This window comes from Oryzias latipes, chromosome 11, assembly GCF_053564925.1.
Source record: "Oryzias latipes strain Hd-rR chromosome 11, Olatipes_Hd-rR_3.1".
NCBI lineage: Eukaryota > Metazoa > Chordata > Actinopteri > Beloniformes > Adrianichthyidae > Oryzias > Oryzias latipes.
Window position 1 is genome coordinate 11,390,050 of NC_136247.1, and position 144,179 is coordinate 11,534,228.

Consider the following 144,179-nt stretch of genomic DNA (forward strand, 5'->3'; position numbering starts at 1 on the left):
CTGATTGGACTCGCGCAACGAAACCGCGGCTGCTCACTGGCCCATCGGCAGCCAAGAACCATGTCTGAAAACTCAAAAACACACATGAAAACACCCACACTCGCTTTCCCCCCCGCTGCTGAGCAGAAAGTACCCAAATGAGGAACACGGGGGGAAAAAAACTTTCAACTCTATCAGTGGATGGAGCGGAGAGCGGGCAAAAAATGAAACGTTCACATCCCAAGACCAGTCAACTTTATTTATTTCACGCTCTGACCTTAAACATCTGGAATAAACTCCACAAATTAGTGGAGCCAAATTTTCTGATGCAAATGTTAATGATGTAAAGTCAGCATTTGGAGCAGGGCACGGAGAAGCACTCATGAAAGTTTTATGAAACATAAACCAGAAGAAAATGAAGAAAAAGACAGGCGTCATTACAGATACAGAATATTCTTGGCAACTAAGTGAAGCTTTTGCATCATTTTACTGATAACTTTCTCCATTGTGCTTTGAGCTATTGTCACATTTACACTCTTGCTTTCATTCATCTTCCCCCTCACTACTTTGGTCCAATAGCTACTCAGAATGTGTTTTCCAGCTAATCAACATCCATTTCCTTTTTTTATATGTTTTTCTACGCTGCTATTTTGCATCCACACTGACATGTAACGTGTGTTCTTGAATGTTCTAATAGCACATTTTTCAATGCATGTTCATATGCTTGGGAAGTTCAAACTGAACTGTCGCTACCTGATACGATCACATGTCCGCCACCTACAATTGGAAGAGGGTTGGTGCAAAATGCTGAAGCGGTAAAAATTTTCCAAATCTTTTTCCAGGCTTTTTCTTTGACAGCTCCGTTACAATATATGAAAGACTTGGTATCGTCCAATTCCAGCCAAGCACAAATTGCAATCATTCAGTTCTCCTTCATGATCAATTTTCTAACTGTCGGCACTTCCGTGAATTAAAAAAAGACGCCATCCATACGCCATTACCAATCCAAGTCCCTGATTGATCAAAGTTTGCCCTAGTTTAACTTTCAATGCACATTTTTGCCACGCGTTTTGTACATCGAGCTTGAAAATCTTACTTTTGAACGCAGAAGCCCAAAGCATGAAATCTCACGCATTTATATAGATTTTCATTGTAAGTGGTCTTTTGAATATGCTTTGCTGAGGGTGATGTGATTGTAGCTTAAGTCATTGCAAAAGCCCTCCTTCACTCCATTCTTCACTTTTTTTCTGCCAGTGCATCATCAGTTCCATGACCACCATCACCATCTAGACACTGGAGACCCTTCATCTGAGCTCCTGATCCCAGCCTTCCTTCATTCCAATGTTTAACCACCAAAAGACATTTTATTTTGTTTGAACACCTTTAACCTTTGATATCCAATTGTTCAAATAAATCTTGCTTTACTCCTTTGAGATTATTGAAGTGAAGATGCAGTTAACATTTCTTTGTGTTTTCTCTGATCCCTGAAGGGGTTTCAAAGCAGACATTGGACCTCAAACAGACAGAACTTTGTGTAGTCTGGAATCCATGAAGGACTATTTCAACAATTTCTGTTATCCATTATCCAGTAACCTCTCTTGAAAGCAAAGTGACTTCATCAATATGAATGGATTATAAAGGCCTTCACGGCACACACACATCACCTTACATAGGTGGGGTCGGGAAGGGGCAGCCGGTCTTCACCCGCCTGGTCCTCCCAGGGCAGCCGGGCTTGTGGGTATCCTGTCGGCTGCAGTGGTGGTCGGGCGTGCGGTGCTGGGGGGTCGATCGGCCGGCAGTATCACTGCGTGGCGACGGGGGGTGGGGGGCGTCCAGAAGATTGTGAGCATGTGTGCGATAGTGCATGGGTGGGGTCAGACCTGGGGGCTGGCTCACCGGGATCCTCTGGGGCTCTCCCTCCCCATCGCAGAGTGGGGAGGGCATTGGGGGGGTATGGGAGGAGGGGTCGGATAATATGGCGGGTGAGGAGGGTTGTAGAGGGTAGAGTAGTGGGGGGGTAGAGCTGTGGTTGCTTGGTGATCTCTGGGTTGCTTGGGTCGGGTGCGGGGGCTGGCTTGCAGAGACGGGGCTGCGGCTGGGTGGTCGGCGGCTCAGGGGTTCTCGGGGCCCTGGCTTTGTCCTTTGCCCACGTCTCGGTGTCCGGTGGCCCCCATGGCTGCCGCCTGGTACGGCTAAGCACGCCTGTCCTGTGGCCTGGGGGCCCGTGGCCTGGGGTTCTCTCCCCCAACCTCCTGGTCTGGCTGGTTGGGCTGGGGAGGATCTGGTTCCCCTTATGATCACACAGTTCACCTCGGCAGCATGCATGGATCTCCACCCCCACATGCACATGCACACTGCTGCCTGTCTGCTTCATCCCTCCTCCTAACCCAGAGCGTATAGATGGACAGATGTCTTCCGCTCATCTTCATGTCAGAATTTCACCTTCAGATGTTATATTTGTCTTTCCAACAGATCTGGTATAATTGTTACACAGCTTAAAATAATAAGTTGTTCAAATCAGCACTTGTATCCCCCACATTCTCCACCTCTATTCCTTTTATTCTCTTCCACCCCCACCCCCCCACATTCTTCCCCTCTCCCTCCCCACACACACTAAATGAGAGGAGGCAAAAAAAGAAAGGAAAAAAAGAAAAAGAGAGAGAAAGAAAAAATAAGAAATAAAAATAAAGGCCTTCACTTGGACATAAGATGTCCTGTTTACATTTAGATGTTGTAATACCCTTAACAGCTCAAAGAATGAGCCCAATATCAGAAAAATCTCACCAGGAACTACCAAAACAATAAAAAATGTCCAACCACTATGATCCAGTAGGTTGTGAGCTGGAGGAAAAGGAGACATTTTGGAGGGAGGTGGAAGAGGCGAACCAAGATATCCCTAGATATCCCTATTAACCCTATTGCTATCCTAGGCACTTTATCATTGTGTAAGAGTTGGGTCATCTACCACTAGACAGTGCACTGAACCTTTTTTCTTCAATGATTTGTGATCTTCACTGGTGTCCATGGATTACATGAAATCTTTCTACCTTTATCCTCCTTTGTCATGGTAGGGAGAACACGTCAAAGTAAGGGTGGGGTCATCTAAGAAAGCACAAGGGTTAAGGAAGGATTGGTGATTGGGGCAGACTTCAACAAACGTGTCAGTAGAGGAAACACATGTCATGAGGACGTAATAGATAAATTTGGTGTTAAGAACTGATTTTGAAATGTAACAAATATTTTTGAAGAAACACATAAATTCTAAATGATCTCAAAGAAGAATGAATTGCTATATGTAGGGAAGGGAAAGGGAGGGGGAATCACTTTTCTGCAATTAGTTGGTGTTAAGTGAAGTTTCCCAGGTGCATCTCACTAACCATACAGGTTCATGAGCATTTATATGGTAATAGCCAAAAATGTCCTGACAGAGTTTTGAAAAACACAGTCGGGGTCTGTGACAATTAAAATGATTAACAACATTTTGTTGCTTCTCTTAAGTCAAAGGGCTTCTGCTTTCGAGGGAGTTTTATGGTAAGTTGGATGTGGTCCACCTCCCCACCCCCCACTAGCTTCACATGTTGGCATCTTTAACCGCATGGCCATCTTTGCTCGTATCTCTGCGAGCTTAACCAAGGCCATTGGGTGACCAGCCTCACTGATCTGCAGTTAACCTCTCCTGCACATGACTGCCACATTTTGGGCTGCAGCCAGGGTGCCCTCTCACACTCCACACGCCAGGACTAGCCCTGTTCTGAGGCACAAAGACATTTGTATGCCAGCCATGTTCCAGAGGGGCTGCTTTAAGACTGTGGGAAAGAGGGCATTACTACACTGAAGCAGCCCTGTTTTCACACATTCCTGAGTAGACCATATTGAGCTCATTATCATAACTTACTACAATAGCTCTTTGTGCAGGATGCAGGGCTTGAGAAGCTGCCAAATGTCCCAGAGCGCATGTGTGCATGCCCATGTGTGCATCTTTTGGATACTTGTATGGATAGAAACTAAGAAACAGTAGATCAATTCAAAAATCCTGCAAGGGAATAAGACAAATGAATGCTCTTTTTACATCAGAAGGAAACAAATCTTTCAAATTGTTCATTAAACAGCAGGCTTAAAGGTTTTACACAAACCCAACTCCTTGTTGCTGCTGATTAAAATAATGTTTTTATAAAGAATATCACATGGAATCCTCCCCATATATTTCTGGAAACTTAGGGGAAAGCCTGACACTCCCATGCACCCCCCAATGAGGATGTGGAGATGCAGCTTAAATATGAGACACTTTTACTTCATTTTCCCTCCATTTTCAGATGAAGCACAGAAACAAATGTATGTCCTGGTAGTTTTGACATTTCTTGTTGATCTGTTTGGTCCAATTGAATGATTTTTGAACCTTAAATGAGGTTCAGATTAGTTTTTAATTAAAACGTCTCTTGTCCTCTGGATTCTAACATAGTTGCTTTATTTTGTGAATTTCTCTTTGGAAATCAGTTTTTATGGTTACAGTATCTTTATTATACTTTATAATTAGTAAGCAAGAACATGTTGATGTATTTATCAGCATCATGCAAATACAACCAATTCCCTAAACGAGAAACACTGATGAGGATGAGGAGAATTATGAGGATGAAGAAAACTCCTTTTCTACATTTCACAAATTTATGTTTTCTCTGAAAATCATCATTCACTTTGTGTCTCCTTACTGATGTCCATGAGAAGTTTCTCTTTTTTTTATTGAATTTGTGCTTTGGCTTAAATAATGCTGGACATTGAAGCAGCTTCCTGTCGACTTTTGAATGGTCCATTCTGCAAAGAAGATCTTTCTAAGTTTCTCAGCAACACCTGACACACAAACGAGGAGAACAATGTTCCTCTGTCATTCCTCTTCTCTCCTTAAGTTAGGGTTACAAGTTCTCCTTTCCTTGTTTTTTTACTAAGTCAAGCTGGGAGAACCGCAGTTCCTAATGTGGATCTTTTCTTTGTGGGCTCCTTCTGTGTTTGTAGGTCTGGTGTCTTCTGTAATGTTCTGATTATACTTAGTATATTTTGCAGGGATTGAGGGACACCTAAAGGTAAAGATTTCTCCCTTCCTTGATCGTTGCAAAGCAGTCCAAGACAGAAACAATGGTGTTTGGCCTTTTTCCGTGTGAACCTAATGCACCATCACATTGATGTGGAGAAGTAGATTATCATTTAGTTTTAATCTATTTGTCATCCATATATCTGAACCCTTGTGTGGATGCAGTTCAAGGGAAGGGTGTCTGGACTTCATTTTTTCCTTTCAGATTTGGATTGGCCACTATGAAGAAGACTGGTAATTTCATTGTAAATTTGCCTGTAGAAAATTCATGAAATTGGAATATAAGAGGATGTTCAGGCTCATGTCCAGCAGATCACAAATGTGTGTTGGTCTCAGAGTCTTATTCCACTCCTTTTCTCATAATTTCTATGGAAGTAGCGATGAAAAGGGATGTCACATCAAAGGAGATCATATTGTTATCTGGATCGATATTGACTGCAATTGACTGGCGACGCATCTACTGAACAGTGTACCCCATCTCCACCCAACGTTGGCTGGGATAGGCTCCAGTAACCATATGACTCAGAAAACATGAAAGTTTGGAAATTGGATGGCGGGATGGTTGGATGGTCAATTTTGATGTGTTGAACTTCTCTCTCATAGTCCTGGGTTTTATGAATTTGGTGTACCATGTTTTCCAACAATGGGGATAAGGCAGTTGTGAGATGTTTGTCTGCATTGTACAGTAGTTTGAGTTTATGCTACTCACAGTTGGTCTGAGTGTGCTCCTTCCTTGCGTATTTTCAGGAGTCCACATGAACATGTAAATGTATCTCCTGAATACTGTGCATTTCAAATTTGGAGTTTCTGTCTTTTTGTTTTTGTGGTGGAATGTATTTTTTAAGGGTTTTGCATCCATCCTTATTGCTTAAAAGGTTAAATATCTTTGTATGGTAGTCAGATGTGTTTAAAAGCATCTTCCATTGACCTTCATTGATAAAGTGGTGATACAATGGTCCTTTTGTCAAGATGTTCCTGGTCTTCTTTCCTTTGAGATGAGGTAGGGAGAGGGCAGTTTGGTGCTGGAGATGACAGCTGACACCTTCATTCTCACTTGTTTTGCCTGTGTTCATCAGGTTATTCTTATTTATGGCAGATTCTCTCACAGTAATGAATTCCACCTCTGAAATCAGACTGAGTGTGGTGACAAAATTTAACCCCTTTTGGACAAATTTTTCTTTTCCACTTCAGTGAGTTTCCTGTCAGAGAGATATTTCACCCAATCAACCTAAGTGTCTCGCGACAGTATTTTGTTATTCTTCCATGAAAGTTTGTTCTGGAGTTTGGCAAGTTGAATTTTCAGTTGCTAGAATTTTTGTATCTAATATTCCTAAAAATGACAATTTGTTGCATGATGTCTTTTAGAGAGACAGATGCTTCTCTGGTGTTTTATTTGATTTTGTCCTCTCAGCATCCAAGGCTAGATAGATGGTTTGTGTAGTGTGCACATTCTTTGGAAGTCTTTTCTTATTCCTTTATCAGCTGAAAGGTGTGTGTGGAATTGTGAAAATTCTCTGTAAGAGTCATGTAGTCATATTAATTTATCCCATGGGTGTCGCTATGTCATCTTTCATAACAATTCTTAATACAGGTTGAAGAGCTGACCTTAGACAGGTGTGTTTCCGCTGGAAGGGCAAAAGGTTTTTTAACGCTGCTGTGGTAAGAACTGGACGAATGAAAGTAGATTATTAATTTGTAATGTAAATAAAATTATGTGCAACTTGCATCAGACTGCAAAGACTTTCATTTTGCTCGTCGTACAGGAAAATGACAGTTTACTCCGCTTTGTCTAGCGTCAGTAGCTTCGAGTTCTAAACATAGCTCCTATGTTCTCAGTCAACTATATCTTGTTTTTACAGGGTTCTGCTCTTCAAGTTAACTTTACCTCAAAGATTCTTCTAGAAAATGTGTGCATTATCCAATAACCATGTTACCGTTTGTAATTTGTACGATTGCTGGGATTTTTGTTTATGACAAAAATCCAATCCAATTTTTTAAGAGTGACCACCATTCAAAGCTATGCTTTTCATGTATGTGTTTGTGTGGCTCTGAAATGGACCTGCAAACTGTCTTGAGCTACAACCACCTTCAGCCTAAACCAGCAAAAAAGGGGCTCCAGCGAACCCCATGACCCAGCACAGAACAAAAAACTTCTATGCAGCATCTCTCCCTTTTTACCCCTACTTGTTCCTGATCCCTCTCACAGGCCAAAATTTACCTGTACACTTTGACACACCTGTCAGCAAAAAGCAATGGAGGAAAAACGGGGACTGACGGCCTATAAAAGAAGGCAGAGCCATGAGAGAGCATCGTGAGTGTGTCGTTCTCATTTTCTTTTAGATTCCAGCAGTCTCTGTGATCAAAGCACACATCGGCAGCTTCCTGCCAGCTCCTTTATTCTCAGCACACAAAGACAGCACAGCAAAGCGATGGCAAGCATCTTCATCACAAAAACTGTAGACAAAGCCATCTCACTGTTAAAAAAGAACGGCCACCCTGAACGGATCACCTAATGGTCTGGATCTGCTCTCAAACTCTTCCTCTGTGCTGATAGCAGCGAAGACAAAGGAGGATGACTGCTCATCTGTTGGGAAAAAGATTTAATGGGACCGTCTCTCATCTGTTCATCATCTTCTGTTGGTCCTGCATTATTTATTGACGTGTTACTCTGATGAAAAACTCTTATTTATATATTTATTTCAATCTTTGGGATGTGCAGATGGGTGGTGCGTGTTGGAGGCTGCGCTTCCTGCAAGACTTTTCATGTGAAATGAGGAAGTACTGCAGCGTCCCAGTGTCCCTTGGGCAGAGCCCACACAAACACATTTAAGACGTGCACAAAAACACAGCACAATATCTCAAACTTCCTTCTTTTCTGCTCATGAATGTTAACGAGGACAGACTCTCCCACTGCAACCGGCTCTGTTACCACAAAGTGCTGGGGTGAGGCATCGAGCGTCAGAGCTGACGAGCTTGCAAAAGCTGGAAACAGTCCTTCAGGTCACACCACAATCCATTTCTTCCACTACGGTGGAACTGTTTTGTAAAAGAAAAAAAAAATAATTCTCCATGAATAAAAAACTCAAAATGAGTGAGACAGCCACATCAGCAGCTTCTCTTTCTGTTCAAGTCTGACTGGTGGAAAAGTTTACAGAAAAAAAAGCTATGCTGTTTGGTTATGATGCAATGCATCTACTGCTTTTGCAAAAAGACAAAATAAATTATTATTAAAAGTGATGCAAGACTGCAAAATCTTGGAAAAATAAAACAAACATGAGGCAAAATCATAATAAAGTCCAGTAAGGTAACAGAATCAGCCTCTTTCAGGGGGTGGAATTGAATTAGAACAGCATGAAGTAGCAATTGGGGTGTGGAGAAAGAGCCAAGACGGACATTATTTATACTTTTGTCGTAAAACAGCTGCATAAAAGCAGCCATACTCTTTAGGGGTTACAGTCTCAGTAGGGTCTCCCCTAGAGGACAGAGAGATCTAGTTGATCTTAAGCTACATTCATACTGCTCTCGGAAACGTGCATTCAAGCAGCCACTTCCAGTGAAAAGTCAATTCTCTGAGCTTCACAAGTTTTCATGGACGTTTTCAAGCTCTGTACAAAATCCACAAATCCATTGAATGCCTGTTGAAAGTTAAACTATAGGTCGAACTTTGACCAATCAGGGACTCGGATTTGGCAATGACGTATGACGTCCCCTTTAATTCATAAAAGTGCATACCATCTAAAAATTGATCATGGAGGACACTGGTTCAGTCTCAGACCAGAACTGCTGCCTCTGTGAAAAAACATGTGGGAAACTTAATCATTGCCACAGAAATCTCTGGGAAGGTCCAAAATGAGATAACCCAAAATCTCCACTGATAAATGCAGCACAGGTTCACCGCAGTGTATGCAGTCGCACTGAAAGCATTTCTAAGAAGAGCTGCATTCATCTTCTGACCATTGACATTTAAGGCTGGGTGAAGGTGTGACCCAGGTTTTGATCTTAACAAGTGCAAGTTTTGGTGTGTTAAGACTTAGGTCTGGTTCTGTTTTGATCCAACTTTTGTCTTGTTTTTATCTAAGTTTCGTCAAGGTCTGACACAGGTGTAGCCCTGATCAGGTGCAGGTATGTAGGGTTCTTGTTTGATTCAGGTTTGAGCCTGATCTGATGCAGGTTTGGTTTTTGTCTGATCCAACTTTAATCCTGGTTTAATCCAGATTTGGTTTAGGTTTAGTGCAGATATAGTCCTGGTCTGGAGCAGGTCTGGTTTTAGTCTGCTCTAAAGCTGGTTTCATGTGGTGGCTCCCCATAGTAAAACAAACCAATGGTGACATTCCATCACATTCCTGTCAATCCCTAACAAGTTCATGGTCCCAAAGAAAGACCTAAGATCTAAGTTTTGTTCCTTCTGATGACCTTTTGTAAATGTGACTATTCCTGTGAGACCTGTGCTGTCTGAGTCCACATCTCAAAGCCTTTGGAGCAACTGGTGAATTTCTCTTCCCGTTTGTGGAGATTCCAAGTAGATGTGGACAACAGGGAATGGGGATGTTCCTATAGAGCTGCAGGTCTGTGTTTTTGTTTTCTTTCTACTTTTATCCATGAAGCATTTACAAGTGAAGAATGTGGAGTCCAGGGTAACAGGTGTAAAATCAGCCAAAACGTTTCTGACTGAAGGGAGAAAACTTCTCAAGTTCTGATCTTTCATAAACATAATCCCAAGTTTAAAAGACTTGAAGGGAGCACATAAAAAGTTAATTTATATGTCAAAATATAGACATATAGGAGTATAATATTTTTCTCTTGAGAATAGAAATTTAAGGAAGGAAAACAGAAGAGAACAGAGCAAAACAAACCGGTTAGCACAAGGTTTTTCCACTTTCTGAATGCACAGTATGAGGTGAGAAAAAGCGTTTTTATTTATTTATATATACACACATTTTCTTGTGGCTTTTCAGCCAACAGAGCAAACCTCTTGACCCCTCCAGCTTCTCCTCTGGCCTCATAAATGATTAAGTTGAGCAAAGCTAAAGTGCGTAAAGCCCTGGTGGAGGAGCATCTCCTCCACTGTGATGTGAACTTCTCTGAAAACAGGTGCCATGGATGCTGGGAACTTCAGAGAAAGCCAGTCTGAAGGGAGATGAAGAGAGCTGGGGGGGAGCTTTGAGTAACAGCTCATCTTTTATTTGCCATCTCTTCAAATGGAGCCCGTTTACCGTGTCTAGACGAGACAGCTTTCAAAACTGGATTGGAGTTCTAGTTTTTTTCTTTTCTTATGGCGGCATAAAAAAGGTAATTACTGGAGCAGCAGATGACAGACATCTCTTTAAGTTTTCCAACCACACGGCTCCTCCCTGAGGTCACAGATGTCTCTGTCCCAAACCCGCTCCTCCTCTACCCTCCTTCAGTCTGACTCAAGACATGAAGGAACTCAGTGATAACTACAAAAAGGTTTTTGTGTTTGTGAGAACAAAAAGTGTGAAGTTCTGTTTTTTTTTTTCTTTTTGTCTGAGCAAATCAATCATAACTTTGTATTCCTCAACAGGAGTTCCTTAATTGTTTATCAATACATGTGAGCATGAGGAAAATATTCTAAACTTTTGAACTTTCCTTTTAGTTTTTCCCAATACTGTATGATGTCATAAAAATGTTATGTTTGTATCAGATTTAAGATTTATTTCAAGGTGACGTGTTTGCTCTTAACCTGTCAAGAGAATAGCAGAATGGATTCTACAGCCACCACTTTTTTCACGAAGGTGTGGCTTTACACTTATCCCTACATTCAGTAGCATCATAGTACATTGGGCGGCCGTGGTGCAGCGGTAGGGCGGTCGACCCATGATCAGTTGCAGGTCCGATTCCCGCCTTGCACGCCCATGAGTCGAATTGTCCTTGGGCAAGACACTGAACCCCACCTTGCCTCTGGTGGTAGGCGGATGCCTGTGTTTGGCAGCGGATCGGCCACCAGTGTGTGAATGTGTGTGTGACTGGGTGAATGGGTCGGTGACTGTAAAAGCGCTTTGTCCTTGTAGGTAGAAAAGTGCTATACAAGTATATTATATTATTTACCATTTACATTCACGTAAACCCTCATCCACCTGAACACAACTAGTTGCTCACCTCTGCACAGATACCAATGTTTGATTTTCCTTCACACCAAACTTTCTTTCCTTCATATCCAAAAAGGAGTGCATACACATAAACGGGGGGGGGGGGGGGGGGGGGGGGGGGGCTGTTTTAACAAAAGATGTAATACTTTATGTCTTGCAAGAAAAATAATCAAACAATATTATCAAGAACATTTTTCAATAGATTAAATACTTTTAGTTAGAGAAAACGTGTCTTAATCACTATAATATTTTTCTTAAAATAACAATTTTTGATCAGACCATGAATTTGGCCCATTGCCAGTTTCTTTTATTTTATATATTCTTTTTTCTTATTTAAAGAAAACTTGCCAATGGTGTTAGAATTTTTTACCTATTTCTCACAGTTTTGAAGAGTGGAGCTGAACTCCTAAAATCTCAGCAATGATCAGCCTCATCTCAGAAAAGGCAAAGGCCGGAATGAAGAGAAGTTTCATGAACAAGAATTTCGTCCTTCAGGTTTTGTGAAGCACCAAAAGGTTTTGATGCAATGTTCTGTTCATCTGTACGTTGCTGAGGGAAGCCGTGAGTTGTCCTTCTCCACCTCTCCTGATGATGGGGTGTGACCGTGGCTTTTGGGAACTATCTGGAATGGGCGCTCTTCTCATGCAGCCCTCCACAAAGGCCAGACAACAGGAAGTTTGGAGTTGACTCTTGGCTGACAAAGGGAATGGGAGCTGCTGTTGTTTCTAGCCTGAAAAAGTACTAGCTTACAGACCCACATATGCAGCAAAATGAATGTAAAGCCATTAAATATGATAACACACATTGACATTGTTAAAACAACACATTCATTTTCCCTCACTTGGGAGTTTTTTTTAGGCAAAAATTCAGACAAACGTCAGAAGCAGATACTAAAAATAAGAACATCCTATAGGTATTTGAGATGCAAACTACAGAGAAAACTGAAGCTTTATGACGACTTCATCAGTCATCATGTTTCACTTCACTTGAAAACCTGTGGAGAACCCAAATGCAGGAGACTGGGGTATGTGGACAAAAGTCCAACTTAAAAATAAATAAATAAATAACAACATGAAAAACCTAAACTGTGAAAAAGCCTAAAACATGGTGCAAGAAAAAAAGCTGCAGGAAATCTTTGAACCAAATACTGAATAATAAGAATTTCCTAACTCCTTTAATTCTCCTGTTGGTGTGAACATTTCTTTGCATGAGTTCATTTGCCTTCAGGAATGAGATGTTTTTTCTCATCAGCCATTGCTTTTCTTCTTTCTTCTTTTGGTGGGTGTCTTGATTGCAGGTTTGGTCCCCACTATGCCCTCTCATGTGTGTCAAAGTGTCCTTGAGCAAGACACTAAACCTAACAAAACTCCGCTTTCCAAAGTTCTTTCATTAATACACCTATTACCATTTCTTTTCTTTAACATGTTATGCAGAAGTATGTGTCAGGTAGGAGTCCTTTCGGAGACCTTAAAAGAGACCTCATCTTCCTCTGACCCACACCTTTCATATCCTAAACTCTCATCTTCCACTTCAGTCATAGAGCATCTTGGTATTCATGCATCATTTTCAGCATCAGAGGGTTCTGGTATCTCCTTTCAACAGGGCGGCCGTGGTGCAGCGGTAGGGCGGTCGACCCATGATCGTAAGATAGCAGGTTCGATTCCTGCCTTGCACGCCCATGTTTTGAACTGTCCTTCAAGACACTATACCCCACCTTGCCTCTGGTGGGAGGTTGGCGCCAGTGTTCGGCAGAGGAGCCGCCATCAGTGTGTGAATGTGTGTGTGCATGGGTGAATGGGACTGTGACTATAAAGCGCTTTGGGCCTTCGTAAGAAGGTAGAAAGCACTATATAAGTATACGCCATTTACCATAACAGAAGATTGGATCTTCGGGCTCCTTTCAGGACACAAGTACAGTTTGCTTCTAGTGGTAGGATTGGAGTTGAAGATGCCCTCACACACCTGCATCAAAAAACCAGCTGCTATAAACGTCTTGGTGTTAACTTGGACAAGAAAATTGGAATTTTTAGAAATTCACCTCTGAGGTTTTTTTTATTTTCGCCTGCTCCTGATTCACAACAATTAAAAAAAAAGAAATTCAGTTTTAAGCTTAAATTTTAAAAATGTATGTCCTCCATCATCAGAAAAATGCCATGAGAACACGTGTTGTAGGAAAAACACGATTTTAATCAGTTTGGGTCTTTAAGGATATTGAATTTCTTCCAGGTTTGTAGCCTGATGTTTCATATCTTCACTAAATTGACTCTGGAAGACATGATCACATCTTTTGGCTTTAGTGGCCTAAAGAGGCTGAACAAACTGAGAAAGAAGGTCGGATATGTTCTGCTCTGGAGCTTCCACAGGTTCTTGTTTGAAGAAGGTTGCTTCACAAAATGAAACCCATCATAGAAAACCTCAATCCTCCACTTCCTAACATAGACAGTCTTCAATCAGAGGCTTCCTCATACCTGCTTCAGGAAATCCTTTCTATTCACAGCATGAGCCTGCAACAGAAGACTAACTCTAAGGCCGAATCTGAATTCTTCCCCTACTCCTACGGCTTCTCCCTACCCCTTGTGGGAATGCATGTGCTTTTATATGTTTCTATATATATGCATGAACATTGTACTGTGAACTGTGCTTGCTTGCTGCCAATTGAACAGTGAAACCTGCGTGCATCACCAGATAAGAAGTGCTGGGGTCAGCCCAGGGCTGACCCCAGCACTTCTTTCTGTCTGTGCTTCCTAGGCTGTTTTCTTTTCTGTTCTGAGTTGGTTATGGAACACAGACACTTGTGGATTGCGGACTAGACTTGCGGACGTGATCGTCCTTGACTGGCGGGATAATATCTGCTTGCTTAGAGAGAGCAGATGACAGCGGAGCTTCGCCTGGTGGTGTCTGGTGCCTCTGAAATCTCTCCTCTTTGAACTTTCATGCATACTCTTAAGTGACTTATTTCTTTTCCCACTGCACATTAGATGTTCGGTGTCTTGAGCCATCCGAACCTGCAAAGTCCATACGAGGCTTCAACACCCTCCAATTGTAAGGGCATTTGGAGGGGTGGGTTGTTTGAAATAGTTTTTTTAAGAGCCAACCCTCGCGGCGGAGGGATGCAGAGTCTTCGCCGCGACGGTTAGCCCTTAAAAAAACTCAATGTTGTGCTGTGCCACGGAGGAGGAGAGCATTTCGTCACATGGGTTTGCTTTGATGCACGGACGTTTACATTTAAGTGTAAGTAATGACTTTTTGTTTCAGCATGTCTTTTTAAAAGTTATAAAACTGATGTATTTATGTATTCCGAGCGCTAGCAGCTCCACGCTAATGTAGTTGATCCCCGACTATTGATGAGGTCAACAAGTGGGAGTAATGTCGGAACTCAAAGACACTATTCTTTCCTAACTCTCTGTTTGGAGGGCTAAATGTAGGGGTAGGCAGAAGCCATAGGGGTAGGGAAAGAATTAGGATTCAACCTAATTTCTGAGTTTCCCTTAGGGGTTTCTAAAGGTGCATTGATTTTACATCCATTTCAGTCAGACAACTCATGTAGTAAGAAATATTTATTTCCACATACTTAATATTCACATTTTTTAAGTTGGCATTCACATCTTTTTCGTTTGGCATAAGGCTCTGTTCAATTCCATGAGATAATTTTCTATAAAACTTTTGAGTAACAAAATCCCCCTTAACGGAGCCCACAGGTGGAAGCCGGGGAAGAGGGAGGGGTGACGAATGTAGCGCTGAAGGTAAGGAAGAGAATGAACAACTGCACACCTGGACTTAAATAGGACGCTGAACAGGTGAGTTGATTAACTGAACCGCCCTAGGGAGTAAACTGTAAAACACTGCCAAGTGTCTGCCTGAAATTGCGACGGGGTCGCTCATTTCTAACTCAATGCATGTTATATGAAAATGAACATTCATCATTCAGCTCTTTAAAAAAAAGTCCTTCAGATTGCAGCTTTATATGTGGTTCCACAGTATTTCTTTTTCTTTTAGGTTGATGTTGTCCAAGGTTGCAATAGCCCAAATTATATAATAGTAATGTTGGGAGAAAATTCTATTCTATTCTATTCTATTCTATTCTATTCTATTCTATTCTATTCTATTCTAATTTATTCTATTCTATTCTATTCTAACCTTTTTAGTGTGTGTTTCATTTAGAAGTGACTGTGGATTCACTTGTGTTACTCAGTTGGAGGTAGAACGTGTTTAGTTCTCAACAATCAAGCTCATGCAGCACACACACAGTTTCTGCAGGAGTCTGGAATAATCAAAGACAATACAAATGCTCAGTGATCATAATTAAAATGTTCCTCCACTACCAAACACTTCGGTTTTTGTCCTTCGTTTGTGGGCTTCTTGTGTTTGCAGCGGAGCATCATTTCATCAAGAGGTGTATACACAATCGCACTTGAATATGAAAAGAGGGAACTCCCAAGACAAAGAGCGGGAGATGTCTTTATCTCATTAAAGTTAACAAGCAGCGTTTGCTTCTGCCTGCAGACCCACTGTAACCTGAAATGGAGGCTCGCCATCCAGGCTGCCACAATCCACAAGTCAGCGGCTGCAGCCACAGCCTTTTGTTTTAGCGGTTTTTCCTGACATCGAACCACACACTGCAGGCCGTCACCCTGTTCTGTCATCCTCTGATTGTTTCTACCACTGTCTGCCTCAGAGAAAGACGCAACAAAAGTGGCAGTTACGGCAGGCCAACACCGACAGCACGCAATGACTGCCAATTACCCAAAAGAAGTATTAGCTCACAGTCGCCTCTGTTAAGGGCTGATTAAAGAACATATAGCCCCCAATCAGAGATCACTCATTTGAGAGGTGCTGCAGGCAGCTGCTTCATGGCTCCTTGAGACACCATAACAGCTCTCAGTCTCTAGAAGATACGGCAGCCATTAAACAGGCTCTGGCCAACTTCTTCCTTTGCTTTTCCAGACTTGCTGTTGCTTGGATGCTCATTTAGAGTCTATAATTAATTGGAGTTTGTTTTTTTTTTCTTCTTTTTTTTAACTCATCTATTTTTGTATGGCTGTTGACCGACGTGTGGTCCTCTCATGCGCTCATCTTCAGGTCGACGTGGCTCCCTAATTAAGACTCCAGAGGACGGCTAATTGCCGTTGCGTGCCTCTCGGTGGAGCACAGGAGCCTTCTCCCGGCGCTGCCCGGAAAGAGCGGCCGCGCCGAATTAAAGGGTCTTATGTAAGTTTGCGGTGTAACTATTAAACACAGACCAACTTTTCCTTGTGAGGAGCTGCCACTTGATTTAATGGGCCTCATTAAAAGTGCACATCACACAGATCCAAACCGCTTGCTCCAGCTTCACACGACAATGGAATAATGGTTCCTCCTCCATGCTGTCAAAGACTAATCCTAAATATTGAGCAGCACTATTGCTCTGCTCAAAGGCTCAAAATGAGCCGCAGTATTTTTAAAAGGAGGGATTCACATCATTTTTCTTTTTTGACAAGGGGCAGAGAGGAGGAAGAGACGCTCGGTTTTGTTTATTAGGGGAGGTAAATGGAGGAATCTGGATCTGAATGAAAATGGATCCAAGGTAAAGCTGGAATACTGGCTTTATTGCACTCAAATTGCCCTAAAATTTCTGAATGAGCTTCCTCTGAAGGGGAAAGATGAAAAACGGGCGGGATTGTTTGTGAGCTGGTTGCCGCAGATCTGATGAAACGTCATGTGGTAAATGCTCACATCTATCAACAGGCATAGAAATGTCAGTTTGTCTTAATTCACTGTGCTCTTTAAACATTTTTTCAAACGTAGCAGGATATTGAGAAGTGTTTATTAGGAGGAAAAACACATGACATATCGTTTTTACCTTTCTTAAAACCACTGATGTGTGGCAATGCAGGATGATAAGTTGACACTACTAGTTCAGTTACAATTTGGCAGAAAAATATGTCAGCACTGTGCACATGCATGATTTTCAGATATTCAACCCTTACTCGTGATTGATGACATGGTTCAGGTGTATCCAGCTAATTAGAACACCCCAAAGCAGGTCATGTTGGAAAACTGGAGTAGCCCATCCCTGTACTTTCGTATATTCTTATCTAAATTGTGTTAATTTCCCACTTGTTTATTGGAGATATTACCTTAAGAGTTTCACTTTAAATCTGTTAAGGTGACAACTTGTTTTCACAGTCAAACCCACATTTTTTTTCTGCTGAAGGTTGACACAGAGAAACAGGTTCAGGATCAGCACACTAGTCTTATCAAATGTTTAGATTGAAGTGAAGTGCCCAAGACACTGCAAAGTTCTCGTGTCTGGTTCCCATGGCGACAGGGGTGGCACCAGTTCACTTTGCTGTTGAAGAAACCTTTGTATCACTCACCCATTTTGTGATCAAAAAAGCCAGAAGACCCTTCATCTTCTGGTTATGCTCACTGTCCTCCTCCATTCACCGTCTGGTTTCAGTTTTATCAAGTTGCAAGTTCTTCTGCTCATACCAGCTTTCATATCAAGTGAAGTCCACGCCAGCTTCTCTCTGTTTTGAAGATATCTGCCCCTGACCAAGCTTCTGCCACTCACCCTGTAACCCTTTATTGGATTATTGATACCAAAATCTAAACTACTTTTGGATTGTACTCTTGGATTCTCCCTGTGGATTCTTCCACAAGCACGAATGCATAAGACTTTGATTCTGATGAGACTTTGGTTACAAATTCCTTTTCTCTCCTAACATTGTTGCCCTGACTTTCTCTTGACACCTTCTGGACACAGAGTAAGTATAAGACATTTTCAAGCCATCTTCTCTACTCAATATGACTCTAAACTACTCTTTACTGACATTCCAGTAGGGCCTGCCAGCTGCCTTCAGTCATTCTAGTGTCCAAGTAAAATTGACATCTCTTTAGTTCACCGTCCTGTAAAGACTCACATTAAAGTCTGAATCCTCAGACATTCCTTTAGGAGATTGGGTTGTGTGGCATTTCACACTGTGTGTCTTTATCTACCTTAACTTTTAATTTAGTCTCACTGGGTTGTCCATCTAACCCTTACTACAGAACAAACTGGCCAACATGGATCCAAAAAGGGATCAGGAGGAGTGGAAAGCGTGTGTTGAAGGGGCCATAGAACCAGTCTGGTACTGAGCGAAAGGCGATGGTAAAATATATAAAAGAATCCACAGCTGCAGGTCTTTTGACCTAAAACACTCCTTAGGTCTTAAAGGGCCTATCCCATGCTATTCTTAAGCCGTTTACACTAAACAATGCATGTATATGATAATGTATTAATATGATTTTTGATTTTTATGGTACAAGCCCTTGAAGATTTATCTTTTCTCTGCTAAATTTGATTTTTGAACCAACCAAAGCAGGGTGAGAAGAGGATATTTATTTAAAAAAAAACTCATCTCATTCCCTGTAATAAGGAGATAACAAAAGTATAAGGGAGAAGGAAAAAGTGCTGTTTGCAGAAGATTTTGTAAACGATCTGAAGAAAAAAAAGGTCAGCTGGATGGGGTGCACACATGGATGTCCAGAGAATGAGTGGACTGTCATTAGAGGACAACTGAAGCCCGACTTTTATGAAGAAAGAGGAGAAGACTCCTTTAGATGTGAAGACAGCAACAGCAGCAGCCTCCTATAAAGTCCAGTTCCACTGAGGAGTCATCTGCTGTGGAGGAGCTCCCCCTTAAAGTTAGTGCAATCTTTTTTCGGTTAAGTTTGAACCTTTCAGGTGCCTTTCTTTTTCCTCCTCCTACAAGTTAGATGCTTTTCAAACAGGGACATTTTTGTCACATTTGAAAAACCTTTAAAAGATCTGAGTTTTTAAATAGCCAGCCAAAGATACAACTGGTTGGAAATTTCTGGAAATTCTGCTATGAAGTTCATGTTGAATTTTAGTCTTCTGATGCTGGAACCTCAGGTGGGGCAGAGAGATGCTCCACCAATCTTCAGACCCCGCTAAATCCCTGGGTGACATGCAAACATATGCACACCTCTGGGCAGTTTTAAGATACCAATTGACCTTTGAAACCTTTTTTAGGTCTGTGGGAGGAAGCCCAGAGAAAACCAATACATGCATGAGGAGAACATGCAAACTCCACACAGAAAGGTCCCAGCTGGGATTTGAACAAGGGCCTTCTCAATGTGAGGCAAGGACAATAACCACCAGACGGAGGTTTTTCTGTCAATTGTGATTCTTCAAAACACTTTACCTTCAACTCCAAACAGCTGACAGTAACTGAAAAATGAAAATAAAAGCATCAATCTCACTGACTGTAATTTTGAAATTCTCCTGTGTTACCAACATCTGAAAACACGGCTGTGTCAGGTGTGGGCATGCCTTCGACTATCTTCTACCCTTGAAGACTTCCTGTCTGCTCCATAAGTATTAACACAACACTTTGGAAGTCAGCCTGTGCAGGAAGAGAACATGCTTTCTTTGCTAAAAAAAAGAAAAAGATGACACACTGCAGTGAATACAATCTGGGGCTCTTACTGAAGTACTTGGAAATTCAACCTTTACAGAATAATTATTATCTTTTTGAAACCTGGATTGGGTGTATGCCATCTAAGGTTCAAATTCATGTTCTTTGATTATTGAAATGTTTAGTTGCAGTTGGTTTTGGTTCAGTATGAAGCAAATAAGCTTTGGCAGAGCAGATGCCTTCACTGACACCTGTTCGTCAGGTATTTTTGTAAAACGTGTCAGAAATGATCGATTGGTGTTTACGCATTCTTGCACTTGACTGTTCTTCATGAATTTATCCAGAACTGCAGTATCACTTCTTGAAGCTCATACTCGGGCAGCTCACTTTCATGAAACATGCATGTTAACAGGGAATGTTCATGACTTCAGAGGAATACCAGGTGAAAATTCTCTCAAATTTTCTAGCAGTTTTTCTGTTGAGCAGTTTGACAGTTGTCCCATCACTTTGTTGCTCACAAAAACCTTTTTGTATCTTGTCAAATTGTGGAAAAGCACACATTTCTGATTGTTTGTACTCATTTTTATTATATACAGTATTTTTTACACCAATGCAACTTTATAGGAAAGAATCAACCAGAGTACAAAAGTGAATTCTGAAGTTTCTGCACCATAATTTGAACCTCAAATGCACTCCTCACTGTTCACTCTGGAAATGAAGGGTGTCCAGAAAGGCATGAGCTGGCAGAGGCCCAGCAGTAACTCTGACAAATATAATTAAGGCATCAGTGCCACAAAGACCGTGACCACAAAAGTAGCTTCAGTGCATACCCTTGAAAATTCCTTCACTTCAAACATGTAACTTGTGCTGCTTGTTGGAGAAAACATCAGCGCTGCGAGAATAAAGGGAGAACGGGGCTAAAAAACAACAAAAAACAAATCAGGAAGAAGCTGGAAATGAGTGCAATTCATGCATAACATCAAACGTTCCATCTTCAAAGTTGCATAATATTAAAACCAAACCCGCTCCGAGTTCTACACTTCAAAACCAGCCGGCATCCAGGGGCCGCTGCCGAGTGTGCTGAGCCATGCCCTCACTGTGAAGCACAGTGTGCATCTATCCTCCTCTTCATCCTCAGCCTTTGTCGTCGATTCTGTCAGGCTTTGGGGATTCCTTTCAGCAGAGCAGTGTTGCATTATGGGTAGAACAAGGTAATGACCCAAGAGCAAGTGGGCAAAGCCAAAAGTCATCTGAACTATGTCCATTTGACAACTTTCGGACTCATAAATACATCAAACATCCACATGTGATCCTGGCACTTTAATTTGAAACTTTAAAACTCATTTTGAACTCACTAACACTTTTGCATATCAATTTATTACACAAGGGATTTATTCAGACATACCTCTGGTTCATCAGAAGATTCATAACCCTGTTGTTAAAGTAAAATATCCCCAACACAAGAGACCTTCAGCTTTCATCTGTTTGCCCAGCTGAAGGACAGAACAAGTTAAAAAAAAATATTATACAAGCACAGTTAAAATATGAGCCTATAGAAGAGCTGCTTATTCCTTTGCATACAACTCAGACGAGTTATATGAGTGAGTGACTGAGCTGAAAGTGTGCACTTTTTCACACCTTTGAAATAAAGAAAAAGTCTGGCTGGCTGGTGGAAGTTTGAACACAGGTCCTTTTGACCCACGAGCCGGACTTGGGACATGCTTGACTAAGGCTGTCTCTGAATTCCGTCAATCCTTAATCCCTAAAAGACTGTGTAGTTCAGGATTATCCATTGCCCTGGATTTTAACAATATTCTGACACATGCTAATATGTTTTTGTAAATGCCAAAAATTAAATCACCCATTTGCCAAAGAAAAAAACTCTCAAACATCAACATTTTACAAAGACTAATTTTGAATCCACTGATGATAAAACTTGGGTAATTCATAAAAATGTAATTTAAATAAAGAAATTTTAAATGACTAATTGTTCAAATGTGGTAAATATTTGCTAATCAAGTGAGCATCGAGGGACGCTGAGTTTTTACAGAGACTTCTAGGACGTCTTGGGCACTGGATTTTGGAAGTGCACAGTCAGACACCTCGACAAAATGGCAAATGCTCTAAATTGTGCTCCAATATAGTGAGTGGTGAGTTAATTTGGACTTAACCTTAGTTTCCGTGCTGCTGTTGTTTCATTTTAGTCCTTATTGTTTGGTTTGATGGTTTGCAGATGTGAAAATGCTTCTGTAGCATTAGGAACCATCAGTCTGCAGGTACAAAGTGTCATCCAAGGCAGAACAGATCCACTGACTGTCAATATGTTTGGAAAAAAAAATCACTTGTATCTGTGAGTTGGCTTTTCCCCTTCCTTCTAACTTTAAAATCCTCCTGTCAAACTCTCCAATAAACTGATAAACACGCTAAAATCCCGCCCACACGCCTGAACAGAGAAGGCTCTTCAGAAGCACACCTTTCCGCCCACGCATGTTGACATGCGCTCACGAACAAACCGGTAATGTTCCATTTCAGCTTATGGCGCCCATTAAAACGCAGAGGAACACACTGAGCCGTGTTGGTGGTTCACGCCCACACGCTCTCCGATGGCGTGCCTTTCCATCACTGCTGGTGACAATCATGTACCTCACTCAATTACACTCAGCTAATTGTTGAGATGCCACATTTCCATGGACACAAAGGCGAGTCACGCGCCTTATGTAAACCCTGTATTGTAATAAACACTCTCACTTTTGTGGTGATTAATGCAGCGCCGGAGTTTTTTCGTGAGGAGGCAACAATCTAGCGTTATCAGATAATGGATTATTTAGGCACATCTTCACCAAACCAATGGAAAAGTCTTTCTCCCTGATCCCCACTGAAACACACAAACATGTATTTGGAGTGCACAGTACACGGAGCACACTTTGCCTGAAGGATTTTAATTTGAGATGCAGACTCCAGTGTCATAGTGAATGATATTAAAAGTGGTATCATGAATAAATCAGGAGACACAGGACTCACTTGTGACAGATAAGCAGAGGAATGGCAGACAGGAGGAGACGGAAGGATGGAAAAAGAGGGAACCGCTCAGGATGACGGAGGACAGGCCCATAAATAAAGACGCCTGCGACTCAACAATGCAGCCGGCAGCATTGTTCTGGGAGGACCATCAGTTCATGGAAGAAGGCGTCATGGCTGTAATTACAGCTGAATCCACCTCATGTCTCCATCACTCATCTGTTCACTCCTAATCTTGAGCTTTATTTTAAAGCAGGAGAACACTCACGATGGAGCTTTCGTTGCGCTCACACCTGACGTTTGGCGTGTGTTTGGCGCGAGTGTGTGGGGGCAGTAACATGTTAGAGCAGACAGCCAAAGCAGAACAGGGCCTCCATCCATGATGGGTGGTTGGCGCCTTTCTGTGGTAGCACACACCTGTGGAGCTCCTCTTTTAGTCACAGAAACTACCTTTATGTCACTGTGCTGTGCGATAAAGCTAGCAGAGACAGAGAGGTGCACAAAAGAGAAGTGTGGGGAGAGAATACTGAGGCTGATTTTTTAATCCAGCAGACCGATTACAGTCTGCAGGCCTTTGCACCTATTCAGGTGTTGAATATGAGTGCTTTCAGAGTTGAGTACCTGCAGGATCAGGATGCTGCCTCTATGATTGAGGCTTTGCATCTTCAATTCAGCCCACTTGCATGGAAATATTTCTTCAGTTCGAAGTTCTAATCTGTGATGGGTTAAAGAAAAAAGGAGGAGACAGCAATTTTTGTTTCTTCAAAAAAAATAATGTTGATGGATAACCATCGATTGTAAATGAGAACTGGACTGAGTGACCCCCTTGCATAACAAACAAGGCAAACAGGAAGTACCCGCTGGCTCCAAGAAGCCAAAATCCCATAGACTTCTTCTGAAAGTCATTTGTGAGAATAGTCATTCTTGTCATTCTTCCTTTTTTTTAACACGTGATAATCCCCATATTCTTTCTGTAGTGCAAGTTATTTAAGTAATAAACTGGCCAATCAGATGCTTCAAAAAAACATTTGAACATTTGAAACATTTGTCAGTTTCTCCTGAGCCAGATTTCAAGTGGGGGGGGGGGGGACTTCCAACATACTCACTCATGATTGGCAATAGTGATTGCCATAGAAACTTTGATTTAAACCAATCCGTATCGATCACTGGCTCTGACATGGGAGGATCGGATTTGAATTTATTTCGTTGGAGCTGGAAATCAGGCATCTTCTGTGACACTCGCTTGGTCCAGTTCTCAAATACAGTCCATGTGGATGACAGGCAGGCTTCATGGCACACTGAATCAGCTTTGAATGGCTAAAGCACCAGCAAAGACTCTTAAACCATCTCTGAGGAGAGCTGTTGCTTTAACCCTTGTGCTATCCTAGGCACTTTACCATTGGGAGTTGGGTCATCTAGACCCACTAGACAGTGCGCTGAACCTTTTTTCTTCAATGATTTGTGATCTTCACTGGTGTCCATGGATTACATGAAATCTTTCCACCTTTATCCACCTTTGTCATGGTAGGGAGAACACGTCAATGGTCATCTTGACGCCATAGGTTAGCGCAAGGGTTAAGAGCAACACTATGTTCAGTTTACTATGAGTTCTACATTTCTCATGGTTTACCACAACCCCCCCCCCTCCCTTGATGTCTGTACTTCACTTTGTCTTAGAAGATTTATTTTATTTTAAGGTTGTTTATATGTTGTTTAATGTTTCCCCATTCAGGATTTTCTGCTTTGATTATTGCAAAAGAATTCTAAGTTCTTTATATTTCAGAGATTTATATCATACAGAAGATTTTTTATTCAGACAGTGTTAAGTTTTTGCACCCCCACTCACTAGGCCAGCTAGGGAGGGGGGTAGGAGTCAGTTGGACAAAAAGCAATTGAAACAAACAAGTGCACGTGTGCATGCGTGAGCATTAATATGCATTTAAACCTTGCTGCGGTTACCTCAAGGGGGGGGGGGGGGCTGTCAGCAGGTTAATCCAGCCCTCAGGCTGAGCATCAAACTTTCAGATCAGACGATCAATAATTCAGACTGTCAGAATCCATCGCAGAAGACAGACGGACAACGGCACAGAGGTGATTCAGAAATGAAAGGTTGGGGAGGGGTTCTGCAGAAACATGAAGGACCCCCCCCCCTCATGGAAAAACACATGAATGTCAGGAGCTGGAGAGCTTCACCTTCACTGTTGACTCAGATTTAAAAAACACCCTACTGACTAGAAAAGACCTGAGAGATGCTGCTCAATCTGTGGGAAACCAGAGAGCACTGTGGGCGGGGGGGGGGGGGGGGGGGGGGTCAGCTGTCAGGGGGCGGGGCAGAAAAACGTAGGGACATTTCTTTGTGGGTGTGTACTTGCTGCCAGATGTTTCTAATGTGAATTACATGAAAATGTAGCAAAAACCAGCCGGGTCAAAGCTGTGACAAGTGGTGGGACCGTTTTAGTCACCTCAGAGATTATCGCAGTTTTGTCATGTTTATCATTGATATGTACTTCTGTCAAAAACTTTAGAGAGTTTGCTGCAGACTGAAATATAGGCACCATCCATCAAATAGCCACCATCCGTCAAACCTTCCATCTATGCATCCATCTTCAGAGCCCACTAAATCCTTTTCGGGGTCAAAGGGTTACTGGAGCCAATCTGGCTACTGTTGGGCAAAGGCGGGGTGCACCCTGAACAGGTCGGCAGTCTGTTGTAGAGCTTAACCCTCCCCAAAACACTCACACCTTGGGACAATTCAGAGATAACAATCAAATTATGAAGCATGTTTTTGGACTGTGGGAGGAAGCTCGGAGAAAACCCACAGAGACAACAGACATGGATTTATTCCTCCAAATGTGATCTAAAAGCAGTGAAATGTGTGGACTGGGTTGTGAGCTAGAGCTGATGAAACTCTTACAGTACACTGAAACTGCAGACCAAAGCAGCCTCATCTACAAAACAGCCTCCTTCATCCTCCTGAGCTTTAAATCTGAAAGTTTTTTTTATTCGATGTGATGCTGATTGTGTACAATTGGCATAAAAGCACAAATAGTTGTGTTTTGTCCATGAAAATAAACTCCTTTAGATAAAAAGAGGAAGGAAGAACTTCTCTTCCTGTTTTCATGGAAGTGTTTCCAGCGCAGGAAGAGCAGATAGCCATGAAGATGGAGAGATAAGGGTCAGCTGTGCTCTCTGTCGCCGTGGTAATGGCCTCTGCCTCTCTGCTGTATATCTATATCTGTGTTTTCCTCCTGCAAAACACATTACGATACATTTCAGACATAAGGGTTTGAGATGGAGTAGCTTCCTCCTCCTGTGGCTTTGACCAATTATAACATATAAATGCACCCACATATAAAGAAAAACTGAAATGGAGAAAAGAATTTGGATTGTCTTCCTGAAAACGTTGTTCCTCGTATCAAACTCGTGACATCTGCAGCACAGGCAAGATGTCCACATCTCAAGATCTTAAGAAGAACTTTGAGACTGCCACAAATGCATGTACGAACACACTCAAACCTGTTTGCAGACTTTGAAGCAGCCTTCAGAGTTAAGGAATGAACACTTGCACACTGGCTCCAGAAACTTGCTGTACGTTAAAAATATAAAAACATAGTACTAAATTGTAAAAACCTTCTTATGGTTGACTTTTCCTATAGATGGTAAGTAAGAGAATAGAAATGCAAAATAAATCAAAAATGACCTTTACAGCAACTGCTGTTAAGACAGATTTGAAGTAAATACCATTTAAATTCTGTCCTACTCTGAAAAATGTCATTCTGTTGATGCAAAAGCTGCATTTTATTGAGTTGTTTTGTCTCTTGGCAGGCTTTGTCCTGCTTTGAACCAGAACCCGTTTTAGTCTACTAGTCTACTTAGTTTTAGCTGAGAACAAAACAAAAATGACTAGTCATAGTTTGTTTCTGTCAATAGTGCCCTCAAATGAGCAGCTGTTGGAACTTTGTGATTTTTCTCCAGGCAATTTGGTTCTCTCCTAAAAACCAAAGAGATGAAGGGAGGTGCATTCATCACCATGAATGTCCATTCAAGTGAAGTGCTAGAGAGGATAATGGGTATTATAGGGCAGTGATCCCCACCTCCCAGGCCTGTCCGGTACCGTAGACGCTAACAGATGTAGAAAAAAAAACAGAACCTGCCTTTTTTCTATTTCTATTTATAATCTGATTCTGAAGGAATTTTTATTTTAAGAAACTACTGGATTCTCCCCACAACATCCGACTCATTCTTGACGCATGTCATGTTTCTCGGTCACATGTCGAAAATCTATCTGTTACTTTTTTGAAGCAGCTGCACCGAGCGCTAAATTGAAACCCTCAGGCTGGCAAAGGTAACAAAAAACAAAAATATTTGGAATTCTTTTTTTTTTTTTTTCAGAAAAGATCCAGTGAGGAAATAGAAAATAGCCTTCAACTTCAAAATAAAAAAATGAGCAGCATTTAACAGACAAAAACTAGGAGTCTTTACTAAATGTACAGTAGCAACAGCTCTTCTCACCAGGGGCAAAATTACCATTAGGCCAAAGTAGATGATCGCCTGGGCCCTCAACTCTCTAATGGAGGGGAGCCAAACTCAAACTTACAGTGGGCTAAAATCAAGCAGTGAAGTAAAGTTACAGGCCAAACTCAATATTTATTGAAAAATTAACTGCAACAGATATGTAATGTTAAACATTTTCATGTAGTGGCTTCTTATGTTATATTCTTTCGTTACAGCCATGTTAGCTCCGCACACAAGACAAACAGGTCTGTCCTTTCTATTCGTGACAAGATAATCTGCCTCACATCTATCTTGAAAGCTCCCGTTGTCCTTCTTCCGTTTGGCCATTTTTGTGGAGGGTGAAATGTATTTGTCTGATGTCCAATTGTCCTATAGTGTATAATTATTTGTGTTTTATTTTTTTTAATTTTTTTTTATTGTTCTTAATATTTGAGCAAAACAGCAGTGGTTGTTGGAAAAGTTCAATAGGAGTGCATTATTTCATGCTTATCTTCGACTGACTGCAAAAATGGTAGATGTAATATTAAAAATGTGTTAAAGTTGGACTTTCAATCAAATCAGGAAGTAATAAATAATGGATCAATAATTACTGCTAATTAATCACTGATTAATATTTATTGTGGTTTTTTGTTGGGTCTGGTGGTTTTTAGATGATTTTTAGGCTGGAAAACCATGACTCTATCTGGCAGTAGCGGAAATTAAATTATGATTCAAAGCAATTGTGCAGCAAAAGTGGCCAAATAAAGCATAGAGATCTGAGCGCCTGTGAAAAGAGGAAAAGGCAAAGAGAAAGCAAGACATTTGTTGCCAAACTTCCAAAAGTGCTGGAAGGCAGATGAAATAGGAAAAACAAGAACAGAATTTTAAAAAATTGTTATTTTGCTTCTTTAGTAAATTGTGACAAATTAAAGAAAAGACAGAAAATTGTCATTAGTTCCGATTAGAGTTCAGATTAACAAATTTAATAAACGTAACATTTTTCTCAACAGAAATGTGTCTTATCTAAACATTTGGATTCTTGACATTGAAGTAATCTAAAAGTGGACCAAGGAAGTTATTACCCTATTACCCTATACGTAAAGATTTTTTAAATAATTGATCAATACAACAGCTGCAAAAGGCCTCTTGATATTGTTTGCCTTGGCCCCCCAAGCTGCTAAGTCCGCCAATGGTTCTCAGGCACTATAACAATAATGCAAATATTCAGCAACCAGCCATCTAGTGTTATGATGAAAGTCGTTGAAACAGTGCATTCAAGTTTATTATACTATTTCGATAATAGTTCATAGTCATTTATTAATTTATTTCAAGTCAGATGAGAGTAAAGTTGGCATCCATTTTTAGCTACTTTGTAGTGTTACGGGAAAATCTATTTCACATTGATATAGGTTCCTGCACACAAAATCTATGGTTGTTTCCGAATTCCTTTACTACTCACTACATAGTGCACTGTGTAGTGCGTTCAACATTTTGTAGTGCTGCCTGTGTCATGTGTTGGGGGTGGCTCGAGAGCCGGTAGGACCCAGACGCAGAGGCGGGAGGCAAACAGTTCCAAGGCCAGGGGGTTTAATAAACAACAAACAAAAGGCGCTGCAGAGCAGGATGACAAAACAAAAACTCACTGTGGCGTGGCGTGGCATGAAACATGGCATGAACGGACGAAGACACATGAAGACGTTAAACACACGACCAGAAGTTAATGGACCAGCCCAAGAGGAAGGCAGAGACAAGACTTATATACAAGCAGGGCAGACAAGACACAGGTGAACACGATCAGGGCAGATGGGGACCAAAGGAAGTAAAGCACAAGTAACAAGACAGGAAACCTTTCAAAATAAAACAGGAAACAGAACCAAACAAGACAGAACAAGAACTAAAATGAAAAAACACGACACAACAAACTCAAACCATGACAGCCTGAGGCTACGATACCAAAATCCAGTGCCCTAGAAATTTCCCAGAAGTCTCTGCGAAAAACCATTATGTATCGATACTCGCTATATTGTCGAATATAGACCACGATGACCGTATTTGAACTGCATTTCATTTTTGGTGAAGATTTTTATTTTTATTGATGAATTCATTTTAATTCAGAATTCAGTAGTTCCATAAATAGGAAATGCTTGTATTTATTAGGTTTTTGATTTGTGAAATATGTGGGGGAAAAAGGAGTGAGCATGATGTCCGAATTGCTTTTAAAATTCAGGGCACTACATAGTCCTGTACTCTGTAGTTTTTTAGTAGTTAGGGAATTAAGCCTAGTTTGTAAATAAAGTTCACGCCAGCTGCAGACATTTTGTGAAATATTGTTTGACAATAAACCTTAAAGATTGTGACCACTGTTGTAAGCCAGCATACTGACAGCAGGAATCAAGTAAATGAAATGTCCTTGCATTGATGTCTCGTGAATTTTATTTCATAATTGTAAGCATTTTATCCCATTGCTCTAGTTAACCACACTTTTGTAGTTTCCTTCCGGACATCCTGAGCACACAGTCAGGAGGGATCTCTGTAGGACAAACCGTTCCAGCTGCGTTCAGCAGCTGGTGTCCACCTGCTTCTCCAGGGAGCCTGCAGAGGGGCACGCCAGCCCCCAGGCGTAACCTCCAGCGCTATGTCAGCCATATGCCCCGCCTGCTGCAGCACAGCGAGGAAGATTAACTCCAGTGTTCATAGAATCTGACATCTCAGACCAGGTCAAACCCAGGCCACGGAGGACGAGAGGTTCGTGCTCCCCCCTGAGCAGCGCAGAGGAACGCTTTGATGTCCAACACATTTGATAAAAGAAGCATTGAAAGACAGAGCTGAATAAGTGGCTGCAGGGGGTGACGAAGAGTGACTCGTCGGGAAATTAATTAGCAGTGGGAAAGCAGTGAAGCTGCGGCCTCTGGGCAGCCGTCTGAATCAATGAGGCTGCGATCAGCTGGCTTTGACCTGCCAGCCAACTTGCGGCGCTTTCCAGCATATGAAAGTGTAATGAGATGCCTATCGCCCGGCTCGACACCCCCACTTCTGACTCAACCTCCACAGAGCTGCACGGAGGGGCTGAGGTTTGATGGGGAAGGCTGGCACCTGGGGAATTACAGAGAAGAGAGCAGACGGTTAAGGGTGAGATGATTCTTCTTTGATGGACGCAATCTTCCTGCCATCCACTCCAACTCTTCTCCTTCCTCTCAGCTCAGGTGGCTGCTGCAGCTTTTCCCACATCGTCCGAACCGGGCCTGAGTGTAAAATCAGTCTCACAGACCCAGAGAAGTATGAAACCATAAAACAGAATAAAACCTGACAGCCTATTTCTTCATCACAAGAGTTATGAGCCCATCACTGCCAGTTTTGCTGATCATTTGTGTCCTCGGTGTCGTGTCAGCTACTTGTAGTTTTTCCATTTCTTCCCAGGAGTCATGCAGCTCTCAGCAGAGGGTATGAAGCCATCATTACAGATGCAATCCCAAAGAAGACTGGCCTCATTAAATCATTACTACTCATGGTAATGACCGGCGCGGGGAGAAGCCTTCTCAAAGAGCTGTTTAAACAACCAAGCAGCTTTAAATTAACAAATCAAATGGACGATGAAAAATGTAAAATGCTTTTGATTGGTCAGTATGTTTCTCTGACTGCCCTGTTCTTGGGGATTCAAGCAAATACTGATTTATGTTCCTGACAGTTTTGGGAATCAAATCTAATCTAATCAAACTTTATCTATAAAATAGCGCTTCTCATGCATTTATGCAGCTCTAAGCGCTTTAACATTAAAAACAGAAAACACAAAATTAAAGTAAAAACCCAAACCACCCTTCACCCTTCCCATTCCCCTCTGTTAAAACACATGACCCATGACCCCCACGTACAATGAATTGATGAATGGATGTTAGCAGCAGTGCGGTGGGGCACTTTCACGACTTCCTTTCACTCTCAACACCTCAAACTGTCAGCTGATGACAGGAAGGCCTTCTGCAAAAAACCTTGGACTAAAGCAGCAGTCGGACAGTTATCTTTATAACCAAAATTAAGGAAATTACAGCACATTTTTGAGGGATGAGCAATATTTGTAAGTTTTGGGAGTAATCTGGGTGACAAATAAACTTCCTTCAAGACTGCTTTTCTACAAAAAGTATGGTGAACATTACATGTCTGCTTGCAATTCCAAGAAACCTTTTCATTGCTGTTAATCTTAACCCTTAGCAGGGGTTGACATAGCCCAGAAATTTGCACTGGCCCAAAGGGCCAGTAGTTTTTGAAACTTACTGGCCCTGCCTGAAAGTTACTGGCCCGACACCGCGCATAGCGGGACCCGCCGCTCCGCAGGTGCTTGCAACTTTAGGGGGGTACGGGGGCATGCCCCCCCGGAAACTTTTAATATGGTGCAATTTGGTGCATTCTGGTGACATCACTTATTTCTACACTTTTCAATGACTGAAAATAGACCATATCAAACTTAAATCTGCTCTAGTCTGTTTCAGATGTTTTGAAGAGAGCACTGCAGTGTAGTAGGTAACACTAGTTCAGAAGTTTTCATGGTGCTTCTAACGGCCAATATCGCAATAAATCATAAACCTTAAATCTGTTAAAACAATCTAATGGCAGCTTGAACCATTTAACGAATCAAATAAATCCCTTAATGCATTTGACCAATCGGATGGACGCCTTCACATTGTTGACCAATCAGATGGAGCCCTGTTATGTTAGATGTTTGTAACCTATGTCAACGTGGGTCATTTGGAGTATAATTTTTAAACTGGGAATGGTTATTTGGTTATTTTGCTGTTTGTTTATATACCGCAAATTATATCGTTATCGCAATTTTAATCTCTGATATCGCATATCGCGAGTTTTCCTCATATTGTGCAGGTCTAACTGAGATCATTCAGCTAACTAGAAATACTTACTGCTTACAGTGTTCAAACACAACAAAATTAAGTAGTTTAACATTCTACTGCATTTGAGTCTGAGATTCAGGTATTTGGAGTTGCCTTTGATTCTTTGACATTCAGCTTAAAGCTTAGTGGATACAGTTTCATCTTCAATGCATTCATTAAATATCTTGCTGTCCATAGTACTAATTCCACCCATTACTCCATCCAACATATTCCTATCTATTCCTGCCATGTCTTCCACATCTCTGACATGCTTCAGTCTCTCTTCAGTGACGGTGTCGGATTTATAATCAAATGTAATAATAACCCACTGGCTTGTGCCTTCGTTGTTGCTGTTTAACAATGTTTTGTATTGAATTGTTACATTCAATAAAGTTTGAAAAAAAAAGTAGTGAGCGCGTGCCGCGTGGTGCTCGGCAGTGAAAGCCGCGCCCGCAGGCGGGAGAGAAGGAGAAGTGATCAAAGGTTTCCAATAGAAACCCTTGAAGTCTGAACACAGGACTAGCAGAAAAACTAAATTATGAAGACGAGGTAAATCTACACGTTTTCGCAAAATTTACTTTATTGAAAAAGGTGAAGAATATATAAACCGTTAGATATTTTAGTGGCCCGAGCGGACAAGTGAAAAGTAAAGTCTTGTGGTCCGCACTGCTCGAAAAACAGGACCGGGCCAGCGGACAAATGGCTATGTCGAGCCCTGCCTTAGTCTTAACGCCGGTGAAAGTAAAATAACACACGTTCTCTATTTACTCTTTGACCGTTTACGTAATTAACGTAATTACAATAGAAAGAGTGTTGCATATTGGCAGAAAGCTGCTTTTCTCTGCTTTAGAATACACTGGAATTAATAGAGCCTAACCAGTTGGAGAGTTACAGTAGTGGACAGAATGTCAAAACTGGAACTAAAGCTACGATTCAAGATTCAAAGGGTTTTTTATCATATGCACAGTAAAGAAACGGGTTTCCCTGCACAATGAAATTCTTTCTTTGCTGTCTGCTCCAAATGCCAAAAGTATAGAGGAAACAAAACAATTCACTCACATTGTACACACAAAAACACAAGATGTCGAGTGGCAGTTCTAAAAGTGCAAAAGTGACAATGACAATAGCAACAATTAGGACGAGCAAAGGTGCAGTTTGTTTTTCCAGACTCCAGTCAGCTGTTAACGAGTCTGATGGCAGAGGGAAAGAAAGAGTTCCTAAATCTGGTGGTCCTGCACTTCACACTCCTGTACCTCCGTCCTGAGGGGAAGAGAGTGAACAGTCCTTGTTGCGGGTGGGTGGGGTCCTTGATGATGGAGGCAGCTCTCCTGCAGATCCTGCGTTTGTAGATGCTCTGCAGCGAGGGAAGAGGAGTCCTGGTGATCTTGGACGCAGTCTTTACCACTCTCTGCAGGCGTTTGCGGTCCATGGCGGTAGGGCTTCCGTACCACACCGTGATGCAGCTGGTCAGAACGGACTCAACCATGCAGCTGTAGAAGTTGCTGAGGATCTTTGGGGACATGCCGAACCTCCTCAGCCTCCTCAGAAAGTACAGCCGCTGATGAGCTTTCTTCACCAGTTCTTCACCATGTTAAAGGGTTAAATACAAAAAAATGCATAACATTAAGAGAAGCGAAGATTTATAATTTCAGAAAAAGACTAATTAAGCTACAGAAATAAAAAGTAGCAATGTCACAAAGGAAAAGTTTTAATTCAGAATTAAACATTAAAAGGTCATTGGCCATTTAAAATGATGTATAATACATTTGTAAGCGTTAATGATGCTATTAAGGCTGGAACCTATAGTTGGCAAAGACTCCAGAAAAGGTAAAACAATGTATTGAACAGTTGATGAATAACGCTGGGGCTGAAGCAGAGGGCAGCAGATGGGGAACGGTGGTCATTGCAGGGGTTCTAGAAGAGAGAATAACAATTATAGAGCTGCAGAGTGAGTGTCAGCCAGATGCAGATGAGAGTAACCTGAGGAACTTCTGGTAGTTCTGGTGGAGGCTGGAAAACCAAGAGGAGAAGTTTGGAATGAGGCGTGTGTGTTATGTGGGAATTCAGTCATAATTGTCTCAAAACATCCATGTAAGAGCCATCCAAAGGGACTAATGCAAAAGGGAGTCCTGGAAGAGGTGAAAGGTCAAAGACTAAGATAAACTAACTGTGAAGGCTGAGAAAGAAATCCAGATGGCCAAGATGAAGCAGACAATTAACCATAAACTCAAGGTATTCAGGGGAAAAAACTCCACACATCCAACAACTTTATGGCAAATTCTGAAAGTGGAGTAGTAGCATTGCAGCAGGCTAAAGACCCGCTCCTTCTGAAAGAGTTTAAGTCAGTTCTGCTGCAAAGCTCCAACTCAACTTATAGACCCACGCCAATGAAAACCATGTTTTTGTCTAATGAAAGAGGAAGAAAAGGAAAACTTAAAAGCTTAAAATTGCATTTCTGAGTATTTCTTTATTCAAATCATTGTGAATCAGGAGGAGAGGAAAAAATGCTGTTGTAAAAGTTTGTAGCTAAGACGTGGGTCACAAGCTCTTCATTCCCATCCACTTGTAAACATATGCAGTACGTAGGGAGACAGTGTAAACAAAGAAATTATGGGCTTAATCCAAGCCAATGGTCCAATCCACAGCTCAGAGGTGAACTACTGCCGCTCTGCAGAAACTATGTCCTAGAAAACAACATGTGTTTTTTTATTCAAAGTGGGACTTCAACCAAGCTGTATAAAAGAAATCCTGTTAAAGTTTCTTTTAAACTTTACTGTGAAAGATGGACCAACTTTACTTTTGTGACTTCAAGCTGATAAATGTTTTCGTTTTGCCGTTTAGACGTGTTTCACCATGACAATAAAGATGCCTTTGGACTGCGAGGACAGCTGCATATGGTTGCAAGATGTGGGGAGTAAAATGCACTTTCATACATTACTGTGGGTAACCAGTCCAGATGATCAGCGGCGGATAAAAAAGAGGATATTTATGTCAGTGTAAATATTCAGTAGGAGATTTTTCTCTGTTGTCTTATGTGAAGCTAACATCGGCCATTAGAGTACCCTTCAGATGACAAACTGTCAGTCGGTGATGTCTTGCCTAAAAAAAGTACATTGATGTTTTCATTCAGAAAATGGCAGTGTGAGCATTTAAAATGAGACAAAACACGATAGGATTAATGCAGGGAAAAGGACATTAATTCATCCTTTAGAAAATAATTAGTGCTGCTGTGGTTTAATTTGAGCCTCATTGATGAAAATAGCTGTTAAAAATTGTTGACTGTTAGTAAAAAGTTGACATCTTTATTCTTTAGACAGTTTTTGTCTTTCCAGTATTTTAAAGTCAGCAAATGTCCAAAAAAAAAAAACTTAAAGCTATCAGCACAATCTTTTTTTTAATTTAGTTTCACATTTTGAAAAAGTTTTAATATTTAAAAAAAGCAAGAAGTCTACAGTTTGTACTGGAACTAGAAGTTTATTGTTAATGTTTTGCTTAAGTCTTGTCCCATATCATCTGCATAATAAAGGAAAGATGCAAAAAGAAAACAAAGAAGCTCAAAAATGGATCCCAGTGGGATTCCATGGCTCCACAACCTGAAATAAAGAACTTATAGTTCTAAAAATGAAATATAAGTCTAAATATTACTTTTAAAGGCTGGTTTTCAGTGACACAGCACTGTGGACACATCTTGTTTTTTACATTCTTTAAAGGCCACACTTTAAGCACAACAAGCGAATCACATATCTGAATAGTCGCCAAACCTGAAAAGTGAATAAAAACCTGAGGAGTAAAAAAATGGAGCACAACGCTGTATGATCCATTTATGTGGGTCTGATGCCAGATGACCTCCTGAATGAATGTTGCTCTGGAAATGCAGGTGAATGGTTTTTAAATAATGAATAAGCAACAGTCCTCTGCATAAGGTCACGGAGCAGAGGAAAGACTTGTTTTTCTGCTTGAACATCCACAACTACAGTCTGCAAAGAAAAAATCTGTGTTTTTTGTTTTTGGCAGTTTTTAAGAGCATCGAAGGCACGCAGGCTTCCATCTGTAAACACTTCTGTTTCTTTCACCACTTCTCCATCATCTCAGCTCTTTCATTGATCTGTCACTAGCTAGTTTTGATATCTTAACATGTAGTCAAACGAGAAAGTGTCGCTGGAGCAGTAGAAAATGGGCAAAAGGTTGTCAGAGATTGACACCAGTAAATGTTGTCACAACCTATAAGAAGCCAGGTAACTTCTGCTCACTTTGTTTCAAATCTGCCTTCTGTTTTAGTATTTTAGGCTAAAAAAAAAAGGTGGAGAAACAGCAACGATGTATAAAAGAGATTGAACCTGCTGTTTTAATGTTGCCAAACGTTCACCGTTTGCAAAGATTGGTCTTTAAAACCTTTTTAAAGTCAGTGTCCTTTTGGCCACTGGAGAGATTTTGTTGACCACCATCTCCCCTCATAAGTTATTTGTTTTTCTTCTTTTCCTTGATGAATGAACTCCTGCTCCATCCTGGATAATTAACATGCTTATTCTTAATCCAGGTAAAGTTCTACCCCACTTTTTGACCCATAACCTTCCTGAAATTTAATCTAACCAATAAAATGAGTCCTAAAATGGGGCTTTGAAATTTTGGGTTTAAAGCAAACGTAACCAGAGTTATTGCACATTACTGTGATACGCCTTAAAATAAAGAGTTTTTTGGAGGTTGGCATACTTTTAGTACAGAGGTAGAGTGGTCAACCTCTGATCATTAGAGGGCAGGTTCAGTTCATGCTACATTCACACCGGGCTCAGAAACGCGTATGAAAGCGCGTTTATGCACATTTTGGGCTTCCGGGTTCAAATCTCTCGCACTTGTGAGGTTTCTTTTGCAGCCCTTTTTGGGCTCTACGTAGAAAACGCAAAGCAATTGAATGCTCACTGACAGCTAAACAAGTTGAACTTTCACCAGTCAGGGTTTCAGGTTTTGGTAGTGATGCATGGGTAGTGTCCCTTTCAAAACTGTTTGAAAACAAATCAGGTAGGAGAAATTAATGATGGCGGTTTGACCCGACATGAAAAATCATCTTTCATATTTCGGAATAGAGCTGAAAAAAATAAAGCTTGGAGGAAAACTTGCACCGCTTCGACATTTCGCACCAAGCCTCTTCCAACTGTAGGTGGCGGACATGCGCTAGTAAACAGTAAAAAAAAATAAAGAAGACGCATATAGTGCGTTCTTGTGTGGTGTGTATACTGCCTTATGCTAAAAGCGCATTTAAAAAAACTCACGTTCAGCGAGTTCTTGAATGCGCCACACATGCCGGTGTGTAGCACAAAGGGCTTTCTGCCTTTAAGGAAGGTTATAAGTATATTTCATTTACCATTCTGTTTTTGGATTTACAAATTTTTCTTTTATCTCTACATTTTACAAATTTCTCATAAACCAGAAAATCAAATTGATCTTAATCTTTACACCAAAAAATAACAAGATTTACCACTTCGAGTTGAAGTTGTTGTACAGTTTGAAGTTTATTGTGGAGTCACTGTGTGATAAAATGATAAAAAAAAATCGTTTACATAAAAAAAAAGGGTTTTAAGCAATGCCACATAAACTGTTTTAACAATAAATTGTTAGAGCACACTTTAAAGTAGTAGAAACATTCATATAGGCCCCAAGCTACTAAAGGTTGAAAATAAGACATGCCTTTTCTTTATTTACTATTGTAATTCAAGGCTATTTTGTACCACAGCAGTATCATTCCATCTGGTATGAAAACATTCAAAAGTTTAAAAATCCTTTTTAAATTTGGTTGTCTGATTCACCAGCAGTCTATCTACATTTACATACTATTTCTGTGTTTATCTAATGAAGTTTATATTTTGCCTTAAGCTGTCACTCAGGCTGCAATTAATTGAGTCGTAGCCTTTAATTAGACTTGTCGTTGAATTGTGTTATTGTTAGTTTTCCTGCAGTTTTGTCAGATGTCCTCATATTCCTCTTTATGAGTCAAACATGAGTTTTATCTCGTTCCGACTGACCCTGACACGTTTCTAGAGCAGAAAATAGGTAGTCGCCCCCCTCCCTCCTCCGCACAACCAACAGTCAACTTCAAGATCAATTAGCGCTCACTTTCAAATCCAACAGATTGCAGTAAACCGAAGGTGTATGTCGAGGAAGGGTGGCCACGCACACACACCACCAGTAATTAGGATGAAGCTCCTAAAGTCGCATAAGGAAGGATCGACACTCACGTTTCCCGTGTCACCTGATCGTCACACTCTCTAATTACAATAATCCTGTGTGGATAGAGATGCACCCCCTCCACCCCCACCCTATGTCTTTGTCTTCCTGTGGAATGAGAGGTTTAATCTGGCAGGATCAGAGCTGCTGGGAGCAGGGGGAGGGAAAAGAGGGGGTTGGCGAGTGGAAGGAGGCAAGAAGGAATTTGGGCATCTTAACAAACTCTTAATTACGTTTTCTATCCGCCGCTGGTGGCAGGCATAAATGGCGTTCCCCAGGGAGCCTCTGATCCACTTTCTGATCTGCACAATCCGCAGCCGAGCTTCTGATCAAAAAGATGGAGCGGCCTAGATGCTTCAAACACATGGGACCTTTTCCAGCGTGGGACTCGTAGCTTGTCATTGAGCGGAAGTTTGAATTGTAGAAATTTGTGCTCAAAAAGAAAAAAGAAAACAGCTCCTTTTCAAAACCAGAGGGAGGAAAAGAGACTGCGAGAGTTTGGCTGCTCTATGAATTGATAATGAGCATTCATGCAACGTGCTGAAGGCGTTTGTCCCACATATGAGGGAGGATTCATTGGAGATGACCTCCACCCACATTTTCGCTATTCGTATATGGCAGACACAGCTTTGATGCCTGCCATCAGCGTAATCCCCGGGGAGGTTCTGCTGCATTAAACCAAAGCAGCCACTGTGCTAAAGCATCCGCACCAGCAGGAAGCCAGATCGTCCGGCTCCATCGGCTCTCCTGGAGCCGCATGGAGTCATCAGCCCATGGGCCTTGATCACGACAAAGTTGGATCATTACAAGGCAGAAAGTGTGGAACCATATCTTCATAAAGTGAAACATTTCCTCTGCCATGGCATTACGCTGTAGGTGCTTTAATGTTCTCATGCACAAGGGACTATCTGAGCACGCTCAGGACTTCCAGGTGCATAAATTGTGTCCTTGGTTTGGATGAACTTGAACTCTCTTCAATTCAGGATTGATTTAGTTTGTTACAGCGAGAAAAGTTAAAATCACACATTAAAGTTTTCAATTTGTTCACCAAAGGGTGCAGTAGGAAGACCACCTGCCTCCCATCTCTGCATTTTGGGTCCTTCATCAACCCCCCCTACCTGACAATTAGTTAATTTATAACTAACTGGTGAAATTTCCCTTTCGCAGTTTTTTGCCAACAACCTCCAGTTTTTACTCTAAAAAAGAGTTTTCTACAGTATTAGTTCTATAGTATCAGTATTAATAAGTAGGGTGTTTTTTCTCACATGTAAATTTGTGTTACAGAAGATACACATGATGTAATTCTGGATAGGATCTTGAGGCCAGCGCTTTGTGGGAGTGATCCTTTCTGCCTCACCTGAGATTCATTTTCATGGAAACATCTACTTCATAGTACCGGTAGGTAAATTTTTTCTGATGGTTTTCAGCTCTGAAGCACAAAAGTTGTCTGACACATCAAGTCTGGGTTTAGAATTCTAGTTCTCTACTATTATTTTGCCAGAAGAAACAAAATGAGATCTGGTCATTGAAGTGTACCTGCAGTGATTTCTCTTCAGCAACAAGCAAGCTCATGCATGGAGCAAACATGGTTAATGCTTAGTCACATGCACCCAAACGAGGGTTGACTCTTGAGGGATTTTGGGTTGTTCAGGCCCACAGAGGGTTGTAGAGAGGCTGCATCTTAAGAGAAGGGCAGGTGTATCTTGCCATTTAAAGCTTGTGCGGCCACTTTAAGAGATGTCATGAAAATGAAAAGTAAGGTGGTTTTGCTTGTGGTATGTGAATCGTAAAGTATTTGTAAGAATAATGTAAGTTACACACACTTATGACTTGTGGATGATGCTGCGCTACGGTGGCGTTTACGCAGCACTTTAGTAAGATGCACGCATTGACCACTTATTGGGTTGGATTTATCTGCGCTTTTCCGCTCAAAGCTCTTACAACGTGTCCATTATTCATTCACTCTTCATTCATATTTGGTGATGGTAATCCACTGATGTAGCCACAGCTGCCTTGGGGCAGACTGACAGAGGCGTGGCTTCCCAGTATGCGCCTATGGCTCCTCTGACCATCACCGGGACAGTTATCCGCACACCGGTGGAGTAACACTGGAGGCAAGGATGGTGAAGTGTCTTGCCCAAGGATACAATGACAAGATAACCGTAGGATGGCCACACAATTGTCTCCTGATTCTTACACAAAGGGCGTCAAAGGAGCATTCACCTTTCACTTGAACAGCACAAATGGGCTCCCTGTGTGGTGGGATTGAAATAAGGAAAAATCCTTCTCTACAGTGTTCCCTACAATCTGACGCCTGCAGCATGCCAGTAGAAAAGAATGTACGGGAACATTTTCACCTTACAGGCTCACTAGGTTTTCTACAATCTACAGTGTGTGCCCCATACAGATTTGCCCATTTTTCACTTGCAGACAGCCTATATCCACCTGTAAGGGCAGTTGTTACTAAGGCATTAAATAAGAGGATAGTGTATTAAGGACTGGGACAGTATTAAGGACAGTGGAACTGTCTGTCTATGGTTGGATTGTCCTTCCAGCTCCCACCTGCTGTGAGGAAGTCATCATTTCCAGGTTGGAAAAAGTCAAATGGGTGTTCAAGCAACGTTGCTCTGGACCAGCATCCTTAGAAACTTAGAAAATCATCTGTCATGTTTTACAATTTTTGTGTTTTTAGAAGGTAAATCTATATCAAAAGTTATAGTTTCTGTGCTTTTCTTTGGTTTTGTTTTAATTGTGTTTTTTTGTCTGTGTCTTGCTTTTGCCTGACGGTTTTGTCACTTAAAGCCCGAGACTTAGAAGATGAATCCCCATGGGAACGCTTTTTCTGGGATTCAGTTGAAAATGCCACTTCTCTTTGTAATTTGTAGCCAAAGACTGCATCTCTTACACTCAGAAATCCTTCACTTGTACCAGTCTCACATATCAGCTCACAGCCTTTCTCAGATCCTAAAATTCCATATCCTGTGAAATATGGGGACGTCTCTAAGCCAGCAGAGGAACATGGGAGATTAGGATAGGCAAGTGCATTAAGATGCCCTGGTTGCAAATATATACAGGGTGCCAGAGAGGGAGAGGGAGTGTAGGTTTTTAAGTTGCTGTCACCCGGCTGTCAGCGTGTCTGTCAGAACAGATCCATCAAGCCCCTGACACATTTGCATGGAGTGCAGCAGGAGCACGCCTTATTATGCATTCTTCCTCACACCGACCTTCTTCTCTCCACCAGAAGAACTAACTAGCATCCGAGAGGCATAAATTGCAGACTGACATAAACTGGAGATGATGGAGAGCTGTTATTGGCTTCTGACAGTACGTGTGTGTGTGTCTAAGTCTGTGTGTGAGAGCCGCCATCTTCCCGCTCTTCCCAGGTGTTCGGGGATCAGCCATCTTGTCAGGTGAGCTGTGGCGTCTCTGCAGGCTTACACGACACGCGGCAACAGAGGCAAGGGGGGGGCATTAAGGGCACAGCTCCGGGTGCCCATGTGTTGCAGATGCAGTCAGCACCCCCCTGTGTGGAGGCCTCCACTGGGACGAGCACAGCTGTGGCATGGCATTGGGTTGCTAACGAGCCTTATCGCACAGGCGATAGACGAGAACACACAAAGGCATACAAGCACAACACCAAATGGGGGGAGGGGAGGGGGAGGCTCAAACACCAACAAGAGATTTAAAAACACAAAACTCAACGTCAATGACACAAGTCACACAACATCAATATTTCTAACGTTTGTCCTTAAGATTGACTTAGAGTTTTATTGTTTTGTAGTTGACAGGAAATCATATATCACTGATGATATCTAATCTGTCCAGTATTTATGTTTTACATCCCAGTCTCACTGGAATGCAAAACCTGCAGAAATCCCATGACTTAAAAATTTTAAAGATTTCACTTTTAGTTTAATTAGATAATTAGATAATTAGATAAGCTGCAAACAAAGTCCTGGGAACAGACCAAAACTTCAAAAAACATGAACCATATTTAAGACATGTAACATGTATATACGTCTACCTAAATCTAAAATGTAAACAATGACATATACCAGTATGTGCGCTAAAGATGTAAACTTAAAGGTTGTGAGGAGGGCACTTTAGTTTGCTTTTTAATTTTTGGGTAGGGATATTTCCTGGAGTTCTTCTGTTATGAGTTGTTTCCCTTTGTTTGTCACACCAGGATCAGGTTGATCCTCTACAGCTGTCTTCATTTCTGTTACAGTAATTACCCTCAGTGTATTTAAGTGTGTGGTTTTCAGTTCATCATTGTCAGGTCATCTGTTTTGTCACTCTTTTGTTGAGCCCTTGGTTTTGTCATGTTGACATTAATTAATTAAGTTTCTGACACCAAGCCTGATCTCCAGCATTTTGGGTTCTACATCACTGGTTTCTGACAGAAGAAATGATGACAGAGAGAACCAAAATATGATTGAAACTAGGACAGGAGCTGAGAAATAAGTTAAAAGGTAAACTAAGACATGAACCAAGACAAAACTAAGATAGATAACACACAGTAAACTATGACAGGACCTATGACCTGAGCTAAAGTGTAATGTAAAGTAGAATGTGAGCATCACGTATTGTAAACTAAGAGGAAAACAAGAATGTGATCAAAGATAAATTAAAAAACTAATTTAAAACATAAATGAAGATAAAACCATGACACGCAGTAAACTAAGATGGGAACTCTGAAGATAACTATGATGTAAACTGGAATGTGAACTAAAACAAAAGTAAGAATACGCAAAAATGTAAACAGTGACAAAACTATCTAAATGTAGAGTGACATACTACAATAAACTGATATGGGAACTATGACGTAAACTATTATTTGAAATAAATTAAAAAGTAAGCATGGTGGCGCAGTGGTTATGGCTCTTGCCTCACAGCAAGGAGGCCCCTGGGACCTGAAACAGAACATCAATGGGGGACCTTTGTGTGGAGTTGGCATGTTCTCCCTGTGCATGCGTGGGTTTTCTCCGGGGACTCTGGCTTCCTACCACTGTCCAAAAACATGCTTTATAGGTTAATTGGTTACTCTAAATAGTCCATAAGTGTGAATGTGAGAGTGCATGGGTGTGTCATTTGTGGTCCTGCGACAAACTGGCGACCTGTCCAGGATTCCCCCTGCCTTCGCCCGCAAGTGGTTTTGGCAGGCTCTGTCCCATGACCCCGAAAGGAAAAAAACAGATTAGAAGATGAATGAATGAATAAAAAGTAAGCTATGGCACAAACTACTGCAAAAAAAAAGAAAAAAAAGAAAAAGGAAACGGTATTTCAGTAGGGGCTTTTTAAACTGAAGTCTTATTGGCTTTTATATAAAGCATTGTCAAATTTTTGTATTCAATATTGACTGCAACATTCCAGAAAGTAGCAATCACACTCAACAAAAAACATTAGCAGTTAGAGTTTTCCTTCATTTAAAAATCAACATTTTTTCCTCTTTACCTTCCAGATTATAGCACTGATGACCCATCCTAAAGAAAAATACAAACATCTATTTGTGTAATTTCAATTTCTGGGAGGTGTAAATACCTCTATGGTCCAATTCTGAAGGGATTTGTCTGTTTGCAGAAACGGGAAAAGTTCCCCAGCTGTTGAATATGTTTTGATTTAGAGATCCTGTAGCGTTGGTGGTTTGGTGGAAAGATGAATGAATGGATTGACAGATGAACAGTTCTACAGTCTGACACAAAAAGTGATAACATGGCACATTTTTGGATCCTCATGACTCTACTAAAGCCATCTGTAAAGCCACTGACATTCCCTATTTTACTATTTCTTATACTACTATGCAGATTCTTTTAGGATTGCACTTCATTTAATTTCTCTGACTCTTCAGTAGTGGCCTCCATCATCTCGTGTTTCCTTTAGAAACATTAAATTACACACAGTTTCAGATCACTTGGCTCTTGAGATGAAGAAGTCCGGTCTAAAATAATTATCTTTTTTTATTGTTCTAGATTTCTGACAGTATAAGTATTGCATGGAAAATTTGGTATATTGCACTACAGTGACGTGCGGTGAGATTAATGGCTGGTGAGGCACTGACATCATCAGTCAGATTTACAAACATGAACCATACTGAGTAACTTTTTCACCAGTTATTATTGACTGTTATTGACAACAGTTAACGTGTTTTGTTTAAAATTTCATTTCAACGTGGTTTTTTTTTCATGTACAAACTGCAGCATAGAAAAAAGCACAAACGTTATTATCGTCTTACCTTTACTTGTAAATAAAGTCCATATGCCGCTCCTTCTGAAGAAAATGACTTGCCGCTTGCTATCACTTCTTCTATTGTTTTTTAGCGTCATAATCTCAGGGCTCACCGGCGCCCCCTAACATGAGGCACGAGAACTGCTGGCCTCACTCAGCGGCTTTTTCGCCGGCGTTTAGCGCTAAGCACAAGAAACACGTCCCTCACATACAGTTATTTATAAAAACAAACACTGTACATCATATACATCTGCTAAATTATGTAAACTCAGCTCATATAGTACAAGTGATTAAACCGACATACAGAGAGACAGCAGTACCGTCTGACTGCACAGGTATTGCGCAATCCAAGGTGAGGCTCAGCGGGCTGGTGCCTCATCGCACATCACTTTTTAGTATCTGAACGGCAAATGCGGAAATTCAGCGATTTTGAAAAGAAAAAACGCCCAAAAATGGTACATTTAAATGGAAAATGACTGCAAAGCACAAATTACTGACTAAATATAATAATTGAATTTACTTTTTTCTCTTTTCTTCCCATATGACGGGTGAGGCTGTGCCTCACCTGCCTCTCCAACTGCACGTCACTGTTGCACTATATCATGACTTGATTTTCATGACAAATAATTCAAGATGTCTTTTTGACTTAAGCAAAATCTAACTTTGATCACACCTTAATGTAAGAAACTAATGACTGCCCTTATTTGGTCAATCAGTATGTAAAGGTTTTAATTTTTTAAAGAATATTTTATTAAAATTTAAACAAATAAGACTGTTGTCTTATGAAGTATTTACATGTTTTGTTCCTTTCGGGGTCACAGGGCTGCTGGAGCCTATCCCAGCCACTTTTGGGCGAAGGCAGGGGACACCCTGGACAGGTCACCAATCTGTCGCAGATCATAGAATCAATCAATAAGAATTGATTACTTACAGCAGGGCTGGCGTCATTTGAACACCAGACTAAGAGTCTACTCTAAACTGCTCTGCATGAACGGATATCATTACAAAGAATTAAGAGAAATCCAAACATAACTGACTTTAGTGGCAGCTACAGAAGAACAAGGCTGCTCCATCACCGACTCTGCAGGATCCTTTCAACTTTTTGTGGCTGCCATTAGAAAGTAAAACTCAGCTCCTACACTCAAACATGGGAGTGGAAGCATGTTATTCTGGGTTTTGCTCCATTTATTTTTTTAGCTGTTTTTTAAGACAGTAGTAGAAAATAGATGTACAATTTAATGGCAGCCAGAAAAAAAATGTTTGGATTCACACACACACACACACAAAACAATCAATGTTATGAACAGAAAATATTTGAATAACATAATTTTGATTACTAAAACTGACATCTTAAATCAGACTCTAACAGCATTATTGAGCTTACATCCTCCAAGTCACATGCTGGGTAAAATGGAAACGCATGGACATAAAATTCCTTTAGTTGACTTTCAAGCTAACAATTATTCATGTCCTCTTGAATTGACACAGTTTTTCTATAATCAGCAGCACCATGTGACACACCAAAGTCAATACATCTGCCTGGTTTCTTCATCCTTATTCACCATGCAGCGTATCCTGAAGTGTCAGTGTTATCAGATCAACATATGCAAACATTACAACTACAGGAAAAACAGATCAGCCATAAATCAGGTGAAAACAACCCTTATAATGGCATGTTTGAACCACAAATACTGAGGCAAAATCAAAGCTTTTTGGTAAAATATAAAGAAATATAAGTAAAAAAACAATAAAATGTGTTTTTTTATATATTTTTATTATTGGATTTTATTCCTTAAATTACTCAATTTTTTGTATTTCCCAATTTTGTCACAAGTTTCACAGACTATTTCTAAAAATAAACAAATGCAACTCTAAACCCCATAATCCATCATCTCCTGTTTTGACTGGTATGATAGTGGACATGCACCTCCCCTCACAGGCAGCTTTGAATGAAAATATCTGAGACACAAAAGGATTGATTTTCCTCTTTGTTTTATTTTACAGTCACCAGATGAGCAGATACATCATTTTAGAAAAGAAATTGATATTTGCAAAAGAATTATAATACAATTTTCTCAATATAGATTATGTACAGAATCAAATGCAGTCAGACTGAAATAGCATCCTGCCTCTTTTTCAGGACAAAACAGTGAGGGCTTCTTCATAGACCCATTCTCCCCAACCAATAAATATAAATTGAATTTGTTATTTCAGCCGGCCACGGATCGTACCAGGGCAAAGGTGCGGTTCCCCAAAATTCCCTTTATCCGTTCTTGTACGTCCATTTGCTGCTCACTCTCCGACAAAGCCTGACGCAAAAGTGCACATGAACCAAAGAACAAATTACAGTTGGGTTGCAACAATGGGCCATCTTAACACGTGAAGAAAAGAGAAAAGGATCAACAGAAATGTGTGTGGAAATACCCGTCACCGTCTTTGATCAGGAGCCAGAAGTGGCTGTCTGGAGCCAGCTGAGCAGCACTTGACATTTGGCCTGATGGAAACAGACAATTTTACAGAAAGCTGCCGAGCTGGAAAATCTCACACTTTAACCGCCTCCCTACCATGTAGCTTGCCTCTTACACCCTCCACTCTTACATGTTTCTGTTCTGTCTGTCCTCAGAGGAGGAAAGTAGTTAGCAACCCCCCCACACACCGTTGTTTGTTTGTTTTCCAGCTGCAGACCTGGAGCACGAAACACATAAGCTCATCGGACGAACAACTGCACAAGCACCAGAAAAGACCACAGCAAAGGGAGGCCATGTGCAGGCCAAGGGGGAGGGGCTTGTTTAAAGGATGCGAGACACTTGAAGGACACTACTGCCAGCACACCCCCTCCTGAGCTGCTTCACCCAGACGCTGGGCACCGCCTCTCAAACGTCACCCTATCAGGGGGAAGGAGTTATGACTTCACGCTAGTGAGCAAACACACGCGCTCGCATGAATCATCCATCTTGTTTGTCGGTTAATTACTCTTGTTTACCCTCCGAGTAACCTCGGGATGGGGGGGCGCGATAGGAGTGAGCCTGGAACGAGTAGATAGCACCAAACCATAATCTGCAAATGCTGGTCCTCAGTGGGTCGGTTTAGGAGTTTCAGCACGTGGTGGGCTTCAAACTTTGAATTCTGGCAGGTTTTGGGGAGTTTTAAGGACAGCTGCTTTACCAGCCCAGCCCCAGCCTCCTGACCTGAATGCGCCTGTTAGCTGAATTCCTCCCAGGTCCGCTGGTGAAGGTGCCACACTGAGGCACCTCAGCCTCAGATCACTGCTTATTTTACTGTGTGGAGGGGAAAAGGGGGAAAAATAGGCATAGAGGGAATTTCTGCTCTTTTCTTATCTCCCTTGAATTCAGGCTCCCTTTTGCAGAAACAGCCTTTCCAATCCCTCCCTGAATTAGCGCAGAGTGACTTTTATCATCACTTTCACCAAAACACATTAAGCCGGTGCGCTGGGAGTTGAGGAGACAAAGGGGGAGGGGCTGAAAAACAGAGGAGCGCATTAGATTTACAATGGTGATGCATCAATCTGGCATTACTTTGGAGATTAAAGAAAGGATGGTGCGTTTCAAGAAGGGGTGCAGATGGTTGTTTGATGGATCACTGTCCTCATGAGCCAAACTGGCCAAGACAAGCCAGAGATCACACCTTACCTGAATCTCCTTTGTTTTCAATATCCCCACTTGAGCTCTTTCCCTCCTTTCCTTAAAATAAACATTTTTATTTATCCCTAAACCTCAAAGCGTCCTCGAGCTTTAACCTGCAGTCTGAGAGCATCTCTGCACTGGAGATATTTATGCAACTGTTTGATCATGCTCTCCAGTCCTGCTTTGTGGGAGGGGATAATACTGTAAAGTGGATTGCATACATTAAACTGAAGTCAACACGTCACTTTGCCTGGTTTCTGTGTAACTGCATTAGTGTGAGGAGATGATATAAAGTGCTTGGAAGCTTAGGACGGACAGGATGAGTCTGGCAGCAGGGAGACAAAGACGCAAAATAAAACTAAAGGACGAGAATTGGGGGGGGGGGGGGGGTATATTCGCTTTGAGCTCATATCCAGCAAACCCGTAGAGAAGGCTTTACACAGAGTGGTAGAAGTTATAAACCATCATGTGATAGTGTAAAGTCCTCAGGAAACCAAATGACATTACAACATGTCTCAGAGTTTCAGCCCACAGCAGCTGAGCCCTGAAGTTGAGCTCTCAGGTTGTGTTTGTCTGTCCCATTTGGGTGTGACTTTACCCCGGTACCCAACTCCGGTTGTTTTGGGCCGGTGGAGGGCCGGCAAAAGCCCCCAGACTCATGCCCATTCCCATCCCCACCCCTTGAGACAGAGAACTGTCAAAGTTGAAGTCCATGTTTTGTGTGTCCATGAAATCACTGAGCAGAATAGAGTCAACGTCACAGTCCAGACTATGAGAGGCGTTCTCCATCTCCACGTGGGCAGACATCCTACTGTGAGTGCTCGGCTGGTGCTCCTGGTATCCTGTGATCCCTGCCTGCTGGTTGTTATGATAGTAGCCTTGCCAGGAGTCAGTAACACCTTGATGATGAGCTCGGGGGTAGGACTGTTGACGAGGGTGTGGAGCAGATGCCAGGTGGCAGGGATCCTGGGAAACATCCAAGATGCCTGCAGGGTTTGGAGGTAGGGCAGGGGATTTTGGAAAGTGGGGACGTGGTCCGTAGTGGTTAGAAGTCTTGAGAGTGTAGGGCTGCAGGACGTCAGTGCTCATTTGGGGAGACAGTGCCTGCTGGGGAGGCCCGCTGTGCACAGGAGTGTTGTGCATGTGACTCTGGCTTGAGTGGTGATCATGGCTCAGATTGACTTTGTGCTCATGCCTCTGAACATAGCTGTTGGCAGCGAGGGGCTTGTGGCTATAGTCCAGGTTGGCTTGGTGTTTATGACCCTGAATGTGATTCTGATGGTGCGTCGTGTTCTGGTCATGGACTGAGCCACAGCCATTGTGTAAACTGGGGTTGTGAGAGTGCTCTTGGCTGTGATTCTGATTGTGCTGGCCATGAACGCCACTTCCTTGCGTCAAGAGTGCTTGTGTTTCCCGGTCCTGTCCCAGAAGTTCATTTTTGCTGCAGTATGAAGGACCCCCTGTAAGCAGACTCTGCAGGGCGTTGTTCTCTGAGTACCCCCTCACTGGGCGCTGAAAGCTGACTGGCTTGTTTTCCTGGATGGTCTCCATTGGAGTGTGGTGCCACAACATGCCTATGGAAGATTGTCCGTACATGTGCCCGCAGTATGACCCCTCAGACTTTGGTGCAGGCACATAAGAATAGCCATTGCATTTGATTTGGGCTTGCTGGGGGTACCTACTCTCATTTAGGCTAATAGCTCCGGTCAGGTCAGTTAGCTGAGGCAGCTCCACAGTGGGGCAGTGGCCTCCAGTTCCCAGGGCAGGCGAGCGGGTGCTGGTGGGACTGGGGTAAAGCTGAGGAGAGGTTGAGCAGGAAAACCCCTCCTCCTCAGGTTCATTAGCCTCTGCATCTGCAAGAATTGGAGACAAGCAGCCACTCAGTGTGGAGGCAGAGGATGAGGTCCTGGAATGGATGTCGGTCCAGGTGTCATATTCCTCACTACCCTTGCCTGCACCCCCTTTCCCTGCAGGACTTCCATGCTCTGGTGATCCCTGCAGAGCTGGACCAGAACCCTGTAACTGTCCTGATCCAGGACCAATGGCAACTGCTCTCTTTCGGCTGATCCGACCCTTGGCTTTGAGACAGCGCGTTCCACCGTCTACGCAGGCTGCACGTCGCCTGGGTCCCTTTCCCATTTTGCCTCCTTCTGGATTGAGCATCCACCAGGAGCTCTTGCCTGTGCCCTCGTTTTGCACCCGGATGAAGCGGCTGTGCAGAGACAGGTTGTGTCGAATTGAATTCTGAAAAGAAGGAAAAAAGGAAAATTGATAAATATTAACAACTAAGTGACCATTGATGCCCAAATAATTGCCATTTCCCAACACAAATTCCCTTCGCATCTTGGCTAAACTACCGTGACTCTGGAGGGACCAAGAAAAAATATAGACAAATAATAGCAATAGAATGAGGAAGAGCAGGAAGGGTGAAGGGCTAATCGATGCCTCCCTTGACCACCCTCTCCTCTCTGCACGCTCTCACTGAGTCCTAATATGGGAAGAGGTACAGCCTCCACATCAAACCATCACCAAGGTTACAGAAATGAATCACAAGAGGCAACCAGGCAGCCCATATCGATCTTGGTGCATCCAAATATGAAAACTCCAACTCAAGCCACAGCCAGGGAGGGTGTGGAGGAGGTGAGATTGAGAAGAAAGTGACTGGAGGAGCAAAAAAAGTACTAATACAGGAGAGGTAGGAAAAAGGTTGGGGCTAGTGGTAATTTACCGTCAGTTAAAAATAGCAGGAAAAGGACCACCAGTCCCATTCTGATCATCTTTTGATCTATTTTAAAAGTGTTTCCAGTGGTCTTTAAAATTATGATTATGCTGTTTTTAACTAAAATTAAAAAACTAGTTTTCTATTGTGCAGAGCAGCAGTTGATCATTAAAAATATGCCTCTCAGTTGTGGCCGGAACCGTTGGCGTGAAGCAACCCTGCCCAGCTTCCCAACATCTTTCTGTTTATACTCTCTCCTGCTAGCTTACAGTCCCACACAAGCCAACATTGGCGGTGCAACAAAAATGACGAGCAATATCTGAGCTATCCAATCATACAGTTTTGAGTCAGATACCAGATCAGATGAGAAAAACAAAGACGTACATGGATCCATTTGTCTGAAAGTGGGTGCATTGGAACAGAACGGAGCAGGGAGCTTCTGGCCCACTTATTGTAGTCCCTACGTCACACCTTCAGGCTTTTTCCAACAGCATTTTTTATCATCAGCTCCTGATTCCCAACTATTTGAATAATGAAATATTTAGAAATGCCGATTTAATCTTAATTTTCCTAAAAATCAAAATTTAAGTTAAGTGTTGAAGTTTTCGCAGCTGTGTTTGAAGCTAAACTGACTTGAGCTCTTTCTGAAGGAGACCTGAGAGATCCACATCTTCTCCTGTCACACGTTCAAGCAGATCCTTCCTGTTTCTGTTTAATGCCTCCATCTTTCTTCCTGTTCCATATCAATCCTTTAATTTCTCTCCTTTCTGATTTTCTGGCTGGTTTCAAACTCTTCAGCCTTGTAGCCCACATGTGCAGTCCCACACTTTTCTCCTTCTCTCTGGAGATATCCATCTATTCCACCATGTTTATTACCTGCACATGGCTCCCAATCTCTGTCTCCTGATATCTCGAGCTGTTCTCTATCTTCATTCACTCCCCGCCTCCTGTCCAATTTTCCTGCTCTCAGCCCCATTCATCTCCCTCTGTGAGTCTCAGCCTCTGTTGATCACGGCATTGCTCATTCCCTCCCTCTGTCTCCACATCTAAACTCTCATCACCCCCCTCCTCCGTCTCCCATTCATTCTTTTCCCCCTGAAAGGAAACAAACAAACAGATGTAAATTTGTCCTGGTCACTCGGCTCACAGAGGTTGTTTCTCTGTGCTTTATGAAAAGCTGCTAAAATGTTCACTGCAGGAATTCGCCTTTAAGTGGACTTCAGATCACAAAATCCCAACCACTACTACTTTCATTCACATAGAAACCCCCCCCCCCCCCCCACACACACACACACACACCCACTCCAGACGTTGACTCATCCCCACAGCGTGACTGCTAACAGGTAATTGTATCTCATCCTCAACTCCAATGCCACGGCTCTGGCAGGACTTTCCACAGATGCGAGGCTGGATTGTTTCTGCGTTTAGAGGGGTCCACTTTAAAAGCCGGCCCACAAAATTGCAGAACGTGCGGCGCCGAACGCCTGTACTCTTGAGCTGCCAGAGAGGCAGACTTAATCAAAGCCAAATTGAACAACGCTGAGTGTGAACGAGGCCACCAACGGAGGCGACCCGCATCAGGTGATCAGAGAGCAGAGCCCTGACAGGCTCCTCCGCGGCGTGATGGCTCCGGCTGGGCGTAGCCATGGCAACAGAGTAAACCAAAGGAGGGAGGAATGAAGAGAGGGGAGGTGATGGTAGGGAGGAGAGGAGGGGGAGAGGGAGGTGGTGGGGAGGCGGCTGATGCTGTTTGATGCTGCAGGCACCTCCAAACAGCCTTTTATCTGAGTCTGTCAGATTCCTGCTTCCAATCCACCAGGGAGGCTCAATCACCTGCAGTCCCAGCGCCTCGCTACCTGTACCAAGCTGTGATTAGCAGGCGTGTGTGTGTGTGTGTGAGAGACACAAAGGTAGAGCTTCTATACTACAGTAACAATTAAAACACAGACACACAGCACTGCTGGTGATCCTGCTGGTGAGCCGAGCAGCTCTTTGTCCTCCTCTGTCTTCTCTCTTTCAGTTCAAAGGTTTGCAAATCGCGACAAAATCAAAATGATCGACTCAAAGGCTTTTTGATTTGAGTGGTTTGTTGGAAGTGCATATGGGAAGTTAAGGTTTTAAAAACAGTAATTTGCAAATTTACTATTGAGGCATAAAGGCCTGCCCCTACAGCCACAGAAGAATTGAAAAAGCGTATTGCTTTTTTATTCCATTTTAAATAAACTTGAGTTGCTTCAAATTAAAGGTAAATTGAAAAAGTGTAAAATCAGAACAAATGAAGAATTTAACAGATAATTGAACCTCTCTCTGTGCCCGGCCTGCAGCATCAAAAGACAAAAAATAACACCAACTTCACATCAGTCTCCATGATTCTCCAAAAACTCCAAAAAGTGTCTGTTGGATCGCTTAACAAAGAGTCACTGATTGTCTCTGAAACCTTCTTTAAAAATGTAATGAAAACCTTTCAGTTTAAAAATCTGCTTTTGCATGAAAATGACGAGGATGAAATGATCAAAAAATGAAAAGAAATGCTGGATGGACACCTAACAGTGGGAAACAGGAAAAAGATTTTATTTAGAAAGTTAATGCACATAATGCCAAGGAAACTTCCAATCCCAAGCAGCGAGTTTTAACTAAATTAAATGAAAAGAAATGGGTCAAAGAATTTAAAAGTTTCTCCGGATATATATATTTTTTATTAAAAAAGTGAAACTCATAAAAACCTAAAAATTATTTTTTTCTCCAACCCCTTGATGCCTACATTTCAGTCAGACACTCTTGCAGTAAGAAATATTTATTTCACAACTTAATTTTCACATTCTTTAAGTTGGCATTCACTTCTTTTTCGTTTGGCAAAAGGCTCTGTTCAATTCCATGAGAAATTTCCATAAAATTTTCGGGTAACATTAATGGTCAACACAGTGGGTGTGAAGCTACTCCAGAATTTATCAAACACCTCAGATGTTATTCAGGATATTAACCCCCGCAGAAGTGCCAAAGGGATATCAGTCAACAACAAATCTATCAGAAAATTGAGACAAGAAGAAAAACTGTAAAGTTTTGACAGTTATACCCCTTAAATCTGACTTTAAAGTGATACCAACTGTAGCTGATCCAAAATCTCTTCCTGCATAGAAGCTAATTTAAAAGGCATCTGAACCAGTTATTGAATAAAATACCGATAGGTCTTTATCATGTCCATCTTTGCATCTATCTGAGTTTTGATCCCAGCTCCATCCCATTCCTCAGTGTTAGATGGGATTTTTGCCTCTCTCATCATGATCCTAAACAAACCTGCATCAGTTATGCTGTTGAATCGTTGTCAACCTTACTTTTCTTAGGGAGGATCGTTCATCCTACAGGACATTGCAGCGGGGGCTTTATTAGCCTTGTGCCAGTCTTCTCAGTCACCATGGAGCCAGTTTTCATTTCCACAAGACTGATCTTCCTGTCACAGCTCTGTCAGGTGCTGTCTGCCTTGATGCTGTCAGTTTTTTGCCATGACAGTGAGGCTCATCGAGATAATCCTTACCTTCACTTAATAAAAAACTGTGATTGTGTGTTCCTCCTGCCTGGTGGTGTGAAGAGGTCCATCCCACCCTTAAAAGCCGTTTTTAAGTCTGGAACATTTTGCTCTTTCTCTCTTTGGACTGATTCTGGGGTAAAAGGAGGTGCAGATTTGGTAACATTCAACTAAAGATTAGAAACACAGAAGTGATCAGCTGATCCCTGATCTATAATCAGCTGATAGCCTATGAGTGTGGCTCTCACAAGCTTTTAAAGTCAAGACAACTATCAGTCTAGGTTCTTCTGACCAGAATAATTCAGTTTTGTGCTGGTGCGGTTCTCTTCACTGTTAATCCAGATGGACTTTCAGCAGGAACGGAATCAAAGAGAGGAAATGATGTAAGCTGTGCAGGTTAGGAGGAAAAAAACAGCTCAAACCATAAATCTGAAGATGTAGAAATCATGAAAAAGTTGGAAAATGTCTGCTTGGTAAACTTGGTGTGGTGAAGTTGTCAGTTTATACAGTCAGTTCTTGGTTTTCTCCTGAGAGTGCTATAAGGAAAACCAGAGCATATGGGGTAGATATTTATCACCATTCCCAAGCATAAAGGAGTCCTCCAAGACAGGAAGTGATCTAAGAACCCTGACATTTCTGACAAGTTTTCTAGATTCCTAATGTTTTTTTCTTTAGTCTGGATTCAGTCTCCAACACATCTTTATGTTTAATCCTCTTGAAAAAAACACGAGATGTTCAAATGGCTGAGCTTTTTTTGTCCACACCCCCTTGCAGCCACATTTTAATGGAGATTTTTTTTTAATGGTCAAACAGCCCCCACGCCACATCCTCTATTTCACTGCAGCAGTAATGGAGGAACAGCTAATTTTCTAGGTTATTATTATTTTCAATCCCCTTGTCCCTTTTTATTGTGTGTAACCTAGCTAACACTAATTACATCTCTTGAAAATTATCCAGATCATGTTGCATAGCAACAAGAATGCAACAAACCCGACGCCCCTCTTGGCAGTTCTTTATTCCTAATTCTTTCAATGAAGCTTTGTGTCTCCGCAGGAAAAAAGGTGCCAATTCCAGCAAGACAAGTTCGTGTTAAAAAGTGTAAAAAAATGCTTGATGAAACTGTATGAGACATTACAGATTATCTGCACAATGAACTGGACCACACCAGCTCCTATCTGTTAGGACATGATCACTTTCTGGGGTGCATTCTCTATTCCTAAGAAAATGAACAAAGATCAGTTTTTCTCTTTTTTCGCACCTTTTTTTATATTTATATTGATACATGTAATGAAAAGTTGTTGTTTTTTTAAAACACTAATAGACCTGTTGTGCTTTAATTTGGAAGCGTGGCAGAACAGTGATGATGTTTCCTCATTCCCACACACAAAATTGATTCAGTGTTTACAGCTCAAGTTAAATTTGCATTATTTTTGTCATGGAGCAGCCAGAGCTGCACCAGTTTAAATTCTCTGCATGGCTTCCAGTTGACGTTGGAATCAATTGTAAAAGTCTTAAAGACTCACTCCAATGAAAATCATGTTTTTGGTGTGTTTTTTTTTAAACATGTTCTTGTAAAAATTTTCTCGTGATGAAGGACATATATAAAGAAAATTAAGATTAAAACTGCAATTCTGAGTATTTCTTTATTCAAATCGTTGAGAATCAGGAGCAGACAAAAAAAGCCATCTGAAAAAACTTGTAGGTGTGACATAGAAGCCACTACTGCAGGCCACAAGTTTCCTACACAGCTCCATTTGGATGCATCCACTTGCAGACAAATAGATCCATTAAGGTTTTTGTTTTCCTCATCTGAGCTGGAATCTGGCTCAAAACTGTAAAGCTGGATAGCTTCAATATTGCTCGTCATTTTAGTTGCATTGGTGCAGGGAAAGTCAAGCAGTTCCCAGCTTTAGCTCATGTGCTGACAGGCAAGTAAAGGACTGCGTCACAGAAACCTGAAATTAACAGACATCATTACTCGCGATAACAACAAGCAGAATTATAATGTAATTAAATGTGGTTTATTAAACATTAGATCCATTTCCTCCAAGTCCCTCTTAATTTATGATAACCAACGTAGTCTACTAGCCTTAACAGAAACTCCGGTTCAAAGCAGTCTCTGAATACCTGAAAACGTAGCGTCTTAAATAATAAAAAAGCTCTTCGTAGAGCTAAAAACCCAGTACCATTCAACCTAAATATCAGAAAATGGAAATGATCTAAGATTTCTTTTTAGTACAATTGCTAAATTAACTCGCATTTAGAGCTCAGTAGAACCACATGTTCCTGTTTCACTCAGCTCTGTTGATATTCTTACATTTTTTTAAGTAAAATCTCAAATATTAGACATAAGTTGAATCAAGTTATTCCTACTATCAGCCCAGATCAGGCAGAAGCAGTAGAAGTGGAGGCATCCATAGAAACCTCTGTACCATAGACTGCTTCACTGCTGTGGATCAAGCGGAAATAACATCAGTTATTACGCCCTTCAAAACCTCAACTCGTCTTTTAGACCCAATCCCAACTAAGCTTTTAACCCTTGTGGTATCTTAGATGACCCCACCCTTACATTAACGTGTTCTCCCTACCATGACAAAGGTGGATAAAGGTGGAAAGATTTCATGTAATCCATGGATACCAGTGAAGTTCACAAATCATTGAAGAAAAAAGGTTCAGCGCACTGTCTAGTGGGTCTAAATGACCCAACTCCCAATGTTAAAGTGCCTAGGATAGCACAAGGGTTGAAAGAAGCCTTCCCCCTAATTAATGAATCTGTATTAACTATAATAAATACCTCTCTAGAAACAGGTTATGTGCCACAGTCTTTTACATTTTTCATAGAAAATACCTTCTCTCGCACCTGAAGTATAACTTAAGCAGGACGAACAAGAAGGGATTAATATCTACCCAGATGTGCAACAGTTCCACATGAAAACAAACACTGATACTTGTAACTGTGTTGTTTTGTGCTTTGGGTCACAGTGGGGTCAGGTGGGTCAATTTATGGCTAAGAGACCTGTTTTGCTTCATCCAGCTGTGATTACCATCATCATAACTTGAACTGAGTCAAAACAACTAACACCATATGCATTTTACAACACCATCAACATGCGCACAGACACCCCCCCCCCCCCCACCCCACCCCAAACTAGCAATCATGCCAAATCCCTCTCCAGCCGGAGTAATCCCTGCAATCCAAAGATAATCCTGGTTAATTCTGGGCACTCCTCTGGTAGGTTTCACCCTGAAACCGCAGAGACAGAGTGGGGATTGGTTGGATCGTGGCGATCAAGGGTGGGCGTGCTGTCGATACACATAATTGGTTGGGCAGTTTTCAAGTCAAGAAAAACAAGCACAGGTTTTTAATGACTTCAGAATTTATCCGGATTGACCCTAAGTTTTCATTGCACCCTGGCCTCCCCGTTGTCCCTGCTCCAGCAGGAAACAAACATGTTTTCCATCCGGCGATGCCTGTTGTGGGAAACCATGGTGGAACTAACATTCTAATGATTGGTGGGATATGTAGGGATTAGAAAGATGAGGAAACAAAAATAAAGGCACACTCCTGTGTTAGATGGGGATTCTCAGAAGTTATTAGCCTCGATTCAATCAGCTCTGCCAGGTGAAGCGCCATGCTCGATCCTTCTTAGTGGTTATTGATCCTGGCCCCGAATGAAGCACTTAAGACGCCTTGATCAAGCTTCCTCTAATCTAGAGTTAAGAAGACTGAGACCTTTTCACCTCCAGCCTCAGACACAACTTGTTACTTTGGCTCAGGGGCACAGTGGCAGTCCAAGCACAGTTGCTATCACAGCCCTGTTTGTGATTTATAATCTGTTTAAGTCCCCTTGGTGCAGAGCAGGCGGCAGGAACACTTTTACTTTCTGCCATTATGAAAAAGCTGTCAATATACACAAAGCCAAGTATGTTAATGAAGCAATATGTCACTGACAGCAGAGAGATGGAGATGCTTTGTTAAAAACAAGAAGGCCTCTGGTGCTTGTCGACGCCACTATCTGCCTCTCAATTGAGTTTGAACGTGGAAGAAGCAGAAAAAGTGACTTTGACGCGCCGCGTGCTCGTGGCAGGCGGGATGGAGACGATTTCCTTTCTCCAGCAGCGACACAAGGATGGTACCTCTGCCGTTGGATACTTTTAAGTCTCCTCCAAACTTCTCAGAAGAAGAGGATTTGGCGTTTCAGAGCTCAGGCTTGTGCCAGTCTCTGACTCATTCTGCCATCCCTTCAAAAGGGAATTTTTTTCAAACTCCTTGCATCTCCCAACTCCCAGCCAGTCCTCCTCTTCCATGGTAGGAAGAAACAGAAGCTGCCCCCCCCCAACCATTATTCATTAATCAATTTCTCACAGCCAGGAGTCATTATGCACGGGCCTGTCAGTGGGTATCTCTGTATGCTGCAAGTTTATTTGATAATAAGTGTGTGTGTGCGGGGGGGGGGGGGGGGGGGGGGGGTAAAAGCGCTGACTGCGTTCATTGTGGCGCAATTTCTACAGGCATGGAGACTTAAATGCGAGCATCCAGGCTCTGTGTGGGAACGGGTCTCGTCTGCTGAGCCTGTCTGGAGGCAATCGATGGAAATTAGTCAACGTTAAAGATTCACTTCCTGTGACTGATGCAGCGCGCAGAGCTTGTCTCTTTGAAGGGAAAGGAAAAGGTGGGAGGCTCAGGGATTAATGGAGCTGCATGAGGTGTGAGCATGCTGAGTTTGGGTGGGGGCCAGCCTGGTAATGAAGATGCTTCTCTTTTGGTGGATGGCAGAAAAATCTAAAAACAAATGCATCAATTTTTTGTTGTGCAAAAAGCCAAAAGTCTCATTTAGCATTTCAGTCTCTAAAATGTCTTGATTTCAAAAGATCAAATGAAAAAAATGGCAAAGGCATCATAGTAAAACCACACAACATTTCTCCTCCTCCAGAACTGGGATGAGTCCATCAGAGGTGGACCGTCCTGCAGCTGTTCTAAAGCTTGCACCACATTAGCTTCTCCCAAAAAACAGCTGAGCGACTTCAGCCAGCATACAGGCGACAAAACGCCTTTTACTCACACTTGTTCCCTCCGGAGCTCCAACTGGTGGGGTTAAGGCAGGGAAACAAAGACGGAGAGAAAAAGACAAGCTGGGATAAAACGCGGCAGGCAAGTGGTAGGAGATTCTCCTGCAACAGAGTGGACGGGGAATCTGAAGGGAGGAGGACTGGTTGTATAAAAATAAAGCTGGCTGTTTAATGAGCATCTGAAAGGAGAGATGGCAATCTAAAATCGGTCCAGACTGTAACAGGTTCTGGAAAGTCTGATGGACTCTAAGTGAGCGTGAATGACGCTTCTTCATACTTGTTCTTCTCAAAAAGACACTCGGCAAAAGGAGAAAAACTTTAAGACCGGACTGAAACCTTTAGGGTGGAAATGGATGCATGAAAAACTTGCCTTTCCCCTTTTCCTGTGACTTTCATGAAGCTTCATTGATACTATTGTAAGAACTGGAAAGACATGCTGTGGTGCCACTGATAGAAAATGTTTTACTTCCGGCAGCAACCAAATTAAGTCAATTCAGTCGCCATTTTTTCTGCAAAACGACGCTGCCATGTTGGAGCCAGACGACATCAGAAAGCAGTAATTGGTCTGAGTCGGTATGAGTCAACATTTCTATGGCAACCACTCTCACCAATCAGGAGTAAGCTTGTTTGAGGTCAACACTTCCACCATTTAAAAGCAGGATTAGCAGGGACATGTTAAAAAAGGGAGCACAGTAAGAATAGTTATTCTGTCAAATAGAATGACTAAATAATAGCTGTTTATTTCTCAGTAGATGTCTATGGGGTTTTAGCTTCTCAGTGCCAGCAGGTAATTCCTATTTAGAACTCAAACGATGAGGAGTCACTCAGTCCAGTTCTCAAATACAGCCAATAGCTGCGTTTACATGGACAAAAGTAATCGGAATGAACGCCTAATTGAAAGAAAAATGGGTCATGTAAGCACGCCGTTTGGAATACTCTGCCCCGATCAGACTCATTTGGATCAAAATTTCTTTCCGATCGAGATAGGTGGGTTATGCTGATTGTTGATCCGATTGTGGTGCATGTAAACAGTTCATCCCGATCGTGGTGCATGTAAACAATTAATTCCGATCATGGGTCACTACTGCTCTGGTTTAGGTCATGCGTAGACGGTGTGGCGCTCCAGAGGAGGCTTTGAAGTGCGAGCAAACCTGTCTCAGAGCAGATCACCTTTTGTTTGCGGGCAGGGAGGGTGCTTTGTTACGAGTGTGCTCCGGTGTGCAGTCCATCCCACCGCTCTGCGTGAGCGAACTGCCAAACTCAGGAGAACCGTGTCTTCAGTAGAACTGTGTCCCCAAGCAGAGGAGAGGCTTTGGGACGGTGTGTGAGCTGGTGGAGGCAGCTTTTCAAAGCAGAAATGCCGAGCAGTTCTGAGAAAATCGTGTAAACAATCATGTGAATTTGTGTTACCAGTCGTGTCCAGACAAAATAAAGGCTGATGTAATTCCCATATAATAACGTGATGCCAAGATGCAGATTATGTTCATCCAAGCCTAAATGTTGTTAGCACGTGTTAGCCTACTCCTAACCCTTCTTCCGGCTCGGTTCCGCCACAAAAAAGCACTGACCACATGGATTAACAATAAAAATGATGAGCAAACAGACGCTTCATAATAACTATAACGATAATAAAAGCATGTTTAGAAGATCATCTCGGTCTATTTTAGAGGGTTCTGGGCATGTCCAAATGATTTATTCCGACCGAAAGTGTGGCGTATGTAAATTTTTGTTGTAATCTGAAAAAGTTTTTCTGGGCCCATGTAAAAAGTTCTGTTCTAATCCGATCTTTGATCCGGTCAAAGATATTTTGCACATGTAACCGCAGCTAATGATTCCATTTTTGTAATGGAAGAGCATTTATCCCACCTCTGTCCCGCTGGATCCCATTTCAGAGCTCCTGTTTGGTGAAGAAATTGAATATGCTCCAACATACCTGCTACACATGTAGAGTCAGAGTTTTAATGCAGCCAAACATTTTTGAAGGCCTGAGTGTCTCTCAGTCAGACTGCTCCATAAGCGTAATGTTTAATAAATGATGCCATCGAGACTTTCAAGATCTGGAAGGAACTGGGTTTTTGTGATTAGCCAAGATGCTGATGACGCTGGTGTTTCTGCAGAGATAAACCAAATTCTACTAATCCCACCATGAGATGAGCAGACTCTTACTCACTCCTCTTTCACACCCATCTTTGTTGCCTAGTTTGGAAAGTTTATTGAATTGCTAACCAAGATAGCAAGGGTGTCGGTTTCCTGAAATCGGCCATGCAGACTATTTGTGCTGCATGGCACTTTTGTTGCTTCAATAACCATCCCCCCACAAAAGAAAAAAAAGTTTCTCACCCTTTCTTGGACATGCAAAAATAAACTGAAAATAGTTAGAGAACTGTTTGGAGACACTAGATCACTTTGATGAATGACAAGAACATTTTCTCCAAAAATTCTTTAAACTTGGTTATCATAAGAAAGAAGTAAAGAAAATAAGAACTCCTCCAAACCTTTAAAGACATTTTGAAAAATTTCCAAATGCTGTTAGTAGTTTCTAATTCATCAGTGATGGAAGGCTGTGGTGAAGCTAAAGGTTCAAAATGTTGACCTCCAGGTGGAGGGTTGCTGGTGCAAGTCCTAAGACCAGCAGAATTAACGTTGGGGAAAAAGATACACATTTATGTGTCCATGAATATAAAGTGGGCCACTCTCAGGTAAATGTGGAAATGTCCTTGCAAAAATGAAGAAACTGGAGTTGTTTAAATTATCTAAAGGAGCCTCAACAGCAGTTATGACTTGTACTTTGACTTGTGTCAAAAATCCTCTGACTGACATTTCTTAAAGACCCACTCCACTAGCATGTTTCTGTGGCATTTTTCTCATGACGGAGGACATATATAAAGAAAATTAAGGTTACAATTGCAATTTTTTTTTAGTATTTCTTTCTTCAGATTGTTGTGAATCAGGAGCTGATAAAAAGTGCTGTTTGAAAAACCAGTAGGTGTGATGTAGGGGCTTCAATCAGCAGACCACAAGCTCCCTGCTCTGCTACATTCTCATGCATCCACTTGTAGACAAATAGATCAATGAAGGTCTTTGTTTTCCTGGCATCTGGATCTAAAAACTGTACGGCTGGATAGCTCCGATATTGCACGACATTTTTGTTTCAATGCCATATTAGGTTGTATGGGGCTGTAAGCGAGTGTGAAAGCGTGTTAATAAAGGGATGATAGGAAATATTGGTAGACTTACTCCACTCATAACGACACAGTTTTTTTGATTTTGGCTAAAAATGGCATAATCATAATTAAATCATCACTGGAAACGCTTTTGCAATAGACCAAAAGATAACTGGATTTTAGCGGCTTATGCAAGCATTTTTATTTCGATTTTATATTCTACAACACTATTGTTTTAATGAAATATCACAAAAGCGACCCTACAGCTGTGATCCCAGAAGAAAGTGGGCCTCTCTTCACCTTTAATTCACAAAAGACCAGACTGTTCAGCTGTGATTTCAGCTCTCGGGAGTTTTCACACAGCAGGTGTAAGACTGTCACACCTATGGGAGCCAAAGGAGAAGCGGATAAACAGGCTGATCTCACCTGCAGTCAGGTCTCCAGAGAGCCCCTCCCACCTTGGCGCTCATCTGTCACGTCCATGCGCTCAGAGCTCAGACAGCACTGATCCCTAGGCAGGGGCCGAACATGCAAACACTTCCTCTTCCATTCATTAATTCGTCCATAACTGAGGAAATATCCAGATCTGGAGCTAAAGATGAACAAAAGACTTTCAAAGAAAGGTCACCGGCTTCTTCTGAACCTCAATTAGAAGAAAGTTTCATTCAACCTGAAGTGCTTCTAAAAAGACTCTTAGCGTGGCCATGGTTATTCAAGGCTGCTGCTGAATATTCATGTTGAAGCGAGGTATTGTTGAAATTGTGCTTAAGAACCTTTGCTCCCCAAGTGCTGCTTGAAGATGGTAGCAGACTGATCCACACTCTACGGCTTCAACAGGAAACATGGATGTTTTTTTCACTCCATCTGGTGAAGACCATCACTGGTCCACATGGGAAAATTCTTGTTTTAGCCAAAATCAAACATGTCATGCCTCAAGAAATGATTTTAGGCAGTTTAGTAGAAGTTTTGGTGATCTATAAAACCTCAGCAGTGGCTCCATATATTTCTTGCGCATAAAGACCAAAAAAGATGCCATAATTGATCACTTTCAGGTAAACCCTGCAGGCAAACCAACAGAGTAGATCCTAGATGTTATCAAAATGAGGTGCAGATCCACCTTGGAGAAGAAACAGACGAAAGCTATCCGGAAAATGTTGCTTCTTCTTTTTTTTTCTACATTTATCGGTTCTTCAACCGTTCTGGGTTCTGGTATTAAAATGCTCACTATTCATAATTCCAATTTTGGGTTTTCATTACTTCTATAGTTTTTGGAATAACAAAACGTTGTTTGGATCTTTAAAACTTTTACGTCCTACGGGCTTTCTATTGTTCTTTTTTTTAGTCTATTACTCTTTATGGAAATTATTTACTCTAACAACTTTATAAATGGTAATAAATTGTAGTCGCCTTTGTGCTTTTCTTTATGAATTTATCTTCTTGGAGGGTTTTGTTTTTTTACAATTATTTAATTAGAAAGAACAATGGTTACATTTTTTCGCCTGATGTAGCATTTGTTATTTAAGCAAGCAATATATTTTAGTTATTGTAATACACTTTACTCAATTTATTCATATTTTTTCCAACAAATTTTACCTTCATTTTTGCAGCTCTCCCAGTTATTGATTATTTATTACCAGTACCTTTCTTATGATAGATTGAAGATAGAAAAATTAGTGATGATAAGGTTACTTAAATTAAGTATTTATTAAACTTTCCACTTTTTTGTTTTGTTTGTTGTTTTTTGGTGCCGAAAAACCTTTGGTTCTTTGTACAACATGAAAATGACTGTAAAAATGCCAACTCTGTTTCTCATACTCTTGGGCAAACACTGAGGTCATTTACTCCAAAAGTATCCTTTTTCACAAGCGGCTATTAAGACCAAAATGTGATGTTTTGGTTCATCCACTATTAAATGACAGCCAGAGTTTGGCCACGTTATCAGAACAGCTGTTTCTGCTTGTATTCGTGTGGATCCAGCAGCAAAAAAGAGGGAAATGAATGCAGATGGTGTCTGCTGCTTTTAGAGGTCAAATGTCAATAAAGCAAGATTTCATCTGTAAACAGGAAATCCCACAACAAAGAAATCTACTCAATTCTGCAATGTATTACATACGGCAATAAAGTCTATTATTAAAACGTGTAAAAATATTTCCTAAAACATAATATGAACTGATTCTGTAATAGTCACAGACAGTGGCACAAATAAAACAAAGGGAGTGTTGGATAAGATCAAACCTTGCAGGAAGAGGGCAGATGGAATAATTACATTTTAATCCATCAAGAACATCCTAACTTCACAGTCTCCATGTAGTAAATATCTGTTTCATCCCAACTGGCTGCATTTGGTGGACAGTTGTGTCCATCATGGTGCATCACAAAGCTTTGCCAGATCAGTAACTGAAATCCTGAATCTCTCCTGGATCATGAATATTTCCAATTCTGTTTTGACATTTTAACAAACCGTTTGCTCAGTTTGAAGCATAAAATGGTGTTACCACACAGCCCTCGACTCCTCCCTTACCATGATGTTGCCACAGTTACAAATACAAGTGCTGGGGAGGAAATGGAAAGTTTTCAGTCACACGGGTCCACTAGCTTTATGCCTTTGTATTGATAAGACATGAAGCAAACTTGACCTCTGTGTGATGCTGTTTTAACATTGCCCTTGGAAACGCATGTTCAAGCAGCCGCATCCAATGAAAAGTCTTTGTAAATGAGTGTACCAAAAGTTTGGACACACCTTCCCATTCATTCGAATGACAAGGGGTGTCCAAACTTTTGGTCTGTACTGTATATGCACGTTTCGGGTTACTATGTTCAAAACTCACGAACAAGGCTGCACGGTGGCGCAATGGTTATGGCGCTCTTGCCTCACAGCAAGAAGGCCCCGGTTCAAGTCCCGGCTGGGGGACCTGGACCAAAAAAACATCAATGGGGGACCTTTCTGTGCTGAGTTTGCATGTTCTCCGCGTGCATGTGTGGGTTTTCTCCTGGATCTCTGGCTTCCTCTCACCGTCCATAAACATGCTTCATAGGTTAATTGGTCAACCTAAATTGTCCCTATGTGTGGGTGTGAGAGTGCATCTGTGTGTGATTGCAGACACTTTACTCTGTGCCCCCTGCCTTCACCCACAAGTGGCCGGGATAGGCTCCAGCAGCCGCATGACCCCGAAAGGGAAAAACGGATTAGAAGATGGATGGATGGAAAACTCGCAAACACATGTTGCTATGCAAGTTTTTACAACCCTTTTTGGACTCTACGTATAAAACGTGGACCTTGAACGCATGTTGAAAGTTAAACCAGGTCGAACTTTTGACCAATCAGGGACTCAGATTTGGCAGTGACGTATGGCTGACGTCCCTTTTAATTCACGAAACTGTTGGCACATAATCTGATCGTGGAAGACATAATAATAATTGCGGCCTAATGACAGAATATCACACTAAGTCTCTCATTTCAGGAAAGAGCTGTGAAAGAAAAAGGCTGGAACAAGATTCATGAGATTCGCACCGCTTCGACATGTTGCATTAACTCACTTCCAACTGTGAGTAAATGCGCTAGTATTGGGCAGCAACAGACCTGTGTGAACACTAAATGCTAAAAGCATGTTCATGAAAGCAAGCATTAGGCATCTTCTCAATCAACAGAATCAAACACTTTGTTATCCTCTGGTCAGATTCATCTGAACCATCAAGGTTCAACCCTTTTATCTCAATCATTTTTCTTTAGCTCTAAGAATAATGAAACAAATTAGAAAGAACAAACCCCTAGTGATTACACAGGGTGGTGTGTTGGCTCCACACTCGAGATAAACGTGTCAACCTTCAGTAGGGTTGTTAGGGAACTGTGTGGTTGTTTTGGAGCAACACTTTTTTTCACCTGTGTTGTTCCCATGTCAAACAGCACACACATGCACATGTGTGATGGGGTGGATTTGGGGGGGGGGGGGGGGGGGGGGTTAAGAGGTGAGGAAGCATTCACTGCTGCATCCAGTTGTTAATTAGTTTCATAATCAAAATTTTTTTTTTTTTAAATTACCTTTGAAAAGGTCATGTCTGGCCTGCTACAGTCATCGTTGTTTGATAGAATAAAAAAAAGAAAGCATTATTTGATCGTTTTCTCCAAAGAGAAGTCTATAATCAGTTGGGGTTTTTTTCAGAAGGTAATTTTTAATGAGCATTTTTACTCTGCTGCGCATGTGATGAGTCAACTAAACTAAGAGCAAATAGATTTCAGGGGACGTCAGGCATCCAGGAAAGAGTGCGCGCACAGTCTTCAAACTACAGATTTAAGGGAACTTATGTCTCATCAGCTGACAGCCGGCATCTGAGCCATCACACATCTCACTCCCCGCCTGCATGGCATGCTGGGACGACTCATTACTACAATGCCAAGCTACTAGTTGCTAAGGAGACCTGAGGGAGAGGGAGGGTTCTTGTTGCCATAGTAGCAAGCTTGCATCCTGCCAACTGTTTACCCCCAGGAGACCTGACCATCGTAGACAGAGCGAGCGAGACGAGGTGATAGCAAAGACGAGCCACCAAGATGGGTAGTCTAGAGGAGGGGGGTTCAGACACTAAAATATTACAACCTGGAAAGATGTCTTCCAGGTCCCAGACTCATAAAGGCCCATTGACACTCCTGCAGTGGGGCACAGGGTAAACTGCATCCAGAAAAAGCCCCAGCTTAAAGGGGTGCAACCTTCAAAAATTTCCCACATGTGGGATCAATAAAGTTCTTCTTATTCTGATTCTGATTATGACCAAAGCTCCACCTGAACACTGACTCATACCTTCAAACTCGAGCAAAAAAACCTCCTCCGTGCCCTGAAGCAGCGTAAACGTCCCTGAGTGAACCTCCAGGCTTTTAGTGCCCCTCCCTCGGGAAAAAAAAACCTGTTCTGTAGGAGGGAGGGGTGCTGAATGTTATGGAGCATGGGTAAGGGATAAGAGCAGGGAGATTAGACTGAATGGAAGGGAACAGGTCATTCAAGGTGGGAGCAAAAAGAACCTCTGAGTTTTTCATTTTTAAATTAGCCAAATTAGCTTTCAAGGACATGGAACTGTTTCCATCCTTTTCCCGCTCTGCGTGTACTAATCACTTTTCCCTCCCTGACTCAGCTCGCTCTTATTAAATCACTCTTTTCATTTAGAAGTCATCTGTCAAGGGAGCTGTCATCTCAGAGTTATCGAAGGAACAGTTTTCCAAACAGCTTTAAAAATTAGGAAAAAGTTCAGGTGGGCTTCCATGTGGTTCTTTGTGAGAAATGCTGTTGCACTAAAATAGGCATGTCCAAAGTCTGGCACAGACATCAAATGAGGCATATTAATGGGCCATAATTGGTAAATGTGTATTCTAACAAAAGGTGGCAGCCACCACACTCCAATCCCTCAGTCCCACCACACACTTTTGGAGCAACCATTTGGAGCAGCAACTTTTAGACAAAAATAAATTATTTAAACAAAATGTAGGTATTTTTGTATGTAGCTTAGGCCAGATATTTTTTAAAAAGAATAAAAAGTTCTTTTTAAAATTTCAGAGGGAGATTTTTTTTTGCACCATACCTTTACAGCTATTCAAGCTGGTTTTGAGATCTCTCAGGATGATCTACATCCACAATGAGGCAGGTTGTACAGGCGTACCGCACAAATATCACACAAATGCCAAACACTCCCTAACACACACACATGAGTAACACAGAAACACACAATTTCACACACAAAAAAGAAAAACACACTCACCAACTCACACATATGAATAACACAGAAACACACAAGCACATACTTACACACACACACACAAAAACACACAGTACCCAACACACCCGCACATGAAAAACACATACACACAATATCACAAACAAAAAAACAAACACACACCCACTTACACACACATATGAATAACAAGGGGGAAAAAATGATTATACATGAAAAGGCAAACACACGCTCACCAACACACATATGAATAACACAAAAAACACAAAAACACCCATGAAAATTAATACACTACACAGCTGAACAAAGACCCACACAAACACACAAACACATAACCACATAAAGACACACTCTCAAACCGACACATTTACCCACAAACAAACTTACACACTCTAATGTACACAAACACGCTCACAGACACACACACAAACTAGGTAGTAATGGCTACACTGACTCCTATCTTCCCATAAACCTGCAAGGCCCAACTCCCCACATCCCTCCTTGTCGTCATTATAAATCATACAGACTGCCCCATGACCCCACAGTCACCCCCCTGCCCTCACAGATCCGCCAGAGTTTAGTCATGATGCCCCCTCACTCTCAGGTCTCCCACCTCTCTTCACTTCCCACTTTCTTTCTGGCTCTGATGGGGAAGGTATGCCTACATTTGCCAGAACAAAGGCAGCCCAATTAAGTCAGTTTGAGTTAGGGTGTGCGTGGAGGAGAAGCATCGGAGGCAAGGAGGGAGGAAGACAGTCTAACGAAGAGGAGCGGAGGAAGACGGGGGAGAAAAGAGGAGTGCGAGTCACTTTGTAGCGGAAGCGGGTCGACTTCGTTTTTAGCTCCTCAATGGGAGGCTATGAAATATTAATATCTGCTCGAGCCATACACTTCAGAGGCCTCTGGTGAAACTTGGAGTCTAATGAGACGCTGCTCATGAATTGCAGATGAAGATGAAGATTGTGTGTTCTGCTGGATGTTTGCACATGTGTGCGGGTCAAGCTGGTTAACGGAGGGGCGGAGTTAGGCAGAGAACAGAAACTTTCATTGGAGGATTGAAGTTCCCTGGTGCATGTCCGAACAGAGAGGTTTCTTTGGTTCTCCTGATGGCCCACACAGAGCACTGTTAGAAATCATCCGGAAAGAGGATTTTTCCTTCTTTTTTTTTTGGTCAATCTTTTCTTACATCACTCATTTTTGTTCCCATTTGAAACTGGATCTTCTGGCAGGATTTGTACCCCACAACATAATAATTAGAAAAGGTGCTTTTTACAGTTAAAGTTAAAAATTGGAGTTTTTTACTGTTTTCACAGAAAGTTGCACTTTTACAAGGGTGTAAAATGTCCTGCATTGCTTTAAAGGGAAACTGTCCAAATTCAATAAAAATCCTCTGGACAGATTTGATTTGAGGTTTCAGGTTTGAAACCCCATTTATGACTGGAGAAGCAGGTGCCACAGCTTCATTTTCTCTCATTTGAGTTTAACATCCTGCTGCTTCTGACGGCTTTCTTATCTCTTACTTTTTTTAAGATGTGAGCTCTGAGAACAAATGAACTTGAGATGAAAATGAAGAAACATTTTTCACTGTTTAAAGGAGAAACTTCATGGTTGTGTTTTTCTTCTTGTTGCTACAAACCTTTACTTTACACAATCAAATGGGGATAATTAAACAGAGTACTGATACAGTAGTTTCATACAGTATAGCAGTGGATGCCGTTTATTTTTCACAGACATGAACGCAGCCGTGAAAGCTTTGTTTGCTGAATCTCAGAGGACAGCATTGTCAATAAGAGTCTGTGTGAGGCTGAACTCGCCACAGCACTCCTCCAATCAGTGAGAGTTTAATTCAGGCAGGAAGGAGTCTGCTGAGAGAAAACAAAAAACACTTATCACATCTGTCACAAAAAGCAAAGATCTGGGTATGATTACAGTTGAGTGAGGAAAAAGCATTTTAATACTGTAATCCATTGTATTCACAGAAAAATGTGATTTATCTTTTTAGTATTTTTCTATTCAAACTTTTTTCCTAAATATGACAGTGTATGACAGTGCTAAGCATTAATGATGCATGATGTGATCAGATCTGATTCACCTAAGACAAGCTGTCCAGGTCCTCAAGCTGCAGAGGAGCCCCCCTATGGTCATACTCATACCTCCATGTCCAACTTTGAAAGTGTTAACTTGATCAGATGTTTGGGGACAAACGCCTTCCAGAAAGTTTCTCTTCTGTCTCAGTTTTTCCAAAGGTTTATGGTATAATCCTGATTTTTCTGAGTCTTTGGGTCGTTTTTGATGATCAGTGTATTTGTCCTTGTACCGGTACTCTCCTTGGGATTCATTCTTGTTCCAAAGTCTTCTTCTGACTGTTGAATCATGAATTCTGACCTCAATTAATCAAATGAGGCCTTGGCTTCTTTGCTTCTTTTTCTCTTTATTTAAAGAATTCTCGAATTAGCTCTTCTAGTGCTCCTGGACTCATTTTGGTCAGCTTTTCATCAGTTTTCTCCATATGTGGATAATAAAACTCCCAATGGTTCTCTGAAGTCTGAAAGCTGCAAAAACATTTGTGTGAGCCAGTTTTCTCTTATTATTATTTTTTATTTAATATGAAGACATCTTTCTTTTGGAGAAGTTTGACAGACAGACAGTCTCTCTTTAACCCTTTAACACCAAAGCTGTCGCCGGGGACAGCATAATTACACACGCTTTTTAACCTACGTAACAGTTTTTTTTTTGTAATTGCAATTCCAATGAATTTTGGTGTGGAAAAAGTCAATTTTGTTGTTTGTGAGATATGCAACATTTTACGCCAGTAAAGCCACTTTTCTCCGCATCACAATCAACTGATTTATGTTACTGCTGTAAAGTATTGCATATCAGCACTAAGCTGCTTTTCTCAGCTTCAGAATCAGTTGGAAATGTTTTAATTGAAAAGTTATAGTAGTTCAAAGAACATCAACACTGAAGCTAAAGCTCTGACGTTAAAGGGTTACGTCATTTCTTGACTTATTAGTTCTGAATGTGGAATGTCAAAGTGAACGCAGCTTTAAAAAATTCAAGAGGGAAAAGGTAACAATCACTGCTCCCCTTCGTCTCACTCGCTCTGTCTACGATGGTCAGGTCTCATGGGGTAAAACAGTTGGCAGGATGCAACAAAAACTTTTTTTTAGCCTCTTAAAATCAAAAATAAAAACATGTTTCAGTAATAAACGGCTGCCAAAGTATATGCATGATTGGATTGCACAAATACACATTAAAGCGATGATGTAAAATACATACGCTTCTGATCTCCAAAGCTACATTTGGCAATAAATCACTTATTCAATTTGATTACATTAAATAATTTAAAAATCTTGTGCAATTTTTTACAAGGGGGAAGCTTTGCATATTAAAAAAAACATGGTGGAAATGTTAAAGAAGTATAAAATTGTATACATTTGCAGAGGTCAGACTGTCTCTGGATGCTTGGGCTCAACCTGTAAGCAGTCTAATGATGAAAAGTCCAGCAGACAGAATGAGCTGATTTATTATCGTGTGATTTATTATTCTCAGTGTCACACTTGTAATTCTTTAATGAATTTGAACTCGTGGCCTTTATGAATGATCTTGCCATTAAATATGCAAAGAGCTTTCCTAACCTAATCGTTCATTAGTAAATTGTTCTGCAGCTAGAAGCTTCTGCGGATGGTTGGAAGCGGTTTAGTGTTCTATTTCAGCTAGGAGGATCCTCTGCTGACCTGGAGCTCACCGGCAGGGCTGAGGGACTGTGGGAGGATAACAGACAGAAAGTGGGGACACAGAGGTGAGGCCCTGCTGTTTCTGGCTGACACTCCCCAGGAAGGGAGCTGATGAAGAGATTCTTCCTCTGTTCGCCGTGGATGTTGTCATGGCAGTTGTTACTGGAACAAACTTCCTCACAACTGTATATGATTTGTGAGATTCCTTCACAACTTGGAAAAAAAATATTTGCCTCTCATGTGGAAAGTTGCAATAAAGCGGAAGCGTTTTTCTGAGTCACTCTAGAGTTTGCTGCTTCCCTTCATATCCATCCACGCTTTAATAAATTGAGATCATTTTAGAGATTTTTAAGACCTAAATCAGAGCAAAAAAAAGACAGAAAAGCTGGTCTTTGGTTCTTCTTTAGTAGATTTTTTTAAATCAGATTTGGTTTGTTAAATAGAAACGGGTAAAACAGTGTTGGGTCATGTTATCATTGCTTTTAGTACCAATAATTGTTCCAGTTGGAGCTGTGTCTGCACCAAGGAGTTTGTAAAGAGAAAAACTGCAGATTGAGGCATGGGTGTCCTTACAGAGGCTGAATCATACAAACTCCATTAATCATTTTGCTTTATAAGGATGTGATCATCGTGTAAGATTTAAAAAGAGCATTTAATTCAATTCATTTTTTGCAAGTTTTCTTAGTCGACCTCTTAGGTTTCAATTAGCAATAAAACAGCTGTGGCATGATAATCAAAACAGATTTTTAGACTTTTAATTTTTCATTGCTTTTTACAGCAGATACATGAAAGACTTTGACAGAATTTGAAACCTAAGCTTTTTATTAACATGGGGGTTTCAAACCCAGAATTAAACTCAGTTTTTATTATCTGGTGCAAATGTTTAAAATCTTAAAAACTATAAACGTAAGTCAACAAATCTTTGACTCCCTTTGGTTCTCCACCTCTCTTTGGTCAATGCAAAGCTTGTTTGCAGTAACACTGAAGTGAACCACACCAGACTTCATCTGCAAGTAAACAAAGATCCTTTGTCTCAAAAAGATCAGAGTTCTCTGGTTTGGTGCAAACCAGAGTTCAGGTGAGCTTTCACATCAGCCAAACCATTACAACCACAGAGAAAACCAGCACCAGAGTAGGACTGAACCTGAATCAGACCAGGACCAAACCTAGATCACACCAGGACCAGATCTGCCAGGGGAAATGTTTCCATACAGTCTCAGTGTATTGCTTTTTTTTATATTCCAGTGAAACACAACGCTGCAGATTGATTAGTAACTTTTCCTCAACTCTCATTTTATGTATTTGGTTTCCTTTCTTTAGATTGAATTTAAGTTTGGTTAAAATCTTTAGATTTTCATTATCACCATGTCCTTACTTTTCTCTTTCATTCTAAAGTATTTTTGCAAAGTTCAATCAGCCACTTAAAGACATAAACATCTTTAGGTTGCTATGGCTGCATAACAGGTGTTAAAGAAAAGAAGACAAAGACACGAGATGACATTTTGCAATTGTGGCGACTTTTGTTGCAAAGAGAAAGAAAACAGTTTTTCATGTCAGGAGAAACTTTGTGACACATCTGGAATCTTTCGGTTCTTATTCAGTCTCAGTATTATTTGCATAACAATGCCTGAAGGCGGAGTCAGCTGCCAAACACATGTGTGGTCTGCTCGTCATCTGCTGACATGTGACTGAGTGAGTGTCTGGGATTGGTTCCCGCATGCCGTCCCGGCTGGCGTGCACGTGAGTCACGCCGGTGCAGTAAATATGCAGCGGTGTGACATGAAGGAGTTCATTACACCGTCTGTATGTTTGAGAGATGGGGGGGCCGATTTCTGCATGAGTGGGTCTGTCGGTGGGCATCAGTCAGCCGGGCAGCGACAGCCGCAGCAGATCATTAGCAGAGATGGAGGGAGCAGAAATAGGGGGGGGGGGCTTAATGTTGCCTCTGTGAGGGGTTACTCTGACAGACCTGTGCCCCCCTCAGTCACGCAACCACAACTCTGCCATGCTGTCCTCCTGCTGCCCCCCATCACTAAGACAGGCCTCACATCTGTCAGAAAGTGTGAGGCAGCGCCCCCACTCCTCCATGCTCAGCCTCTCATCTCCATCTGAAGGCTGTGTCCCATTAAAGTGAGTCTCATGTGAGTTTAGGCAGATATTTCTGCTGATGCATGTCGGAACATCTCCTGTACAGTTGTACGACGAGGGGGGGGGGGGGGGGTCCTTACTATAGTCATTGTCCTACTTTAGAAGGATAAAGATCTTACTAGTTGTCAGAAACAGGGAGGGTGTGCAAAGGGAGACGAGAAACAAATTTCTGCATGAGAACAGTTTAAGCATGAAAAGACATTTAGTTTAGTTATTCTTGTTAGAGGACACATGAATGGATGAATGGACTGAAAATGGACCAAAGATCCTAACAAAATGGGGTTTGACCACTATCATCCCTTGAATTATGAGGAATTGAACCTGAAACAAAAACCTACAGTATCTAAGAAAAACAAAGCACAGAAGCACATTTTACATTTTATTTGCCGTAATTTTTCTTTTTTTTTTTTTTAAATAAATGCTTATAAATGGGAGTACAGGAATGGTGATGATGTAAACGAGATAATGGTGCCCACTATACAGAATAATTATTTTACTGTTACTTTGTTTATGGTGAGAGTGTTATGTTGATGTAGATGTAATTATGAGAAGTGTTGTGTAAGTGCATCAAAAGCATAAGGGGTGGGATAAAATAAGCTCATCTTTTGCCAACTCTCTTTGTTTCAGATTATTATTTGTTGTTATTGTTGCTTTAATTATTTAAACCTTGTGATAAAACAAATTTATATGTTCAGTTTTGTTATTTTTACGGTTGAAATATACTCATTTAGAAATAAATGCTAAGAAACATTTGAAACATTTGAAGCTTCATTTCTAAATTTAAATAACTGGATTTACAATAACTTTTTAATTTTTTTTCAAAATGTTAGTTTGTCTGTTAGCGACCTTTATACTAGAGGTAAAATAGAAGAAAAATTTCTAAATATTAGAATAAGAATATAAAACTAATTACTGATTGTTTCCTCTGAATGAGGCCTTCAGTTCATCATTAATTCATGCATGTTCAGTGTTGTGCACACACGCATTGATCAGCCATTGTTTACTATAGATTAATAAAAGGTACAAATACAGTTTTAAGTCCAACACAGAAGCTATAACATAATTCTAAATACTACAGGTGTTCACACAGGTGGAACTGTTTCTCAGTTAATTCAGTTACATTATACTTACATTGTAACACCTGTTACACTTCAATTAAATCTCAGTTACTAAGTTACATTTAAAATACAGTCGCACCTCAGTAGGTCTGTTGCCTTTTGGATTCATTTTAGTTACATTGTAACACTTGTTACACTTCAATTACATCTGTTTACTCGGTACAGCTGAGCTAACCTTACTAGTGATCAGAGATAGTCCATCACACTTCAGCTGATGTCCAGTTAAAATAGAACTAAATGTAAATCAAAGAGGATATTTAAACATCTGCTTTTTTTTCTCCTCACCACCAACACCTTGGATTTGAAGCAAACATGTTTACATTTCTCTACTTGGATGGCTGCTGTGCCCTTCCCCCATCTCCGTTTAGGTTTAGCTCATTGTTTGCCATGAGACAGCAGAGTTCATCGACCAGTGATCGTCATCTTCCACTCAGCTTCAGCACCATCCAACCAATTAATGCACGGAAGAAGAAATATCAGGCCGTCAGGATCGAAGATGAAGTCGTCCTTTTTTCTGAGGAAAACATCAAGAGGAAATGGAAGAAGGCAGATGTGCATGTTGATAAAAAGCTAAAGCTTTGCAGAAAATGGACATATGTCCAGCTGTTTAGCCGGTCCGTTGTCTGTAATTAATGATAGGATTAAAGGCCTGTGCCCTCAAAACATGTTTTCATTCAGAAAAAAAAAACATTTGAAACAAAAACAAGGCTGTTTACACTACAGCATGGCAAACATATCATTTAAAAAACACTTAATATTAATCTGCACAAGTGCATATTTTCTAATAACTTACAGAAAAAGCATTTAAAGTCTTCACTTTCAGTTTGGTTTTAAATCATTTTTTGGTGTTTTTCTTTAACTGTCTAAATTCCCCTCAGCAAATCTCCATCACACAGATCCTGTAACACAAACATTCCTGACAGCATCCTTGAAAGCTCCGCTTTATAATATACTTATAATATACTTTTCAGTTGTCACATCAATATTTAATTTTAAGATGTCAAATCACACATGAACTTCTTGTGCCATTTTGACAATGATCTTACAACGGCCTTACAACATTTCTACAATATTCATGAATTCCCTAAAAAAATTGTCTTCAAGAGTACAACAACCCTACAATAATCCTACAACAGCCTTACACCAGCCATAGTACAGTCCTACAATAAACCTACAACAGCCTTACAACAGCTCTAGAACAGTCCTAAAATAGCTTTACAATCACTAAAATATTCCTACAATAATCATACAACAGCCCAACAACAACCCTAGAACAGTCCTACAACATCCTTACAGTAGCCCTAGAACAGTCATACAACAGTCCTACAACAACCCTAGAACAGTCATACAACAGCCCAACAACAACCCTAGAACAGTCCTACAACATCCTTACAGTAGCCCTAGAACAGTCATACAACAGTCCTACAACAACCCTAGAACAGTCATACAACAGCCCAACAACAACCCTAGAACAGTCCTACAACATCCTTACAGTAGCCCTAGAACAGTCATACAACAGTCCTACAACAACCCTAGAACAGTCATACAACAGCCCAACAACAACCCTAGAACAGTCCTACAACATCCTTACAGTAGCCCTAGAACAGTCATACAACAGTCCTACAACAGCCTTACAATAGCTCTAGAACAATCCTACAATAATCATACAACAGCCTTGAAACAGCTCTATAATAATAATAATAATAATAATACAATTTATTCATAAGGCGCCTTTCTGGGCACTCAAGGTCGCCACACAACATGTATACAGTATAAGAAATACAATAAACAGTTAAAAAAACAATTTAAATACATACACAATTAAATAAAATGTATATAAAAACATGAAAAGGTTACTGTTACAGTGAATAGGCCATTTGGAAAAGATGAGTTTTGATTTGAAATGTGGGAATGTGTCAGTGTTGCGGAGGTCAGGGGGGAGTGAGTTCCAAAGCCGGGGAGCAGAGCAACTGAATGCCCGGCTCCCCATGGTGACAAGACAGGCGGAAGGGACAGAAAACTGGATAGAGGAAGAGGAGCGGAGAGAGCGAGCAGGTATGGCGATATGAAGGAGGTCAGAGAGATATGGAGGTGCAAGACTGTGAAAGGCTTTGAATGTGTAGAGCAGTGTTTTTCAACCTTTTCTGAGCCACGGCACACTTTAACCTTAAAAAAAATCCTGCGGCACACCAGCATCCAAAAAAAAAAAAAAAAGGAGAAACTCATAGTCTGTATTGATCTACAGCCCCTGCACAATCTCACATGCATTTTTGAGATAATTGTTACAGAAAAAGCTGGAAACTGCAGCTGTTTTTTTTCTAAAAGATGCAATAAAAGTTAAGTTAGAAGATTTAAAAACAGTTTGTGTGTTCGTTAGTTTCAAGACGTTTAACAACAGATCTCCTTTTGCGCTGTCACTCTCACAACCCAATGCATCATGGGAAATGTAGTGCATAAAACGGCCGAAGATCGGTTTTCGGAGCTTCATTGTTTTGTTCACTTGTTCCACGGTCTGATACCGGATTCTGTGGAAAGCTACACCGCTAAAGACGAGCTTTAGCTGGTATTTCTGTTAGAACTGAGCGACTTTACGAGCTAAATCGGGACAAGGAAGTGAAGACTTTAAGCACTTCTGATTGGTCAGACCGATGACATGTGATTAACCCCCCCAACACGGGACTTTTCCAAAATACAGCCGAAGGTGCAGCTGAATCGCGGTACGTCATTCTTATCAAAATGTCTTTAATAAAATAAAATAAACGCAAAGAAAAGGTATTTTACGATCTTTTATATTCCTAACTCCTCAGTGTTTTATCAGGATGTTTGGATGAACAGAGAGCTAAAATCCTGGAGATGGGAAATGTTTTTAGATCAGTTAATGAGGGCAATTTCCCACGGCACACTTGGCCATCTCCCACGGCACACTAGTGTGCCGCGGCACACTGGTTGAAAAACACTGGTGTAGAGCAAGATTTTGTATTGAATGCGGTATGAAATGGGGGGCCAGTGAAGCTGTTGAAGGATAGGTGTGATATGGTTGATGGAGGGAGTGCGTGTGATGATACGAGCAGCTACATTTTGAACCAGATGAAGTTTATGGAGGGATTTTTGTGGGAGACCAAACAGAAGTGAGTTACAGTAGTCCAGGCGGGAAGTCACAAGGCTCAAGGCTGTCTACGAGTTCAGCAGTGGACTGAGGAGTGAGGAAGGGCTGGAGACGTTGTATGTTGCGTAGATGGAAGTAGGTTGATCGGGTGAGGTTGTTTAAGTGAGAGGTGAAAGATGACACCCAAACTCTTTACCTTAGGGGAGGAAGAGATGGTGGAGCAGTCAATGGAAAGAGAAATGGTTGGTCTTGCTCAGGGTGGATTTGGTGCCTATCAGAAGAACTTCACCTTTATTGCTATTGAGTTTTAAAAAGTTTGAGGTGAACCATGATTTGACTTCATTGATGAGGTCAACCAGCGCTAATGGAGGCAGTGTGGAGTTGGGTTGGCTTGAAAGATAGAGCTAGGTGTCATCCGCATAGCAATGAAAATGGATGTGGTGTTTTTGGAAAATATGACCAAGTGGGAGAAGGTAGATAATAAAGAGGAGTGGACCGAGGACAGAACCCTGAGGGACACCATTTGTGATAGGGACAGAATGAGAAGTGAAAGATTTCAGTTGGATAAACTGAGTACGGTCAGCCAGGTAGGAATAAAACCAGGAGAGGACGGTGCCAGAGATGCCAATGGAGGAGAGTCTGTTCAGGAGAATGGAATGAGAGATGGTGTCAAAAACTGAACTGAGATCAAGCAAAAGGAGGAGGAATAATAAACCATTGTCAGCAGAGAGGAAAGGGTCATTAGTGATTTTTAGAAGAGCAGTTTCAGTACTATGAAGGGGACGGAAGGCAGATTGGAAAAGTTCATATAGGTTATTGGAGGAAAGATGAGCATGAAACTGAGCAGATACTATTCTCTCAAGAATTTTTGAAATGAATGGAAGGTTGGAAATGGGATGGTAATTATTGAGGTCTGTGGGATCTGAACCCGCTTTTTTAAGTATGGGAGTGACAGCATCAGTTTTCAGTGCAGGAGGAACAATTCCAGAGGTGAGGGAAGCATGGATTATGTTGGTGATGAGAGGACAAAGAGAGGGAGCAGTAGCTTTAACAAGGATGGTGGGCAGTGGGTCAAGTTGGCAAGTGGAAGGTTTGGATTTTTTAATTAATGTAGATATTTGACTAACTGTGGGTAGGGTAAATGAAGAAAACGAAGTGTCAGACGTAAAAGACAGAATGGAAAATAGAAATGGAGCAGAGTAGGGGGTAAGCTGTTGATGGATAAGGTGGATTTTTGTGGTGAAAAATTAAGCCAAGGTGTTGCAGAAATCAGTTGAATTGAGATGTGATGGAAGGGAGTCAGGAAGTTTGGTGATGTTAGAGATTAGGGAGAAAAGAATCTTTGAATTTTCTTTATTTGAATTGATTAGATTGGAGTAGTAGGCAGATTTGGTTTTGGAGATGCAGTCTTTATAGTGGAGAATGTGCTGTGTGTTCATGTCTTTGTGGATGGTTAGTCCGGTTTTGGTGTAGTGTCTTTCAAGTTGGCGACCTTTTGTTTTTAACTGTCTGAGAGTGGGGGTGTACCAGGATGCAGTATAGGTGAACGAGACAGATCTGGATTTGAGTGGAGCAAGTGTGTTGAGGATGTGGTGCAGGTGTGTGTTGTAGTGGGAAACAAGTTGATCTGGACCTGTAAAACTGTCTGTATTTGGAAGTTCACTGATCGGGGTAGCTAAAATCTCAAGGTTGATATCCTTAGCATTACGGAAGGTAATATTGCGTGAAGGCTTGTGTTTGGAAAGAAACAAATTGACATTAAATGTCACAAGCATATGGTCGGAAAACGGGATGAAGTTTGATTTACAGTCCACGGGTATGATACCTGAGCAGCAGATTAAGTCCAGAATGTGTCCTTTTGAATGAGTGGAAAAATCAACAAATTGTTGAAACCCAAAACTGTCCAAACAGGACAGGAAATCATTAGTAAGTGAATTGTTAACATTATTCGGGTGAATATTTAGGTCTCCTAGTAATAAAACATTTGGTGAAAGTGTAGAGATATATGTTAGAAAAGTTGAGAAGTTCGACATAGAATCCTTAATTGGTTTTGATGGTCTGTAAATAGTGGCGATGATGGTCGGGTAGAACCAGAGAGCTGACATACAGTGGCCTCAAATGACTGGAAGATATGAACTGTTAAAGGAGCTGCTCACAAACACTCACGGAAAATTAATGCAAGACCACCACCACGACCAGTGACACGCGGTTGGGAGAAGTAAACAAACCCCGGTGGAGTAGCATTGTTCAGGTCCTTGAAGACATTCTTCTGCTGCCACGTTTCAGTCAGGCATAAAAAGTCGAATTTACCGTCCACCACCAGATTCTGGATGAGATGTCCTTTTTTGGTGAGAGAGCGGGTGTTCAGCAGACCAAAGATTACTTTTGAGCTGCTGCTGGTGGTTGTGTTCGATGTTCTTGGGACTCGCACCAGGACATTTTCAGCACGGCGACCCGTTTTTCTCTACAACAGTACTGCAATTGTATTACAATAGCCTTGCAACAGCCCTAGAACAGTCTACAAAAGTCTTACAATATTTCTATTACAGTCCTACAACAGTTCTTTATCACCCCTACAATAATCCTGCAACATGTTTTTATATTATAGCTTTTTCACAATAGTCCTATAATGTTGCTACAAAGTTACAACATTCCTACAGTAACAATTTTATTCAAAGACGTTTTCTGCTTATTTGTAAGTTTTTTTAATAGTTTTGATTTTGCTATTGCAGCACATCTACGCAGGGGTCTTAACTTTAAATGCTGAGACCTTTGCTTCCTTTAAAAATTCCTTCCACCCCTCTTTTGATGTATCATATGCATCTGTTTTGTTCTGTGTTCTTGAAAATGTTCCTTACTTAGTCTTTGTCAGTATGGATACTTCTAGGTTTCCTCTGTTTTTTGCTTGACACTTTGTTTAAATTCAGTTTGTTTACGTTTTCCGTCACCACTATCAAACAGTGTTTTTCGCAACTGTGAGCTCTGAGGATTTCTGTTTCTGTCTTTGATTCAGAGAATGCTGTGACAGAGGGTGGTACTGCAAATTGAAATCTGAATGTTGCCACTTGGCTTGTGGGTGGGTGGGAGCAGGTTTTTAATCCGCAGCGTACAGATCTGAACACGGAGACAGAGGATGACAGGGCACACTTCAGATTTTAGGGGAGAAAGACAGAAAAAAAAGAACAGGGAAATCAGGGAGGCTTTCGTCTGGAGTTTGTGGAAGACGGCTGTCGTCAGGACCTGGATGCTTAACAGAGTGGCCAAAATTCTGACCTATTTTCATCAAACGGATAGAAAATCTCAGAGGGGCCATCCTAACCTCCATCGACCTCTAGGACCATCATGACCAAAACATCATGCAAATGCTTACCATGATCTCTATGACTATAATCCACATAATGTAAGTCTGCTCAGCTCAAGTTTGATGTGTTCGATTAATGATGCCCATAATGACACATTTGTAATATATTTTCTCTCAGCTTCAGTTCCAAAAGCTCTCATTGTAATTTGTCCAAATATGCAGTTGGGAGAGATAAATATTCATGAGGCAAAACACTCTTCCCTGACCCGTCTTTGTCCTGACAGCAGACGGTTGAGCCCACATCCACCTTCTCTGCCGCAGCCGCCGTTTTTTAAAATTCAGCTGGCGAAGGATTCTGCTTGAAGCTGTAAATGATGGTCCTCTTCAGGCACTAATGGCCTCTACTTTCAACAGGCTTTTATCAGCTTTAATTAAAGTGCAGTAACAGACATCTTTAATGAAAATGGATTCAATCGTCAGAGAGAGAATGTGACTTGATTGATGCTGAACAACACCTCAACATGAGTGAGCTAATGTGAGAACAGAGCACATTAAAGGGGACTGATAGTACAGTAAAATTATGGAGAGGCACTTCCTGTTAAGATACGCTTTAGGACCCGCCCTGATAACACAACCCCCGCCTCCCTCTTTGTCCGATCTCCCCTGACCTCCTAGAGCCACCAGGCCCGGTGAATCTACATTTTGTTAAATTAGTCTGTGCTTTTCCAATTAATGCTGGGATGTTTTGATGAGAAATAAAAAGAAATTCAAGGGAGGAACTAAATCTAATGCTAAAACAGCAGCTGTTGTGTTTTCTTTAGACCTTTTTTTCAATCATTTCACACTGTTGATCTTCATTTTGTGATAAAATAACTCTTACAGTTGAATTGTCTGGTTATTATGTCCCAACTGCTTGCCTATTTGCAAGCTGTTGTTGAAGTGGGCGGAGTGTATTCCAGTCAATATGGCCGCCCCACTTGTGTCTTTCTTTTGGATGATCAAAATCCTCTGGGTGACGTCAGAGATTATTGCTTCAGGCAGTACATGGCTGTGGTTTTCACTAAGCTGGCTGTTGCTTCAGGCCACCTTACTGATGTTCTGACAAGTGTTTAGTCCACCCAGGATGAAATTAGAACACTAGTCAGCCCTCTGTCTCCTTCTTCTGCAGAGCCTCAAAAAGCTAGAGTTGAACCAACTTTGAGAAAGAACATTTCTCCACTGAGGTCTTAAGTGTCTGAGGCAGAGATGGTAACTCATGCCTGCATTTCCTCTAGTTTAGTAGCTTTTCCTGTGTTTGAGTTCGATGGAACTTCCCTCCTCCAGTCCGCTTGATTTTACTCCAGCAAACAAGTTTCCCTCTGTTCGCTTAAGTATAACAACCTTAATATCGTTCAAAGTTTTACATTGTCTTGAGCTTTTACATGTTACAACCTCTCACATTCTCCCCAGAGATATGAATGGATGGGAACATTAATCTTGAGGTTTTTGGCTCAAGGGGGAGAGCAGCTCTGTGTCAAACCATCAATCTGCATGTTTGTAGACTAGGACATACAATTCCTGACAAAACACATTGATGGTTTAAAAGAGGAGTCAGACGAAAAATACATGTACATGTTCATTTCGGGCTTCTGCGTTCAAACACGCTGCAATTGAATGCGCTCTGTTAAGTTAAACCACTTGAACTTTGACCACTCAGGGACTGATTGTGACATTTGGGTAGCGCCCTTGTTAATTCACAATAGTGACAAATGTTTAAAAATTGATCATGTAGGAGAAAATAATAATTGCTGTTTGTGTCCAACAGGAATTATACAACACAAAGTCTTTCATTTATTGGAATAGAACTGGGAAAGAAAAAGCCTCGAGCAAAAGTCACAAGATTTGCACTGCTTTGACATTTCACACCAAGCCTCTTTCAACTGTGCGTACATGCGCTTGTATCAGGCAGCGTGGACACCATATGCTAAAGGCATGTTCAAAAACTCCCATTCAATGCGTTGTTGAAGGCGCCACACATGCCTGGTGTGTACGTAGCTTAAGAAGACCAAAACTCCAGCGCGACCACACCAATGACGCTGTGATGGGACTAGAGGGGAATTACAAGATAAGAGGGTTCTAATCTGGCTTCTCCTCTTTGTTTCCCTTTATTGAGCCCTCACTTTGCAGGAATGAGGGTGTCCCACCTGGAGGATACAAATGTGGACTGAAGACTGCACCGTTTAGACCACTCAAAGAGCCATTTGGGACCGCCCCTAATGAAAAGAAAGCACCCGGAGCCACAACCCGTTTTGACATCATTATATATATTATGCATGTATATATATTATATCAAAGGTGCTCATTACGTCGATCTTCAAGGACATGAGTGTAGATCGCGGGCCAGGAAAGATTAAAAAAAAAAAGTACTTCTTAAAAATCCACCAGCCAATCAAAATCCTCACTGAGAAGTACGGGACTTGATTGACATGTAGATTGGCCAATCGGACATCCTCTGAAACATACATCACTGCAAATGCATATTGTGTTCTTAAAAGGATGATACCGCGGCCGCGTGTGGGAGGAGCCACCAGCTGAAGTTATGGTGTGATCGCTGCATGGAGCGATGTGTTCATCAATGCATAGTAGACACTGAGAATGTGGAGAGATCAGGTTAATTATTTTAAAGAGTTCTACTTGGTAATCATGTTTCCATGTTTGGGTTTATAAAATCATCCCAGGGAAAGTATCTGCTTCAACTCCCGCAGGGAAAGCTGCGTCTCAATCTGATGCCTGTGTTTGCATCTCTCTGACAGAGTTTGAAGCCAAAGCCTCTCCTCCGCCTCTTTACCTGCTTTTCCTATGGTGTCAATATAGTGTCTAAAGAATTATGCAGCAAAACAGTAAAACCACGCATCAAAACCTCAAATCTGATAAATCAAAATGCATAAATTGAGAACCAAAACCTATAATTTGCAACCAAAAGCTATAACCCAAAGCACAATCATCTTTCTCAGTTCCCGATTTGTTTTCTTGCCATTCTGAAATCCTGTTTTTGAGTTGCAGTTTTATTTTGAAATCGTCTTTTTGAGTTGCGCTTTTATTTTTTGCGGTTTTGATTCTAAAACCTGTCGACACGTAAAAACAGTGTCATGTCAGTCAAGGGGAGGGGAGGCGGGACATCCCTGATATCAAGAAGCTCATTGGCTACCGAATAACACCGAGTCTTACGTCAACAGACCAGTTTAGAATGTGCCGGTAAGTTTTTCATTTTTTTCAAATCTTTTACTATACTAAACTATCAAATTGTACTTTATTTAACCAGCGGGCCGCCAGCACAGTCAGATGAGGAGCTCCACCAGTAGCTGCTAGTGAAAAAAGATGTTAGAAAGTTAGATGTTGCATGACAAACTACCACCATTGTTCTCCCGTGTTAGCATGCTAGCTAGCTCAATGCTAGCGGGGTTTCCAGCTCTTTTCATGACTTTTATGGATTAAACAAAGTCCATTTTTTATCACAGTGTCAGGATCGAATGTCAAACCTGGGAATAATTGCCCTCTCTAGCTGTTCACCTTTTCACATCCTCTGCAGCTGAGAGTTGGTTTCCCCGCGCTCCTCAGTGTGTCCTACACAGAGAGCGCAAAATACGATAGTCGGGGCACTCCAGCGCAGCACAAGGATGAAAGAGCCGGACGCAGGTTATAGCGAGGATAAAGCGGGTTAAGCAAATGAATGAAAGAAGGCGGCCCGCTGAAGAAATATTCAATATCGTAAACATTTTATTATTAGTCTGAACTATCATTTATTTAGAAAAATCTTTTATTTTGCTAAATCAGTCCAGTGCGAAAAAAAAACATCAACAAAAGTTATGTTGGGCGGTTTTTGGCTGGGTCTGGCGGTTTTCAGATGACTTTTGGGCTGGAAAACTCTGACTATCTGGCAACACTGGCGCAAACTCTCTGTCATCAGCGAGTTGCTCTCTGCCCCGCGGCACGTCAAGTTCCCGGCAGAAGATCACTCCGGACCGCGTGTGTCCTCCTGCTATCAGCTCTGCAGTTCTCGCCCGATAAATACGAGCTCATTTAGGAAGCTGGTTTTGACGTGGCACGCGCTTCGTACGGAGCCAGCAGATGAACAAACTAAAATAAAATTTAATTATTATAAAATACTCATTATTTTCCAAAGTCACAGGGAGCCACAACAAAAGGATGAAAGAGCCACATGTGGCTCCGGAGCCATGGGTTGCCGACCCCTGGTTTAGACGGATGAAGCCACTTGGATGAGTGATTAACCATTCAAGAAAGAAAATTTCAAGTCCAATTGCCATGACGCAACTTCAAGACATTACCTGGATGAATGAGAACCTTCACCGTCATCCATGTTAACAGAGATGTTTGCCACAAATATAAAATTTGAGTGGAATGCAGGAGTGAATTTCAGGGTCTTTAGAGAAATCACAGAACCAGTTGAATATTTGTTGTGGTTTGGAGTAAAAAGGCATTTGTTTTTGTAACCATGGTGACAAGATCACCAACTTAAACTCAGAAATAGAAAAAAGAATTGTTCGTAACTTCCGAAGAGCTTAAAGAAGAGCTTTGTAAAGTATCTTGAAAGAAAAGAATTCATGAAAAATGTCTTTTTAAATGTATTTCTGCTTTAAATATGCTAGCATGACCTCAAAAAGACCTTTTGTTTTCAGTGGCAGTCCCTGGCAGATTTATTTTTCTAAAGTCAATGAGAAATTGTGATGTATGTTAAACTAACACTTGAAAAACTATCTAAAAAAAAGTTATTGGATTTTCAGGGACACATTTTCAGTTCTAACAAATTCTGTAAAGTATGTCCAGTATCCTGCATCATATTTTTCATTATCAGATTTAATAGAATTAAATAAGACACATCGCTGATGGGACATTGACCTCTTTTGGATAAAAAGGTGTCAAAAGAGATGAGGGCAGCGCATATTTTTTAGGTTTTCTATATTTTAGGGAAACACATCCTGTATATTTAAGAAATAAAAGTTAGTAAAGTCCTGCAACAGACTGGCGACCTGTCCAGGATGTCGCCTGCCGAAGAGTGCAGCAAAAGATGCAGCTGGTTTCACCTCTGCTTTCTCTGTACACATCAGGAGCTTCGGTTTTCCAAGGCTGAGATCTGCTTTAAAAGTGATGATGAGCTTCAGACTGAGCAGCTGTAATCAAGGGGGCTGCTGTCCTCTAACTTCTGACAGGAGAAAGTCCTCTTGAAGATCTGATCACAAATGTAAGAGGCTCATCGCAGCAGCATGCGTCTGCATCCAAACTGAAGCTCAGAGAGTGACTCTCCAAACCTCCACCTCCCAAAGTCCAGACCTGATTTGAGGAAACTTGCAGAGCTGGACCATTCCCAGCTAAAATGTTTGTGTGTGTGTGTTTGTCATTAAAAGCAGTCAAATGGGGGAGGGGGGGGGGGGGTCTCTGGGAGTCTGCAATTAAGGTGGAATCAGAGAGATCTGTGCTGGCTTCATAATGAGTCTTAACAGAATTATTCACAAGAGCTACCCTACACACACACACACACACACTGATGCAGACTCCCATCAGGCTCAGCTACACAGCAAGATCAAAAACACACACAGGCTGAGCCTACAGATCCAGATGGACTCTCCTTCTCTCGATTCACAGATAGACGTCAGGCCCTGAAAAAGCCAGTAAGGCCCCCCAAAAAACACACTTTACTACATAATGATAAAAAATAAATCAAAGAATAATGATCCTAATGTGCTAAAAGTTGGGGGTTAATCATTACTAATACTAAGGTCGGTAATGAATGTAATATTTTTCATTTTCTGAGAGATGTGAATGGACTGAGGATTTGCAAGAAGGAACCTTGTATTTCTGTGCTGATGAAATTCAGCTCTCCTTGTCTTCTCCACAAACAAGACAGATCTTTATTAAGGCCATCTTCATCTCTAACAGAATCATCTTTAATCTCTCAAAGTCAGAAGTTTAGATATTTTTCTGAAAACCTTCATGCAGGGATCTTTAGAGCAACCCACAGAAGTTTGAAGGTCACCAGTGAGGAGCACATGAGCTATACAGACAACACCCCTACTTCCCAGCATGCAGTTCTGTCCTCCTTCTTCCTTCACTTGACACCTCTTTGATTCTTGCAGTGCTGCAGCTGACACACAGATGATCCAAAATGCTGCTGCACGTCTTGTTTTTATTCCTGTCACCTGTGCCTTTCCCCCTTCCTCAGCAGCATCCTTCTGCCTGAACTTCCTCCTTCAGATCTACAGCTCTTCCCTCCTGAACAGAAGCTGGAGGTCCCTGCAGCAGAAGATCAGAGAGAAGTTCCACCATGGAGGACTAAAAATTCCACAGATCAGCTGCCTCTCTGACAACACTGAGAATGATGAAGACTGAACTCTTCATCTTATGGCTTCAATCCAGAACGTGCTTCAGTTTATGGTCCCTGTGTAGCTCATTGAATGAAAGCTTTTGAAAAGTATAGTGAATGTAGACGTTTTTTCTCAACAATGTATGGGGAAAAAACCCAAAAGTAACAATTAATTTAGAATGCTACAGCACAAAGTACAAACATTTTTTGGCCTGTGTTTGGTTGACAGCTCAGTAAATGTCAGATTTACACCCTGACTCAGCTAAATCAATTTTGGTTGTGCTTTTCTGTTGTAGGACATGATCTTTGCAGTAGATGCTCATGTTGGGATGGAGATATCAGATGGAAATGCACTTTATTTTGTTTTTTTTATCAATTTTTATCACGTAGTTTTTAATCCCCTATAACAAGCTAATTTTGAGAAATGCTCAGCCCCCACGGGGTCCTGCAGGCACTGAGGAGCTGGGATCTGCGCCTACAGGTTTCCACCCTGTCTGTGTTTTATCCTGAACCGGCAACAGCGCAAGAACTCCCCAATTTGACTTGTCACCCACCCCCCGCTACTCTACAGACTGATGGAAAATCTACAACTAGCCCTTGTCAAATTTGACATCCACTGAGCTGACCCTTAGATCAGATTATGGCTACTTTTTCTCCCATGTTTTAAAAGATAAGACCCCATACCCCTCTATTTTATTTTCACTTTTAGTGCCTAGCTAACTATAGATTTGTAAAGAGAATCTTGCTGCTTCATCCTGTCAGAACTGCAGAATCACAGAACCTTAAACTAATACCAACATGTTCACTAGCAGGACACGACCCACAAAAACGCACACGCACCCTGAGATCACAATAATCCTCACAAAACCTCCCGCTCCTTTTCCTGCCCCACTCTTCTTTGGTATGTCAAACTACGTTCACACTGCAGGGCTTAATGCTCAATTCGGATTTTTTTGAAAAAAATCCAAATTTTTTGCAAGACCGTTCACATTTCCAAGTAAATCCGAACTTTTGTGGTCTCCAGTGTGACCGTGAGACGACCCAAAACTGACCCGCATGCGCAGAAGAGTACTCAACGGTGAACGACGTCACTCGTTGTTTGCGGAGCCAACGTGAACAATGGATGTCAACGGTGGAGCTCTTTTTGCATATCGTCTGTACCCACCGTAGTAGAATGAGGATGTGTTTGGGCCGCGCGCGCCGTACAGACAGGAGAAGAGCGCGTGCAGCGGTGGAGAATGGGGGGGCAAAGATCGGATACGTTTCGGAATCAGGACGGCATACCCAAGTGGCCTGGGTCGCAATTGAAAAGATCGGATCTGTGTCGTTCAGACTGTCATGAAAAGATCGGAATTGGGTTGCATAGGGGCAAAAAAATCGGAATTGGGTCGTTTCAGCCTGCAGTGTGAACGTAGCCTTAGTTTACCCTCTAAAATGTTCGTGTAGTTTTACGCTTTTCTTTCTCATTAAACAAAATATTTAATAAGGAGAATATTATTTAGACACAATTTCTAAATCATTTCGAAAATAACCTTAAATTTAACACTAAAAATCTGCAAAGTTCCCACAAACTGAGTAGATGTAACTAACCAAAAGTACTCAAAATCCTTTTCAACTTTATCTTTATATCCAGCTTGATGTCCCTAGAAATGTAAATTATTTATTTTTAGACTTTTGGAATATCTTCAAAACTAAATTTAGTAAAGAAAACATTTATTTGAAGACGAAATAGTTACTTAAAACATTAATTTAGTTTGGGTTCTTGAATAAAAAACGATTTTTTGTGTGTATTTCTGTCCACAAACACAATTGGACCCCTAATAATAGACAAAAGAAAAGGGTTTAAAAAGTTGGACCTTTTTAACATGGGAGTCGATGTCAGATTGTTCTCTGCTAAAACGTGCCTCCAGAGGTTCTTAGAGGAAACTGCAGCATTTGTTTTTTCTGCTTTTGTCTTAATCAGAAGTGGGAACATAGTTTCTGTTGGGGTTAAAAGAGAGTGTTAGCAGCTGTTGTGATAAATTTCAAATAAATACAAATAAATACAACAAATTTAAGGAAAAAACAGAATGAGTAAACCCAGATACGACCAGTTGCTGTATTTTTGGAATTCAGTTCTTCTCAAAAGTATTTTCTAGCGTAACACCACAAATGTTTCTAAACATCTTCCATGTTTGGAGCGCTGAAGAAGAGCTCAGGTGCACTCATTCGTCCCTCAGGTGTATGGTCAAGAACCTGGAAAAGCAGCTCACTGTTTTCTGTGTGGCTGTAACCACAGGAAAGCCCCTGGCCTGCAGCATATGGAGCTTTTTAAGGCAGCATCAAGTCTCCAGTGGATCTCCTTCAGTTCCGCAGACAATGAGGTTAAGGTGGCTCTCCACACCAACATGTCTGCAGTGAAAACCAGACTAATTCCTAACAGGTGTTTGAAAAAACTCCAGCTTCCCATTGTCAGAAACTCTTAAGTGTCCCTAAATCGTGTCACACCAATAGTTCCTCCTCATTGTTCTTTTAGTAAAAGTTTCCTTTGTATCAAATGAAACATCAAACCCAGCTGGATGTCCAGGTGGACCTCTTTTCCTTTTTTGGGTTGATCTTGACCGATGTTGGCTCAACATGTTCGCCGCCATGAGGCTGAGTAGCTCTACCCCCCCCCCCCCCCCCACACACACACACACACACACACTAGGTCTGACAGAATAGTCATTTCAAATGCAAATCATTTCAGTTTTGGGGAAATGTTTTCTTTTCTTTTGGGGGGATTTGTAGCATTTACTTATGTTGGCACCTTCAAAGCTGTTTATCAGACCTGAAAAGTCTGCGAGACCTTCATGTTTTACATATGTTTTGTGGTTTCAGACCTTTGGTTGACCTCCAACCAAACCGTCACCTGTTGAGCTTTTGCTACCCAGCATCAAACTGACAAACACGTCCTGCAGAGAAACTCTCTGTGAATCCACATTTTCTCCATTCATCTGCGCCTCAGAGACACCCGATCCATGCGAGTCAGAGGACAAATCCAGAAGGACGCTTTGAAGGAGACAGCATAAAGTAGGTTTTAAACGGAGTCAGTGTCACACTCAGATGCAGTAAAACGCCCGCTGATCCCATCGCAGCGGAGTTCCCTCTTCCTGAGCGTGTTTGACAAAGAGTCTTCCTGTGTTCTCACTGAAGGAACAAAGAAAGACGTAGAGGCTCTGCCTCCTGAAGAGGCTTAGAAGAATCATCTGTCAGGTCTGTGCTGGAGTTAAGAAACTTTGCTGCACATTTTCTAAGACTTTCGGTATAAACTGTTGGAGAAGAATCCTAAAAACCTTCTTCAGTTTAGACTCATGAAGGAGGAAGAAGCTAAGACGTGTTCAGAGCTTGACAGCTAGAGAGTTGGGCAATGAAACATTTGTGTTCTTTAATTTGCTTAAATATCGTTTTCAAAAAAAGCTATTTGACTTTAAGAGTGAGTTCTGAATCTAAATCGATCAGCTTTGGAACAGAATCTTCTTTGCACCTCAGCAACTTCATGGAGAACCTGCTGTCAGTTTCTGCCAAAAAGCAGATTAAGACACGGAGATTAGATTAACATTAATTTGAATGTAAAAGATTATCTGAGTATACATCTGTTTACTATGACACCCAATCTCCTCTGTTATTGTGCTTTTAGAGCAGTGCCATGCGCTTTGGCTTTGCGTAATTCAGAGGAATAGGTGGGGAGAGAGAGGGTGGGCTGAATCTCTGCTGCCCCCCGCGTGACCCCGGCATCCCTGTGAAGTGCGCTCCCGGATTCCGAGTAAAGAGGAAGCTTGCGTGTCCTGGGTCTCGACCTCAAACGGCACGCACCCCTTGAACCCTGCTGCCGCGCGCCGGCCGCCCCATCTGGCCCGCCGTTAGAGAAGATGCGTGTCAGGTGTGAGAAAGCCAGACTGTCACGTGACTTACCTTCCAACCGGCGGAGCTGTTGCTATCTCCTTTATCCTTGAAGTACGGCACGAAGCGGACCATCCAGTCGTAGATCTGGGACAGGGTCAGCCTCTTCTCTGGCGCGCTCTCAATGGCACGCGTGATCAGGTCCGCGTACGATAGGTTCCCCCACGCGTTGCGCCGCGAGGACTTGGCTTTGCGCAGCTGTCCCGTCACGTCTAGCGCGGCTCCGGACACGCGGGCGGGGGCCGCCACCTCAGGGGCCGACGCGCCCGCAGGGTGCTTAATGTCTGCCGGCGCGGCGCCGTTGCTCTCGGCCCGGCACGCGGGAACGTCGTAATGCTCCACTTTGACAGACGCTGGACCCCCGCCACGCGCCTCCGCCGCGCAGGGGAAATCCTCCGTGCACGGCAGCGGCCAGGCGCACGAGCGTCCGTGAGGCTCAAATCCAGAACGAACCGGACGCGCGTGCATTCCGCCGCTCTCCATCATCATAAGCATGATGGTCGCGAGGTCACGTCAGCCGCGTGTCCGTGGGTTGAAGCCCGAGCTGCTCCGCGCGTGAAGCAGAAAGAAGTCCGTGTTTCACAGAGCAGCGGTGTGGCTCCTCCTCCCAGGAACAAGCTCCTCCTCCTCACATCAGGACAGGTACAGGTGTGTCCGACCCTGTGACAGTCATGGTCTGCGCGCTGAGGTCAAACGTCCCAAAGGCGCAGCAACAGCTGATCTGATCCAACTCCTCCAACTGTCCGAGCGCCCTCTCACCTTTTATCCCCACGCCGCTTCACCCTTAAATTATTCAGAAGTGGCTGCAATCCTACGGAACTGAGCAGGTTTCGTTTGGAGCATCTTCACGTCGTGACAGCGTCCACACGTGCCCGCGCGCCAATACAGCTCTGAGACACTTTAAGTGAAGAAGCTGCTGCTGTGTAATTGGACGCGCGTGGACCAAGTCACTCCCTCCTGAGCGCGAGGGGGGAGGGGGGAGAAGTTCCGACTCTAGTCTAACCATAAATGCATAATTCATAAATCCAAATCACAGAGAGACATTGTGTAAAAGCGATGTTCAAAGAGGAAACTTGTGATTTGAACCACGCTTTTCATGGTGGGGGGCTCTTGTGGATGGGGGTTTTTGGATTGGGCTTCATGGAAAAGCGGGAAATGGTGTAGAATGTCCTAAATATTCCACACCATTGTCCTCAAATCTATTTATTCACGCGCCTTTACAACATGTATTTGCGTAAAGAAACAATTAAGTAACAAATAATTTTGTGTATGACATTAATGCTCGTTACTATAGTTATAAAAGTGCACGTGAAGCATGTATATCATTAAGTGATGTATATTAATGTATAATGCAAATAATAGATCATTTCAATTTAATCATGAAAAAATAACAAAACAGGTATTTTTGAAGCGTTTTTCTCATGTAAAGAAAAACTGTAAAACAATGAGAGAGAGAAAATGTTTGATAAAATATTTATTTCATTTTTGAAATAGCCTTAAATCTATTTGTAACCATAATTTGATAGTCTTTATGAGGTTGTTCCATTAAAAAAAGAACTCTTAAAACTTGTTGTTGCTCCCGCTGGGGTCTCTATTAATGCAATATGAGCTTCAAAGACCAATTCCCGTGCAGTCTAACAGCATGTACATCCGTGTTGTGGTCCCTCAGCATGTCTGCGGGACCACTTCCTGTCGCGCTCTTCTGTCAAAGCCTCTGCTGTGGATGAGCTGCTGAAGAGAGAAAAGAGGAAAATAAGCCCATCATCTGTCCATTACATTTAAACCAGACCAATAAATATGCAACGCTTTACTGTTGTCCATGAATAAAGCCACAGATCACAAAAGATGGAGATCCACAAAATTGGGGAAATTTGAACAGTTTTATTATGGACAATCGAACAGTTCAGGGTAAATCTCTGGGGTATCGAGATGTTTTTAAGCACTCAGATGTTCCTCTGAATGTTCTTCTGCAAAAAAATGTTCTTCTGCAGACAGATTGTCTCCTGCACACAAATGTGCTTCTGGACACAAATTATTTTCCATACAGTGGTTCTTCTACATAGATATGTTGTTCTGCACAGAGATGTTGTTATGCACCCAGATGTTCTTCAAATCATAGCTACGCTGTTCTTTTTAACAAACCAATATAGCTCTGCACTCCGATGTGCTCCTGGACACACACATTCCTATATGTACCTTCTACCAATAGATGTTATGCTGCACAGGGATGTTCTTCTGAGACAACAAATCTTCTGCTGCAAATCAAAGTTCTTCTGAAAACAGATGTTTCTCTGCACACTGATGTTTTTTCCAGCATTCAGGTGTCTTTTTGCACACAAACTTTCTCCTGCATGCAGATGTTTTTCCGCATGCAAGTGTGTTTTTGCACACAGATGTTTTCCAAAATGCAGATGTTTTGCTGCATGCAAGTGTCTTTTTCCACGCAGATTTTCTCCTGCATAACCCAAACCCTTTTTCACAGAAAACCACAGAATCAAAATGGACGCGTCATGTTTCTTCTGCATTCAGGTGTTATTTAGCGCACCAATTTTCAACTGCACAGAGATGTTCTTCAAAAAGCAGATTATCTTCCGCCTAAAGCTGTTCTTCTGCATCCAGATGTTTGTCAGCTCACAGTAGTTCTCCAACACTGAGATGTTCTGCAGCAAAGAGAAACTCTTTAGCACACGCCTGTCCTTCTGTATCAATATGTTATAGGTCTTTTGCACAGATGTTCTTTATTGCACACAGATGCTGTCCAGGTTTCTTCTGCAAACTCTTAATGTTCAGATCCAGGAAGTTGGACATCCTCTCTTTTCTTCAATTGGGGTCCCAGCCAGAAGGTACCATGCATGCTTCCTATTGCCATTCTTTCCTTTCAAGCTATCTGATTCCTCAGTCTTGGAATGTGCTTCTGGTTTACTGGGGTAGGAGCCACATAATTAAAACAGACCTGTCATGATCATCTATGACAAGAATCTGGGTGATGCTTTGGTCTAAATGTTCCTCACACAAAGCATAATTGTTAGAGTTTGCTTTTCAGCATAAATCAGCCCTGTGATTTAACATGGTTGGGTCAAAGGGCGCCACATTTGTCACCCCCGTCTCCTTAGGTGGCTTGGAGTCTATGAAGCTCCATCAACAGCTGCTCTGTCTACGTCTACGTAATTGTGCATTTTGGACTTCCAGGTTCAAAACTCTTATCTATTTATTCTTATTATTTACAGGTTCTACATACAAAACGTGCAACTATTGAACATGCATTAAAAGCCAGGTTTAGCCAGGTGGAACGTTGACCAATTAGGGACTCAGATGTGGTAGTGACTTTTGGATGGCGTCCCTTTTAATTCACGAAAGTGCCAACCGTTTGAAAATTGATCATGGAGGAGAAATTAATAATTGCGGTTTGCGCCCGGCCAGAATTATATCATGTATCAAAAAAGAGTTGTGAAAGAAAAAGCCTGGCGCAAGATTTTCAAAATTTGCCAGATTTGAACCGATTCAACGTTTCGCACCAAGCCTCTTCCAACTTCAGGGACATGCGCTAGTATCAGGTAGCAACAGTTCCAGTGTCAACGCCATATGCTAAACACATGTTCAAGAATGCATGTCACATGTCTGGTGTGAACGTAGAATTAGACCAAGCTTTGTGTGTGTCGTATTCATTCATAATCCTTCACTTCTGTTCTTTTGGACTCCAAATGTAATCACCTCCTTATGCACTCCATCTTTTCCATTTGGTTGTGGGAAGTGTCAGAAGTAAATGACTATTTTATATACAGATCTTGCTTTTGAACAGAGGATAGATTTTTGTCAACCATATCATATCTGATTAAAAAATGTTTTTAACCTGTAAATTGATTTTGGTACTTTAAAAGTATAATTAATATAAAAAATAATGTAACTTTCACTTTAAAACTGTGTTTTTGTTTCTATTAAAATTTAAAATTTAATTGCATGCAGTTAAAACAAAAACAAGACCCCTAAGGTAAAACAGAGTTGTGAAAGCAGGTTTTTAAAATGTGTTTCACATATAAAACACATTTTTAGGGCTAGAAAAGCTCAGCAGGGGTGAACTACAACAGCTTAAAACTAAAGTGAGGTAGAGTCAGGCAAATCATTTCTAATATGTGAAGAAAATCATCCTAAATCCAATGCAGGTAAATTATTATAAGTGTTTCAAAGATTTTGAGATTTTGATTCCTTTCTGGCCTCGCAAAACAGCAGTAAAAGATAAATAAATAAAGTGATGATGTGCCAGTACAATCACACCTTATAAAGTCCTGTCTCCACGGATGCTTCAGAGTCAAAACCTGGTGGTTCGTCAGACGCTATTATGACCTACTTTGTCATTTAAGGATGGAGATTATGTCATAAACCACAACGTCCTGTTTGTACATTGCATAGGGACGGAAGCTTTGGAGTGGTTGGATGGCAAACGTCACTCCTGAGAAGGACGGTTCTGTTTGCTCTAATAACAAAAATGTACACACACCCCCGCCCCCCCGAGCAAAAAAACAACAATCTTAATAATGTTTTCTTTTATGGACATCATAAAGCATGTTGTTAAGACAAAAAATGTTGAATTAAAAAAGGGTTATAGCTAAGTTTATCTTGGCTTCAGCTTCCATCTGCTGATCTTCAACCGGTTCAGAGTTTTCCACCTCTTCATGTGTGTTTGTCTGTAGCAATGGGGGGGGGGGGGGGGGGGGCACTCCCTGCTTTGGAAATACCTGAGTTTTTCTAATATTGAGTAACCCTGTCTGCTGCAGAGGCCATCTCCATTCAGGAAAGGTGAGATGATCTCTGATGTCCTCATAATGAGGAGAATGGGATAGTTGCATCCTCTCTGTTTGTTTCCCTTTACTTAACCATGTGGTTGAGCTTAAGCTGGATCTCATCTTCAGGTGATTTCATACCAATTTATGCAAAGTAATCAGACCTGGAAGCTCTAAAACATTGATAAACTGCACAGTGTTGTGTGTCAACAATAAATTATTGAAACAAGGCATAACTGAGTTTTCGAAAGAGTTTTTAAACTAGTTTTTGAGTTGAGGAATGCTGCTTTCCTGTAGTATCGTTCAGCATCCGTGTTTTCCAGATTAGAAGGAGTAAATAGCTTTAAACCCTTTGATTTTAAGACGTTTCTGGTTCAAACTGCCCAAGAAAAACTTTTTTCCATTTTTTTAAAAACTTGATTGTTTTTCTTTTTGCAGATAAGCTTCCTCCCACAGTCCAAAACAACAGTGGTCATAGGAAAACTCAATATTGACTGTGAATGTAAACATGAATCTTTGCTTTTACCTTTACAAAGGCCTATCAGAAATACGGCATCCTTCAGGGCGTTCAAAGAACATCCACCTAAGTTTGGAGCCTCCAGGTGTTGAAGGACAACAGGTCTGAAGAGAGTTCAGATAATTCAATTCAATTTTATTCATATTGCCCAAATTCACAATAACAGTCGTCTCAATGGGCTTCATGCCAGTAATTGTAAGGTAAACATACAATCAAAAAGGATCATAAATGCATAGAATCCAATAGGAAAATACTAAAACTTTAACTAAACAGACTAATCTAAACTGGCATCCCTGCCCTTTGACCCCCTTCGCGGTAAGGAGAAACCCCAAAAAAACAGGAATCCGGAAAAAACAAAGAAACCTCAGGGGTGTCCACGTGAAGGAGGGATCCTCCCCCAGGACGGACAGACGATTTACCAGAACTCTTAGAGAGAAATAGCTTATCTAACTCAACAACTACATATTTAAAGTCCAGCAGATGGGCTTGATCCAGATGGAGTTAGGGGAACGGCTGGGGGCGTGAGACGAGCCAAAGACAGGATCCACTGCATAGTGTAGGAGCAGTCAGGTACAGGAGCATGGATGAGCCAACTGGAATCTGGAAGAGGGACAGTACATGAATCGCACTGCACCAAACAGAGGCATGGAGAACTAAATGATGAATAATGATCAAGAATAGAGGAGAGAAGTAGATGAGAATAGAGGACAGAACCCCAGTGCACCATAGTTTCCCCCAGCTTCAACTTCTAGCAGCCTAGTGTCAACTTTATTGTTATTGTTAAGTTTAAGTTTGGGGGCTAAACTTACACAATCCATGGAGACTATCTGAGCATACAGAGCATCTCTGAGGATTTTAGGACCTAATATAATGACCTCAGTTCCATAATCCAAAGGATTGAGCCACAACATGCTAGGAGGAACCAAATTTAAGATGAACTTTAGAGGGATTGAAGTTAAGAAGGACAAATGTCTGATGTCTCAAAAAAAACTTCCACAAAATTCCCACAGGAAGTTATACCACAAAAAGTCTCTATTGAATCCTCAACAAAAAGTAAAAATAGCTAAAAATTATATGTATTTCAGTCTTATTAAATTTCTTGTTCAGTCATGAATATGATTTTTTAAAGCCACGCCCACCACTGGCCTTGAGTGAGCCACTATGACATCAAGCTCTTTTTTGAGCCAATCAGTACGAGGTGAAAAATAACAAGCCGATCCCATAAAGAAAGTATTTTAACTCAAGTATTGTGAGCATCACCAGTAAGGGTTAAAGCCTGTTTTATCATGTAGTGTAAGATGGATGACAAGTTCACAGAAAAGTAATTGAGTTTGTTTTTACCACTATCATTCTCACCAATGATAGAAATTGATGAGTCTGCTGGTGAAAGGTCTATGGAAATGCACGTTGATGTGCATTTTGGGCTTTCAAAACTCTCGCATTCCCACGTAGATATACAAGTTTTTACAAGTGTTTTTGTGCACTACGCACAAAATGTGCGTCCATTGAACTCGTGTTGAAAGTTACACCAGTCAAACTTTGGGCAATCAGGGGCTTGGATTTGGAAATAACGTATGGATGGCGTCCATTTAATTCAGGGAAGTGCCAACCGTTTGAAAATTGATCATGAAGGAGAAAATAATGATTGCAGTTTGGAATTATTTCACCCCAAGTCTTTCATTTCGGAATAGGGATGTCAAAGAAGCTCAAAAAGCTCTGCACGGATTCAACATTTCGCTCCAAGCCTCTTCCAACTGTAGTTGGCAGACATTCGCTAGTACACAGTAGAAAAGAAAAAGAAGAAGAAGAAGCCCCTCCCTGCTTGTCCAGTGTAAACACCACGGGCTACCTGTCCGTCACTTGCTGGGTGTGTCCGTTGTTCAACACGTTCACACCAGAGGTCACACCCTTTCTTGACCTTGTAGAGATGGAGGAAACAGCCCCCTCTTGTGGGTGCTGTATGATCTGACAGCAGTGGTGTAAAACAGGGATCCTATCCATGTCCTTCACCCACACTGGAGCACAGAAAAAAAAAAGAAAATCAGCAGATGTGAAACAAATGAGTCAGCGCATGCACGTGTCTCCTAACATGATGAATGTAAAATCTGCTTCCATAGGTTCTCAGAGTCTCCCCTGCTTTAACAGCCATACAGAAATGCTGAAGTGTGAATCAGTGCAATGACCGTCCTCAATGAGTTGGTGAAGAAGCCAACTGTGCCCCCCACCCCTAATGTCGCACACTAGAAGCTATTTTGATATTAGAAAAACCAAGTCAAAAAGGCATGGACCTGTGCTCATGCTTTTCTGTGCTTTTAATAAGTGCAAACCATATTTTTGTGTTGCTCCTGCCCTACAGCCCTTTTGATGAATACCAACACTGAACCCCCTGCCGCCCCCCTACAGCATTGTTGAGTGGTGTAAGGCTCAGGCAGTGACAGATTTCTTTCTGCTACACCTGACATAAAGAGCTTTAGCTAACACTACCCGACACCTTGTGTTAATCCTGTTTTAAACTGCACTCTCAGCCATGAAATCCACTCGCAGGAGAAAAAAAAAGGCTCTGTGATGCGGTGCAGAGGTGTTACACAGATAATCGTACCCCTGCCACTTTCTCTGCAGGCTTTAGTGCAACAAAACCATGGACAATTAAAGCGCGACTTCTAAGAAGGAAAAAGCCATATGGGTTTTTTTTAATGATGGAGGGGGGGGGGGGGGGGGGGGTTGACAGTGGAAGACGTGTGACACATCCCGTCCTCACAAAAACGTTCTTCCCCTGTAAATTAATACTCAAGGTATTGGGGTTCCTCCAGAGCATCTTCTGCTTTTCTGTGTCTTTTAAAGTTTTGTTCTTGAAAAGTACCAACTCTTATAGTGAAGAACAGTCAACTGTAAACTGAACACCACCTAAAGAGAGTAATTATCCACTTTCTCCATTAATGTTTGTGCCCCTCATCACAAAACATACGATTTTAGCAGAAGATTTTCCATCTTTGGAAGTCAGAACAAGTTTTGAGGACAGAAGATAACAATGATCTCCTTCATGTTGCTTTGTGCCTGAGCAGAAAAGTATCAGTGGTGTGAATTGATTTGGACTCTTGGTTCAAATCCCAGCTGGGTCCTTTCTGTGTGAAGTTTGCATGCTCTCCCCTTGCATGCAAAGGGTTCTTCAGGCACTCGTGCTTAATGGGTCCTGATCATCATTGTAAAGGCGAATTGGTTTTAAATAGACTTACCTGACTAAATAGAAGTTCAAATTTAAAAAAATAACAAATATGTGTTAGAGAACTTGATGATGTCACACTGACTCAAACAGAGTACCCAATTCCAAATGAGTTCAGTTTTGGTGGTAAATAGGTCCATGCCACAATTATCAAACTACCAGCACTGGGTCTAAAAACACAAAAGAGGTAAAGATTGCTTCCAAAGTATCTATATGCCTCATGACTGCAAACGTTTGTAAAATAGTGCTATGCAAGCACAAAATCTGTAAAAAGTTAGAACTTCCCTGGGAATTACATTTTCTGCATGAAGCCTGTAGAAATCTACAATTCAGAGTTTGAATCTGTGATTAGAATGCTCTTCTTTCAGCTCCTGTTTATCACATAATGTATTTTAAGCAGAAAGATAAAAAAAATGAAAGAGATGGTACCATTTTATTCAGCTGGTCTTTGAAATACAGAACACTGTTAACTACTGAAATCCATCTAGGTCTTTACATAAAATATCCATAGAAAATTTGATGAATGGTTGGGTTTGTGGAGTATGATAGACCTTAAGCAGTAATAGAAACTGCATCTTTGTCTAAAACAAACAAAACTATAACAAGTCCACATTCATACATGAGAAATAATTTAAAATCCTGATTTGAGCTTCAAAAAGATCTGAAACAAACAGCTTTAAGAATATAATACAACCTGTTGCATGTTAAATTAACTGACAACTGAGTTAGTCAGAACTGATGTGAACACATCTGAGCTGTCATCTGGATTTGAACAACACAATAGTTGAAGCTCTATAATCTCTTTCTAAATGAGTGTTGAAGATCCTTGATGAGAAACAAAACCATGTCTGTCAAATCTTCACCCAAAACAGTTCTATTTTGAAAACTCTGCATTTTCTTTTTCAGGTCATTTATGATGAGGCACCTTCACCTCTTAGAAAATTTGCTCAAAAAAATCTGACACTTTTTTAATTGGGAACTAGTATCAACATGCACCAGGACAGCATGTTGTACTCAAGAACATAAAATAGCATGTGATCACTTTGTTTCCTTATTCAAAACCATGAAAGAATAAAAGGAACTTCCACCAGATTTTAAAAATTGAACAAGATTTCTCAAAAAATGTTTGCATTTTGTAACTTTTGTGTTCTCCCATAAAAAGAGATCAAAACAATCATTGTGATCTTTTTGTTACTGACTTGAAACATTTTCTATTATTCAAATCAGATGCACTATTTTTCAAAAAAGATTCTCTTTTTCGCCTTTTTCTAATAAACTGGAGCCAGTTATTAAAACATTTGTGCATTTTGTGGTACAAGCTCTTAATTTGGCATGGATGTACTTTAGGATCCGCTCTTTCAGAAAAGCACATACAAGAAAATACAATCTATCCATCTATCTATCTATCCATCTATCCATCCATCCATCCATCCATCCATCCATCCATCCATCCATCCATCTATCTATCTATCTATCCATCTATCTATCCATCAATATATATATATAAAAATTCTGTAAATACCCCTCAAGACTGCATTTTGTACACCATATTGTTGAGACTGGGGCAAATAGACATTGAATATTTTTGGAACAATTAAGTGTATGGCGCCATCTATTTTGTATTTTTATCATTTTTCTGAGTACATTCAAAAGTTTAGTTATGATTAGCAGCAACACAAAAATTAGAGATTTGGGGCAAAAGGTTCTTTTTTTATTTTAAACTGAGTTTTGAAGCCAAAGTACAACAACAAAAAAGGGGGTTGTGTGATGGCATCCAGCGAGGGGGGCCCTGGCTGACAGGAGCCTCCACAGAAAGGTAGTCGACAGTTTTGGAGGCTGACTGTGACAGCGGATGGCAGGGTGGATGTCACAGGTACAGTTCCCCCATCTCCCTGTATCTCAGAAAGTTTCGCCTGGCTGATCAGGGACGACAGCGGCGCTGCTCCCAACCTTCAGTCAGTTGTCACATGAGGTCACCGCAGGAGACAAAGGCAGCGCGTCACATGTGAGCATGCGCTGGCATCTGCTGCTGCGTGAAGCTCCGCAGCTGCAGGCGTGGGCCGGCGGAAACAGAGACGAATTCAATCTAAGCGTAATCTTGATTATGTTGGCGGTCACCGGTCGGTTCACACTGCAGGAATGAAACCACGACAACTTAGATTTGAAGGAAAAACGTGGGAGTTCAGAGGGTCGTATATCATTAAGAAATTGAGAAAGTTAATTAGGCAGCTCTGATAATTATTGCCATGGCAACCTCAGCTCACTTATGCAGATTTGATTAAAGAGGTGCCACTTCTGTGTGGTGTCTGTGACAGCGGGGCTGCGCAGAGTTTGAGAGCCTCCTAGAGGCCAGAGGGCGTACTGCTCACTTAATTTGCAGACACATCAAGAACAAAGGTGCTTCATCTAAAGTGGTAAAAAGATGGTGATGATGATCCAGAAGAGAGAGGCTCCTATTTCCCCACTTCCCTCCATCATCTTAGCTCACAGTTTTCCTGTTATTTTCCCTTCAGGGAAAGGAGACTTCTTCACTGATGAGGCTGCTGATGCATCTGTCTGGAAGGAGAAAGCGCGCTGTGATCTGCATGCAGAGGAGGTTCCAGCTCAAACACCGCCCTCTGGTGGAAACGCAGCAGCATGTGTGCTCCCATGCCTTCCACTGATGGGCGGTCAGCCACAAAGACAATACACTTTTTTAAATTGAGCAAATAGTAGAGCATACTTTATAAATGAGCGCTTAAAAAGCAGTAAATGAGCACAGACAATGACATGTGAAGGAGATCATCAGAGAAGCGGAGTGACACTGGCTGCTGCTGCACACACTCCTTCAAGACTGCTGAAAGCAAAAGAAATCCCCTCAGTGGCCTCCTGTATGTGCGTTTGTCTCAGCATGTGCATGTAGTTTTCTTCTCATATTTGTGTGTCTTAGTTTGGTGCCATGTGTGACTCTGCGTGTGTCTGTGTGCATGCATGCATGTCTTGGTTTGTGTGTGTGTGTGTGTTTTGTCTCTGCATGTGTGTGTATTGTTGTAGTTTTTTTCTGTTCTGTCTTGTTATGTTTGAATTTGTGTGTTACTGTGTTTTTGTCTCTGTGTGTTTGCGTGTGGTTTTTTTCTTGTTTGTGTTTCTTAGTATGTTGGCATCTGTGCTTGAGCCTGTGTGTGTGTGCAATCTTTTGCGACGTTCACACAACCCTAATGAACAGTCTACGTAAACGTGCATAAATGTGTGTTACTCTGGCGTTTATTCATCGCTAAACAAGTTTCTGACTGTTTTCGGGCTCTGTAGGTTCAAAACATGTGTTCAATAAATGAGCGTAGAAATTTCTTACAAAGCCTCTTCCAACAGTATATGGCGGCCATGCGTTAGTAATTAGTAAAAGAAGAAGAAGAAGAAGCCCCTCCCCACTTGTTCAGTGTGAACCTCAAATGCTGAACGCCCTTTTAGCACATTCTTGAACACTCGTCACATGCCCAGTGTGAACGCAGCATTAGTGTTTCTGTGTGTGTATGGTTGTCAAACACAAACACCACAAACATTACATGCACAGTGGACTGAGCTACAGATTATGGTTTATTACGGACAAATTCAAATAACAGGCCCCCCCCAGTGTGTTTGTTCAAAACTGTGATGAGCCGTCAGACCGCTCTAAATATAGAGAACAGGAGCTTTGCATGGATTGCTCCTGCCTGAGTTTCCTTTGAAGGCATCTACCGTCCATAACCTCACTGCCTTCTTCTAAGCTTTTAAAAAGAGGAAAAGCTCCTCCTCTTTTTATCAGAAAATCAACTGCCGACTAGAAAGCTAAAACTGAGAACAGTAACTGTGACTAACAGTATTCTGTCCCCTTTGCCTTCAAATTTAAAATGGTTTTTTTCAAGTAGTTTTTTAATAACCACGGCTGTAGTTTGGGTTTGTTTGTTTGTTTTAGGGACCAAATATATTTGAACATTCTGAATAAATTCTCATTCACCCAAATTTCATCCCGCATTTGGTGAGAGTTGGTCATTCTTTTACCTACTACTAAGGCATTTGAAAAATAAACATGAAGGGGTGACTGAAACCAAGATCCTGGTCTCGTCTTCATCGTTTCCTGCTGCCAGTCATAGTAAACAGGAAATTGTGACTGTTCCTTTAGATCCCACCAGGACCGTGGAACTTGCAGTTGAACGAACAACGGATCAGACTGATACATTTGTGCCCGATCACTCCATTGATTTAATCATATTCAGACAGAATAATCCTGCATAATCGCGTGGTGGTTAGCATTCTCGCCTCACAGCAAAAAGGTCCTGGTTCTTCTTCTGGCATGTTCTCCAGAAACTCCGGCTTACTCGCACAATCCAAAAACATGCTTCATGGGTGGCTCTATCTTGCCCCTCAGCGCCCATGTAAGTGTGGCCATGCAAAGTGTTGAGGGTGTACCCCACATTCACATAACAGTAGCTGGGTTGGCTACTTTGCTTTCAAACTGATTTATAAAATAAGGATAAATCTTTACCTAAAAGATTGTATTCTGTTTCAGAGATTTGACTCGTCTTTTCAAAGGCTGTCAGAACTTTAAAAAAAAAAAAAACCTAAAGAGAGCTGGTGTTCCAGGAGCTGAACCCACAACTTACATTCATAGGTAAGCGAGCTGTGATCATCTCATCTGTGGAAACATCCATCCATCGGGGGGGAGGAAGCAGCAGAGGACTGAAACCGAGGAGCCACAGGTCTGCAGGTAGACAACACCTGAGGCTGAGGACGAAGCAGCACACACTCAAGTTTCACTTCTTTATTAGAAATCCATCAACTCAGCGGGAACCGACAGGTGTGGAAGGGGGAGGAGCAGAGCTTCAGGTGTTTTTAATCCTTCTTTTTGTTTTGGAACTGATACAGCATACAAAACGTTGGCATGGTTTCAAAGCAAAATTATTTATTGCAAAATACAGATTTTAGAGGAAAAAAAGTGCTGATCACCACACCTGTGAGTACGGCATGACAGAGGAGCCGGATTCATAAAGTCAACCCAAAATAAGATGAAAAAAATCAATCAAGGAAATAAAATCTGAAAGAATCTTTCTTTCCAATCTTCAGACCCCCCCCCCCCCCCCCCGATTACATCGGATTACCTGGGTGAAGCGTTTTCACTTGGAACACACCTGATCCAGGTAACCAGCAGGGAAACAACTACCTTTTGATTTATTTGAGGTAATACTTTTTTATGTTTATTTTCCCCCCCCATGCACTTCTAAACTGCTCCTGATAACAGAACAGATTTTGACACCAAACCTGTCAGGGGGGGGCTTCTTAAAAGGAACATATGTGGGGAGGGTCGGTTTACAAATCAGACTGCAACTGAAGCAAATTCCAGTAAAAATTCAATAGAACCAAAATAAATCAGAGATTCAGTCAATTCCTTCTTTCTAAATAATCATTTTTGGTCCTTCTGTCACTCCATGACTCAAAAATCAGAACAAGCAAACATCACTTTAGAGACCCCCCCACCCCCCCCCCCGCCAATTCTGAACCTGTTCCTTACATGAACAAAAAGTGCAACAACAGCAAACCAGAGCGCCGAAGACTTCTCCCTCCTTTTCTGAAGGACACGCAGAAGACATCTGACCCCCCCCCCCCCCCCCCCCCCCAGCTCCCCCCTCCCACGCAGACGTGGTCAGAGGCTGGACTTTCCTGAAGAACTTCACATGTTTTTGTTGAAGGAAAATGCTGAATCAGTTGAAAAGTAAAGCAAACTGAGCCTTTTTCAGTGTCAAACAATGAGACTCTAAAAACAGAGCCGGTCATATGCAACCCCCCACCCCCACCCCCCACCCCACCCCCACCCACCTCTTTACAGTATCTACACATGTGCAAACAAACAATACAAGAAATCTGAGGGTGTCATCTTCAGAAACACAGCTGGAAACAGAAAGTTTCTGCCTAAAAGAGCCAGAGGAGGGAATGTGATGAGACACAATTCCATCCTCATCCTCTGCACTAAGGGCTTACAAACGACCCAATCCAAGTCCCAACTTTGCTGCTTCAAGGCTCGACTTTCCCCTCCTCCCGGCGCTCCATCACGTCTGTGCGATCATGGAAAAGTCCCAACAAAAAGGGTTCTGGTAGCACGTGTGAGAACTGAAACCTATGTGGCTCAGGGCCAGGTGGTCAGTTATCCTTCATGGAGGTTTTCATAGCCTGAGGATCCACAATGGACAGAAGCTTGCACGCAAGAAAACTAACTAAATTCCCCGCCCTGTCAGGTCAATCACCCGCCATTTCTGTCAAAAATTCCCTTCATTCAGGCTCCCATGTTTTCAGCAGCAGCAGAGGACTGAACCTGTGCGGTCCGGCTCGGAAGACCTGGCAAAAGAAATGTGAATCTTCTATCTCAGAGGGAGACCACAGTGAAAACTGACCTTCCCCCATTGTCCCCAAGTTGAAAAAATAAAGCTGTGAGCGGCTGTGACCTTCAACAGAACACTGAAATTCTTTAATTCTGCTATCAGGTGGAGTCATGTTCCGGTTTCTCTAAACTCTCTGTGAACCAGAACCCTCTGAGGTGTTATAAGCAGCTCTGCCCTGTTTAAAAACTAGAGGTGACAGAGTTAGGAGCAGCAACCAATCCACGCCTCACAGAGGCACTGGCGAGCACAGAATGACTGCACTGGAGAGAAGGAAGGTGGGAGGAGCAAACCGGACGGGCGATCAAAAGAACCTTTGTCCGGTCAGAGCAGCTGCATGGTTTCCTGAGCGTTCAGGGCTCCTTCTAGGCCTCAGGTCTGCCTGAAGACCGGACACAGCCCACCGGGGGGGGGGGGGGGGGGGGTCAAGGGTGTGTCGCCGATGCAGACGGATGATCACAGGAGCACGTCTCATAAAAACGTATTGCATTTAGAAACGTTTAGCACCGAAGTCAAAATGCAGCTGCTTTTGGATCAGCTGGAAGGGGGTGGAGTCACTGGAGAGCCCCTCCCCCTTCCAGGCACAAGAAGTTCAAACCCCTTAAAACTGATGCCTGCACTAGTTATTCTGCAAAAATACACACAACTTTATGATCTAGAGGGGGAGAAGAAGCTCATGAGCTGGGAGGGCGGTCCCCGCCTCACATGTCCCAGTCCAGCTCCCTGCAGGCGATCCGGATCAGTCTGAGCTCCAGCTCCACGGCGTCGGGCCGCTCCTGCGGGTTGGCTGAAAGCATCTCCCGCAGAAGCTGCTTCATGCGGCTGTTCATGCTCTTCTTTCGGGCAGGAATAGGCAGCTCCATCTTGGGGTTCTCCAGGAGGGCCTCCCCCAAGGGGACGATCTCTGAGCCCTGCTGCACATAGCTGCCCAGCAGCTCCTTCTGAGTCTCCACATCTACAAAGGTGATCCGCTCTACCATGGCCCAGATGATCACTCCTAGGGCGAAGATGTCCGCCTTGGCCGTGTAGTGGCCCTCCCAGACCTCGGGGGCCATGTAGAAGTCCGTCCCACAGGCCGTGGACAGGAAGCATTTGTTGACGCTGGCCGGCTCTTCTGGGTTGAGCCCGGAGGCGGAGCAGACTTTGCTCAGCCCGAAGTCGGCCACTTTGAGGGTGGGCTCGGGCGACCCGGCGGGGGTGCAGGCCTGCGAGATGAGGATGTTGTCTGGTTTGAGGTCACGGTGGATGATCTGGTTGCGATGCAGGAAGGCTAAGGCGCTGCCCAGCTGCAGCATGAAGCTGGTGTTGGTTTTGCGGCTGGGCTTGCGGGACAGCAGGTAGGCGTTCATGTCACCCCCGTCACAGAAGTCCATGACAAACCAGAGGTAGGAGGCACAGCAGGGGTCAAAGGTGATCTCTCCCTTCAGAGACGTCTCCACCAGCTGCAGCACAAACAGAGGACGACACACGTTAAGAGTCGGATGCCGTTCTAGTTTCTATGGAAACACTGCACAGAGGTCACAGAGTCTGAATAAACACTGACCCTTATAAGTTCCAATCAGACCAGAGACTGGGAATGTTTCTGAACTGTGACAGAGGTTAGAAACAGAAATACCTATGGATTCCACTGCTTTCATTTGGATTTATCAACATTCCCCTTAAAAACCAGGTTAGACACGCTTTTTGGGTGAAACATTTATCACTAAATGATAAAACTTCACACTGAAAACCAAGATAAAAACCTCTTTTTGCCTGAAAAAGATTTTTAAGTAAAAATCTTTAACTGTCTCTCGGATTGTTTTCTGCATGAGATGCAAAGAGAAAGACATCCAATCACATGCTGGCTTCTGTCAACTCAGCTCAGTCAGGCAAACGCGCCGTGCCCAACGCTTAAACTGCACTGCAGGATCTATGGACCTTAAGTGATAAAAGAGGAAACACGGACTCCGGTTTTAAAGCACAGAGTGACGGAAAGACACTACTACTACTACGGTTCAGTCAATTGCTCTGAATAAATAAACAAAACTTTTTATGTTTAGCAGTAAAATGTTCTTTACATTTTATTAAATGTTTTACAAAGCATCAGAAATGTTTCAGAAGGGTTTTTGACGAGCAGGGATCTGTGACGGCCATTCTTCTGCCGCGCGTTAAAACATCGCTCACTGAAAAGCTGACCCAGACTTCGCAAAATGTCTGCCTTACCACTGCATCATTCATCAGCAGACGTCATGTGCAAAAGTGATGGGCTTTGGGCACGGGATGACTCCCATTGTGAAAATCATAAACAACATTTTCTCTGTGGATTTACTCAGTGGCTCAGTCTTAAAGCAATCAAGGCACCCTTCATTAATCAGCTTTGGTATGCAAAGCTTGCATCAGGCACATGAAACAAACCTGACTTTTCACATAAAAAGTCGACACAGTGATGAAACAGAGGGGGGGAAAATAGAAACAGGTAAAAGTTCTACTTCTGCTAGCTGCTACTCCTAAGAGTGCACTAGAGGATAACTCCACCCATTCAAATGCAACAACCAAAGGACATTTCACAGAGTAAAAGTACAGTATTTAGAAAAGATTTTGCCTGTGAGCTCAACATTTGACTCCACAAACAAACTGGTACATCTTCAAAAAAAAAAAAAAACAGCCTCTTTTAGACCCCAAAATCTCCACAATGCCTAATAAACAAAAATTCACTTTGCATAACGACGTGGCTTCAGAGCAGGAGAAAGCTCCAGACGGACAAAGGGTTCAAAACTCAAAAGAGCGCCCGTCATTGTTCCTGGGAGAGCCCCGACGTGGCACAAGAACATTCTGGGAGAATGTCCAACACTGGCAAAGCAGGGTCTGAATGAACAAAAACAAAAGTCCTCTATCAGGCCTGGGAGTGCAGCAGGGAGGCCCGCCACTACCACCTGTGGAACATTCATGGACCTGCGGGCCAACAACAACTAGGATACCGCTACAAACCCCTACCCTTTTTCATCTGATCCTCTTTTTAAATCAGACAGATCCACAAACGATGCCATCTCCACTGTTATATCCAGGTGAGATCTACAGAAACTGAGTCCATGGGACTGTCTTGGATTCAGATTCTTGCTAGCCTTAAAAAAAACACCTATTCCTGAAAACACTCAGGGTTGTTGCACCCTCACCTCCAGGTAGAGTGGGGAGCTGGAGCCATGGCTCATCCTCTGGGCCAGCTGGTCCCGCTGCAGGATGCACTCCTCCAGGTGGATGACGTTTGGGTGCTGGCTCTGGATGCTGCTCAGGGCCCAGAACTCCCGCAAGGCCAGCTCCACATTTTCTGGAGAGTGGCAGCGGATCTTCTTCACCGCCACCCGGGCCCTGGTGCGCTTCACCACCGCCTCATAGACCACGCCGTAACTGCCACGCCCCACCTCCTGGATCAGCTCGTACTTCGGCTGGCTGCTTACCATCCTAGTCTTCGCTGTGGGAAGAAAAAAAACAACAACAACGTTAGTCTCGCATGGTTTGACTGGTCGATTCTGCAAGACTCGCCCGGTAGCTGATGTACTTTCCACATGAGATCAAGGGACTTGACATACGTCAAGAGCCAGATGTGCGACTGACATCAAACACCTGTCACTATGTGCCGACAGGCTTCGATCAAGCAGGGAGGAGCCTAAGAACAATGACCAGTGGAAAAACCCCATATAGGTGTGCTTGAAGCAAAGGAACATGGGAGACATATAGAGGGGAAACATCTGGCCATCAGCAGACATGCTGCAGGGAAACAGGTCACACCCACTGGGCGCGTCTTACAGTCGTGGAACCAGGAACCCACGCTAAGAACGGTGCAGCGCCTCACTTGTAAAGCAGCTGTGCAACCTCATCTTCTGGACTAAATCTTAAGTTTTCCGGAGCATCAGGTAGCACAGAGAAGCAGATATTCAGATGAGGAGGTGGAGGAAGACAGATTATGGAGGAAAAGTTTGTTTGTAGTCCTCCAATGAGTCAAAAGGATTTTCCAAAATCACTTGAATTTGAAGTCAAGCTCATTGGTCATAACTTATTCCAACAAAAGTGCTAAAACACAGAGTTCAAATGAGGATGTAAATGCTGAAGAAGGTGAAAAAAACCTGAATGGGAAGAACCAAACACAAAGGTTGTGAATTCTGGCAGCAACTCCTCCTTTTTGAAACCAAATGAGTTTAATGACCTTCATCCTCTGACCCTCAACTAGAACAAGCTTTTTAGCAAATAACAGAGAAAAGATCTGTACAATTCCGTCAAAGAGAGCAGTTTTTTTCATAGTTTGGTTATGGTTTGATCAGCATTTAACTGATGAAAAGAAACCAAGCTAAAGAGTAAAAGCACAGAAGTAAAGAGGATCTGGTATTCCTTTCGAGTCTTCAGTCTCAGGCGAGTTTAATTAATTGGATTTTTTAACAAATTAACCTGTAATCTTGCAAGGAGTGTTAGAAAATAAATGTTTCCTGCCCCAGAAAATATCCGCAAAAGCTTAACCATTTCTGCTAAAACAATATGCATTCCTGTCAATCTGCAGATGAAGCCCTTTAGGAGAATTTGAGAGCCCCCCACGAAACCTGATGATCTCCATGATGGAGCAGCAGGGCTGCACTGAAGCTCTGTGGACAGCAGACCCAGCCAAACATCATCCAACTTTGCAATTTAGGATGGAACTTTGTTATCTACTGGAAATGTCCTGAGGCGAAAATTCATTCTTAGAACCAGAGGAACCTGTCTGCTTGCAACTAGAGCCTCTATTTTTAGCATTATTCCCAGTTAGGATGCTAACATGTGCAGCACAGCTGACATAAAGGCCTCCAGAACATTCTTTCTGAAGCATGTCAACAAAATGGAAAATCCAATCATTGTACATTTTCTGGTTTACAAAGCACCATTAAAATGCTGATGTCATAAGACACAGCAAATTCAAATGCTTTGCTTTGGGGTATAAAACGTATTGAAAGAGAAAGTTAATTTACTAAAGTTGATCTTTTTTTATACAGAAACTGCAATAATTGGCATAAACAGCTGACAACAAATCAGTTATCATATCTGATCAGTTAAAAAATAATTATCTTTAACATTTACAATCAAACAAATTAAATTTGCTTCAACCTGGACGCTCATAATATTTCCCATCAGCCCTCAGTACCTGTTAAGGCATCAGCATTAGCTCTCAGTAACACCTGGCAGTTCTTGAACGTGCTTTCAGCATACGGTGGACAAGCAGAGAGCGGCGTCTTCATGTTTTTCTTTTGCTACCGTTTAAAAGCATGTGTCAGCCACCTACAGTTGGAAAAAGCTTTGTGCAAAATGTCAAAGCGGGGCAAACCATGATCCAGGCCGTTTCTTTCACAGTTCTACTCCGATTTATGAAAGACTTGGTGTCATATGATTCCAGCTGGGTGACAACCCGCAATTATTAATTTTTTCCCCCGTAATCAATTTTCAAATGGTTGGCACTTCCGTGAATAGAAAAGGACGCACGCCATCCACCTGTCACTACAAAATCCACGTCCCTGATTTGTCCAATTTCAACCTGGTTAAACTTTTAAAGCACGTTTAAAGGCCGTTGCATTTTTTTAACGTAGAGCCCGAAAACTGACATAAAAACTTGAGTAGCGACGCAAGAGTTTTGAACGTGGAAGTCGGAAACAGCCCTATGCGTGCAATAACATTGACTGTTCCTATAGCGGTTGCTAGAATGCACGTTGCCGAGGCCAGTGTGAATGCATCATTAAAACAAGGCAGATGAGAGAAGCTGCTGCAGCACTGCAGAAACTAAGCAGAGTTTGCTCCAGTTCTAAAATATAAAGAGTTCAAAGTGAAACAAACACCATGAAGATAGCAACGCCATAAACACAAGCAGCCGTGCCTGAAAGTCCAGCTGAATCCAGACTGAGCAAGTCAGGATCCCAGCAGGTGAGGATCCCCTCCTGGTAAAACCCCCAAACTTCTGTGGGAGAAAGTCAGAGCTAGATCACAGCGTTCTTAGTTTCTAAACATGTTTCCTGAAATCAGGAAGAGTAAAACCCTGAATGTTTGGATTGTGGACATGGAAGCATGTGAGGCCCTGAACACAGGTCAAAACACTACGTCAAACATCAACAATGAAATGCATCCAAATACTGAGTGTGATGGTTTCCACATATCCGGAAAAATCCATACTGCTTTGTTTTCCAAGTAGCATTTTATCTGTTAAAATACTGATGGGTGGATTTAGTTGACTTCATTCAAATAAGCCACTTTTCAGAAGAATAAACTTGTAAAACTTTTACTGATAAGTCTGTTATCGTATTTCCAAGAAACATTGATTTATCAGGGTCCACTGAAGAAAACAACAGAGGCTGTTCCTACTGGATTTATGGTACCAAATATTCAATCAAGCATATGTATTTTTCACTTTTGCATTCAATAACATTGCTTGATTGCTTGCTTCAGTGATGAAAGTCAGGCAAGGAAAAAATCCCTGAACCTTTCTTTGAGCGATATGGCGGGCACAGAGCGAAATTTTGGAAAAATACGTGGTCTTAGATGCATTCTGGTGCATTCTGGCAACTAGTTATTCACTTCTTTATCAAGAAACTAAGACTAATTGGAGCATCATGATTTGTCATTCAAACCCCTAGTTTGACTCTCCATTAAGGACTTGCTGGTCCTAAAAAAGAATTTGGAAAATTGCTCAAAGTAACACAATCCTACAATCTACGCTTTTCCTTAAAGCTGCAAAACATACAATTGCTAAAATATAGTAACATCAAAGCCCCAAATGGCAAAAAGAACACCAGTAACTATGATATTCTATGAAAATACCTCAGTTATTTATACATTATTTCTGCTTTAGAAATGACTGATGTACAACATCCACTTGCACTGTTTTCTCAAACTATAATTACATCAAAATATGGGATCTGCTTTAAACTATAATACTATAACATAATACATCAATTCTTTAACACCAATACTAAGTAATCTGGGAAATATCAAAACAAACATACAAACTAAATTAAACATTGTAAACATTATTTTTTAAGGGAGTGCGGGTCCAAACCATCAAATACTTATAATTAATGTCAACTATACTGAACTAAATCATGGGAATTAGGAAATACAAATAAATTAGATAAAGAAATGTATTCAAAATAAAAACTGAAACTCAAAACTAAAATTGAAATTATTTCAAAATGTGGTTTTGAGATTATTTTACACAAAAAAGTATTTGACCTACACTACCTTAAAAATCTTTTTTTTCCAGCCAAGACCACTTCAATTTGTTTTTTATCGTCTTCTCACAACTGAGGTCGTGACCACGCTCAATAATGACGATGCCTGCCATTATTTTAACACAAATTTGATCGCAAACTCTTCAGATGTGTTTGTGAAAGTTTAGCGTGGGTCCGCCAGTTTTGGTCTCTAGGGAAGCGAGTCACCCTGACCACGTGGTGCAGACAGAGCCAATCAGACCCGTCGACGCATCCGAAAGCAACTAAAACGTCCCGTCATTGGTCAATTAGGCCGGGAAGACGAGAGATGGCCACAACCATAGAGGAAGCGATCTGCGGAGAAATATAGAAAATAAAGCTAAAATTAGCTGATTTCAGACCATTTTTTAATCCGGAAAGCGATTTGTCCGTAGAGATCAGGTCTTTATTTCCCGGAAAGTACGTTCGGTTTGCTCAAAAACCCGGATTTCCGGGAATTCCCGGAAGACTTTCATCACTGTTGCTTATGAGGAAGAAGTTCCACAAATATACCTGAAACAAAGCTGAAATTACTGACATTGTGGATGTGAACAATTAAACCCCAGGTTCACAGCCCAGACAACAGATACCAGATACTGTTTATCAATAGTCATGATCCATTTGATTGGTTTAAATAGTTATCAATCAACTGCTTTAAACCCACCTCTGCTGGGGCTGCACCAGCTTCACCAGACAGCTGGTGGAGAACATCTCTGCCCAAAGTGCCTTTACTGGTCAACCTGTTACCTGAAGACATCCAGCAGGTGTGTTCTGGTACCGGACACCACGAAAGTAAACAACAGGACCTCAAATGAAAACAATCCGCAACGGCACCCGCAGAACCGAACACTGTAAACAGAAGGACAGAGTAGTCCTGAGGCCGGAACACACCGCTGTTTCCCGGCAGACAGACGCACAGACCAGCGGCCTGATGCGCTGATCCCGCCCCGCCTGGGATCGGTGGAGGCTGCGGGGATTGAAGGGAGCTAACACAGGCAGCGGCTAACAAAGAATGGCTGCGGAAAGACCCCAGCTTCAGCGCGGAACCGCGTATTCACCGGGTGGATATCCGCCAAAACAGTAGAAACACGCAGGTTTCTGAACGTAAAAACGCCCGAGCCGTGACAGCTATTGTCAATTATGTCCGGCAGGTTTATCTAACAGGAAACAAGCATGAGCCCCACAGGCACACACCTGTCAGCCCACAGGTACCCCGCCCCGTGGCCTCACACACCCCTGCAGGTATCCCCGAGGCAGCCTTACCTGTTCGCCGCTTTTCCGGGGTTCATTTGTTTTCCTCTTCGCACTCCTCGGCAGCCATTACCGCTGCGCATGAGCTGCTGACAAACCTGGGCGCGTGCAGCGCCGCGCGGCGGGGGACCTGTAACATCCGGGGACCTTTCAAAGTAAAAGCATTGTTGGGGTTTGTGACTAAATCAGACGGTGTATGGGTTTTGTTATCTAAAACTGTCGTTCTGATTATCAAAATAGATAAATAAAATAAAAAGAAAGAAAGAAAAAGAAAGAGGTGAAGACAATTTATTTTCTCAATATTTTTGGAATGTTTCTTTCAGAAAACACAGCTCAGGGAAAAATCAGAATTTTTCTCTTTAGTTTTCAAAATTATTTCTTTTCTCAGTCAGGAAACACCAGTAAAGATTCCTCATCCCAATGCAAAAGTTATATTTTATATTAAGAATCAATTTCTATCTTGCTTTTTTGCTTGTTTGTTTTTTAATTCTCATATTAAAAAAACATTACCAAATCTCTCTGGTGAAGAATTATTCCGGCTGGAAATTTAGATTCTAAAAATAGTCTTTTACATTAATAATAAAATAAAGAAAGGAGTAGACTTTTATAGAATCTGTATCAAGAAAAATTAACTTTTTGAGGTTTGAAGTGTATTGTAATGTTCATTCCTAACAAAAAACATTCCCTATGCTGTATTTTTGATCTATTTAAGATTTTCTGAGCGTTCCAGCTCTTCCCAACCCATGAAAACGAGCTTGTTCTCACATTTTGAGGTAGTTATGAGGAACAGCCCCTTCCAGGAAGAATCTACACTGCCAGCACCATCCCCAGGCTAAAACACACTTACTCAATTCAATTCAATTCAATTCAATTTTATTTGTATAGCCCCAAATCAAAACAGTCGTCTCGATGGGCTTTGTGCAGATAAATGTAAGGTAAACATGAAATCAAAAGGATCATGAACACACACAATTCAATAGAAAGATTCTAAACTGAACTAACTAAACTAAAACTGGACATCCCTGCCCTTAGACCCTCCTACGCGGTAAGGAAAATCTCCTAAAAAAAAAACGGATTCCCGAAAAACGAAAAAACCTCAGGGGTGCCCGCATGAAGGAGGGATCCTCCCCAGGGCGGACAATGCCAGAACTCATAGAGAAGAATTAACTTATCTAACTCTACACCTACACATTTAAAGTCCAAGAGATGAGCTTCATCCAGACGGAGTCAGGGGACGGCTGGGGGCGTGAGACGAGCTGGACACAGCCAAGTGCAGGAGCAGTAGTAGCTGCGAGCCAGAGACGAAGTACTTGGTCAGGTACAGGATTACGGACGAGCCAACTGGAATCTGGAAGCACTCCCACGCCGCCGGAGGGGAGAGGGAAAGAGGGAAAGTACTCCGCGGAACTAGCGTTGATCAGCAAAAATGCTTTTTTCTACATACACAATGTGTACATCCAGCTTTGCAAAAATTCGGATTGCTGTTTGTTTTCGTGGGCGAAACAGACACGCTGCCATTGCCGGCTCAAGGTTGACACCATGAAGTGGGCGGCACCCAGATGGAGCAAAAACCGATGCCTCAGAGATCGAGTCGTCTTACTTCTAGGCAGGAATATGTACTGCTAAAATAACTAATATTTCATAAAAAAATTATTCTTTAGTGTGCCAAAGGTAAAATATATGGATATAGTTTACTTTGAAAGGCTTAAGAATTGCATGATATATAGGCCTTTTAATGAATATCAAAACTAATGTCACCAGATTTTACAATAAGATTTTTAAACAATTATCATCCTTGAATTTCTTACCACAAAGTACATTAAGACGCACATTTGCCATCAGTCAGAAATGACGGTCGTGATGAACACTAAATATGACCCAACACCTCAAAACCTGAATCTGACCGAGATCTTTTAATTGTGGTTGACAGTATGATGACTCAGTAATTGTATAGCATCTGGGATATTAATAAAATGACAAGAAAGAAACAAGGTCAACACTACAAGTATCAGTGAAATCTGGAATCCAGTGACAAAAAAACAATCATTTGAAACATGATTAAATTTTAGATTCATAGATGACAAAATCTATGACACGAGGGGGGGTCACCCAAAACATGTTTTTAAAAAATAGAATTCCCAAATAACTTCATCAATGTCCATTTCGGACTCTATTTCAGCACCTATTTCTCATAAATGTAAATATATCATTTAAACTTGCAGATGAATGCAGTGGTTTTGTAGGGGAAACATTTGAACTTTTGACTGATCAGCTTCAGTCTTATTGTGATCTGCGATCATTTAAAGTTTATTGCTCATCCTCCTCAGTTTCAAGATCATAATTCTTCATTTTTTTCTCTGTTACAACCACGGCCTGTTGTAGTATACAGAGAACTTACTTGTTGGGCTAGCTGGTTCTGCCTACAAAGATGTAATAAAAGAAGTGTCTATTCATCCTTGGTGTTAGGTAAGTGTACATTAATACATTCTCATTTATTAGTTTACATGCAATGCAGTCACACTTTAAAGACCCACTATAATAAAAAACAGGTTTTGGGTGTTTTTAACATGTTGTAGCATTTTGCTCATGATAGAGGACATATATAAAATAATTTAAAACTAAGGATGTGTTTCTGATTTTTCTTCTTTGTACAAATCATGGTGTGTCAGGAGCATATGATAACTTTAAGTTTGAAAAAGCCCTAAGTTGAGATGTAGTAACAAAAATTGGAAGGTCAAACTCTCCCTACTCCACTCCATTCTGATGCATCCACTTGCAGACAGATAGAAAATCCTCATTGCAGGCTCAAAACTGTTCGGCAGAATGGTTTTGATATTGCTAGTCATTTTTTGCTAATGTTAGCTTGAGGTTGTGAGGAGTTTAACCAAAGGACCGATGGGATATCACTAGAGGCTTACTTCTGTGGCTAATTTCTGAGGAACTTCTTCTGCTCTGCAGAAACTATGTCCTGGAAAACTACATAGGTTAATTTTTTTTTACTATTTTGCCTAACAATTGCATAATCCTAATCAAAAGTAATATGCTGGCTCCACCCCTGACTTTAAGGGTCTATGTTTCTTAAACTTTGAGAAGAGACCTAGTCCCTAGACTCTTGCAAACTGAAAGGTGTTTGTGTGACTCCCCTGGTGCATCAATCCCTAATAAACTTCTGTGTTTTTACTCCTAACAAAGTATTCTAAGTGATCTTTGATAACCACATTTCCTCAACAGTTTCAGTCTGGTAAATATTTTTCCTTCAGAATAACAAAGTTAAATCGCACAGTTTGTGATGTCACTCCAGGTCTCCACTAGGAGGCGGAACACTCACAGCTCTCTTTGTTTTAAAGGCCCAAAGTGATGGCATAAAGGAAATGTGATTCTGAACATGAAGAACCAAAAATTAGGAATGAAACTAAGTATTTTTTAAACAGATTAACTGTTTGTTTGATCAAAAAACTTTTTTTCCTTAGAAAAGAATACATGAGGCTCACAGATTAAAAAAGCAAACTATATCTGATTTTAAAATCATAGAAATAACATCAGTTCGAACCTTTTTATATGTACTCAAAAATTGAAAACAAAAGAACAAAAGCACAGAAGAGCTGGATATCACTCTAACGTCGTGCAAGTTCTTAAACACAATGTCATTTCGTTCCATGCTATTTGAGTTCTCTATTCATTTTAAGTTGGTTTTTTTTTCGAATCAACTTCACCATCAGTCACCTACTGGGGTCCAGTTCAGCGTCAACATTAATCATACCCTTCTGGGGTGAAAGTCAGCTCATCAGTTCTTGTCCAAAAATAATTTTAGTTGTAACAACGTTGAAAAAACAAAGTTGTACTGAAATTTTTAGGGCCGTCCTGGAGGAATGTGTCACAAAAAGTCCTGTGGTTCTTTGTGATTTATGATAACATTTTGTTATTTATTATTATTATTGTTATTATTAAATTGTTATTCAATTGTATAACAATTTAGGAGCCGGTGTATAGTAGCCCTATTTAGAAACATGTCCTGTGGGTGTCGCTGTTTTCATATTTTGTTGTCAATTATAAATTGATTGATTACCTGACCTTAGACAGGTGTCCATCAGTTAGATGGAGAAATTGTTTTTGACTGCTGAAGCGGGAAATGAAGCAAAAGGGAAGTCAAATCCATTCAGTCTTCTTCTTTCTCTTTCGGCTTTTCCCATCAGGGGTCGCCACAGCGAATCATCCTTTTCCACCTCACTCTATCATGGACATCTTCTACCCTAACATTAGCCAACTTCATGTCCTCTGTTAAGACATCCATGTATCTCCTCTTTGGCCGTCCTCTTGCCCTCCTACCAGGCAGCTCCATCTCCAACATCCTTCTACCAATATATCCACTATCCCTCCTCTGAACATGTCCAAACCATCTCAGTCTGGCTTCTCTGACTTTGTCGCTAACACAGGCAACATGAGCCGTCCCTCTGATGTACTCGTTCCTTATCCTGTCTAACCTGGTCACTCCTAAGGAGAACTTCAACATCTTCATCTCCGCTACCTCCATATCAGCCTCTTGTCTGTCTCACTGCTACCGTCTCTAACCCATAGAGCAGAGCTGGTCTCACCACTGTCTTGTACACCTTTCCTTTGAGTCTTGCTGACACTCTTCTGTCACACAACACTCCTGACACTTTCCTCCACCCGCTCCAACCTGCCTGCACTCGCCTCTTCACCTCTTTTCCACACTCCCCATCACACTGAACTGTTGACCCCAAGTACTTAAACTCCTGCACCTTCTTCACCTCAGCCCCCTGTAGCCTAATGCTTCTACCTTGATCCCTCTCGTTCAGACACATGTATTCTGTCTTACTACGACTGACCTTCATGCCTCTTCTTTCCAGAGCAAACCTCCACCTCTCTAGCTGTTCCTCCACCTGCTCTCTACTCTCACTGCAAATTACAATGTCATCCGCAAACATCATTGTCCAGGGAGATTCCTGTCTTACCTCGTCTGTCAGCCTGTCCATCAGCATAGCAAACAAAAAAGGACTCAAAGCTGATCCTTGGTGTAGTCCCACCTCCACCTTGAACTCCTCTGTCTGACCTACAGCACATCTCACCACCGTCATACTTCTCTCATACATGTCCTGAACTACTCTGACATACTTCTCTGCCACTCCAGACGACCTCATACAGTACCACAGCTCCTCCCTCGGCACCCTGTCATACGCCTTCTCTAAATCTACGAACACACAATGCAGCTCCTTCTGACCATCTCTGTACTTTTCCATCAACATTCTCAAAGCAAAAATGGCATCAGTGGTGCTCTTACAGGGCATGAAACCATACTGCTGCTCACAGATCTCCACCTTCTTCCTAAGCCTGGCTTCCACTACTCTTTCCCACAGCTTCATTGTGTGGCTCATTAACTTTATTCCTCTATAGTTGCTGCAGTTCTGCGTGTCACCCTTGTTCTTAAAGATCGGAACCAGAACGCTTCTCCTCCATTCCTCAGGCATCTTCTCACTCTCTAAAATCCTATTGAACAACCTCGTTAGAAATTCCACTGCTGTCTCTCCTAAGCACTTCCATACCTCCACAGGTAGGTCATCAGGACCAACGGCCTTTCCGCTCTTCATCCTTTTCAGAGCCTTCCTAACCTCATCCTTTCCAATCTCTGCTACTTCCTGCTCCACAACAACCACATCTTCCTCCCTTCTTTCCCTGTCATTTTCCTCGTTCATCAGCTCCTCAAAATACTCCTTCCATCTTTTCTGTACACTCTCCTGGGTTGTTAGCACCTTTCCATCTCTGTCCTTAATCACCCTTATCTGTTGCACGTCCTTCCCATCTCTGTCTCTCTGTCTGGCTAGCCTGTACAAGTCCTTCTCTCCTTCCTTTGTGTCTAACCTGTCATATAGCTCATCGTAAGCCTTCTGTTTGGCCTTTGCCACCTCTCTCTTCACTCTACGCTGCGCTTCCTTGTACTCCTGTCTACCTTCCTCAGTCCTTTCTACATCCCACTTCTTTTTAGCCAACCTCTTCCTCTGGACGCATTCGTGTACTTCTTCATTCCACCACCAAGTCTCTTTACCATCTTTCCTCTTTCCAGATGACACACCTAGCACCTTCCTACCTGTTTCCCTGATAATCTCTGCTGTAGTTTCCCAGTCATCTGGAAGCTCATCCTGACCACCCAGGACCTGTCTCAACTTCTGCCTAAATTCCTCACAAGTTTCTTTATTCTGTAGCTTCCACCACTTGGTCTTCTTTTCTGTTTTCCCTCTCTTCTTCTTCCTGACCTCCAGAGTCATCTTACACACCACCATGCGGTGCTGTCTGGCTACACTCTCTCCTACCACCACTTTGCAGTCATTAACCTCTCTCAAATGACCTCTTCTACATAGGATGTAGTCCACCTGAGTACTCCTACCTCCACTTCTGTATGTCACTCTATGTTCCTCTCTCTTCTGGAAGTAAGTGTTGACTACAGCCATTTCCATCCTCTTCGCAAAGTCCACCGCCATCTGTCCCTCCAGATTCCTTTCCTTCACACCAAACCTGCCCATCACCTCCTCATCACCTCTATTGCCCTCACCAACATGCCCATTAAAGTCTGCTCCAATAACAACTCTCTCTCCTCTGGGAAAACTCTCTATGACCTCATCCAACTCACTCCAGAATCTCTCCTTCACTTCTAACTCACAGCCAACCTGTGGCGCATACCCACTGACTACATTCACCATCACCCCTTCAATTTCTAACTTTAGGCTCATCATCCTGTCTGAGACTCTTTTCACTTCTAGAACACTGTTTACAAACTCCCCCTTCAGAATCACACCTACCCCGTTTCTCTTCCTATCAACACCATGATAGAACAGTTTGTATCCTCCTCCAATACTACGTGCCTTGCTGCCCTTCCACCTTGTCTCCTGCACACACAGTACATCTACCTTCCTTCTCTCCATCATGTCTGCCAGCTCTCTGCCTTTCCCTGTCATTGTGCCAACGTTAAAAGTCCCTATTCTCAAACCTATGTTCCTGCCTTTTCCCTTCTCTCTCTGGCCACGGGCCCTTCTGCCTCCCCTCTTTCTTCGACCAACAGTAGTCAAATTTCCACCGACACCCTGTAGGTTAACAGCATCGGTGGCGGTCGTTGTTAACCCGGGCCTCGACCGATCCGGTATGTCTAAAGTCAAATCCATTCAGTAATGTAAATAAAAAAAGAAACAAATTAATTGCAAAGTTGCTCAGAGTGAAAGACTTATTTTCTTCGTCATACAGGGAAACGACAGCCCACTTGGCGCGTCAGTCAAATCTGGCGTCGCATATCTCAGTGGCTCAAAGGAGCTAGAACTTTGCTAAATGGTTTCTAGGCCTTTAGGTCCTATATGATTATTATTCATATAGTTTGTTCTTCAAAATCTGTTTCAGTTTTCTGTGTTCATTTTTTTTCTTGCAGTTTTGTTTTACAGACCAGCTCCCAAATTTACTATCCACTCGAGTGACTGAGGCCGGATGGTGGCTCCTACAGATCACGGTAATGTATTGATCAACAGGGTCAGAGGTAGTTACTCCAAAATCAAAACCTTTTACCCCTCCATTTACTTGACCTGCACAGCCTGTCTCATTGTGGCTTTTGCAGCAATGACCTCTGACCCCTCCTTTCCTACATCAGGCCTCTTCTTCCAGCAGAAAAATGTTAAGACCATTAGAAGTCTGGTAAAACTGTTACGGTTTCTGTTTCTTTGCCCTTGTGGTTTGTTTCCTTTTTGTTCTGTGATGTTTTCAGTTCACTTCCTGTTTTAGTTTGTAGGGTTTCCTGTTTTTTTTTGTTGTGAGTTTTACTTTGGTTCCCCATCCTGCCTGATTGTGTTCACCTGTGTCTCGTTTGTCTGTATGTATTTAAGTCTTGTCATTCCCTTCGTCCTGTGCTGGTCCATAGTTTGTAATTGTATTGTTCCCCAGTTTCAAGTGTAATGTATTTCAAGTATTCTAGCCTGCTGAAGCATTGGTTTTGGTTTTCTTGTAGTTTTTGTTATTAAACCCCCATTCCCTGCATCCTCCTGCCTCCTCTCCTCTCTGCGCCTGGGTACTTCCCTTCTCCCCCGTAACATTATGGACCAGCCATACCAGTACCCAGCAGAGGGGACCTGTCTCTGGTGGACCCCTGGGTCTTCCCAGGTCTACAAGGACTTTAAGGGGAGTCGCCTGGCCGTAAGAGGGGGTCGTCGTCGTCACCGCCGCCCCCATTCTGAGTCCTCCCCTGTTTCCTGGATGGAGCAGGACGTTTTCCGGCATAGGTCCTTCCTGGACCCCCTGGACCAGGACCTATGGCTCTGGGATGACTTGTTTCTGGAGGAGGGGGCCGCGACCCAGTGGACCTCGGAGTGTTTTCAGCTCCCCGCCTCCTACTTCAACGGGAGTCGACTGGCTGTAAGAGGGGGGCCGCCGTCGTCGCCGCCGCCCTTCTCGGCGTCCCGTCGTGGTTCCGGAGGTGGACCTGGAAGCTCCCCAACCCGGTCCTGTGTCCAGGAGGGCGCCTGATGCACCCCAACCCGTTCCGGCTCCAAGGACGGTGCCTGACCCACCACGACCCGTTCCGGCTCCGAGGGCGGTGCCGGAACCACCGCGACCCGTCTTGGTTCCGGAGGTGGAACTGGAGGCGTCCCAACCCGGTCCTGCGTCCAGGAGGGAGCCGGACGCACCACGACCCGTTCCGGCTCCAAGGAGGTTGTCGGACGCATCTCCTCCCGTCCCTGCTCCCAGGAGGGTCCCGGACGCACCACGTCCCGTTCCGGCTCCGAGGAGGTTGCTGGACGCAACTCCTCCAGTTTCGACTCCTAGGAGGGTCCCGGACGCACCTCGACCCGTTCCGGCTCCGAGGAGGTTGCTGGATGCACCTCGACCCGTTCTGACTCCGAGGAGGTTGCTGGACGCAACTCCTCCAGTTCCTGCTCCGAGGAGGGTGCCGGACCCACCACGACCCGTTCCGGCTCCGAGGAGGGTGCCGGACCCACCACGACCCGTTCCGGCTCCGAGGAGGGTGCCAGAACCACCACGACCCGTTCCTGCTCCCAGGAGGGCCCTGGACAGGGGGATGGCAGACCGGAGGGAACCGGACGTCTGGCCCGAGCCCCCCGCACCGGACGTCTGGCCCGAGCCCCCCGCACCGGACGTCTGGCCCGAGCCCCCCGCACCGGACGTCTGGCCCGAGCCCCCCGCACCGGACGTCTGGCCCGAGCCCCCCGCACCGGACATCTGGCCCGAGCCCCCCGCACCGGACGTCTGGCCCGAGCCGCCCGCCGCGGACCCCGAACCCGAGCCGCCCGCCGCGGACCCCGAACCCGAGCCGCCCGCCGCGGACCCCGAACCCGAGCCGCCCGCCGCGGACCCCGAACCCGAGCCGCCCGCCGCGGACCCCGAACCCGAGCCGCCCGCCGCGGACCCCGAGCCCGAGCCGCTTGCCGCGGACCCCGAGCCGCTTGCCGCGGACCCCGGGCCGCCTGCCGCGGACCCCGGGCCGCCTGCCGCGGACCCTGAGCCCGAGCCGCCTGCCGCGGACCTTGGGCTCGAGCTGCCAGCCGTTTGCTGGTCGGACAATCAAGGCCGGACGGCGCGGCCTCCCGGCCGCCCTCCAGACCCGCCTGGACGGACAGAGCGGCCTCCCGGCCGTCCTCCGGAACTGCCTCGCCGGGCAGAGCGGTCTCCGGGCCGTCCTCCGGACCCGCCTCGCTGGACTGCTGTTGGCCTTTTGATTGGCCTTTTGGGCCCCCTCCTCCTGGACTCTAGGAGGAACCTCGTTGCGGTTCCTTGAGGGGGGGGTTATGTTACGGTTTCTGTTTCTTTGCCCTTTTGGTTTGTTTCTTTTTTGTTCTGTGATGTTTTCAGTTCACTTCCTGTTTTTGTAGGGTTTCCTGTTTTTTTTTGTTGTGAGTTTTACTTTGGTTCCCCATCCTGCCTGATTGTGTTCACCTGTGTCTCGTTTGTCTGTATGTATTTAAGTCTTGTCATTCCCTTCGTCCTGTGCTGGTCCATAGTTTGTAATTGTATTGTTCCCCAGTTTCAAGTGTAATGTATTTCGAGTATTCTAGCCTGCTGAAGCAGTGGTTTTGGTTTTCTTGTAGTTTTTGTTATTAAACCCCCATTCCCTGCATCCTCCTGCCTCCTCTCCTCTCTGCGCCTGGGTACTTCCCTTCTCCCCCGTAACAAAAACGTGCTGGATGAACACATATTCTGAGGCTTGCACACAAAAACAGTAAATCAATACATAAAGAAAAACAAGGTTGGATCTTTGGGTTTTTGTTGTTGTTTGTTTGCTTGTTCTGTTGTTTTTCTGATGAAAACTGAATCCTGGGGAATCTGTAGAGAGTCTGAAAAAAGCCAAAGACTGATCAAAAGCAGAACACTATACAACAAAACACATGCACACACAAGAAAACACACAAACAAATGTGCTAAATTCATGACTCATACAGTTCAGATGAAAAATCCCATCAAGAATCCTTTGTTTGATTTTGAATCCTTTTTTAGTTAAAGGGAAGCCAGGTGATTCTCAAAATGAACACATGTTCATTCTGCAAAAGCACATCGTTTTTCCACAGATTTAGCCGGTGTTTAAATTCAAAAATAGCCCAATTGAGAAAATTAGAGAAAGTTCAACAAGGTAAACATCTTAATTTAACTGTTCCAATTTTTGGTTTGTTTGTATAAGAAAAAGGTATATTTACGTCAAATAAAAGACTCCTTCAGCACCATGGACAGCTCCGGGTCAAATGAAAACTGTTGTCTTTCTGATTACAACAAACAGAAACATGAAAAACGTTCAAACAGAAAAATAGACGAATTGTACAGATAAAAATATGGACATTTTTTAACGTAAAACCAGAAATGAAACAAATTAAAGCATTTGTTTGTTTTTTAATATTGAATAATTTATATAATTTAAAGAAATATTTAAATTTGAAAGTATACAAATTACCCTGCTATTGTTTTTCTTTCTATCCATGATCTTAACATTGCAAAATTTAAATAATTAAAATTTGTTTTGTTTTTATTTTTGAGGCCCACAGTACTGTTTCATTTGTTCCACTAGACGTCGCCCTTGTTTCCTCCAATATTTTATAACAGGCGCAATTTTCTCCCAAAAAAAAGATTACAACCTTCAGGCAAATCAAGAAATAAAACTGAATATACTTTGATAGGAAAGATGAAGTTATCAGACAGAGAGTGGTGTGATGATGACGGCGACTTGAAGCTCCGCCTTCTTCTTCTTCTTCTTCCGCTGAGCCTCCTCTCAGGAGAGAGGGAAAAAAACGACGTTTTCTCAGACAAACGGATGCACCTTCTGCGCAGGCGCAGCAGGATCGAGGCTGTTTTGGAGGCAAATCCCTGACCGATGTCCGTCCCGGAGGAGCGCGCGGTGGCCGCGCTGGAGGCCACATAAGCGGCGGTCCGGCGGCAGCGCTCCTGCATGCGGAGCTCCTGCTCCACGCCAGCTCGTGTTGGAGGGCCACACTGGGGGGTCGCAGGCGGCTGTGAGGGGAAGCAGCGTCCCCCCGCTGCCCGCCTCCCTGGAGCAGCAGCAGCACCGCAGACAGCGACCATGACGCGGCTGCGCAGGAAGGCTCTGGTCGCCCTCTTCCTCTTCACGCTCTTCATCTTCGGGACCATGATGGGGCTCAGGACGCTGAAGCCCAGCGACGGCTTCTCGGACTTGGCTCCCGGCCTGGACTCCATCGGGGAGAGGTCCGAGAGGAGGCGGCAGGAGGCGGGGGACGTGGGGGTGTCGCCGGGCCACTTCCACGAGGGCGGCAGTGACACGAAGGTGGTTTTCAGCAAATCCGACCGCGACTACAGCATTTTCTACGACGTGCACATCTTCTACTACCTGTGGTACGGTTCTCCCAGCGTGGACAACAAGTACATCCACTGGGACCATGTGATGGTCCCGCACTGGGACCCGAAGATCGCAGCCAGCCACGCTCAAGGAAAGCACACCCCCCCAGAGGACGTTGCCTCCAGTTTTTACCCTGAACTGGGACCCTACAGCTCCAGGGACCAGAAGGTGCTGGAGTCCCACATGTCCCAGATAGAAGCGGCTGCAGCAGGTACAGAGATGTTCCTCCTGGACGTTCAGGAAGAGTTTCAGCTCTGCAGCATCTCCATGGATGCGGTCCGTTCAGCAACCCAAAAAGGGCTCTGATGGTCCAAACCTCTCTAACTCTGCCTGGTGCTCCATTATCTGGTTACCTGGCAACAGCAGAAGAAAAAGAAAAAAAAGTTTTCCTCAGAACAGCGATGCTTCTCCTCATCTGAGCAGCTCTTTCACTGCTGGGGTCAAGGGTCATCTTAGATTCAATGTATTTGAAATAGGGATGTAGTGTGACAGGTGTGAATAATGTCCTCAGAAGCAGTCACAACTACGTCACCAGTTGGTATGCTCAGCCAGATCAGGAGGTCTGCAAAAATAACAGATAACAATAGAATAGATTGTTAAACTGTAAAAATGCGATCTTCAAGTTGATTTCTGACAAAAACTTGGTGTCACCGCTTTGAGCTTCCAGGTTTGAGGTCCGTCAAGTCACGTGGAGCTTGGTGGAGACAAAAATAGAGATTTCTTTTTTGCTGTCCTGGTTTTGTGACGTCACAAGAGTGGAAAAACTGAACAATTTACGGGAAGCTGTGTGTCCAGAAGTCAATGGTCACTACATTCTGAAATAAATGGTCTAATTGGAAATCAATCCTTTTTTAAATGTTCTCTTTATTACACTCCCCCTCCCTCCTCCCTGCAGGCGTAGTGGTGTTGTCATGGTATCCTCCCGGGGTGGCTGACGACCACGGTGAGCCCACCGAGGACCTGGTTCCCGCTGTCATGGACGCCGCCCACAGACACAGCATCAAGGTAACTGGTGAGAAAACCGCTATGTTTTTCCTTTCTAGTGATTTGTTCGTCGCGTGATGGCGATGCAATACCCCCTGAGGAAAAAAGATATTGTGCACATCCTTTCAACTCAAATGCATTTATTACCAGAGGCCTGTTCTGAACTTCTCCTTTCCTCGCAAGGTTTTTGCCTTGCAGCTGCATTGCATTGTGGTTCCTTAGCCGGTAAATGATCTTCTGCAGCTTGGGTTTTGAGGCCTGCAGGCTCCTCCTCTAAAGGTTAGACACGCAGATTTCTTTCCTCAGACGCCATGTTGGAGGCTGGAGGTGCTCAGGACAATCTGAACAGAGTAAGCCGAGCATCCGACTCCGGTGTTCAACGGAGACGTAGGACTGTTGGGTTTATGCAGCAGCGTGTCTCACCGTTGATGTGAGACTGAATCTCTCCGCTGACAGGATCTGAGCTGAAGTCTCTGACATCCCAGCATCACTTCAAACCCGTGAATATAGGTCATGGGATTAGGGACTCGCGCTAAAAGACTTTACTGCATAATCTTTAGGCAAACAACTTTGAATCAGAGCAGCAGAACAACGTGGAGAATTCTCAAACAGAGTTGGAGGTGAATTATCGGTTTTAGACCCAGCTGTGCCTCGCAGGCTTAAAGATCAATTCTGATTAAATCATGTTTTTGGTTTTTTAACATGTTCTTATGGGATTTTTCTGATGATGGAGGACATATTGTAAGAAAATTAAGCTCAAAATGGCATTTCTGAGAATTTTTTATTGACTTTTGTGTAAATCAAGAGCGGACAAATAATGGTGTTTGAAAAAGAGCCTTCAGTATTTGTGACATAGAAAATACGCTGGGAGGGCCACAAGCTCCCTGCTCCGCTATGCCCTAAAACATGGGAGGGGAAAGGGGGGTGGGGTTGCTCTGTGCCAGCTAACCCACCCAAAACTAAGAGGTGAAATTTTAATAAAGAACACAGGTCTTTGATTTGAGCTAAAAATGGCATCATCTTAATAAAAGGACCGCTGGGGGACGCTTTTACAATAGATCAGAAGATGATTGGAGTTGGACTTTAATGTCTGATCCAGGAAGCAGGAGCAAAGCTGAACCAGAAGGTTTTAGGCTGACAAAAATCTGAACAGGAGGACTTTTCTGCTTCACAGCATGTCTGCGTGAAAAAGCGTCGGTGCTGTGCTACCATGTTAAGCGGAAAATGGATTTTAGTGAGTTGAACTTCTGCAGACTGAAAATATGGGCCACACAGTGAAGGAATGTTAGCTTGGTGCCTAAAGAGACAGTGGCCTGATGAGCTTCTATCTGTACAGCATCAGACGGCCATCCATCTTCTCATTATCTGCGTCCATCACAGCCGGAGAACAGTCCAGCTTTGAGAAGCACAACAACCAGAAACCATCGTGCTTGTTTCTGACATTTGTTCTCTTTTTATAAAAATGCACAATTTTTGATCAGATCATGTTTCGGGCTAACAATCATGTGGAGACAGAGCACCTGTTTATTTTTTTGTTTGTTTATTTTTTAACAGTCATGCAGTGATCACAGTCAGTCCATCTGCTCGTCTCTGCACAGGTGGCCTTCCACATTCAGCCGTACAAAGGAAGGACGGACCAGAGCATGCATGACAACATCAGATACATCATCGACAGGTGAGCTGTCTCCCTCACCACTGGTGTTTCAGAGCAGGAGCTCCTGAAACCCTGATGAGGAGGATGAACCTCTGGGAACATCACATCAAGCCTCTCTTCAGTCACATCTTAATATAAAAGAAATCAGTCGGATATGTATTTTATTTTTTATTCTGTAAAAGATAAAAATTACTAAACTTTTAGGTTATCTGTCTCTAACTTTAAATCGTGAGTAGCAATCCTGTTCAGATATGTTTTATTTTGACAAGATTGGTGGACTTCCTGTTCTAAAGGTGAAAGCAGCCGTGAAGCGTCATCACTTTACACTTCACCTGGTCCTCCGGAGAAGCTCATGGCATTAGTTGATGTAAATAACAGAATCAACCAGACAGGAAGTTTAGGATAGAGAGAAGAAAACGTCTGTGATTTTCAAAATAAAATAGTCCATGAAAACTTCATGTGCTCCAGTTTGGCTCCACAAGCGCTGCAGCCGTATGGAGTTAATTCAGCCGTGCCTAGCAACTGTTGCTATCAGACTGCAGAGGTCTTTCATGTGGCATGATTTATTTGATTGGTGCATTCAGCTGAATACCACTGCAGATAAATCATGGCTGCATCATAATTTTGACTCATTTTAAATGCTTTTTTTTTCACAGGTATGGAAAACATGCTGCCTTTTACAGATTCAGGACCAGCACAGGAGAAGTCCTGCCGCTCTTTTACATCTACGACTCCTACCTGACCCCGTCGGAGTCCTGGGCGGAGCTTCTCACAGCTAAAGGCTCCAGGAGCATCAGAGGCACGCCATACGATGGGATTTTCCTCGCCCTCATTGTCGAGGAGCGCCACAAGTATGACATTTTGGCCAGCGGCTTCAACGGCGTGTACACCTACTTTGCTTCCAACGGCTTCTCGTTTGGCTCCTCCCACCAGAACTGGAAGGCCATCAAGGCCTTCTGTGACACAAATAATCTACTGTTCATCCCTAGTGTGGGTCCAGGTTACATCGACACCGCCGTGCGTCCGTGGAACAACCACAACACCCGAAACCGGGTCAACGGGCGTTACTATGAGACGTCCTTGCAGGCCGCCCTGTCCATCAGGCCAGAAATAGTCACCATCACGTCCTTCAACCAATGGCACGAAGGCACGCAGATAGAAAGGGCCGTGCCCAAGAAAACAGTCACACGTTTGTATCTGGACTACCAGCCGAACCAGCCAGACCACTTCCTGCAGCTCACCCGGCAGTGGGCCGAGACTTTCAACAAAGAGAAGGACAAGTGGCTGATGTGAGCCTCAGTCTCTGAGAAAACCTCTTCTTTCCGTGACCAATAGGTCAAAAGCTACTTCGCTGCAGCCAGTCGTCTTTTCCTGATTGCATTATGATGGTTAGAAGAAGTCCAGTTTCTCCAGGTTCTAATTTTCCCCTGATGATGAGGACACTCTATGGAGAAATATTCTTTTTAATTATTTTGCAGTTGTTAAATGATCTCCACACATGTAGATATGTTTTACAAACAAAATTTGTGGATCTGTTAAAAACTTTGAGAATCATTTGGTGATTTTGTAATACGGTTTAGTCTTTGTGTAAACACACATACAGCGATACATTGGTTTTGCTCACGTAGAAAAAAAAGCCTTTCCTGTCTTCAGACATTTTTACATGTCCTCATAACAGCATATAAACACCCACAAGAGTGTTTTCTTTGGAGGGGTGGGGCTTACAAACATAAACTTAAGTCCCATTTTCTGACTTTTGACAGGAATATTTCATCTGAATAGATCAAATACTCAACACATTTCTCCAGTCAGCAGCCAGTCGGTGTATCACCTCTCACTAGATTACAAAATGTTACTCTATTTAATGTAAATGAGTGTTTTTCCATTTGTTTCTTGTGTTATGTAGCTAAAAACTAGGAGAAATTCTTGAACTTTTAGCTACCAAAGCAAGTTTAACAGATTTCTTTTATTTTGTTTGGGATAATCCTGACCACACCATGCTTTTGCTGTCTGTGTTTCAAATAGTTTTGGATTTTCTGCTCCAAGTATAAATCAGTCTCCGTAAAGATGATCTGAACAATGAGATGAAACGGTGAGCAGGGCAAACACTGGGGAGACTTTTCTGTCATTTAGAACCTCAAAGTTCATCCTCAGCCACTTGCTTTGTTTTTCAGCACTTCTTTTTAAATTCATTTATTTTAAATTTGTATATGTTTCCAACTTTTCTGTCTGTTTTTTTCTATAAATTGAAATAAACTTTGATTCAATCCAGGTAAAGACATCAGTTTGGGGCACTGACACAATAACTGAAATTTTCTGTCTTGCAGGAAACGTCATTGATATTTCCAGCTAACGAAAGATTCTTTACCACTGGCAAGATTCAATATTCACATTTTTTTCTTTTTTAAATTATTTATAGCTACATTACCTACATTATTAATTTAGAAATTAATTAGGAAATAAGCTAATACAAAAGGGAAAACCAGTCAGTTTAATCAGGTGCATACATTTAAAAAAATCTTCCTGTTTAATTTCTTCATTTTTTCACATTAACATCTGGTTCTCTTCAGGCACATCAGGTCTGACTGTAAACATGAATGCGACAAAGGTTTCCCATGATCTTATGTTTCTTAAATAACACAAGAAGATTCGACAAATGTTTCTGAAGATAGAAAAACATTTTTGCAAGTGTGCAAAACAATTTTACAACTGTTAATCTTTCATGTACAGTTTTCCAAAAGCACTTAATTGTTTAGCCCTTAAAAATTTTCCTTTGCAGATGCAAAACGTATTTACATGTGTGGACATCAATACTCACAAAAAGGAAGTCTAACTCCATGATTGTTCTTGCTGTAATTTTCTAAGTGAATATATAGTATGTCTGTTTACATTCCTGTGTGGGATTTTTTTTCTAACAGTTTGCTCTGCAGGAACCATAAAAGAAAAAAGCTTCAGGCTCCTCCCCCTCTGGGATGGTCCTACAGACTTGCCTGATATAGGCAGGAACAGGGGCGATTCCAGGATTTTTGTTCTTTCGGGAGGCTTTATCATTTTATTTTGACCGGCAGAGCATACAGGTCACTCTGGCAACATGTTTCCATGGTTCCTCCTTCTTTCCATCACCTCCTTGGAAGCGGCGGTCCATCTGACGTACAAACTTGCCTTAAAGCTCATCTCACTGTTTTTATGAGATTGTGTGAATCCATGCTTTTGAAAGAAGCTCCATGATTTTCCTGTGTCAAACCAACATTTTCAAATACATCCTTCTTTAAATTCGACCAAACAAGTCTACAAGCAAGGAAGAATTCAGCAATATCCCAACAATTCAGAACTTTGGAACCAGTGATGCTGGAATCTTTTGAGTTACTAACTCATGAAACGGTTTTAGGTGTGTAAGACCTGGATCCTTGTGGCCTAAATCACAGCACATCAGCAGAGGGAGATGCTTGCTCTTTAGTCTGCTGAAGAATAACAGAATTACAAAACATTAATCTCGATATGTTTACTGAGAAAACATTGACTAAATACTTTCTTAAATATACAGTTAGGTGTTTTATCTTCAGTGTTGATCTCATGTGGACTTTTACTACTTTTTAAGAGTCTGAATCTGTTTTTTCTTAAAAACTGAAGGCTTTGGCATTTTCCACTGGTCCCTTGAAAGTTGCCTCTGCAAGCGCATATAGACCCCGTCTATAAAGGCATAAAAAAAAAGAAAAAGACTATTAACTAAAAATAGCTCCTTAGTTAAACAACTGAAGCTATTTCAGCTGGACAGGTTGACAACTATAGGAAAAACATTTAGACTGTAAAGACTGTATAGCTAAAAAAAAAAAATCGGGATAAATACCACCTGCTGATTTACAATGTATTTAAATTATACAAAAAAACAGATAAAAGAAAGACAGATTTAAAAGGAGACAAAGAACCAGAAGTTCTTCTTTAATCTGAGAACTCAGAAACCTTTCAGCTCAACAGCTAAAATACCTAATCTGTCATAACTCCACCCGTGCGGCTAGGAATCTTCTTTTTAGACATCAGTGTCCGTTTTTACAGTTATGAGCTGAAACATGTCAGAAAATATGACTTCTGCTGCATTTATTTTCCCTAAGGATAAAAACTGTCAATGAAGCTCTGAAATGTCATCAATTGGATTCTATATAAGGATTCTAGTAGAAGTGTTTCTCCCAGATGAGGGTCAGTGTGCTGCACAAACTCAGACAATCAGATCTGTGTAAAAAGTCTTCAGTTTATTGTTCACAGATTGACATGTTAGAAAGGTTTATGAGGAAAAAACTCAAGCTGGAAAACATTCTACTGACTAAAACAGGAAACTTTAAGCAGTTATGATTTAAAAAAAAAAGTCATCATGGAGATTCTCCTTCCTGAGTAACTACAGCAAGCCCTGCCGCTTCAGATCTTCATAGGTCTTCTTGTTGACCACATTTCCGCTGGAGTCCTCGTACTCCTCCTGTCAGTCCAGATGGGGGGGAAGATGAGAAGTGAGCCCTCACATGTCCACATCACATGTCCACATCATGTTCTCAACAGTTTTCTGGAGGAAACCTCACCTCTGTGTCTGGCTGCCAGCGCTCCAGAGCCTTCTGGGACTTCAGCTTGGCCCACACTGCAACATCCCACAAACATCAGAGGTGACACGCCCCCCCCTCGCAACAAGCACACACATCAAAACCCATCAAGCGGGACACTCACGGGAGACTGCGTCCTCGATCTGTGTGACGTTAGCGAAGTGAGCCGTGTTGGGGATCCCCAGGCAGCGCATGCCGTGAGCGTGCCTCCACTCCTGCAACACAAGACGGGTTTTTTTCCACACCTGACCCCCACACGCGTTTAAACGCACACCCCACATTGACAACGAACACCTACTGCAAAGTGCCTCTGGAAGGCTTTGGGTCCCCTGTAGGTGTAGTTTCCACAAATCTCACAGTTGTAGTTGATGTTCAGACCATGGAGCTTATAGAGCCAGTATGGGATCGGCTGGAGAGGAGAAGATCACAAGAGGAAGCTTCCGATGACTGAAGCTGAGAGCTCGTCACAGAATGATTCGGGTGGCTTTTACCTTTCCATCCCAGCCCAGGGGCAGATTCTTGGGGTTGTAGATGATCTCGTTATCCTCATCTTCGCTCTCGCTCTCACTGAGCTGCTCCTCCTCCTCTTCCTCACGCTCCTCCCCTGTCCTGGCCTGCTTCCGTTGCACGTTCTCGTGTGTCAGCTGCCTCTGCTCCTGTGAAGGACAAGCGAGGCGGCGGCTATAACTTCCGAGGTCACAGCTGCACCAGAAGCCAGTCCACCAGCTCCACACTCACCCCGAGGATCTCCACAAGCTCGTACACCTGGGCCTCCAGAAATGCGATTTCCTTGTTGCGCTCAGTGTCTCTGAGGGGGAGGAGGGGAATATCAATAGAGACGTTAACAAAACACCATCAAATTTAGACTGGATACCTTTTTAAAACTGCTTACTTTTTGGGGCCTTTGGCTTTTGGATTCTTGGCAAACAGAGATGGATCGAGCGACTCCAGAGATTTGCCTTTGGTGCTGAAGAGTCTCTGCGCTCTCTCCTCCAGAGTCCTGGAGCAAACAACATCATGCTGGTTTTTCCTCACGCCCATCAGGCCACAGCAGAAATGTCCAACAAACCCCAGGGTTTTATCACTATTTAAGTTCAACTGCTGGACAGGTAAACTCTGACGTCACCCAGAGGACATTTAGTTTTAACAGGACAACCAAAGAGGTTAAGGCTTTGAAATTGGCTGATTGGTCTCCTATAGTAAAAGACCAATCAGAGCTGAGCAGCACTCACCCTCCACACTTCAGCTCCAGAGCCATCAGAGCAGACTTCAACCTGTCCAACCCCAAAGAGGCCAACTCCTGAGAAACAGAGAAACGCATTAAACAGGAAAGACAACCGCATCAATCAGTCATGCATGAACGCTGTGTACCTCCCAGGATGAAAAGGCAGACAGGTCCAGATGAGCTCCAGCGTGTGTCAAAGCGCTGCTCGTTTCTTTCTGCATCAGAAACGTTTATGTTCAACGTTTCTTAAATCTGAGATCGTGTTCAAACGTTTGGACAAATGAGGAGAACTTACAGGCCAGCCTGGAAAGGTCCCGTTGTCCCATTTTTTCTCAAAGTCGGTCAACACTTTGCCGTAGAGGTCGTTCTGGTCCAGCAGGGGTTTGACCCTGTCGGTGTAGTCCTGCAGGTACTCCAGCAGCATCTCCAAGTATCTGCACAGCCGGCAGCATTTTCCACCTTAATGCTTCGCGTGCGGAAAAACAGCGGAACTTTCGCCGGAACAAACACTTACTTTCTGTACTCAGCATTTTTCCGGTCCTTGGAGATGTCAAACAGTTGATCGAAGGAAGACAGGTATGTGATGTAATCCAGTTTCTGAGAACCACAGGGCAGTTAGAAAGTGCACCTTCATGTGAATCTGGACACGGATCAAGCAGATCTGATGGATCCTGACCTCAGACCCCTTCAGGTTGATGTACTTCAGGTAACAGTCATGGAGGTCCAGGTAGCGGCCGTATCCCTCCTCATCCGTGAACTCCACCATGTCTGAGGCAGACAAAAATCTGGGTCAAACCAGACTCAAACTATTCTGCTCGATTTTTCTAAAACTAAAACAAAGGCTTTAAAATTAAATCCATAAACACTTTAGACCAAATATATATATATATATATTTTTTATCTACAATACAAAAAAAAGACTTAAAGCCGGCTAGTTGCCGGCTTGTGAAGGGAATTCCTACATTTAAGCCCCCCCCCCCAAAAAAAAATGAATTTAGGATCTAGCTCACCAAAGGTGGAAAAACTAAAACAGATGTGTACTTTGAGAAAGAACTCTTGTTTGTTAATAAGAGTTAATGTTTGTAAAAGAGAAGAACAAGATAAAGAATGCTTTGGAGGTGGATCCGACTTACTCTGAGCTTCCTCACTGAGATTTTCACTGGCTTTCATCAACTCGTCAAACTCTGCAGACATGGGGATGGAAATCTACAAGGAAAACATGTTAAAAAACGGTTTAATGAAGGTCACATGACCATCAACAATTCCACATGGATTATGGCCATTACTAAAACACCAAGTGTCCTTCTGCTGACATTTTCTGCAAAACAATCCTGTGATGCACAAAAAGGTTTCCTCCACAACTTTCAGTCGCTCCAAAGAGAGCAGTTCCCCTCAAGCTCTGCAGAATGAGCAACATTCCGGCACAGAATGTGTCGGTCTATTAAACACACATTTGACATACTGAGGGCTTTGTGTTGCGCTTCTGACTGATAATCCAATAATGTCCATACCCCAGAACAGGAAAAGTATTTTTTGATACCTAAGTGGCCGAGTCTATTTCTTTACCTTTCAGTTGTTCCCTACAGTGGGTACCACAGGGAATCATCTTATGATTCCCAGGATGGCCTTCCTAACACAATTCCTAACACAATAACTAACACACTCTATAGTTTAAATCTTTTCCTGATATGAAGCAGCGTTTATAAATAACTCCATCTGTCAAACCACACAAAGCAGTGCTGTTACAACTCTGGATTCTGTACCTCATTGGGGTGCTTCCTGTGAAACTCCTTTATGTGTTTGAGTCTGTTGTAGAACTCAGCAAACTCATTTGGTCCAGAGATGGCAGCGAGCTCGTCTCTCCTCATGCTGCCAAAAGAAAAGAAGAAGAAAAAAAACAGCTGCAGTAAAGAAAAAGAAAAGATTCAGACCTGTGGGTTCTTAAGACTACAACACTCACCCATCTTTGTCTTCATAGGAGTCTCGCAGGTTTGCACTGACATCCATGTATCTCTGACGAAACACATTTAGACACAAGCATTCTTGAATAATTCCATTTTTTTAAAGTGCTATCATCAAAATAAACATCTCAACTTCTTTTGTCATTTTAGTTTCAAAGTCTTAATTATGACGGCCTGTTATTGTTATATTTGTACAACCTTTCTTCATTTAAAGCTACTACAGCTATGCTTTCAGTAGTTTATATTGCATCTCATTTAGATAATACTACTTGTAAAATACATACAAACAAAATGTCCAGATCTGAGAGACAGACAGGTCTAGTTTTGTGAATGGCTTTGAAGGTAAACTCAAAATTTTTAAGTTCAAACCGGAAAATGGAAGTCAATGGAGCTGCTGGATGAATGGAAGCAGCAACACCTACCTGTGTGTCTCCTTATTCTATTTGGACAAATGAGTTCATAATCGGAGTAAAAAACACTTATTCCTTCTCATCATCATGTGTCCTTCTTCTGACTCCACTATATACTTTTTCGCTTTGAGTTGTCTATAGTAGGAAATATAGTAAAATTTTCACTTGTCTCAACAGCTTATGGATGATTGGTCGTCTTTAAGATAGCTCATCTTAAGTTAAGAAGGCAATGTTTCAATGTCTATTTTAAAACTATCTGTAGCTTTTGAACTAATACTATGCTCTAAGCATTGTAGCGGTGGCGTAAGCCTGCCGCTGTGTTAGCATCAACAAAACGTTGTTTTTTTTTTTTAAATTCTACTTACATCGAGCATGGCTCTAATCCGATGGTCGGAATTAATCTGATCCCGAAGCTGAAACAACAAATAACACATTACAACCATTAATTTTCTGTTTTAGGAGGATAACGTCGTGGCACGTAATGCCAACGTTAGCCTGCAGCGGCTAAGCTCACCGTTGACTTTTTCTGTAACATTTCTTTGGTTTTGGCGTCCATGAGCCGCTCCTTCTCTTCGTGATAGCGGCGCTGTTGTTCCAAAATAGTCTCCATGTTTCGGGAATATCTCGTAGTTTGATTGCCTGTTTTCTTCTTGTCTTTTACGCTAAATGAAACCAAAAAAAAGCTACTACGTTTGTTTCTATTGAAGCATTCTAACGTACGCCGGGGTCCGTCACCAGATAAGTTTCTGAAGAAACACCCCCCAGTAAAACGGTTCCGCTTTGATAACCGCTTCCCTAACAGACATACACTAAACTATTACTTTAAATAAAAATACTCAAAGCTTGGTTTGCAAAATTACTTTTAGATCGTGGAATCTCATTAATATAAAATATTTTTGGTTTTGTCACTTTTTTTTAAGGAATGTTGTTTTTAAACTAGACTGGAAGTGTAAATGTTTTGCCTGGAAAAAATGCACTTCATTGCATTGTTCGTGTTTTATAATGTTGTATATGAGCAAGAAATGCAGATTCTCGTTGTTTTTGACAGTTAGAGGCAAATATACATTTGAAAATATGAATTTAAGACTTTCAAGCTAGAAAGACCCACCTTAGAGAGGAGGTGGTGATGCTTCAGAGTATAGCTCTAACAGAGGATGAAGAACAAGAAGTTTAAGTCCTGCATTCCCACAGTCATCAATGAAAATGTGAGGTTTGTGCAAATTACATGGATGAAGTGAAAGTGTTCATCAGGACATAGGGAGAGAGCAGAGAATTCGGTATAATGTGTTTCACAAGGACATGGGTCATCACCAATCCCAATTTCCGGATAGCTTCAACTGACAAAGACACTACCTCCATCGGCAAGGGGGGAGCAAGGGGATCTCGCCTTGCCCAGGGTGTCACTTGGGGGACATCTTTGTGAGTCCTCCCAAAATCAAGGGAGCTGGCTCGGCCCTGGGCTACAAACTGGCTACTATTGAGGAAGTCTGAATCAGAAGGAGGCTGGTAAAACTGACATCTATCATGGATAATCCCTCCTAACCCGTCATCATGCTGTTAAATCTCTCAGTAACATATTCAGTATCAGACTGTGACACCCTTGTTGTAGGTAAAAGTGCCATCATCCACCCTCTCCAAAACCATTATGATGTGCAGAACAACACTGCACAAATTGCGTTGTAGAGTACACTCATTCTGCATTTCAATATTTTACAAATGTTTTAGCCCATGCAATATTTTAAGCCACGCAATGTAAAGACCAATAGCATTTTTTTTGCAGCCGCTCAACACCTTCTGTTTGTTTTTTATTCATTAGCAGTTGTTGATTGGATGCTTTTACTCCTGGATGCTCTGCTTCCACAGGAGACGCAGCGATCAATCATTCAGAGATCGGAAAGTGATTGCTGTCTCTGACTGGCGCCACAGTGTTCTGATTTTACTCCGTGTTTTCCTCCTGTCTGTCCTGACTTTAACCCTTTATAATCTGTTGGGTCTTCAACAGATTCAACAGTGCTGCAAGGACACTAACGGACACACAGAGATAATTTCTTCTTCTTCTCAGAATATCTACCACAAACTATCAGTACTTAATCCTCTCTCATCCTAAACACAGGAACGCTTCGAGGCAGTGTCCTTGCCCCTCTTCTTTATTCATTAGTTACACAAGACTGAACCACAACTGATCATTTAAACACCATTGTCAAGTTCCACCACACAGCTGTGGTAGGACAAAAACTAATTAAGCTGCCAACAAACTAAAAGTTCAGCATCGTGTGCTTAAAAAACTGGATTTAAACGTTTGAAAAACAAAAGATTTAATGATTGACTTCCAGAAACACAGATGTGAAACACCCCCACCCAGGACACAATCTGTTCACATCACAATCCTCTTGAAAAGACATTTATGAAAACTAGAATAAACAGAATAAACAAAAGTTGTCATTCCTTCTCTGTGTGTATCTGATTCTGCCTCTGATGAACCTAAAATATTGTCACTAATTATGCCACACAGATATTTTAATGGCTCATATTGTGTTCCGTTATTGCTGGGTTATTGCTGTCTTTTTTCTTCTTTTTTAATTTTATTTTTTATCATATTTAACCTTTTTCATCTATTATCTACCTTTTACTGCTCATGCATGAGCAAACTACCAAACTGAATTTGTTTTTTTGAACAACTTTGACAATATAATTTATTGTGAATTTATTTTAAATAATCTAGTTAAAAATAATTTAATCCAATCTAGCCACAGGGGTTGCAAGCCAGTTGCCTCTGTGCCGGTCCCAAGCCCGGATAAATAGAGAGGGTTGCGTCAGGAAGGGCATCCGGCGTAAAAATTGCCAAAATAACCATGCGAATCATCCACACCACTTTAGACATACCGGATCGGTCGAGGCCCGGGTTAACAACGACCGCCACCGATGCTGTTAACCTACAGGGTGTCGGTGGAAATTTGACTACTGTTGGTCGAAGAAAGAGGGGAGGCAGAAGGGCCCGTGGCCAGAGAGAGAAGGGAAAAGGCAGGAACATAGGTTTGAGAATAGGGACTCTTAACGTTGGCACAATGACAGGGAAAGGCAGAGAGCTGGCAGACATGATGGAGAGAAGGAAGGTAGATGTACTGTGTGTGCAGGAGACAAGGTGGAAGGGCAGCAAGGCACGTAGTATTGGAGGAGGATACAAACTGTTCTATCATGGTGTTGATAGGAAGAGAAACGGGGTAGGAGTGATTCTGAAGGGGGAGTTTGTAAACAGTGTTCTAGAGGTGAAAAGAGTCTCAGACAGGATGATGAGCCTAAAGTTAGAAATTGAAGGGGTGATGGTGAATGTAGTCAGTGGGTATGCGCCACAGGTTGGCTGTGAGTTAGAAGTGAAGGAGAGATTCTGGAGTGAGTTGGATGAGGTCATACAGAGTCTCCCCAGAGGAGAGAGAGTTGTTATTGGAGCAGACTTTAATGGGCATGTTGGTGAGGGCAATAGAGGTGATGAGGAGGTGATGGGCAGGTTTGGTGTGAAGGAAAGGAATCTGGAGGGACAGATGGTGGTGGACTTTGCGAAGAGGATGGAAATGGCTGTAGTCAACACTTACTTCCAGAAGAGAGAGGAACATAGAGTGACATACAGAAGTGGAGGTAGGAGTACCCAGGTGGACTACATCCTATGTAGACGAGGTCATTTGAGAGAGGTTATTGACTGCAAAGTGGTGGTAGGAGAGAGTGTAGCCAGACAGCACCGCATGGTGGTGTGTAAGATGACTCTGGAGGTCAGGAAGAAGAAGAGAGGGAAAACAGAAAAGAAGACCAAGTGGTGGAAGCTACAGAATGAAGAAACTTGTGAGGAATTTAGGCAGAAGTTGAGACAGGGTCTGGGTGGTCAGGATGAGCTTCCAGATGACTGGGAAACTACAGCAGAAATTATCAGGGAAACAGGTAGGAAGGTGCTAGGTGTGTCATCTGGAAAGAGGAAAGACGGTAAAGAGACTTGGTGGTGGAATGAGGAAGTACAGGAATGCGTCCAGAGGAAGAGGTTGGCTAAAAAGAAGTGGGATGTAGAAAGGACTGAGGAAGGTAGACAGGAGTACAAGGAAGCGCAGCGTAGAGTGAAGAGAGAGGTGGCAAAGGCCAAACAGAAAGCTTACGATGAGCTATATGACAGGTTAGACACAAAGGAAGGAGAGAAGGACTTGTACAGGCTAGCCAGACAGAGAGACAGAGATGGGAAGGACGTGCAACAGATAAGGGTGATTAAGGACAGAGATGTAAAGGTGCTAACAACCCAGGAGAGTGTACAGAAAAGATGGAAGGAGTATTTTGAGGAGCTGATGAACGTGGAAAATGACAGGGAAAGAAGGGAGGAAGATGTGGTTTTTGTGGAGCAGGAAGTAGCAGAGATTGGAAAGGATGAGGTTAGGAAGGCTCTGAAAAGGATGAAGAGCGGAAAGGCCGTTGGTCCTGATGACGTTCCTGTGGAGGTATGGAAGTGCTTAGGAGAGGCAGCAGTGGAATTTCTAACGAGGTTGTTCAATAGGATTATAGAGAGTGAGAAGATGCCTGAGGAATGGAGGAGAAGCGTTCTGGTTCCGATCTTTAAGAACAAGGGTGACACGCAGAACTGCAGCAACTATAGAGGAATAAAGTTGATGAGCCACACAATGAAGCTGTGGGAAAGAGTAGTGGAAGCCAGGCTTAGGAAGAAGGTGGAGATTTGTGAGCAGCAGTATGGTTTCATGCCCCGTAAGAGCACCACTGATGCCATTTTTGCTTTGAGAATGTTGATGGAAAAGTACAGAGAAGGTCAGAAGGAGCTGCATTGTGTGTTCGTAGATTTAGAGAAGGCGTATGACAGGGTGCCGAGGGAGGAGCTGTGGTACTGTATGAGGTCGTCTGGAGTGGCAGAGAAGTATGTCAGAGTAGTTCAGGACATGTATGAGAGAAGTATGACGGTGGTGAGATGTGCTGTAGGTCAGACAGAGGAGTTCAAGGTGGAGGTGGGACTACACCAAGGATCAGCTTTGAGTCCTTTTTTGTTTGCTATGCTGATGGACAGGCTGACAGACGAGGTAAGACAGGAATCTCCCTGGACAATGATGTTTGCAGATGACATCGTAATTTGCAGTGAGAGTAGAGAGCAGGTGGAGGAACAGCTAGAGAGGTGGAGGTTTGCTCTGGAAAGAAGAGGCATGAAGGTCAGTCGTAGTAAGACAGAATACATGTGTCTGAACGAGAGGGATCAAGGTAGAAGCGTTAGGTTACAGGGGGCTGAGGTGAAGAAGGTGCAGGAGTTTAAGTACTTGGGGTCAACAGTTCAGTGTGATGGGGAGTGTGGAAAAGAGGTGAAGAGGCGAGTGCAGGCAGGTTGGAGCGGTTGGAGGAAAGTGTCAGGAGTGTTGTGTGACAGAAGAGTGCCAGCAAGACTCAAAGGAAAGGTGTACAAGACAGTGGTGAGACCAGCTCTGCTCTATGGGTTAGAGACGGTAGCAGTGAGACAGAGACAAGAGGCTGAGATGGAGGTAGCGGAGATGAAGATGTTGAGGTTCTCCTTAGGAGTGACCAGGTTAGACAGGATAAGGAACGAGTACATCAGGGGGACGGCTCATGTTGCCTGTGTTAGCGACAAAGTCAGAGAAGCCAGACTGAGATGGTTTGGACATGTTCAGAGGAGGGATAGTGGATATATTGGTAGAAGGATGTTGGAGATGGAGCTGCCTGGCAGGAGGGCAAGAGGACGGCCAAAGAGGAGATACATGGATGTCTTAACAGAGGACATGAAGTTGGCTAATGTTAGGGTAGAAGATGTCCATGATAGAGTGAGGTGGAAAAGGATGATTCGCTGTGGCGACCCCTGATGGGAAAAGCCGAAAGAGAAAGAAAGAGTTAAAAATAATTTAATCCACGGAAAAGAAAATGTTTTTTTTATTCTCGATAGATATTTGAAAACAGTTTAAAAAATTCAATGAATAAAGCAATTCTATGAGCTCTTATTTTGGGGGATGAAACCGGAAGCTCCTCTCCGCAGACTGACGTACGTGCTGCGTTCAGCGGCGGAGGCACGCAGTCTCCCCGCGCACATAGATGGTATTCACGAAGCTGCCGCGTGAACTGAACAATTGACTACGACGTGGGTTTCGTGGTTGTGTTCTGACAGTCCGCCTGAGAGCACAGGGACCGGGGTCAGCGGAGCCCA

At 42.4% G+C, this 144,179-nt stretch overlaps 5 protein-coding genes across 6 annotated transcripts in view; 2 read left to right on the top strand and 3 right to left on the bottom strand.

The window, feature by feature from the left end:
* Window positions 1-46,376: 46,376 nt before the first annotated feature.
* foxo6b (forkhead box O6 b) lies at window positions 46,377-92,814 on the bottom strand. Its single transcript, XM_023960041.2, has 2 exons — window positions 91,938-92,814; window positions 46,377-50,289 (listed from the first exon to the last, which is right to left on the bottom strand). The coding sequence occupies exons 1-2, from the start codon at window positions 92,418-92,420 to the stop codon at window positions 48,640-48,642; spliced, it is 2,133 nt and encodes a 710-aa protein (XP_023815809.1). The 5' UTR covers window positions 92,421-92,814; the 3' UTR covers window positions 46,377-48,639.
* A 12,523-nt stretch (window positions 92,815-105,337) lies between these two features.
* On the bottom strand, window positions 105,338-115,462 carry pdik1l (PDLIM1 interacting kinase 1 like). 2 transcript variants are annotated; one of them, XM_023959991.2, is made up of 3 exons: window positions 115,322-115,462; window positions 109,979-110,274; window positions 105,338-108,268 (listed from the first exon to the last, which is right to left on the bottom strand). In XM_023959991.2, exons 2-3 carry the CDS (start codon window positions 110,261-110,263, stop codon window positions 107,528-107,530), a joined length of 1,026 nt encoding a protein of 341 aa, XP_023815759.1. In that variant the 5' UTR covers window positions 110,264-110,274; window positions 115,322-115,462; the 3' UTR covers window positions 105,338-107,527. The 2 variants fall into 2 exon arrangements, with proteins under 2 accessions (XP_023815759.1, XP_023815760.1); XM_023959992.2 differs by lacking the exon at window positions 115,322-115,462 and adding an exon at window positions 114,723-114,907 and having other exon boundaries at window positions 107,453-108,268.
* Window positions 115,463-126,551: 11,089 nt separating this feature from the next.
* Window positions 126,552-132,084, top strand: maneal (mannosidase endo-alpha like). The gene is made up of 4 exons (XM_004074099.5): window positions 126,552-127,386; window positions 128,071-128,180; window positions 129,758-129,834; window positions 130,470-132,084. Exons 1-4 carry the CDS (start codon window positions 126,750-126,752, stop codon window positions 131,104-131,106), a joined length of 1,461 nt encoding a protein of 486 aa, XP_004074147.1. The 5' UTR covers window positions 126,552-126,749; the 3' UTR covers window positions 131,107-132,084.
* A 1,957-nt stretch (window positions 132,085-134,041) lies between these two features.
* On the bottom strand, window positions 134,042-138,790 carry sf3a3 (splicing factor 3a, subunit 3). The gene is made up of 17 exons (XM_004074097.5): window positions 138,510-138,790; window positions 138,361-138,408; window positions 137,585-137,637; window positions 137,388-137,493; window positions 136,758-136,830; window positions 136,301-136,392; window positions 136,139-136,221; window positions 135,920-136,058; window positions 135,771-135,839; window positions 135,632-135,699; window positions 135,292-135,399; window positions 135,138-135,207; window positions 134,891-135,055; window positions 134,698-134,808; window positions 134,524-134,614; window positions 134,382-134,437; window positions 134,042-134,281 (listed from the first exon to the last, which is right to left on the bottom strand). Exons 1-17 carry the CDS (start codon window positions 138,603-138,605, stop codon window positions 134,204-134,206), a joined length of 1,506 nt encoding a protein of 501 aa, XP_004074145.1. The 5' UTR covers window positions 138,606-138,790; the 3' UTR covers window positions 134,042-134,203.
* Window positions 138,791-143,990: 5,200 nt separating this feature from the next.
* The window catches only part of ube2e1 (ubiquitin-conjugating enzyme E2E 1), a 4,781-nt gene continuing 4,592 nt past the window's right edge, over window positions 143,991-144,179 (top strand). The window contains exon 1 of the mRNA XM_004074098.5: window positions 143,991-144,179. This exon is cut by the window's right edge and continues 21 nt beyond it. The gene's annotated coding sequence lies outside the window, so the exon portion shown is untranslated.

Coding starts and splice junctions, on each gene's coding strand:
- foxo6b (XM_023960041.2), bottom strand. CDS start 92,420: ATGCTTATGATGATGGAGAGCGGCGGAATGCACGCGCGTCCGGTTCGT. Junction 50,290..91,937: donor ACAGCTCCGCCGGTTGGAAG/GTAAGTCACGTG, acceptor CCTTCTTTTCAG/AATTCAATTCGACACAACCT.
- pdik1l (XM_023959991.2), bottom strand. CDS start 110,263: ATGGTAAGCAGCCAGCCGAAGTACGAGCTGATCCAGGAGGTGGGGCGT. Junction 108,269..109,978: donor GCTCCCCACTCTACCTGGAG/GTGAGGGTGCAA, acceptor TTTGTGCTGCAG/CTGGTGGAGACGTCTCTGAA.
- maneal (XM_004074099.5), top strand. CDS start 126,750: ATGCGGAGCTCCTGCTCCACGCCAGCTCGTGTTGGAGGGCCACACTGG. Junction 127,387..128,070: donor GATAGAAGCGGCTGCAGCAG/GTACAGAGATGT, acceptor TCCTCCCTGCAG/GCGTAGTGGTGTTGTCATGG. Junction 128,181..129,757: donor CCCACAGACACAGCATCAAG/GTAACTGGTGAG, acceptor GTCTCTGCACAG/GTGGCCTTCCACATTCAGCC.
- sf3a3 (XM_004074097.5), bottom strand. CDS start 138,605: ATGGAGACTATTTTGGAACAACAGCGCCGCTATCACGAAGAGAAGGAG. Junction 134,809..134,890: donor CCCTGGGCTGGGATGGAAAG/GTAAAAGCCACC, acceptor TCTCCTCTCCAG/CCGATCCCATACTGGCTCTA. Junction 134,615..134,697: donor CCTTCCAGAGGCACTTTGCA/GTAGGTGTTCGT, acceptor CTTGTGTTGCAG/GAGTGGAGGCACGCTCACGG.